This window comes from Ovis aries, chromosome 18 (genome assembly GCF_016772045.2).
Source record: "Ovis aries strain OAR_USU_Benz2616 breed Rambouillet chromosome 18, ARS-UI_Ramb_v3.0, whole genome shotgun sequence".
NCBI lineage: Eukaryota > Metazoa > Chordata > Mammalia > Artiodactyla > Bovidae > Ovis > Ovis aries.
Genome location: NC_056071.1, coordinates 36,171,599 through 36,315,777, shown reverse-complemented (window position 1 = coordinate 36,315,777; position 144,179 = coordinate 36,171,599).

Below are 144,179 nucleotides of genomic sequence, written 5' to 3'. Positions count from 1 at the left end.
CTTTCTGAAAAAGAAATAAAGAAACTCCTATTTTCTTTATTTAGAATTGAATAAAAAAAAATAAAATACCTAGGAGAGGCTTACTTAAAACTCAACATTCAAAAAATGAAGATCATGGCATCTGGTCCCATCACTTCATGGCAAATAGATGGGGAAATGAAACAGTGACATATTTTATTTTCCTGGGCTCCAAAATCACTGCAGGTGGTGACTGCAGCCATGAAATTAAAAGACTCTTGCTCCTTGGAAGAAAAGGTATGGCCAACCTAGACAGCATATTTAAAAGCAGAGACATAACTTTGCCAACAAAAGTCAAAGCTTGGTTTTTCCAGTAGTCATGTATGGATATAAGAGTTGAACTCTACAGAAAGCTGAGTATTGAAGAATTGATGCTTTTGAAACTGTGGTGTTGGAGAAGACTCTTGAGAGTCCCTTGGACTGTAAGGAGATCCAACCAGTCCATCCTAAAGGAAATCAGTCTTGAATATTCATTGGAAGGATTGATGCTGAAGCTGAAACTCCAATACTTTGGCCACTTGATGTGAAGAACAACTCACTGTAAAAGAACCTGATGCTGGGAATGGTTGAAGGTGGGAAGAGAAAGGCATAACAGAGGATAAGATGGTTGGAAGACATCACCGACTCAATGGACATGAATTTGAGTATACTCCAGGAGTTGGTGATGGTCAAGGAGGCCTGGAGTGCAGCAGTCCATGGGGTCACAAAGAGTTGGACAAGATTGAGTGACTGAACTGAACTGAAATTTAACCAAGGAGGTAAAAAGTACTGTTCTCTGAAAACTATAAAATTATGGAAGAAATTGAAGACCCAAATAAATGAAAATATATCCTATGTTCATTTGGGAAGGAATAACATTATTACAATGTTCTTATTACCCAAAGTCTTCTACAGATTCACTGCAATACCTATTAAAATTCCAATGACCTTTTTTCACAGAAATAAAATAAAATTCACACGGGACCATAAAAGACTCTTATTAACTAGGGTGATCTTGAGAAAGAAGAACTAAGCTAGAGGTACCACATATTGTGATATCAGACTATATTAAAAAACTATAGTAATCAAAGATTGTTATATTGGCATAAAAATAATCACATAGATCAATGAAACAGAACAAATAGCCCAGATATAAACCCACACTCATATATTAGCTAATTTTTGACTGGGCTTCCCTCATAGCTCAGTTGGTAAAGAATCTGCCTGCAGTGTGGGAGACTCGGGTTCAATTTCTGGGTCAGGAAGATCCCCCAGAGAAGGAAATGGCAACCCACTCCAGTATTGTCTGGAGAATCTCATGGACAGAGGAGCCTGGCAGGCCACTGTCAATGGGGTCCCAAGAGTTGGACACATCTTAGCAACTAAACCACCACCACCAATTTTTGACCAATGAAGCTAAGAATATAGAACAATGGAGAAAGAAGAGTCTTTTTGATAAATGGTGTTAGAAAAACTGGGTAACTACATGTGATAGAATGACACTGGAACACTATCTCACAGCACTCACAAATGTTAACTTGAAGTGGATTAAAGACTTAAATTTCAGTATAAAACTAAAATTTTCAGTATAGAATTTCAGTATAAAATTCCTAGAAAGAAAATGTCTTTGCTATTGGTCTTGGCAATGATTTTTGTATACACTAAAAACACATGTTAACAAAATAAAAAATAAATGTGGGACTACATCAAATTAAAAAGCTACTGCATAGTAATGGAAACAGTGAACTAAATTAAAAGATTCCTATGGAATGCACACCATATTTCTAATAAGGGTTTGTTGTTCAGTCACTAAGTCATGTCTGATTTTTGTGACCCCATGGACTGCACCACTCTAGGCTTCCTTGTCCTTCACTATCTTCTGGAGTTTGCTCAAACTCATGTCCATTGAGTCAGTGATGCCCTCCAACCATCTCATCCCCTGTTGTCCTCTTCTCCTTCTGCCTTCAATCTTTCCAAGCATCAGTGTCTTTTCCAATGAGTCAGTTCTTCCCATCAAGTGGCCAAAGTATTAGAGCTTCAGCATCAGTCCTTCCAGTGAATATTCAGGGTTAATTTCCTTTAGTTCCTTTAAGACTGGTTGGATCTCTTTGCTGTCCAGGGAACTCTCACGAGTCTTCTCCAGTACCACAATTCTAAAGTAAAAATTCTTCAGTGCTCAGCCTTCTATATTGTTCAACTGTCACATCCATACATGACTACTGTTAAAACCATAGCTTTGATTGTACGTACATTTGTCAGCAAAATGTCTCTGCTTTTTAATACAGTGCTAGGTTTGTCATAGCTTTTTTTCCAAGGTGCAAGTGTCTTTTAATTTCATGGCTGCAGTCACTGTCTGCTGGAGAAGGCAATGGCACCCCACCCCAGTACTCTTGCCTGGAAAATCCTATGGATGGAGGAACCTAGAAGGCTGCAGTCCATGGGGTCGCTAAGAGTCAGATACGACTGAGCGGCTTCACTTTCACTTTTCACTTGCATGCATTGGAGAAGGAAATGGCAACCCACTCCAGTGTTCTTGCCTGGAGAATCCCAGGGACGGGGGAGCCTGGTGGGCTGCCGTCTATGGGGTTGCACAGAGTTGGACACGACTGAAATGACGTAGCAGCAGTCACTGCAGTGATTTTGGAGCCTAAGAAGATAAGTGGTTAATATCCAAAATATATAAGGAACTCATATAACTCAATAGCAAATGGCCAGCAGATATTTGAAAAGGTTCTTGTTATATCACTTATCATAAGGGAAATGCAAATCAAAGCCACAATGAGATAGCACCTCATATCTGATAAGATGGCCATAAAAAAGTAGCAAATATTGTCAAGGGTGTGGTGAAAAGGGTACCCTTCTACACTGTTGGTTGGAGTATAAGTTGGCAAAGCTATTGTAGAATATAGTCTGGAGTTTCCTCAAAAACTAAAAACAGAACTATCACATATGATCCAGAAATCTCACTTTTGGGGATATATCCAAAGGAAATAAAAATCGATACCTTTAAGAGATACCTGCATTCCTATGCCATTGCAACATTATTCAAAATAATCAATACATGGAAACAACCTAAGTGTCCATTAATGGATGAATGGATAAAGAAAATATAATAGATAGGTAGATGATGGATAGATAAATGGACAGACAGACAGGGAATGTAGATCCATATCTTATGGAACATTACCTTGTCATGAAAAAGAAGAAAGTCCAGTCATTTGCAATAGCACTGATGCCGCTGGAAGACATTATGATAAATGAAATAGGCCAGGACAAAAAGACAAACACTGTATGATTTCACTTTTATGTGGACTCTAAAAAAAGTTGAACTCATGAAACAAACTAGAACTATAGTTGTAAGGGACTAGGGGGAGAGGAAATGGGGACATGCTGTTCAATGGGTACACACTCAGTTGTAAGATGAGTAAGATCAGAGGAGTTAATACACAGGATAGCAAATGGCAAACTGCTCCAGTATTCTTGCCTGGGAAATCCCATGGACAGAAGAGCATGGCGGGCTACAGTCCATGGAGTCACAAAGGGTTGGACACGACTTAGTGACTAAAAAACAATAACATGGTGGATATAGTTAATGATATTGCATTCTATACTGGAAAGTAGTAGCTAAGGAAGTAAATTTGAAGTATTCTCATCACACATAAAAAATGTGGTAGCTACATGAGGTAATGGATGTGTTAATTAACTTGACTGTGCTAATCACTTCCAAAGTATATGTATAATAAAACATCACATTTTACACTTTCTAAAAATTGCATTGTAAAACCTAAATATATACAGGTTTTATTTGTGTATCATACTTGAAAAAAGCTAAAAAATAGAGTATCTTCCTTGTTACATATTTTTAAAAACATACATTTAGAACTATGAACAAAGAACACATTTTTTGTTGAAGTACAGGTGATTTATAATACTGTGTTGGTTTCAGGTGTGCAGTGAAGTGATTCAGTTACATATATATTCTTTTACAGATTTTTTTTCCATCATGTGCTATTATAAGACATTGAATATAGTTCCTGCACTATACAGTAAATCCTTGTTGTTTATTATATATATATAGTAGTGTGCATCTGTTAATCCTATATAAAACAAATTTTTAGTTGCCAGTGGGAAAGGAGAGGATACATTAGGAGTATGGGATTAACAGATACACTCGTTTTTAAAGTAAAGATTCCATAGCCCCATTCTCTGAACACAGCTGCATGCAATTAGTAATACATAATAAAGATAGACACAAAAGTCTTTACTGATTGGAAATTAAAAGCAATCTCATATAATACTTGGTTCAAAGCAAAAATCAAATGAGAAAATGGCATATCTCTAGAAAGCCCTGAAACAAAAATTTATAAAACAAAGAAAAGCCTATTAGTCAACTGATAATGTTTAATTTCAATGCCTTCATTATTAATAATGGGGAAATCTCAACATAAAGTATACTGATATTTGTCTTAAAATTACAGCAAACAAGAAAAGAACAGTGATTTAATAAATTTAGAAAAAATAAACTGGAAACAGTAAAACAGGTAGGTAAAAGTATTATGTATAAGAGAGTAACTGGAGAAGAGAAAATGAGGACTGCAAATATTTTAGAAATTGAAAATAAATGAGAAGTCTGAGCAGTATCATAGAAATAAGAGAGAAATAAGAGCAAATATCAGAAAATCAAAGCCAAAAAAGGGAGGGTGGGAGAAGGAGAGGACAAAAGAAAGGCAAGGATGCAGAAGAGCTGATTTTCCTGGGGGAGGTGAATAAGAGAAAATTATAGCCTATTGGAAAGAATCCACAGCATAAAGCTTATGGTAATTTATTAAATACATTTATACTAGTAGTTACTTTATGATGGGTTAAAAATATATTTTTTAATAAAGCATTAACACCATTTTTACAACTTTCCAACTTAAACAGTTAGGTAACCTTAGATCCTCTTTCCACTCCAAAGTATATTTTGTTTCATGTATTGACAAGAATTAGTGTGATAGTTTTACTTTGGGATACAGGATATTATATTAGAAGATTCACTGAAAAAAGATTTAGAACATAGTGATAAGGCAAGGCAATTACACAAAATAGGTATATTTCATAAAACTAGCATTCCCTTATCAACTCATCTTTTATGAACATTTTCCAGTGTTTCAGAAAAATCAGCACATTCCTGATTCACTAACTACAACTAGAGTAGTCAAGGGAGGAAATGAAATTATCATTAAACATTCACTGAGCAAAATCAATTAGTCCACCTACCACATTAATTAAATGACTGGCCTTGTACAGTCAGCAGTTCTTGGTACCTACAATGTCAGAAGAGTGAGATATAGTGAAAAAATATGGACTTTGATGTCCAGATAAACTGCTGAAAATGCTGGCTTAGCCTCTGAAAAATTGAACTTGAACAACATGTATAATTTATGAGTCCTGTTTTCCTTCTCTTAAACGAAAGATAATGACCACATCATAGAGCAACTGTAAAGATTCAAATAACTGATCTCTTTTCTCTAGCACATGAAAGTGAAAATGAAAGTCACTTAGTTGTGTCTGACTTTTTGCGACCCCATGGACTATAGAGTCCATGGAATTCTCCAGGCCAGAATACTGGAGTGGGTAGACTTTCCCTTCTCCAGGGGATCTTCCCAATCCAGGGATTGAATCCAGGTCTCCTGCATTGCAAGTGGATTCTTTATCAGCTGAGCCACAAGGGAAGTCCAAGAATTCTGGAGTGGGTAGCCTATCCGCTCTCCAGTGGATTTTCCCAACCCTGGAATCCAATCAGGGTCTCCTGCATTGCAGGCGGATTCTTTACCAACTGAGCTATCAAGGAAGAAGGTGGCTAATAGAGGGTAATGGGCTTTTACCCTCTGATGTCTTGGATAATGTAGATGAGTTCCTTCATACAGATTTGGGTATTCATAGAAAAGAAATTTTACAGTGAAGAAGAATGATAACCTGTACCCTTTTCCTATGTAAATTTCTGTAAGTAAATACTGTAAATATTAACAAAACACACAGTGTCTGAATTTTTATGTTATCATGGGCTTAGAGTCCCTTGAACAGCAAGGAGATCAAACTCATAAATCCTAAAGGAAATCAACTCTGAATATTCAATGGAAGGACTGATGCTGAAGCTCCAATATTTTAGCTACCTGATGCAAAGAGCCGACTCATTGGAAAAGAACCTAATGCTGGGAAAACTTGAAGGCAGGAGGAGAATGGGATGACAGAGGATGAGATGGTTGGATGGCATCACTGATTCAATGGATGTGGGTCTGAGCATACTCTGGGAGATAGTGAAGGACAGTGAAGCCTGGACACCAGGAGACTGGATGGACAGTGCTGTAGTCCACGGGGTCGCAAAGAGTCAGACATGACTGAGTGACTGAACAACAACATTGGGCGGCTCAATCAGTAATGAATCTGCCTTCAATGCTGGATACCCAGGTTCAGTCTCTGAGTCAGGAAGGAAGGAATGGCTATGGCTATGTACTCCAGTATTCTTGCCTGGAGAATTCCACGGACAGAGGAGCCTGGTGAGCTACAGTCCAAGGATCACAAAGAGTCGGACAGGACTGAGTGACTAACACTAAGGGAAAAAGTGATTTGGTTTTCCATTGCCCTTCTCAGTTCTAAGTTTTCTGAGTTCCTCTCTTTGCTCATTTTAATACCTCATTGTCAGTCAAAATCAACTTCCAACCTTTTTGTCTTTGAAAGCATTGCCCAAGAATGCTCGAAGCCCCTGCCTGCCCTAACTTCGTTTGGTGTGAGAGTTATCTTAGCATCAACTGTGCTGTGATTCCTCCTCCTAGCCTGACCATACAAAAATCCTTTAACTGCGCTTATTAGACATTTGCTAATTAAATACTCTGTGGGAAAGGATCTTGCCTGACATTTTGTTCTCTGGCTTGGTTGAGTTTCTTTGGTGCCTTCTTTAAGCAATTATTCACCCAATCTCCTTTATCTTTCAAGAGTTGAGTGGGGACTCTGAATAAAATAAAGTCTATATAAAAGAAACTTGACATTGTAACTCAGCTGCATATCTTCTGTTAGTCTTTCTAATCTGATCTTAAAGGGAGGGTTTACTTTCTAATTCATGTGGACCTTTCAAACAATATTGTAAAGAGACTTGATCAAAACTGGTTTAAATTAAAAGAATGAAGCAGTTTCTTACAATGACTTTTCCAGAAAGTTAATTTCTGTAGGAATTCAAAATCAGTCACGAAGATGCCTAGGAGGTAACATAATTCTTTGCCAGTAGCACAGAGATATTAACAGATAACTGTTTCCAGGGTCAAATATAAAAGTCTTACAAAATTTTCATTGTATTTATATATTGGCAGTGGTGCTATAACAGAGGCTATCAACCACATGGACCACTTCATAATCTCAGGTCTGTGATACTCACCAGGCATTATTCATTGGCAAGTTAGGATGTTGGGTGAAGTGTTGATGAAAATCCACAGTAATAAAAATCTCACAGATGTGAAGTCAATTACAGTATCAAGTGAAGTTTGTTATGAAGAGATACTTGTTATTAAAGTATCCACGCCTCAACAAGGCTGACCTTCTCAAATGCTAGTATGTCACAAGGCATGCGATTTTTAAGAAATCCAATAACAAGTTTCCCCACTGTGGTTTCAATTGCCTTTTCAGATCTCCCACAGTGTTCTGTTTCAGGCTGAGATAATGCAGACAGTTCTGGACTTCAGAGGGTCAAAGTAGCTCATAGTTACACTAGAGTAATCATGGAAAGAATTCCTACCTTGATCAAATTATCTTGGTATATTTTTACTCAACTCTTCACTCCATTTGGCTTCCATAGACAAAGATTTAAACTGTAGAAGTCAAAAATATTTTTATTTCTGTATTTTTCCTAATAAAGTGCCTCATGGATGCTAGGGGATCAGAAAAAAGTGGTTGTGCCATTCTGTTGAAGAAGTTCACAAGAAGACTTGGGTTATTCAGTACTTCATAATATCACATTAAAATAAATATATGTATACAGTAAAATGGGTGCATTCTGTTGTTTCATCTGCTTGAAAATAGCTTTCTTACATAAGCAGTGCTAAACAAAAAAATCTGAAAGGATATTCTTTGAAAACAGAAAGTTGGTAGGTGTCACATAGAACACCATCACCTTTACCCATCAGCACTATCTATGTGCTCTTTTTCAGTAGCACCATGACAAACCAGTGCATCTCTTTACTGTAATCTTTTTTCTTTACTGTAATCTTGACATACTTTATAGAACTCTTATGATCCCCAGCTATTTTCTAACAATTTGGAAGAGGGCAAATATTTGATTTTCTTATATTTTCAAAGTATCATGCCTATCCCACAATAATCACTTCAACTTTAAAAATTAAGCATCTTAATTCTTAAAACATAGAATACCATTTATCTTGGTGAATTTGGGTTGACACCACCCAAGATACCATATACTGGGAGGCTTAACCAATAGACATTTATTTCTCACAGTTCTGAAGGCTGAAAATTCCAAGGTCAGTGTGCTGGCAGAGTAAGTGATGAGAGATCTCTTCCCAGTTGACATAAAACAACTTCACAGCCTCCAAAACAAAAACCAGAATCACAGGAAGCTAACCAAAATGATGTCATGGATCACATATCAATGAAAATATAAGCCATGTAGTGCAGGGCCACCCAAAATGGATGGGGCATGGTGGAGAGTCCTGACAAAACGTGGTACAGTGGAGAAGGGAATGGCAAACCAGTTCAATGTCCTTGCCTCAAGAACCCCATGAACAGTATGAAAAGGCAAAAAGTTATGACAGCGGAAGATGACCTCCCCAGGTCAGTAGGTATCCAATATGCTACTGGGGAGAGAGGAAAAATAGCTCCAGAAAAAAGGAAGAAGCTGGGCCAAAGTGGAAACAAAGCTCAGTTGTGGATGTGTCTGATGGTGAAAGTGAATTCCAATGCTTTAAGAACAATATTGCATAGAAAATTTGAAATGTTAGGTCCTTGAATCAAGGTAAATCAGATGTGGTTAAACAGGAAATGGTAAGAGTGAATAATGACATTTTAGGATTTGGTGAGCTAAAATGGACCAGAATAGGAGAATTTAATTCAGATGACCATTATATCTATTACTGTGGGCAACAATCCCTTAGAAGAAAGGGAGTCGCCTTCATAGACAACAAAAAAGTGTGAAATGTAGTACTTGGGCACAGTCTCAAAATTGACAGAATGATCTCAGTTCATTTCCAAGGCAAACCATTCAAGTCTATGCCCCCAATCACTAATGCCAAAGGAGTTGAAGTCAAATGGTTCTATGAAGACCTACAAGACTGTCTAGAATGAATACCAAAAAGATATGTCTTTTTCATCATAGGGATTGGAATGCAAAAGTAGGAAGTAAAGAAAAACCTGCAGTAACAGGCAACTTTGGCCTTGGAGTACAAAATGAAGTAGGGCAAGGGCTGACAGAGTTCTGCCAAGAGAATGCATTGGTCATAGTAAACACCCTCTTTCAACAATACAAGAGATGATTCTACATATGGACATCACCAGATGGTCAATACCAAAATCAGATTGACTATATTCTTTTCAGTCAAAGATGGAAACACTCTATACAGTCAACAAAAACAAGACTGGAGCTCACAGTGGCTAAGATCTAATTGAAGAAAACAGGGAAAACCACTAGGTTATTCAGGTATGACCTAAGTTAAATTTCTTATGATGATATATTGGAGGTGACAAATGCATTCAAGGGATCAGGTCTGGTAGACAGAGTACGTGAAGAACTACGGATGGAGGTTTGTAACATTATAAAGGAGATGGTGACCAAAACCGCCCCGAAGAAAAAGAAATACAAGAAGGCAAAAGGGTTGTCTGAGGAGGCCATATAAATAGCTGAGAAAAGAAGAGAAGTGAAAGGCAGAAGACAAAGGGAAAGATATAACCAACTGAATGCAGAGTTCCAGAGAATAGCAAGGCAAGATAAGAAAATCCTTTTAAGTGAACAATGCAAAGAAATAGAGGAGCACAGCAGAATAGGAAAGACCAGATATCTCTTCAAGAAAATTGGAGATACTAAGGGTATATTTCATGCAAAGATGGGTGCAATAAAGGACAGAAGAGGCAAGGACATAGCAGAAGCAGAAGAGATTAAGATGAGGTGACAAGAATACACAGAAGAACTACACAAAAAAAGATCTTAATGACCCGGATAACCACGATGGTGTGGTCACTCACCTAGAGTCAGACATTCTGGAGTGTGAAGCCAAGTGAGGCTTAAAAAGTATTACTATGAACAAAGTTAGTGAAGTTGATGGAATTCCAGCTGAGCTAGTTCAAATCCTAAAAGATGATGCTGTTAAGGTGCTTCACTCAGTATGTGAGCAAATTTGGAAAACTCAGCAGTGGCCACAGGAATGGAAAAGGGATTTTCATTCCAACCCCAAAGAAAGGAAATGGCAAAGAATGTTCAAGCTACCTTACATTTGTGCTCATTTCACATGCTAGCAAGGTAATGCTCAAAATCCTTCAAGCTAGGTTTCAACAGTATATGAACTGAGAACTTCCAGATTTACAAGCTGGATCTAGAAAAGGCAAAAGAAGCAGAGATCAAATTGCCAGCATCTGTTGGATCATAGAGAAATCAAGGGAATTCCAGAAACACACACACACAGAGATCTACTTCTGCTTCATTAACTATGTGAAAGCCTTTGACTGTGTGGATCACCACAAACTGTGTAAAATTCTTAAAGAAATGAGACTAACAGACCACCTTACTTGCCTCCTGAGAATCCTGTATGCAGTTTAAGAAGCAACAGTCAGAACTGGACATGGAGCAACAACTGGTTCAAAACTGGCAAAGGAGTATATCAAGGCTGTTTACTGTTACTCTGTTTATTTAACTTACATGCAGAGTACATCATATGAAATTCTGGGCTGGATGATTCTCAAGTTGGATTCAAGATTGCTGGGGGAATTACCAACAACCTCAGATATGCTGATAATACCACTCTAAAGAAAGAAACTGAAGAGGAACTATAGAACCTCTTGAAGAGGGCAAAAGAGGAGAGTGAAAAAGCCAGCTTGAATCTCAATGTTCAAAAAACTAAGATCATGGCATCTGGTCCCATCACTTCATGGCAAATAGATGGGGAAAAGGTAGAAACATGCCAGACTTTATTTTCTTGGGCTCTAAAGTCACTGCAGATGGTGACTACAGCCACAAAATTAAAGGACGTTTGCTCCTTGGAAGAAAAGCTGAGAAACCTAGATAGCATATTAAAAAACAGAGACATCACTTTGATGACAAAGGTCCATATAATCAAAACTATGGGTTTTCCTGTAGTCATGTATGGATGTGAGTGTTGGACCATAGAGAAGGCTGAGAGACAAAGAATTGATGATTTTGAATTGTGGTGCTAGAGAAGACTCTTGAGAGTCTCCTGGACAGTAAGATCAAGCCAGTCCATCTGAAAGGAAATCTACCCTGAATACTCATTAGAAGGACTAATGCTGAAGCTCCAATACTTTGGCCACCTGATGCGAACAGCCAGTTCATTGGAAAAGGCCCTGATGCTGGGAAAGATTGAAGGCAGTAGAAGGAGGTGACAGAGGATGAGATTGTTGGATGCATGAGTTTGAGCAAACTCAGGGAGATACTAAAGGGCAGGGAAGCCTGGAGTGTTGCAGTCCCTGGGGTTGCAAAGAGTCAGACACAATTTAGCACCTGAACAACAAGTAACATATCCTTGTTGTATCCTAAATTGTGGGAGGTGAAGTGGGGAGACAGCACTAATCTTCTTTTTTATAAGTGCATTGATCTCATCATGAGAGTTCTACTCGTGAGACTTCATGAAAACCTAATTATTTCTCAAGGGCCCTAACTTCAAATATTATCATTGGGGTTAGGTTTCATCATATGAATTTGGGGTGGAGGAACACAGATGTGTAGTCCATAATACCTCTAAATTAGTTAGAGTAGGTTACAATGGGATTTGTGTATGTATGCATATGTTTCTGTGCTATTGTTAGTAAATTATATAACATGGAGTAGACACCCCCTCTACCTCTCAGTAGACAGTTAACAAACATGTAGCCAGTTTGAACTCACAGGATAATGGGACTTGATTCTCTCCTCTAACTAAATCCAAATGACTTTTTAAATTCTGTCAGGGCAACAGATTCCAGAAAGCACTAACTAAGCCTGACAAAGTCTCACCCACAATTGTTTAATATCACAACAGTGCTTTTCTCTAGGTTATAGTTTCATTGCTGCTACTGTGTGCTTTCGTGTGCTCATTCTCCAATTTTTCTACAATGACATATTCTTTACGTTTAACCATAAAAATTGAAGGTAATATATTTAGTCATATAAAACTATCAGTAATTATCTTGCATTATGTGATTATTATATCTATATAAGAGTATAAAGATAAAATTCAGCTTTCCAATGTCAGTGATTTTTTTGTCTAAACTCTTTTTCTGATCAGAAATAAGGAGCATATTCTTGCCATTTCGGAGTATGCCCGATCTGATTCAGAGATGTTTTACTATTTGGATATTTAAAAGATAAAGATGCTTTTTATTTACTAGCAACTTTGCAATTATCAATCTTCTTCGGGCATGTGACCCAAAGTAAAAGAAAAGAAAAATATTTTCATAAGCTTTCTGTGGAACTCCTAAGATTTAATTTTAAATATAATACAGTAAATGAAGAAAATTTCACAATAAAAAAAGTTAGGACTTCAGAAAAAAGAGAAAATCAAGGTTGGAATGCAACCTGGCAAATACCTCCTACCTAGGAAAACTAATGACTTGTGCCAGACGAGGAATAAAGAATTTCGACTTCATTTATTACTGCAGTTTACCTCCTAAAGGGATGGAAGGCTGGTTTAACATGCAGTCAGTTATGAATGTAACATCAATAAACAAAACTTGAATTTTCCCAGATGAGACATTCAGATAAGGATGCAGGTGGAGAGTATGAGGAGATATACAGAGTGAGTAGCTTCTAACTCAAAACAATTGTTTTGCAGAGAAAAAAAAAAATCTCCTTCACATACAAAAGAAACTAGTGTTAAGAGAAAAAAATAGGAGGTATATATATTTTTCTGTCTCTAGAGATATTTAATAGAAAAGCACTTCTATATGTTTCTAGGAATTGAGAAACAAGTTGTGTAGAAGTTAATATTACATGTATTAATAAAATAAAGTGGATCTTAGAGACTTTTGTATATGATTTAATCCCTGAACATCTTCAATTTACATAGCTATGTGGTTGGTATTTTGAAACTAATGTTATAAACTTGGAAGGACTTTCTAGTCAGGTATTTTTAAATGGCTACAATTTGTTTTTAAAGAAAAGAATAATCATGTTAGCAATTTTTGTGATTTGATACACATTAATTTGTAGTGAATAACAATTAGGTAGTAAAACTCATCTCTATCATTTATTTTTAAGGGACAAAAAAAATTTGCAGATACCTGGATGAAGAATAAAGTTTATTTCTGATCCAGACACTGAAGTCTGAAATAGGCCTAAATCACAGCAGTTTTATTAGCTGTGATCCTCAAAAATTGGGAGGAATAAAAGCATATATATGTATGTGTTTGTATATGTGTTGTATATCCATGTATACATATATGCACACACAGATACATAAATGAATCATTTACTATCTTACAAATAATAAAGATAGTTTTAGCAGATTTGTTTTTTAGCACTTTTTAAAGAGGGAATATCCAATTTCAAATCACTTAAGAACTCTGTTTCATAAATTAGGCTAACTCTGTACTCATACTTTCCTATATTTCTAAAACAATAAGACATAGTTAATTATATGTCCCTAAACTCATACTTGGTAAGTTTGAAGGAAATGGTAAGCTTCAGATAGACAAAGGCTGTCAGTCACAGATTAAACTGGGTTGAGGCCAGCAAAGCTTTTGGTGAGGAGAGTTTTTGAAAAATATAGAGCTGTTCATCTCCAGAAACTACCAGGCCACGTTGACACCCAATGGGTCAGGACTCAGAGATGTTTCTGAAGAAGCCCCTGGCTGTGGGAGCGAGTTTGTGAGTCCAAGGTTGTTTTACCCTGGAACTAAGATGCTTTTGTTTCATTCTAGCTGAGAGAAGCTGAGTGTTCTTTCTAATAAAGGTGGATGTTAAACTCAATTAGGCAGATAGTAAAAATCAATCTGGGAGAGAAGAATTTGACCAGGTAGTTTTCAGTGAAAGTATGAGGTCGTTAACTGTGGAGTAAACAGGAACCTAAGGAATAAACATCCTCAGATCTATTTCTCTAACCTACCAACCAAGTTTATCTCTTCCATGCATTTCTCAATCTACAGAAATAAAGAGGAAATAGAGGAAAAAATTGCACAGATAAGCATTTGAGTTCTATGTTATACTTCTGCAGAAAATTTATGTGGTCTATTTTTAATAGGTATCTTACATGTTTCTTTGTATTTTTTTAATGCTAAAATAAAAACAAGAAGTTGTGCCTCTGTTAACATCCTAAAATTGGTTAGTGAAATAGTTTTTACATTTAAGAGCACCTTGTATGTTGATATACAAAGCATGTTAGTGTAGTCAGTCAAAAAAGAAGAGTCAGTGGAATTTCTTCAAATTTTACGTCCGAGGTAGAGAAAGCAGCCTATTTATTCTGCAGCACTGTTCACATCACTCTTTGCTGATTTGTATGCTGCAGAAGTCCTGCATTACAGACCTCAGCATTTGGTGAATCACAAAGCCCCTTACCTAATCAATCTTATTTTCATCAGTGGTCAAGAGAATAGGAAAATAAGTCATTTTTACCAAAATTCTGAAGGGATCCAATTTGGAAAACTAGCCATGCAGCACATTGCCACAAGGTGGGAGTAAAACGTTTGACTGGCTTAAGAACTGGCCTTTGCTTTTTTTTTTTTTCTCTCCCTCCGGTTCAGTGTGAACAAAGACATAAAACAGGCTTGCTTTAAACTTGAATGAAATAACATTGGTTATTTATTCTTTGTTGCTAATATGCATTCCTTGAGATCTGGAATGTCTTTTCACTAACATCTGAGGATCAAATATAGCAAATATCGATGAAGAAAGTGGTCTATTAGCTATTTCTTTCTCTCCTTTATTCCTTGCCAAACTTAATGCCTTTTCCAAACTGCATTTTGGGGACTATAAGCAAACCATTTGAACCTAAGCTGTACTAAAACATTCCTCATTTTTTACAGATGATAATGAATATTACTAATTCTCTCTACTAATGAATATTTTGAAGATAGCCTCCCTCCATAATTTTTTCCTGTCATTTTATATCTGCATAGTAATGAAGGCAGCTGTGTAAATGGGAACAACAAATTAAACAATACTACAAAAATACATAATGATCATGAACTTTCAAAGGAGCTAGATGATTAAAGTGAGTTTTTAAATATTGCTTATTCTAGAATAAATACAATACAGGGCTATAGCATTCAGTTCTGTTGTTTTCGCTTGCTTTGCATCCGAACAGATTGTCCTAGCTATGCTTTGTGTGGTATGTGATTATTGGATTCACTGTGAAATACTGAAATCAAACTTGCCAATATTATGTGTTTACGTTGAGGCTGTAAATATACACAAACACATAAGTGTCCTTTGAGATAGAGTATCTGACCCTTAGGTTAGCAAGATTAGATTTTGCAAAGTGGTTGAGAGATACCAAGGTAACAGTGATACACCCATGGGATCCAGACTGGTGCTAAATGGAAAGGGCTGCCATACTCCTTGAATGATACAGAGATTGAGAGAAGGCATAAGTTGGCTTGCCATTTCTTCTTCCTGTCTCCTGCTGCATATGAAAAAAGAATGGGCTAATGGATGGCACGCTTCTCATTGTTACTAATGTTAGATTTTATGAAAACTTTTACCCAAGCTAGTCTTTTTATTCTACTGAGTTCTGAATATATAACAAATTTAGAAACACATGACTTACTTGTTCTTCTTCTTCTTCTTTTTTTTTTTTTTTTCCAATTTTACCTCTAATGATAACAATGGTAGGAAAAACAAAGTAGTACCTAAAGCCATGGAATTGATGCTTTGCTAGATGGATGTAAAGAAATGTAAAAAAAAAAAAAAAGCATAAATCTCAAGCATAAAGTTTGCTCTTTAAAGTCCAAAAGAATGTTACATTTATATATTAAGAAAGATTTTTTTAACTGGGTGAATTTTTTTAAAAAATTGAGATATATGGATAAAATATATTTACATAATGAAATACCACTAGACCATATACTAAGCAATTTCAGATATTCTATTATAAAAATGCATGGAAAGATCATAATTTTTAAGCAAGTTTGTTTTATAAATTGTTAATGTTTTGAACAATACTACTACTACAAAAAAAATGGCTTTCCTGGTAGCTCAGCTGGTAAAGAATCTGTCTGCAATGCAGGAGACCCCAGTTCAATTCCTGGGTCAGGAAGATCCTCTGGAGAAGGGATAGGTTACCCATTCCAGTATTCTTGGGTTTCCCTAGTGGTTCAGATGGTAAAGAATCTGCTTGCAATGCAGGAGACGTGGGTTCGATCCCTGGGTCAGGAAGATCCCCTGGAGGAGGAAATGGCAACCCACTCCAGTATTCTTGCCTAGAGAAGCCCATGGACAGAGGAGCCTGGCAGGCTACCGATCATGCAGTTGCAAAGAATCAGACATGACTGAGCGACTAAGCATAGCAAAGCTCATTATACATAAACTGACCATCTGGTTCTTTGAAAATTTAACGTGTTCTTTGGTACCTACTTATCACGTTTATTGGTCCTAAGGTGACATCAATAATAGGATGTGTCAGTCTTTTGTGTCAATTAAGAAAAATATTATTTATTAAAGTGTGATCCATCATTAATTGTAAGATTCATCTAAATTTCAGATACATTAACATGTAAAAAGAAAAAAAGAGAAGGAAGGAAGGAAAGAAAAGGAGGGAACAAAGCAAGAGAGGTTTTGGAAACCATGAACTCAAGATACTGATACAGCCTGGCAATCAGACTTTGTTGGATTGTCCTGAAATCTCCCATTTTTTTATATGAAGCACCTCACTGGATAGAAGCTAGAATGGTTCTTGGGTTAAAGTTTGTGTGAAATGGTGGAGACAGACTGTGCAGTGAGATTTATATTCATTTTAATTAAAAAGATTACCATTATATCTTAAAAAGTAAAATTTAAGTGATATAATGAAATGTCTAGTTATTTAAACTTTCTATACAGGGCTTCCCTGGTGGCTCAGCTGGTAAAGAATCTGCCTACAATGTGAAAGACCTGGGTTTGATCCCTGGGTTGGGAAAATTCCCTGGAGAAGGGAATAGCTACATACTGCAGTATTCTGGCCTGGAGAATTCCATGGACTGTATAGTCCATGGGGTTGCAAAAAGTCAGACATGACTGAGTAACTTTCACTTTCACAGGAATCTCATTTTATATAACTAAGTAAAAACTCAATTATAAAGCACAGTTTTGAAAAACATGATGGTCCTGGAGTCAGGGAATCTCAGATATAGAATTAGCCACAAAAGAATACTATTGTCATATTTTGATTTATTCTAAAGTCTCTTTTAGTGCTACTTTTTACATGAATGCATGATCTGTTTAAGCTGTATTGCTATTTCTCTTATGACAATTAACATCTATTATTTACATTTTAAAATCCCAATTACTTATCAGGTAATGTATTACTTACTGAAAAATATTTGAGAAAGAAGGAAAAAGAAAAACACACACACATAGACACTTAGCTCTTAAATTCCATGTCCTGACATAAAATTGCATTACACATCCCAGAGGAAACTTGTACTAGACTAATCTGTGAACTGCAGCAAATTACAGATGATTTACTGTTATAAATAAACTCCTTAGCAAACTACCAGAGCCCTTGGATCCTCCTTGTTACAGCTAAGTGAACAGTCAAAAGTGGAAGAAACTAAGTGGTTGAGTTACTGTGATATTTACTGTTGGTTTTCACTTGGATTTTCCTAAGGTAGTTAAAGGAAGAACCCAATATTTGTCTCAAGATGTCAGAGGAAAAATAACCTCCATTTTGCATCATTTATATTAGTGTTTTGATTATTTTTTGTGAAATAAAAGATATTCTTTACAGTTATATAAATTCCTATAAAGATATTAGGTTACTTTACCTAGTATTATAATTGATTCATCCACCAGAGGTTGCAATAGGGCTTTCTGCAGATGAAAGACAATGGGAAATAGCAAGTCTGGGCAGAATATATGAGAGCTAGCCATTCGTCTGTTATCTGTTATATATCTGTCTATACACATTCGTATATAGAACAGATCAACTAATAATTAAAAATCAAGTGACAACTCCCTTAGATATTAGATTTGCCTTAATCTAAAACTGCATGGAAAATGGATTAGCAAAAAAAATCACCACATGTTTATTTTAACATCCATTTCAGATGCCATTTATTTTATGGCCATGCCTGACTTCCTAAAAGTACTTTTACATTTTTCACCGCTATTTTGAATTACCAAAGCTGTAATTTTTATACGAGCAACATTTTGTCCCACCAGTAATTTCTGGCCCCTGTGGTCTGAATGTGTGAGACATTTTTTGCACCATGAGGACAGGAGAGTATTTTCAGAGTACCCTGGGAAGACCTTGAAAAGAAGTCCATTTTTATTTCTTCTTATGTAAAGTATTTGTGAATAAATAAACATGCATTTGCTAAAAAGAAAATAAAGAATTTGGTCCCAGCCCACACTCTCAAGTCATTTCTTTATTGTGAATTATCATACAGATTGAGTTGTTGGTATCAAAGCCTATTTGAATATATTTTGATAGAAAGCTCACATCCAATTCAATAGGAGATATGAGATATGTTTTGTGTTTTGTACTTAATAGCATTTCTTTTTAAAAGTACCACTGTAATGAGCAATGGAATGAGAAGACAGAAGAAAAGAGCTATCAAGTATTACAACAACCAGACACAAATTACTTTAATCAAAAATACTGCCACAGAAAAAGAAATCTAAGACCGGAAGCATTAAGTTTATGCGTGTATACAATAACACTTTTGGAAAGCTCCCAAAGGCATAGGGTTTACTACTTTCAAAAAGTACCCACTACTAAGGTGACAGAGGTCTTGTCCCTTGAGCCTCCTTAAAGAAACAACAACTGTTCGGTAGCAGTGTAACAGATGTTAAAAAGAATCATTAGCAATCTAATGTTTTTGAGCAGATGTCCCACTTCTGCTGTGGCTAACTTTGGGGGGAGTGAAGTGGGATGCAGTGAGAATGCGGAAAAGGATGAAAAGTTGAAAGGAATCGATAATAAGTAGATCTTCGTAAGAATTACTCATCTAATTATATCAAAAGGAGGACTGAGGTGCTGTGTTTTGTAACCGCTGCGGTTGATGAAGAATGAAGATAAATAAGCCAAGGGAAGAATTAAACTCACTTTGCTCCACTGACTTGCTGTTTAGCTTTGGATCAATGAGAAGAGACAAGCAGTGTTATAGAGAAATTTAATGTTGAAATTGCAGTTGTGCACTTTCCAATAGATATCAATAGGGAATCAGAGGCTAAAGAAGAATCAGTGGAAAGAATGAAAATGAGGGAAAACAGTCCACCTACAAGATGAACCTATGAATGGAATATTCAAGAGAAGTTACAGGATGAGGTGACTGTTGTGGTTAACTTTATTTCCTTAGGTGCAAAGATAGGAAGATTTTTCTCAGGCATTTTTTCTTTCTCTCTTTCTTTCTCAAATACTTGAACTGGAAAGAATTCTCTGTGTAGAGAAATTGCCCTCAACCAAGTCTCTCCTTATTTTGAAATTTGCTTTCTTCCTAACAAAGAATGTGCTGCTGCTGCTAAGTCACTTCAGTCGTGTCCAACACTGTGCCACCCCAGAGACAGCAGCCCACCAGGCTCCCCTGTCCCTGGGATTCTCCAGGCAAGAGCACTGCAGTGGGTTGCCATTTCCTTCTCCAATGCATGAAAGTGAAAAGTCAAAGTGAAGTCGCTCAGTCGTGTCCGACTCTTCACGACCCCATGGACTGCCACCCACCAGGCTCCTCCGTCCATGGGATTTTCCAGGCAAGAGTACTGGAGTGGGGTGCCATTGCCTTCTCCGAAAGACAGAATGTAGATATATGTTAATTCTTTATCAGCATCTTCAAAGGACCATTCTTTTAGTGTTTAAAGGGGAAGAGACACTAGATAAGTACAAACTTTCTTATAATTTTGTCTTTCAAATGAGGAAGCAAAAAAATTATAGGCTGTAGTAAACTCATGGTCATTAATAATACAGGAAACTCAGTGAAAACAGAAATTATGCATTTGATATACTTTATACATCATGAAATACATTTAATGACAGTTTGACTTTGTCCATATATAACCAGATTGCTCATTCAATCATTTTAACAAAAGATTTTACAAGACAAAATTATATAGCAGCCACAGAAATTCCTTCCAGGATTAAACAGACATTTTAATACATTAAAAATGTGAATTTATGTTGTATTTGAAGAACCTAAAAGACAGGTTCTGGTTCTGTAACATAAATTCATATTTAGTAAGTTATATGTTGCCATTTAACTTTTTTGTCTCAATAATATGAGTGAGAAACGAGAACCATGCTAACATTCTATTGAGGGAATGAGTGGTTTAAAATGTCAATTGTAAGTGGCAGATAACATTTCCTCATGCATTTATTCAACAAATACTTACTGGAAACCTATTCTATACCAAGCAGTGTATTGGATGCTATGAATTACACAGATTAATAAAAAGTTACTACATGAAAGTGGTTCACAGTCTAATGAATGAGAAGCTTAGCCCCTAAATAAGATTACACCATGCATAAATTATACACTTGAGGATTAGTAAAGTCTGAGAATGCAATGCAAGCCACATTTCTACTAGAGCCAGTGAGGAAGGACTCAGAGAGGAAATGAAGTTTCAGTTCTGCTAGTCAACTGAATTTAATTAGTTGAAGTGTGGAAAGTTCTTGTAAATCATCATAAATTGTGTATTAATTTAATTAAAATGTATCCACCAAACTCTTCAAAATATAATCTTTTAAAGCCAATTGGATCTTGTTTATTCTCAACATCAATGTCTCAAATAACGTTATCCGCAGTTTTTGAGAAGTACCATGATACAAGAGAAGGAATGGTGGCATACACATGCCCCTTAGCAGGCAAGATAACTTCATTGTTCACATTACAAAGTCCTAAGATTTGCAACTTCCCTATTTCTTCAATATTACCATCCATAACTTAGGATAATGCAAAACTACTGTTATTCATCTAACATGGCATTACTTCTGAAACTGATATGTATATGTGTATGTATGTGTGTATATATATATATACACACACACATTTTATATATATACACACACTATATATACATTATATATATACATTTTATATATGTGTATGTGTGTATATATATAGTGTGTGTGTGTGTGTAATTAAAGAATAACACTCTAAAGAATAGTGCATTTAATAAGAACTGCTGGGAATCCCCTGGTGATTCAGTGGTAAAGAACCCACCTTGTAATGCAGGGGATGCCAGTTTTGATCCTGGGTCAGAGAACTAAGATCCCACATGCCCCAGAACAACTAAGCCCATGCACCATAATCACTCAACCCCTCGCCGCAACTAGAGAATCCATGCGCCAAAATGAAAGATCCCACATGATGGAACAAAGATCCCGCCTGACACAGAAGACTCAACAGAGAAGCAAACACTCATGTAATATTTGCATTTGTCAGTTATCTTTCTAAAGGTTTTACATAAACTAACTAATTTTACTCTTATAATAGTCCCATAAGGTAGGTGCTGCTATTATTAGGTTGGTGCAAATGTAATTATGGTTTCAGATCATGAATTTTAAATCATTGTAACTAGGCTCAAACACATCTTTAGTCATCAAAATAGAAGCCATTGCAACCAACACATTTTTGCCAACAACAAATAAATTTGCTTATTCCTGTACATAAAAATCTGTGTTTTGGGATTCAGTGAATTTTTGCAATGCATTTTCTGCATCCTGTTGGTTGGGGAAGCATTTTCCCCATGAAATGTTGTCAAGATGGTTGAATAAGTGTTAGTTGCTTAGTAAAAGGTCAGGTGAATATGGTGGATGAGGCAAAACTTTGTAGCCTAATTCGTTCAACTTTCGAAGCACTGGTTGTTCAATGTGCAGTCAGGTGTTGTCATGGAGGAGAACAGGGCCCTTTGTGTTGACCAATGCCAGCGGCAGGGATTGCAGCTTTTGGTGCATCTCATTGATCTGCTGAGCACACTTCTCACATGTAAAGGTTTCACCAGGGTTCAGAAAGCTGTAGTGGATCAGATGGACAGCAGACCCCCAAACAGTGACTGTGCCTTTTTTTGGCCCATTTTGGCTTTGTGAAGTGCTTTGGAGCTTCTTCTTGGTCCAACCACTGAGTTCGTCATTGTTGATTGTCACATAAAATCCATTTTTTGTTGCATGTCATAATCAGATCAAGAAATATTTCACTGTTGTGTAGAATAAGAGAAGACGACACTTTATTCTTTTTATTTATTTTAATTGAAGGTTAGTTACTTTTAAATCGATGGTTTTTTTTGATTTGCCGTCAGCTTATAAGGCACCACGTTTTTGAGCTTTTTCACCTTTCCAATTTGCTTCAAATGCCAAACAGTTGTAATATGATAGACATTGAGTTTTTTGGCAACTACTTGTGAATATGTAAGAGGATCAGCTTCAATGATGGCTCTCAATTGTCGTTCTCAACTTCTGCTGGCTGGCCACTGCACCCCTCATCTTTAAGACTCTTGTTTCCTTTGGAAAACTTGTTGAACCACCACTGCACTATATGTTCCTTAGCAGTTCCTGGGCCAAATGTGTTGTTGCTGATGGCCAGTGGAGTGAGTTGTCTCCACTGCTTTATGACCCATTTTAAACTCAAATAAGAAAATCACTTGAATGCGTTTTTCATTTAATACCATTTTCATAGTCTAAAATAAATATAAAATAAGCAGGAAGCGATAATTCAATAACAAAAAGAACATGAAGCAAGAAATGCACATTAAAGTGATGTATAACATAACCATATTTAATTTAGAACATATTTCAGTGTCAAATGGCAAATTTCAACAATTGCAAAAGTCACAGTTACTTTTGCACCAACCTAAAATCTCCATAAGGGAGAATGGTGTCATTTGTCTAGTGTCATATAGTTAATAGATGGTAGGATTATAAACACAACCTGTTTTCAAAGTCTGTGCTTTCAACAAATCCACTGTATCTCTCTGCTGACTACAAGATAACGAAACGGAAGAGGAAAAGTCTTCCATTTCGGGTAAAGTAGACGTTAGGAGGAAAAAAAGGGGGGCAAGAGGGAACTGTTATCCTATAAATTTAAGTCCTAGAATATCTCTTAATTATTATCATTATTTTAAAAAATAAATACAGCAATGCAATATATGAGTAAAGGAAGCTTGCTTTTAGAGATTTTAAGTTTCTTTTAGTTCACAAAAAGAAGAACATATTAAAATAGAAGTTATTTTAAAGTTAAAAATTTGTGGACAGGCCCTAAACACTGTTTCTGTTCTCTAATCACAATTTCTTGACAAGAAACTTTGGATCTTGAGATGAAAAAAGATCTATTAGGTCATCTTGTCCATCTCACTGCCAGTAGAGAATTGCTTCCAACAGTGAAGAAGTTAACTTATTGACGGCACTCTTTAAGCAGCAATTTACCAGGTGAATCCCTAAAGGCAAGCATGACTTCCCTGGTTTATCTGTGCCTTCTTATCATCAGTAGAGTTAGGAGACCCGTTCAATCTTCTCTGCTGGATGAGGAAAGGGACAGGATTCTTGAAAATGTTTCTAAACTGCAGCAGATTAAACATAGCTACTGCAGCAGGTTAAACACATGGCTAACAGCACTTTGATAGTTTCATCAAGGATCACTGCTCTTCCTTCATATTTAGGCTAGCATGTCCACACATGTTTTTGCATGTTTGTATAAGACATATTTGACAATGAAACTGTACAGTATCAAAATTTATTTTGTAAATACATTTAATATTCTGTTTAATAAATAGGAAAATAAGTAATCAGCTAACAAAGAAAATACAAAAAAGTGAATGACCCTTCAACACATCTGAGTAAAGAAATCTCATTCCAGACTGTGGATTTTAACTAACTTCTTAGGTTTTTTAGAATGACATACTTAAACGGTAAGAAATATACCCAGGTTCCTTGAGTTCAATGTTGGTGTTGCTGTCATCACTTATTCTATGCATCTTCTATAGGATTATTTTATAAATAGTAGTTGGAATCAAGATTGCTGAGAGAAATATCAATAACCTCAGATATGCAGATGACACCACCCTTATGGCTGAAAGTGAAGAGGAACTAAAAAGCCTCTTGATGAAGTGAAAGAGGAGAGTGAACAAGTTGGCTTAAAGCTCAACATTCAGACAAATAAGATCATGGCATCTGGTCCCATCACTTCATGGCAAATAGATGGGGAAGCAGTGGAAACAATGGCTGACTTTATTTTTCTGGGCTCCAAAATCACTGCAGATGGTGACTGCAGCCATGAAATTAAAAGACGCTTACTCCTTGGAAGGAAGGTTATGACCAACCTAGATAGCATAATAAAAAGCAGAGATATTACTTTGCCAACAAAGGTCCATCTAGTCAAGGCTATAGTTTTCCAGTGGTCATGTATAGATGTGAGAGTTGGACTGTGAAAAAGCTGAGCACCAAAGAATTGATGCTTTTGAACTGTGGTGTTGGAGAAGACTCTTGAGAGTTTCGTGTACTGAAAGGAGATTCAACCAGTCCATTCTAAAGGAGATCGGTCCTGGGTGTTCTTTGGAATGACTGATGCTAAAGCTGAAACTCCAGTACTTTGGCCACCTCATGCAAAGAGTTGATTCATTGGAAAAGTTCCTGATGCTGGGAGGGATTGGGGGCAGGAGGAGAAGGGGATGACAGAGGATGAGATGGCATCACTGACTCAATGGACATGAGTTTGGGTGAACTCCGGGAGTTGGTGATGGACAGGGAGGCTTGGCATGCTGCGGTTCATGGGGTCACACAGAGTTGGACAAGACTGAGCAACTGAACTGAACTGAGTTTCAAAGAAGTAGATGTGTTATGTACTGTTCAACTAATACTGCTGCTGCTGCTGCTAAGTCGCTTCAGTCGTGTCCAACTCTGTGCAACCCCATAGACAGTAGCCCACTAGGCTCCCCCATCCCTGGGATTCTCCAGGAAGAACACTGGAGTGGGTTGCCATTTCCTTCTCCAATGCCTGAAAGTGAAAAGTGAAAGTGAAGTAGCTCAGTTGTGTCTGACTCTTTGTGACCCCATGGACTGCAGCCCACCAGGCTCCTCCATCCATGGGATTTTGCAGACAAGAGTATTGGAGTGGGGTGCCATTGCCTTCTCCACAACTCTCCTTAAATTTCATGTCATTTTAAAAAAGGAAACACACACACACAAATAAGATAAAAAAATTAAAAAGGAATCAATACCTTAGTCCTCTGACAGAATGGCCTAATCTCAGTGTCACTGCTTAGCTATTTCTGGTTTAACTCTCATTCACTCACTCCTCTTGAGAAGTTGTGTTGACAAAAGAGCCATTAGTCTATATAGTGGAACAAGCAGCTATCCATCATCAGTTCAGTTCATTCGCTCAGTCTTGTCTGACACTTTGTGACCCCATGAACCACAGCATTTCAGGCCTCCCTGTCCACTACCAACTCCCAGAGTTTACCCAAACTTATATCCATTGAGTCGGTGATGCTATCCACCCATCTCATCCTGTCGTCCCCTTCTCCTCCTGCCCTCAATCTTTCCCAGCATCAGGGTTTTTTCAAATGAGTCAGCTCTTTGCATCAGGTGCCTAAAGTACTGGAGTTTCAGCTTTAACATTAGTCCTTCCAATGAACATCCAGGACTGATCTCCTTTAGTATGGACTTGTTGGATCTCTTTGCAGTCCAAGGGACTCTCAAGAGTCTTCTCCAATACCAGAGTTCAAAAGCATCAAATCTTCATTGCTCAGCTTTCTTTATAGTCCAGCTCTCACATCCATACATGACTACTGGAAAAACCATAAGCTTGACTAGACAGACCTTTGTAACATCTCTGTTTTTTAACATGCTGTCTAGGTTGGTCATAACTTTTCTTCCAAGGAGTAAGTGTCGTTTAATTTCATGGCTATCGTCACCATCTATCTTATGAACTGCCAAGAGGGCTTCTTGCTTCAACATATATTCTACTCCTGCCTGTTTTTGAACTCATGCGTTATATCTAGATATCGCCAATGAATGCAAATATTATTCATTAAGGTTTTTCCAGTGGTCACGTATGGATGCGAGAGTTGGACTGTGAAGAAAGCTGAGCACCGAAGAATTGATGCTTTTGAACTGTGGTGTTAGAGAAGACTCTTGAGAGTCCCTTGGACTGCAAGGAGATCCAACCAGTCCATTCTGAAGGAGATCAGCCCTGGGTGTTCTTTTGGAAGGAATGATGCTAAAGCTGAAACTCCAGTACCTTGGCCACCTCATGTGAAGAGTTGACTCATTGGAAAAGACTGATTTTGGGAGGGATTGGGGGCAGGAGGAAAAGGGGATGACAGAGGATCAGATGGCTGGATGACATCACTGACATCGATGGACGTGAGTCTGAGTGAACTCCGGGAGTTGGTGATGGACAGGTAGGCCTGTCCTGCTGCGATTCATGGGGTCGCAAAGAGTTGGACACAACTGAGTGACTGAACTGAACTGAATCCCATATTCTCTATTATGGTATACTCCCAGATTGCTGTGTAACATTAGCAGAGAACAAAAGAATCTCAGCTACAAAGGAAGGGAGATGGAGCAAAAGGAAGGTAATGGGTGAAGGGTTCTTCTGAAAAGTCATAGTTCAGAGGATGGAGAGGAATGATGAGTGGTGAGAAGGAAGAAATGAGTGTTGAGAAAACTAGACAAAAAAAAATTACTTGTATTTTATAAGCAAATCCATGGGATCACAAAGAGTCAGGCACGACTGAGCGACTGAACTGAACTGATAAGCAAATTTGTAAAGCTGCTGGTAAAATATTCGACATGAATGCCAGGAACTGAAGCCATAAGATGATGGTCATTGACTACTGAGGTTATAGCCAAGGTTATGACTTTTTGGTTTTTAGATTTAAAATACTCAAGAACTTTGAATAAGACTACAGTGAGACTTCAACCTGGGATATTTCCTTCTCTCCATGTCTTCATTTAGTACTTGGTTACTGGATTGGGACTGTACTTTACTTTAACTTGCTCTTTCATGATATTATAAACATGTAGTCTAATTGTACTTATTAACAGTTTCATGCCCTTGTGACATATTTTCAGAACTTGGGTAAAGGTTTTTACATCATTAAAATGTTTGTATCCTAGAGGTTACTTTCCCATATCACCAGGGGTTATTGTAATGGCAATCATCATCATCATCTCTCAGTAGTTTCTGGACTACTGGTCCAGAAGGAAAGAGAAAGGGAGACAAGTTACAGATGCATTTCAGACGTCAGTATTTGCTATCATTCATATTTTAGGAATGATCTAGAAGGAAGGGAGCAAAGATGATACAAATTTTCCTGTTTTAGGTGAAGTCAGTATCAATAAGAGAACGACTGAAGGAAAAGGAGGTAAAAAGTTCCTCATATAATTTTGTATATGGTGAGTATGTGGTTCCTACAATCTCGATATGGATTTCTTGTGAATATTTTAGGGTGGTGCTGAAAAAAGAAAGTACAAATTTAGGAATCACTAGCATATAGGAAAACATTGGAGATGTATGAGGTGTAAGGTAGTATATAATAAACCATTGCATTATAAATATTTCAGATCAAGTTTTACTAGTAAGCATTCAGTTTCAAAGGAAGAACACATAGAAGCTATATTTGGCAATTTCAGTAACTGGCAGATTTTAATAATTCTTTTTTTAAAAAAAGATTACCTCTAATTCTTTTTTAAAGTCACACATTCAGTAAAATTTCTTCCAATGTTTATGACGCAAAAAGGGAAAATCAAAGTCATGGTACTTATGCTGCTTTTTGTGACTAATGGGACTTGTATCTTTTCCATTTGGAAGAGTGACAGGACATGCCGCCATGCTGTATTTACTTTCATTGAAAATTCATATTTGCCAAGTCAGTTTGCAAAAAATCCATGGGTGAATTCTCCATGTGACAAACTGAACATAGGGAAGGAAAACTGTGTATGTATCGAGATGTGTGTGTGTGTGTGTGTGTGTGTGTGTGTGTGTGTGTGTACACACCCATAATATCTTCTAGGTTAAACGTAGAAGGATGGTAAAGTCCTCACTGGTCAGTAATCTTGAATGTAACATAAACTGAACAGACAACTAGTATGGCTCATTTTGTTCATCTTGTTCTAATCTCCGCACTTGGATTAATAGGTTTCTTAGCATTATTAAAAACCTGCTTGATTAGTTCATGGAAGAAAGTAAAAAATTGTGCCCAGTAGTATGACTGCTTCGAAAGTGTGTGAATAGAATTAAAGGTGAACATCTTAAACCAGTGCTTCAACTTTCACACTGTAGTATCACTAAAATGAAGGAAATGACATTTCACATGTTCACAGGCAAGCATTAGATTTGTATTTTAAGTTGTCAATCAAATGAAAGAGCTTTCTAATAATGCAGTATTTTCCATATTGAGTTCTTTCTTCTCCTTAAAGCAGACTTTTTAAAATCTTAACTTTTGTAAACCTTAACATGTACATCTGACATATTAATGTGAGCACGTCATTTATGTTTCAGCTAACTTGTATATACCTAATAGCAACCCAGGGAGTGTCTATATTTATCCACTTCCTTTAAAAGAGAAAGAAAAATACATATTTTAAGATGTATCTATTTCTCATCATTTTTATAGAAGTAAAAATGAGACTATACACTCAAGCCAATAATTTAAGATTCTGTTCAAAATAATTACCCAAACTAAAACATTTTTATAAAAGTTCTATTTGGTCAATTTGCAAATACTATGAGAGTGAAAGTCAATTGTATTAAATTTTGTGCTTGTGTTGTAATTGGCAAATACACATCAATAATAATTAATCATAATCTAAAAACCCAGTTATCAAAGCTGCTGATAATTAACTGAATTTGAATATCTGGAATGTTTGAGATTCACTAGCACATTTAGTATTTGATTGAAGGGAACTTCTTATGATAACCTTGGACATTATGAGTATACAGACTATAAACTACTTTTAAAAAAAAGAAATATGTATTGTCTTTCTCCTTACTGATTAATCTGACAGTTTGTGTGGAAGAGGTAAAAAATTTTTTCTATAGTCTTTATCCATACACTTTTGTGATATAGATATTTTTCAAAGCAGATCATTTTTATATTTATTTCTTTTTATAAGGGGGGGGCTGCTTCATAAGAGTCATTTTTGTCACTGAGCAAATGTGTACCAGTGAATCCAATATGGAGTGTAAAGAAGGAAGAGCACAGAGGGAGAGAATACAAAGCATATCTGTGTGGAGCAGAGGACAATCAATTAGATTCATTATCTGTGCTACATTCCAGTCACTTCTTTAAAAGAAAAGAAGTACATAATACCATGGCAACAGTTAGACCTGCAGTCTGTTATGGTATATAATCATTAAGAGGTCTTCAGCCTCCCCTGAAAATAGATATGAAAAAAATTCACAGTAGTTGTACAAACTCCCTACATTTATGCTGATTAAATGACAAGTTTGTAATTTACAGGTGTCTTATTGCCATGGGAATGCAATCATACAATTCCATTTTAGAATTCAAGGGCTTTTGAAACATGCTGCATGATTGTTAGCCGGGCTGCAAGCTAAGATTAAATTCAAAGGGTGGCATGTAGATTTTAGAACATGGTGTTGACATTTACTGGCCAATCACATTTTGCAGCACTCCTGCATGACGGCAGATGTTGACCTTTCAAGCTTTCCCTATCTGCTTTCACGCATTACCTGCAGAAATTAACATAACTCTGCTTCCTGCTCTATGCTGCTATTAATGTCATCTGGGAATTGAGATTCATGAATTCAGTTATTACTCAGGCTTGAGACCAGTTTTATACTCTAAGCACAGAACTAACAGCTCCTGGGAGCAGATATTTTTGGATGTTGCTTCAACTACCTTTGTGGTTGAGGGATAGCTGGAAGCTATGGAGTAAAAAATGTCATAGGGAACAAGAGGAGAAACAAGCAGAGGAGGACAGTTTCAAGGAGAAAGCTAAGGGCCATAATTGCAAATATATGGGATAGGAGAGCTTAAAACACGAAAAGGGTACATTTTAAGTAAGTCAAATAATGGCGTGTTTCACTTCTCTTGTTAACCGAACCATGAAAATGATATCCCTTAGAGTCTGTGTGCAGTGAGCTTCAGGGTTTACTTCACAATGCCTCAGGCCTCTATTATAGATGATTTAGGAGAGAAACAATCTGAGGTAAAGATGTCATAGGTAGCCCTTAGGACTTCTGTGCATAACTGTGAGCCAAATTCTGTATTGCCTCCCTTTAAATAAAAGTCCTGTAATTCTCTGTTGTCTTCTCAGGTGCTTTTGTTTGTTTGTTTGTTTGTTTTTCCTCAGCTCTACTTCCTAAATATTTTGAGGGGACTATTAAGCAGGGAAATAAAATGCTGGCATATTTTATTTTCTGGGACAGGAATTAGCACCTCTTGTTAGTCCAGTTAACATAGCATTACAATAAATCACAGCACTAGAAACTGGTAGACAAAATTATGACATTATCAAAATTTGCAGACTGTAAAGGAAGATTCTGAATTTTGCTTAACCTTTTCTTCAGGTTAGCCATATGGATTTAGTAAATTTCCTGCCGTTCTGTCTTTTAAAGTCCTTGGAGAGCATCCATGAAATATCTTAGTCACGGTTCTGTGAATCTAGTCTTTTGAGATACAAGCAGATGCATTTATCTCAAATAGGAATTGATTAACAGAGCTCAAGATGTCACCAATGAGATATGCATGTATAGGCTTCCTCAGTGGCATTGCTCTGACTTACCCCCCAGCAAACATTCTGCACTGATTTGCATGTTTCAGCCACAGTGAGTTTTCCAGCAGTTTCTCTGAAACCAGCACCTCTTACTGCATATATGAAATATACAAGCAGCATGATTTGAAGGGCTGAGACCTACCCTTAAAAAAAAATCTTTCCAACTTAACTCTGCTCTGTTTGAGATTTGATGTTTTGAAATTAATTTATATGTATAAATGAGTTGTTTAATACAAAGAAATGCTCTTGGGTTAAGTGATAACAGTGTTACTAGTATTTTCCTATGAATAAATTGGCCTGGTTTCTTTCTTGAGAGGAGGTACTGGTGAAGATATATATATATATATATATAAAGATACATATCCAAATGTCAGATGGACATCTCCTAATGTATATCCCATAAGCACCCAAATTAAGTATTTCCGAACCTGAACTAGTCATCTTCAGCCTGCAACCACTGAATTAATTCTTCTCCTATACCAGAGAATGTGAGGTACACTTTCATCTTTGTTATACATTATTACACCATTTGGATTTTAACCTGAGAGGAATTGAGAAGGACTGTAAATAGGGAAGTCACACGATAAAATCAATTTAAAAAAATCATTCTGAGTTACAGGATGAAGAATTGGATGGAGATGGGCTGAGCTTGAGAACACTACAAGGGAGGGACATCTGGGCTGTTACTGTACTAATCTGGAAGTGATAATGTTTTTTAAAACAACATCAAGTGTTGATCATGAGAAGTATCCAGGCTTGAGGATTCTTAAAGAAATCTGAATAGAAATTTACAGTATATATAAAGGGTGATACGGGTGGGTGAAGAGTCAGAAATGACTTTCTAGTCTTTGCTTCTAAAATGCAGTAACTGCTGGTATTTATCATGGAGGAAGAGGACATATAGCAAAAAAGGTTTGGGGAAATGTGCTGACTTCAGCTTCAGACATGCAATTTTAAAATCCAGTAAGCTAACCAGCTGGACCTATTTCTTTCAGCTTCTGTAGCCACATATGTGTTTTTCACAAAATACCACATAAAATGGAATCTCTAGCATTGTTTTTGTTCCTGATCCATATTTGAATACACTTATTCCAGGGCCTTCGAGAGGAAAGCCAACGTGGCAAACAAGAAAGGTTTGGTTCAAACTAACTAGGCCCAAGTGTCTGCTCTGTCTTTTGCTTACTGGATGATCTTGGACGAAAAAACTTTGCATTTAAATTTCTTTAGTTTTAAAATGAAGCTGTTAGAACACACTGGCATACAATAAACACTCAAGTGTGGTAGTTTCTATTTTTAATACTCATTTTCTATTTACTCTTTTTTTTTTTTTGGTCTTGTGGTTATTTTTCCACTAAGTAATACTGAAAATAGAGATAACATAATTTTATAAGAGAGTAAAAAGATATTCTTATAATTTGTGAACACTGACTAATTTTTGATAAAGGTAAAATTGGCAATTCACTTTTAGAAGCTTCTAAAATATTTCTTCAAATGAAAACGAACCTCTCTTTACTTCTCTAGACCCCTTAGTCAAGATTGTCTTGCAAGATAATCTGAGTATGGAAAGCAAATAATAAAGCATATCTATATTAAGGCAGAGCTTTAGATAGGTCAATGTTTCCTTGGATAAGAAACAGCTAGGTTTGCATGGTCTATATTCAGAGTGTAATATTATTAAGAAGCATCTATGAACAAAAGCCCAAAGAGAGAAGCTTCACAAAAATAAAGTTCTTGAGTTAAATTTTTAAAGGTGAGTTAATTTTTGGAAATGAATTTCTAAAATGTCTCATACATACAAGTGTTGAAATACGTCAAAAATGATTTAGATGTAATAAATATTGATTTAGTGTCTGTTATATGCCAGGTGGTGGAGAAGGTAAATTTGATTCATTCTTCCCACATCTTTTTCAGTTTTCAGCAGAAGACACATTTCACATTTTCGTTCTCTTTCTCATGCTTCTTATAATCTTCACTCAAAACCTGATCTCTTAGATTAGCCATGTTTTACTTTGCCTTAGATATCAAAGCATATCTGCAGTCTCTCTCCTGTGCTTTATGTCCCCCATAGAGCCAGCTCACTTGGGCAGAACCTTACCATATCCTCTCCTTTTCTTCTTTGTTCTCTGTCATGCACCCACAACAGAGTTAAGAGATGATGCCAGAGTTTGCTTAGATGACTTGGCTAATACCCTTTGTTAGAGGAAGGGGAAAAGGAAAGCAAAGAAATCCCCATTAAGGTCTTCTGTGGTGGTCCAGTGCTTAAGAATCTGCCTTGCAATGCAAGGGACACTGGTTCAGTCCCTGGTCCTGGAAGATCCCACATGCTGTGGGGCAACTAAGCCCATGCACTATAACTACTGAGCCTGAGCTCTGGAGCCCCTGCACCACAACTACTGAAGCCTGCATGCCTAGAGTCCATGCTCAGTAACAAGAGAAGCCACCACAATAAGCCCATGCATGGCAACTAGAGAATATCCTCCTACTCTCCGCAACTACATAAAGTCCACACATAGCAATGAAGACCCAGTGCAGCCAAAAATAAAACAAATATATAAATAGAAGTTAAAATAATAATAACATTAAAGTTGGAGAAGATTCTGGAGAGTCCCTTGGACTGCAAGGAGATCCAACCAGTCCATTCTGAAGGAGATCAGCCCTGGGTGTTCTTTGGAAGGACTAATGCTAAAGCTGGAACTCTAGTACTTTGGCCACCTCATGCGAAGAGTTGACTCATTGGGAAAGACTCTGATGCTGCAAGGGATTGGAGGCAGGAGGAGAAAGGGATGACAGAAGATGAGATGGCTGGATGGCATCACTGACTTGATGGATGTGAGTTTGAGTGAACTCTGGGAGTTGGCGATGGACAGGGAGGCCTGGCGTGCTGCAATTCATGGGATTGCAAAAGAGTCAGACACAACTGAGTGACTGAACTGAACTGAACTGAATATTGAAAAAGAAATTCTCATTCCAAATTTAGGTAAACTCTGTCTGCATTAGGAGTGACTGAATAATTTCCCAGTACTTATGAAATGGCATTTTGCTTCCATTTGAATATTATTTATTTAAAATATCTTTCTCAGTAGGGAACTCCAAAAATAAAATGGTTGAGTGGTAAGGTCACAAATTTCTCCTGAAACTTTTATCCATACTATTCTATTGGGTATTAGATGGAGACATCCAGGTATAGTTAAATTAGAATGAGAGCTTATTCACAAATTTGACTACTTTGTCTGGAAATTACAGAGAGCCACACATAAAAAGCGGGGGAAAAAAACAATTTTTTCAATAAAAGTATGTGAGGAGACCCACTCTTTAATATAAATGTAACTGTGGTCAAAACCAGGTGAGTCCAGGACAATATATGGGCAGGCACACTTGCATGGTAGTTTACTAGGAAGATCAGGGTGTGTGTAGGGGATTAAGGTTGATGGTAAATATACTCTCCTGGAAAATATGTAATTTCTGAGCCTCAAGTATTGTTGAGTCAGATTGAATAAGCAGGGTTCAATCCCCGAAGAAATAAAAGAGAAAGAAGAGGCAGTAAGAGTCTGGTGTCCAAGGTTTGACTTACGGTTCAGTTCAGTCGCTCAGTTGTGTCCGACTCTTTGTGACCCCATGAATCGCAGCATGCCAGACCTCCCTGTCCATCACCAACTCCCAAAGTTCACTCAGACTCACGTCCATTGAGTCAGTGATGCCATCCAGCCATCTCATCCTCTGTCGTCCCCTTCTCCTCCTGCCCCAATCCCTCCCAGCATGAGTCTTTTCCAATGAGTCAACTCTTCACATGAGGTGGCCAAAGTACTGGAGTTTCAGCTTTAGCATCATTCCTTCCAAAGAAATCCCAGGGCTGATCTCCTTCAGAATGGACTGGTTGGATCTCCTTACACTCCAAGAGACTCTCAAGAGTCTTCTCCAACACCACGGTTCAAACGCATCAAATCTTTGGCGCTAAGCCTTCTTCACATTCCAACTCTCACATCCATACATGACCACAGGAAAAACCATAGCCTTGGCTAGACGGACCTTAGTCAGCAAAGTAATGTCTCTACTTTTCAGTATGCTATCTAGGTTGATCATAACGTTTCTTCCAAGGAGTAAGTGTTTTTTAATTTCATGGCTGCAGTCAACATCTGCAGTGATTTTGGAGCCCCAAAAAATAAAGCCTGACACTGTTTCCACTGTTTTCCCATCTATTTCCCATGAAGTTATAGGACCAGATGCCATGATATTCGTTTTCTGAATGTTGAGCTTTAAGCCAACTTTTTCACTCTCCTCTTTCACTTTCATCAAGAGGGTTTTGAGCTACTCTTCACTTTCTGCCATAAGGGTGGTGTCATCTGCATATCTGAGGTTATTGATATTTCTCCCGGCAATCTTGATTCCAGCTTGTGATTCTTCCAGTCCAGCATTTCTCATGATGTACTCTGCATATAAGTTAAATAAGCAGGGTGACAATATACAGCCTTGACATACTCCTTTTCCTATTTAGAACCAGTCTGTGGTTCCATGTCCAATTCTAACTGTTGCTTCCTGACCTGCATACAGATTTCTCAAGAGGCAGGTCAGGTGGTCTGGTATTTCCATCTCGTAAAGAATTTTCCACAGTTTATTGTGATCCACGAGTCAAAGGCTTTTGCATAGTCAATAAAGCAGAAATTGATATTTTTCTGGAACTCTCTTGTTGTTTCCATGATCCAGCGGATGTTGGCAATTTGATCTCTGCCTTTTCCCCTGCCTTTTCTAAAACCAGCTTGAACATCAGGAAGTTCACGGTTCACATATTGCTGAAGCCTGGCTTGGAGAATTTTGAGCATTACTCTACTAGCATGTGAGTGCAATTGTGCAGTAGTTTGAACATTCTTTGGCATTGCCTTTCTTTGGCATTGGAATGAAAACTGACCTTTTCCAGTCCTGTGGCCACTGCTGAGTTTTCCAAATTTGCTGGCATATTGAGTGCAGCACTTTCACAGTATCATCATTCAGGATTTGAAATAGCTCAACTGGAATTCCATCACCTCCACTAGCTTTCCTAGTAGTGATGCTTTCTAAGGCCCACTTGACTTCACATTCCAGGATGTCTGGCTCTAGGTGAGTGATCACACCATCGTGATTATCCAGGTTGTGAAGATCTTTTTGTACAGTTCTTCTGTGTATTCTTGCCACCTCTTCTTAATATCTTCTGCTTCTGTTAGGTCCCTACCATTTCTGTCCTTTGTTGAACCCATCTTTGCATGAAATGTTCCCTTGGTATCTCTAATTTTCTTGAAGAGATCTCTCGTCTTTCCCATTCTGTTCTTTTCCTCTATTTCTTTGCATTAATCACTGAGGAAGGCTTTCTTATTTCTTCTTGCTATTCTTTGGAACTCTGCATTCAGATGCTTATATCTTTTCTTTTTTCCTTGGCTTTTCATCTCTCTTCTTTTGACAGCTATTTGTAAGGACTCCCCAGAGAGCCATTTCGCTTTTTTGCATTTCTTTTCCATGGGGATGGTCTTGATCCCTGTCTCCTGTACAATGTCATGAACCTCATTCCATAGTTCATCAGGCACTCACTATCAGATCTAGTCCCTTAAATTTATTTCTCACTTCCACTGTATAATCCTAAGGGATTTGATTGAGGTCATACCTGAATGGTCTCGCGGTTTTCCCTACTTTCTTCAATTTAAGTCTGAATGTGGTCATAAGGAGTTCATTATCTGAGCCACAGTCAGCTCCTGGTCTTGTTATTGCTGACTGTATAGAGCTTCTCCATCTTTGGCTGCAAATAATATAATTAATCTGATTTCAATGTTGACTGATTTCCATGTTATTTCCAAGTGTAGAGTCTTTTCTTGTGTTGTTGGAAGAGGGTGTTTGCTATGACCAGTGTGTTTTGGCAAAACTCTGCTGGCCTTTGCCCTGCTTCATTCCACATTCCAAGGCCAAATGTGCATGTTCCTCCAGGTGTTTCTTGACTCCCTATAATGAAAAGGACATCTTCTTTGGGTATAGTTCTAAAAGGTCTTGTAGGTCTTCATAGAACCGTTCATCTTCAGCTTCTTCAGCACACTGGTTGGGGCATAGACTTGGATTACTGTGATATTGAATGGTTTGCCTTGGAAATGAACAGAGATCATTCTGTCGTTTTGAGATTGCATCCAAATGCTGCATTTCGGACTCTTTTGTTGACCATGATGGCTGCTCCATTTCTTCTGAGGGATTCCTGTCTGCAGTAGTAGATATAATGGTCATCTGAGTTAAATTCACCCATTCCAGTCCATTTTAGTTCACTGATGCCTAGAATGTCGACGTTCACTCTTGTCATCTCTTGTTTGACCACTTCCAATTTGCCTTGATTCATGGACCTGACATTCCAGGTTCCTATGCAATATTGCTCTTTATAGCATCAGACCTTGCTTCTATCACCAGTCACATACACAGCTGGGTATTGTTTTTGCTTTGGCTCCATCCCTTCATTCATTCTGGAGTCATTTCTCCACGTATCTCCAGTAGCATATTGGATACCTACTAACCTGGGGAGTTCCTCTTTCAGTATCCTACCATTTTGCCTTTTCATATTGTTCATGGGGTTCTCAAGGCAAGAATACTGAAGTGGTTTGCCATTCCCTTCTCCAGTGGACCACATTCTGTAAGACGTCTCCACCATGACCCACCCATCTTGGGTGGCCCCACAGGCATGGGCTTAGTTTCATTGAGTTAGACAAGGCTGTGGTCCTAGTGTGATTAGACTGACTAGTTTTCTGTGAGTATGGTTTCAGTGTGTCTGCCCTCTGATGCCCTCTTGTAACACCTACCATCTTACTTGGGTTTCTCTTACCTTGGGCATGGGGTATCTCTTCACGGCTGTTCCAGCAAAGCACAGCCGCTGCTCCTTATCTTGGATGAGGGGTATCTCCTTACCACCGCCCTTCCTGACCTTCAAAGTGGAATAACTACTCTAGGCCCTCCTGCGCCTGCGCATCCACCGCTCATTGGACCTTGACTTATGGTAGAAAGAACATTTTGAAACGAAGGGAACACTTGGAAAATATCTCCTTAGGTAGGCCAAGGCTAGAGGTAACTTAAGAATGGAAGTTTCCCCATCCAGATCAGATCCTGAATGAGAAGTAAAGGTCACATGGTCACACAGAACAGCCGCTTTTTTAAAAAAGAACTGTCGTTATAGCAAAAGCATTGGGAGTCCTTAAATAGAGAAACATGACAGAGTTCACCCTTCACCATTCCAAAGACATTTTATGAATATGTGACCCAGGGAAATGCAATTATTTCAAATACAGGTGACAAAAAGTATAACTATAGTATTTCATAAAAATATAAGAAAATGGAAAAACAGCATCTGTGTACCAATGAATAAAAGCAAAACCTACTAGAAGACTATTATATATATATATATATATATATATGTGTGTGTGTGTGTGCATATTCAGTCATGTCTGACTCCTTGCAACCCTGTGGACTGTAGCCCACTCAGCTCCTCTGTCCATGGAATTTTCCAGGCAAGAATACTGGAGAGGCTTGCCATTTCCTACTCCAAGGAATCTTTCTGACACAGGGATTGAACCTGCATCCCCTGCATTGTAGGAGGATTCTTTACCACTTGAGCCTTGGGGAAGCCCAATTTTATATGAGAGGCATTTAGAAATTACAGGCCAACTGTTTCAACATGATTTTAAATATATCTAAATATTTTATTTATTTATTTAATATTTAATATAATTATCAATAAATATATTAAATTTTTATTTAATTGATAAACATTAATGTTTATTTATTATTTTATTTAAATATCAATTTATTTAATATTTATTTACCGTATATATATTGTAAATGTACACACACCCACTCAATATGTCTCTACATATGAACATTCAGGGTGCAAACTTTCAAAGATGGGATTGTGCATTTACATATCCAATCACCCAAATAACTTCATGTGTCTGGCATACACTATCATGTGTGTGCATCCTATACAAGTGGTTGTGTTTTTCTGTACTTAACTTCACAGTACTGAATACTGGAGTGGATTGCCATTTTCTTCTTCACGGAATCTTCCCAACCCAGGGATTGGACCCTCTTCACCTCTCCTGTATTTGGCTGGAGGATTCTTTACCACTGAGGCACCAGGAAAGCCCAAAGTACAGTGTACAATACTTTATTTCAAGCCTAGATGTTCAGAAGCAAGCATAAAAGCAGCAAACTTGGATGTCCAGAAGCCAGGATAAAATTTGGTACTGCTTAGAAGTGCCAAATGCCAAGAAGGATAAAGAGAGACAAGAGGAAGAGGAAGTAACTGAAGAATTGAAGAAACTCCTGATGTTGGAAATGGCAAGATTTTCTGTATTTGAGGAGGCACTGTTAGTTATTGAGGCACAGAACCCAAATGTAGAATGGTACACAAAGGTTACAGCAGCCATTCAGAATCCAATCCAGCTCTACCATGTCATCTATGACACAAAAAAGAGCTACCACCCAGGTATCACAGGGTTGTTTTGTCAAGAGGGTAGATAGAAGGGAGTCCAGCAAGGAACCAGAACCTGTATCATCAACATCAGTTTAATTCAGTTCAATTGGTCACTCGTATCTAACTCTTTGTGACCTCATGGACTGCAGCATGCCAGGCCTCCCTGCCCATCACCAACTCCCAGAGCTTGCTCCAAGTTATGTCCATTGAGTCAGTGACACCATCCAACCATCTCATCCTCTGTCATTACCTTCTCCTCCCACCTTCAATCTTTCCCAGCATCAGCGTCTTTTCAAATGAGTCAGTTCTTCACTTCAGGTGGCCAAAATATTGGAGCTTCAGCTTCAGCATTTGTCCTTCCAATGAATATTCAGGACTGATTTCCTTTAGGATTGAGTGGTTGGATCTCCTTGCGGTCCAAGGGAATCTCATGAGTCTTCTCCAACACCACAGTTCAAAGGCATTAATTCTTCAGCACTCAGCTTTCTTTATAGTCCAACCCTCACATCCATACATGACTACCATACATAACTACATAAAAACCATAGCTTTGACTAGATGGACTTTTGTTGGCAAAGTAATGTCTCCACTTTTATTTCTTATTTTTTATTTTTAATGTTATTATATTATTTTTTACTTTACAATATTGTATTGGTTTTGCCATACAATGTGCTGTCTAGGTTTGTCAAAGCTTTTCTTCCAAGGAGCAAGCGTCTTTTAATTTCATGGCTGCAGTCACCACCTGCAGTGATTTTGGAACCCCCCCAAAATAAAGTCAAGAGTGTGTTCATAAGTCCAATTTATTTGTAAGTCCAACACAGTTAGCCTAGGTAGCCAACTAACGCAGTTAGCTTTCTATGACTGTACTGTAGTAGATGTATAATAGCTTTCACACAAACAATACATAAAAAAACAAACATGAAAAATAAAACATTTTTAGTCATATAGTATTGTACCTTAAATGGACTTCCCTGGAGTTCAAATGATATAGAATCTGCCTGCTATGCAGGAGACTTTTCTTGGGCTTCAGAATCATCAACATCAGGAGAGAGTACAGTTGCAGCTTGCCCTCCATCTCCTATTGCTGATGATTGTTCAGCTCTATCATTTCTCACCTCCTCTCCCTCCTCCAGTGGGTAACTCTTCTTGCCAGCCCCAGTATCCTAGCCATTGTCATGTATTACTGTATTTTTCAAGGTACTATCTATGTGTTAGTTGCTCAGCCATGTCCGACTCTTCGCAACCCCACAGACTGTAGCCCACCAGGCTTCTCTGTCCACGCTCTGTCCATGGGATTCTCCAGGCAAGAATTCTGGAGTGGGTAGCTATTCCCTTCTCCAGAGGATCTTTCCAACCCAGGGATTGAAACCTAGTCTCCTGCATAGCAGGCAGATACTTTATCATTTGAACTACAGGGAAGTCCCTTTAAGGTCCTATACTATATGACTAAAAATGTTTTATTTTTTTGTGTTTGTTTTTTATGTATTATTTGTGTGAAAGGTATTATAAATCTAATACAGTATAGTAATATATAGCTGATTTTGTTAGTTGGGTACCTAGGCTAACTTTGTTTGACTTACAAATAAATTGGACTTATGAATCTACTCTCAGAATGGAACTCATTCATATGTAGGGGACTTACAGTGTGCATATATATTGATATATATAGACATACATGTGTATGTGTGTGACACATGCATACATATACATACCTTAGTGAAATCATTACTAAGAAATAAGTTTTCAAAACAGAATTGTTAAGTATTCAGAGAAGATATGGCTAGATAGCAGAAAAAAGAAAATATTAAAATTTAGGAAATAAATCTAAAAAATAAAATGGTAAAATTGCTTCAGAAATTGTCTAAATTAAAAGGGGAAAAATGGATAATTGACTCCTGAAACCACAGGAAAGAATGTGTATAGTAAAATTGAAAGGAAAATAAAATGAAACAAAAGAAGTAATATAAATAATTAGGGGTTAGGAAGAATATGAGATTCAGTATATAAAATTCAATCAAAGAATATCAATCTAACAAATGGTATTCACAAAGCAGAAGTTAACACAGTGAAAATAGTGAAAGTAACATGGTGAAAATGACACACATAATTCAAACACTTCCTTAAAGAATGAATGTACATAACAAAAGTTCATAAAACATTAACCAATATGAAAAATATTCTCACAAATTTATTAGGCTGATAAAAAGAAAGAATCCCTTGGATAGCCAGAAAAAAAAATTTACTTTAATTAAAATTATCCTGATTTCAGATTTCTTCATAGCACCATTTAATATTATAAGACAATGAAACAACACCCAAAAGATACTAATGAAAGAAAGAAAAGTCATGAAAAAGATTTCATAACTAGGCAATCTTTTCTTTAAGATAGGCCACAGGCAAATAGTGCTAGCCTGGAAAAAGTAGGATACGTATGACAAAATACAGTGCAAATACTATTCACCCTGCCAGGTGAGTAATTACGCCATGAACATGTGGAGAAAGAAATGGTAGGAAATTTATCTCATTTTGAGTAACTGATCATCTATGGCGTAAATATACCAATGTATAATCTTCATATAATTAAATTGAAGATACAATTTAGAGCTGAAAAACAAGTGGTAAAATGTTAGGGATCTATAAGAGTAAACACTAGGAATAATTAGATTATTAGTGCTAAAATTACATGATAAAAGAGAGTTACAAAAGGATTCAAGCTATTATTATTGATGATGCTTAGCCAATAAGAATATAGTATTGCCTCAACATAATAAAGGCTATATATGACAAACCCACAGCTAATATCATACTCAGGAGTAAAAATCTGAAAGGCTTTCCTCTAAGATCAGGAACAAGACAGGGATACCCACTCTCACCACTTTTATTCACCACAGTGTTAGAAGTCATAGCTACAGCAATCCAAGAAGAAAAAGAAGTAAAAGGAATCCATATTGGAATAGAAGTAGTACAAGCTGTTATGGTTTTCAGATAACATGATACTGGACATATAAAATCCTAAAGACTCTACCAGAAAACTACTAGAGCTCATCAGTGAATTTGATAAAGTGTCAGAATACAAAATTAATATACAGACATCTGATTCATTTCTACACACTAGCAATGAAAGCTCAGAAAGAGAAATTAAGGAAGCAATCTCATCTACTATAGTATCAAAAGAATAAAATACCTAAGAATAAACCTACTTAAGGAGGCAAAAGACCTATACTCTGAAAACTAGAAGATGCTGATGAAAGAAACTGAAGAAAACACAGTTGGAAAGATATACAGTGTCCTTGGACTGAAAGAATCAATATTGTCCAAAATGACTCTCCTACCCAGGCAGTCTACAGGCTCAATACAATCCCTATCAATTTACCAATGGCATTTTTCACAGAACTAGAACAAAAAATTTTAAAACTTCTGAAAACACAAAGAACTCTGAATAGTCAAAGCAATCTTGAGAAAGAAAAATCAGGCTCTCTGACTTTAGACCACATTACAAAGCTACCATAATCAAAGCAATATGGAACTGAAACAAAAACAGACACATAGACCAATGAAACAGGGTAGAAAGCCCAGAAATAAATTCACAGCACCTATGGTCAACCTATGACAAAATAGCAAGAATATAATATACAATGGAGAAAAGACAGTCTCTTAAATAAGTGGTACTGGGAAAATTGGATGGCTACATGTAAAAGAATGAAACTAAAACATTCTCAACGCCATATATAAAAATAAACTCAAAAGGATTAAAGACCTAAATGTAAGACTGGATACTATAAAACTCTTAGAGGAAAACACTCTTTGATATAAATCCCAATAGTATCTTTTTGCAACCATATACCTAGAATAATGCAAATAAAAACAAAAATAAACAAATGGGATTTAATTAAACTCAAAAGCTTTTGCATGACAAAGGAAACCATAAACAAGACAAAAAGATGACCTACAGAATGGGAGAAAATCCTACAAGGGAATAATTTCCAAAATACACAAACAACTGATAAAGCTCAATATCTAAAATTTAAAAAAAAAAACAAGCTAATTAAAATATGGGCAGAAGATCTAAATAGATATCTCTCCAAAGAACACATATATTAATAGATGGCTGAAAGACACATGAAAGATGCTCAACACTGCAAATTGTTAGAGAAATGCAAATCAAAACTACAATGAGGTATCACTTCAAACTGGTCAGAAAGGCCATTGTCAAAAGGACTACAAGCAATAAATACTGGAAGGGGTGTGAAGAAAAAGGAACCCTTTATATTGTTGGTGGGAATGTAAATTGGCAGAACCACTATGGTGAATAGCATGGAGATTCCTTTAAAAAATAAGAAAAAGAGTAATTATATGATTCTGCAATGCCATTCCTGAGCTTATAGCTGGAGAAAAGATATCTACACCCCAATGTTCACTGCAGCACTATTTACAATAGTGAAGATATAAAAGCAACCTAAATCTCCATCAATAGATGAATGGATAAATAAGACGTGGTATATATATATATATATATATATATATATATATATATATAAATAGATAGATATATTTACAGTGGAATATTAGTCATAAAAAGTATGAACATTTGTGGCAACATGGATGGACCTAGAGATTATCATACTAAGTATTATATAATATCATATATAGTGTGACATTATATGAAATATATTATTATTTGTATTACATATTTGTCTTTCTCTGTCTAGCCTACATAGACAAAGACTAGACAAAGATAAATATCATATACTATCACTTATATGTGGAATATAAAAAATGATGCTAATGAATTTACATACAAAACAAAAATAGATCCACAAGCACAGAAAACAAATTTACTGTTACCAAAGGGAAAAGTGGGGAAGGATAAATTAGGATTAACAAATATATATTACCATATACAAAACAGATAACCAATAAGGACCTACTATACAGCACAGGTCGGAGAAGGCAATGGCACCCCACTCCAGTACTCTTGCCTGGAAACTCCCATGGACGGAGGAGCCTGGTAGGCTGGAGTCCATGGGGTCACTGAGAGTTGGACACGACTCGGTGACTTCACTTTCACTTTTCACTTTCCACTTTCATGCATTGGAGAAGGAAATGGCAACCCACTCCAGTGTTCTCGCCTGGAGAATCCCAGGGACGGGGGAGCCTGGTGGGCTGCCGTCTATGGGGTCGCACAGAGTCGGACACGACTGAAGCGACTTAGCAGTAGCAGCAGTATACAGCACAGGTATGTATACTCAGTACCGTATAAAAATCTATAAGAGAAAAGCATATATATATATGGCTGAATATGTGAATCATATATACATATATGGCTGTACACCTGAAACTAACACAATATTGTAAGTTAACTATACCTCAATTTAAAAATAAGAATACTGAATGACAGAAGAAAGAAGGGATCAAGGGTATCATATGTGGAAAAACACAGAAAGCCAACAGAAAACAAAATATATCATAATAGAATTAAATTCAAGCATTATCTATTATATAAATAAATATAAATGGTTTTAATTTATATTTGGGTTTAACTTATATAGTAAAAGATATGACTAAACTAAAAATCAAAATTTATCTCTGTGCCAAAGATGAATGACAAAAATAATGCAACTTATAAATGTTAAAAATTAAGAATATATAATCAGTAAATACAAATAAGGGCTTCCCTGATAGCTCAGTTGGTAAAGACTTCGCCTGCAATATAGGAGACCCCAGTTCAATTCCTGGGTAAGGAAGATCCACTGGAGAAGGGATAGACTACCCGCTCTAGTATTCTGGCCTCGAGAATTCCATGGACTGTATAGTCCATGGAGTTGCAAAGAGTTGGACACGAATGAGTGACTTTCACACACACATAAATGTAAATAAAAAATAAGTTGAGGCTGCAAGCAATAGTTATATGTAATAACAATTTAATAATATGTAATAATTACCCAAATGCTAAATAATACAGCAGGAATACTAAGTTCTAAATATTTGATAAAAATATACAACCATTAGGTTGTGGGTGGAAACAAGTCTTTTCATATACTGTGGAAGTGAATGTCAAGTATCACATTCTTTATTGGAGATAATTTGGCAAAACTTTTTTATGTAGCTAGGCATTTATGCTATAAATATATATTTACACATGAAATAGCATTATTTATAATATTCATTGCTATATTTTTTATAATAGCAAGAGACTGGGAATAATTCGAGTATCAACGGGGAATTCTCTACGTTGTCTAATTGAACATTGTCTAATATATATGGTTAAGTGAAAAAAAGCAGGTTCAGAATGGTATTTGTGTATATGTATGTGTGTATGTGTGTGTACATATAATAAATATAAGGAAGAGGAGGACTAGAAATATATGTTCGTAAACGCTCACATACGCTTTAAGAGACTCCAGAAGGATGTACACATAAACTAACAAAATTGGTATGAATGAAAGTGGAAAATAAGTGGGAAACAAATTGGATGGTGCAGGATGAGACTAAGACTTTGCAATATATACAGTTCTTATGTCGTTGTGCTTTTAAAACCATATACCATATTACATATTTTGAAAAAGAAAAACTATTACACAGTTTAGGGGGAATCAGTGAAACATGTCCTCTGCTCTCAGATAGCATAGATGTAATTATGGAAAGAGGTTATTACAATTTTTACAAGACCTGGTAAAACAAAAGAACAAAGTGTTATGAGATTTCATAGGATGGGTAGTGTGATCTGGTAAGGATAATAAAAATATCCTTATAGGAAAATTAGCATTTGAGCTGGTCCAGCTTTATAGACACACGACTTGTGTTATTTTTCAGAAGAGACTTGCACTTTGGTTTAATGTGTCATTTTTGCAATCTTGAAATTCTATATTTTAATAAACAATCCTATATTTTTATTTTGAACTGGGTACCACAAATTATGCAGCCAGTCCAGCACTGGAGATAGAATTTGGGATTAATGTTTCTTCATTGTTATTCTCCTAACACTAAGGTTTCTCAAAAAAACCTCTGGATCAATGGATAGGTTAGGATATAAAGGGAAAACAAGCATATGAAATATTATAATTCACATTTTTGGTAATTCTGATTACCATGATTTACATTTTAATGTCTGATTCCTACTTTTTAATCTGCCTTATCCTATTCTATACAATACTTACATAATATGTCATATTAATAAATGACTATGAACAAAATTCCTAGAGGAAACTGTCACTCTAACAATGGCTATTAAAAAGCAGGGGCTTCAAAATTTATATTCAGGTGAGACACAGGGACAATAATAGATTGGAGGAGGTGGATCTCCTGGATTTCCCTAAAAGTTGCACTTGCCTGTGGCCAAGCTTATCTTCAAGTTTCCATCAGTTTAACTAAACTTTAGACAGGTTTCTTCCAGATTGTGGACCACTGACTTTCCTTTTCTTAGAGAATTTACTTTAGAAAGGCTGAAATTATTAATATAATTTATTTCTCTACTCCTTTGAGAGGTACATCTTTTTAAAAGCTTCTTGCCAGTCTTAAACCCAGAAATGTCTTTCTCAAGGGTCCCTTGGATTTCCCTTTGAAATACAAACATCAAAGAAAACAGAGCCCCATTTCCCAGTTTCTATTGGAAGATAGGAGCCTAACTTCTATGGGATATCTTGTTCCAAGTTGTTCAACTTCTTTCTATCATGAAGATATAAGGAAGTTTTCTTTTCCTTTAAGTAAAACCCAGAGCCACACAGATGACCTGTGATCCCCTGACAGCAGCTATTATAAACTCTCCAACATTTTGTTTCAGTAGAATTTGGTTCAGACTGACTTCTGATCTCTAAGCCCTAATGGCAACATGCTTGAGAAAAGTCTTCCTCACCTCCTTAATTTTGTCCTTTGTCTCGGTGATTTTTACTTTGACGTTAGCATTTTATAAATATGAAGAAAATGTCTGTTGTCCGTGTCAAGAGTGAAGTCCTGATAAAGATTATGATTCTGTAGAGGAAATGTGGAAATTGGCAAAATTGTATCCCCATACCTGATAAATCATGTCTTTAGGGCACTGGGGTGAAATGCAATTTTAATAGATTTCTATGCTAACAATTATGTAAATATTTTATTAGTGTTAACATTAGCATCCACAGTGTTTATGATTCAAAGTAGACTGGAAGTGAAATGGGATAAGAAACAGTGTCTCAGCCTTTAGATAGACAGCCCCTTTTCTGGTCCTTGCAGCCTTAAGGTAGATCAATGAGTTGTTTCCTGGCCTTCTCTCTGCCAGCAGTTGCCTGGTGGTGATTTAGCTTTCTTTTTTGTGCTTGATGTGGTGTCATATTTTTCTTAAGATCTTCTGCATCTCAGATGTGATATTTCAAAGCATTCGTTTTTCATGCAGTGTTTCTGCAGGTCCCTCCTCCATTTTAAAATGCTGAGTATTATCCTCGCTGCTCCAAAGAAATGGACCTCATATTTCAACACCTCATCTAATAGGATTTTTGTTTCTGCTCTGATGAAATGTGGCTTAGATATATTTTTTTTTCTATACTCCTCTGCTTGCTGGCAAAGTGCATACCAAGTAACGTGAATGCATTCTTTGTTTCTGAATTGAAGAGTGTTTACAAAGAAAAAAAAAAATGAGGGACTCTGTATGCAAATGAAATCTTTGGCACAGAGTTCCACCTAGTTAAACACCTAAATATGCCCCCTGCAGAAAATTAGGTGCTGAATTGTGCACCAATGTCCTTAAAGGCATTAATTAGACCTTTAATTTTATCATGTGGGAAATGCGCTCCAGTCAAGAAACACCTGGTGAAGACAAACATGAAAGGAAACAATCAAATTAGTGTCTCGATAAACAGCACCGAAATATTAAACAAAATGCATTGAGATTAAACAAACAGGAACGACAGACATAGAGGAAAAGGAAAGAACACTAGTACCTGGGCTTCTACCTTCAGGGATGAAATTAAAACGTGAATTGCATTTTAAAACAAATATTCCCAGAAAGGAAAACTGTTGCCCTGATTTTTAAGGCAAAAATCACCATGGACTCATTTGAAAAACATTAATACCTGGTACTGAATAGATTTTTGTGTACACCTTCATTTAAATGGCCTTTTAAAAGAAAAATTTACACAACTGTATAAATCATTCCTAGTGAACTTACTGATAGGACTTCCCTGGTGGCTCAGACAGTAAAGGGTCTGTCTACAATGCGGGAGACCCGGGTTTGATCCCTGGGTTGGGAAGATCCCTGGAGAAGGAAATGGCAATCCACTCCAGGACTATTGCCTGGAAAATCCCATGGAGAGAGGAGCCTGGTGGGCTACAGCGCATGAGGTCGCAAAAGAAATCCTTCAGGACAAAAACATTCATGGTAAATTCAGTGCTTCCAAATATAGTAACTATTCTGGATATGAATAGTAAAATATTTCCTAATGATAAGCATATGCAAACACATACCTCAAAGTACACTACATATATCATACACAAGCACATATACATGTATGTGCTCAGTTTGCCCAATCAGGTCTGACTCTGAGACTCCATGAACTGTTGCCCACCAGGTTCCTTGTCCATGGAATTTTCCAGGAAAGAATACAGGAGAGGTTTGCCATTTTCTACTCCAGGGTATGTCTATATAATTATTAACGGCTTTTGTTGTGGAAAGAGATCATATATCCACATGCCATTTGATGCTCTAAGTCCCCCACCCCTTTCCCATCTACAAATCATTTGGAAAACATTGCTACTAACGGTAGACACAGTTCCAATATTGGGCCTCTCTGAGTTACTCTCAACAGTTGTTAGTAAGGAAAGAACACAGGCGTGAATCAAGTTCCCCCTCAGAACACACATTTAGAACTCTGAAATATAGGGTCATCACATGTCTTAGAAAAACAGAATTCCTTTTTGAACTTAGGATGTGGTTTTGTTCATTTTTAAATTCATTTTCTGAACTTTCTTCATTCTTTCAGAAGCCATTATTCTTTTTGTTAATTTATCTAAAATAGTGACTTCAGAAAGCTCTTATTTTGAGAGTACTACCATAGCATCGCAGAACAAATAAATGTAGAAAGATAAGTTAGTCAGAAAACTAACTTCTGATAGTTGTGTCGTATTTAGTAAAGGGAAAAAATACTGCTAAAACAGTTACAGTCAAGTCTGTTCGTTTGTTTGTTTGTTAAAGGGTCAGATAGTAAATACTTAAGGCTGTGAAACAGGCATCCAGCCCTAGGCCTGCTATTTCTAGCCTCGGTTCCATTGGGTCGGGGATGTGATGACCACAGATGAGGGGAAATCAAGTGATTAATTGCTTTGGTCAAGTTGCTCTTTGGAAGACAAATCTAGCAGAAATGGGCTAAACTCTAAAGGTACTGGATTTAGGACTAAACACAAGTTTAAATTTCTTATGAAAGAAGGCTGTAGCTTTGGTTTTAAACTGGAAATACATTGTCTTCCCTGACAAAACTTCCCCAACAAAGTCCAGTAGCCTTACATGACTGTCCTTCCTCTCCTTTCATGTAGTACTCTCACTGACCCTTGTGTTTCACGATTCTGTCTCATTCTCTGCTATTTATGTTGCTCTGTTTTAGCTCCCACATGCCAACCCATGTGTTAATATTCTCTCTACTTGGAGTAGCATCAGAACTAACATAATTCACTTCCTTTCATCCCATAATATCCTCTTTATAAGCAAACTCCACTGAAAGGTGGTGACGTTTACAAACTTCCCAAACTGGAATAGGTATTTCTATTGGCTCCCCCAGCAGATGATTTATGTCTTTACATCTCACAAGCTAGCAAACAAAAACCTTTTAATTTTAGAACACTTTGAGATTTATAGAAAACCTGTGGAGGTGACACAAAGGGTTTCCTTATACCTACACCAAGTTTCCCCTATTATCAACATCTTAGGTTGGTATGGGCATTTGTGAAAACTAATGAACCAATATAGACACACTATTATTGACTGAAGCCCATATTTCATTCCTTTTTCTTATTTTTTCCTAGTAACCATTTTTTTTGTTCCAAGATTTCATCCAGGATATGCATTACATTTATGTTTCATATTTCTTTCCTTAGCCTCCTCTTGGCTATAATACATACTCAGATTTTTCTTATTTCTGATGACTGGTATTTTTGAGAAGTACTGATGAGGTATGTTGTAGAATGTCCTTCCACTGGGATGTGTGTCACATTTTTCTTATGAGTAAACTGGGACTATGTATTTTGGGGAGAAAACCCATAGGAGTAAAATGTCATTTTCATCATACAAAATCAAGAATACATACCGTCAGCATGACATCACCGTTTTAACTTTTATCATGCCACTAAGGAAATATGATTGGGTTTCTCCAACAGTAAAGTTACTCTTTTATCCTTCTTTCCAAGCTACTCTTCACAAGAAGTGGAGAGTAATGCTCCATCTCCTCAAAGGGTGTGAGAGGTCAAAACAGCCTGCCATAGAACTGTAAATATATCACTTTATATGACAAAGAGGAATTAAAGTTTAAATGAATTACACACTTATAATCAATTTATTCCAAAATAGGGAGATTATCTTGGATTACCTAGGTGGACAAGTAATTACAAGTGTCCTTAATTAAAAGTGGAGAAGTGTCAGAGAGATGTGGCTTTAGGAGAATAATGACTGAGATGCAGAGTTCCTTGCTCTGGTCATAGTTAAAGGATAATTAACCAAGGTATGTGAGTAGCTTCTAAAAGCTGATGAAGGCAAAGGAAAAGATTTACCCCTAGAATCTTAAAAATGGATTGCAGCCTTATTTACACTTTGTTTTTACCCAGTGAGATACATGTTGAATTTCTACCCTGTAGGACTATATGAATGTTGGAGTATCTATGTAATATAAGCTGAGATTTCTTTGCATGAAGAATTAGCACTTCTCCAGTTATTTATGTATTCAGCTCTCTATATGAACATAGACTTATTTATATTTTAGGTAATAGACCAACATTATTTTGCTTGTTAAACTGTTCCCATTTTGATCATTGGGAGCTCTTATCATGGCTCCTGTGTCCCTTTTATATACCCTCATTAGTGTGTGTATGTTTGTGTCTGTGAGAGAGAGAGAGAATGTGTGTAAGTGTGTATGTAGTGGGTGGAGGGAGGTTTCAGTACTTATGTCAGGTAATACAAGATGTTTCAGGTTCATCTTATATATTTACTATCTGAATCCTAGAATCAGCCATTTCTACAAAGAACCATGGTTCCTTTTATTATAGAACAGCATCATAAATCAAGATCCAGAAGGTAGATATGCTTGTTGATAGTGGGGTGTCCTTCCTTCTGTGTTCTCTGCCTGGCAAAGCAAGGGCTTGTATGTGTATATACTAAGCTGGGTATATAAACGTATCCATAAATATTTCTATATATAAGGTGACCATGAGTTCACACCAATGTCTTCAACTTAGACATATTAACACGTGATCTTTCTAGACTTTTCTCACTCCAACAGTGAGAAACCTGAGACTCCCACCATCTATCATCCATTCGCTGACTCACTTAATTTCAATATGTAAGTATATTGGTATCAGAATCATTAACCTATATTCTCAGGGAAAACAAATACACCAACTAGACACAGTCCTTATGTGCATTTTATTTTGCACTGAATCTTAGAGATTCTACCCATTTCCAAAGCTACGTAGCTCAGCACTTTGTTTTTCCCACCCTATTCCATGAGGTGGTCTCAGACATATGTAAATGAATGAATTGTTCAGGTCCCATATTATATCTGCATCAAACATAGCATGGTAAAAGTGTATGATATATACTAAAATAGATATCATTCACTGTTTATCTGAAATTCAAATTTAATTTGCTCATGTTTTTAATCTGGCATTCCTACTCCTTCTGTTCTGGAAATGCCTCATGTGTATTGGTCCTACTTTCAATCTCTAACCTGAAATTCTAATCCCAGCCCTGGTAATATCTATAAAACATTAAATTTTGTGTACATACTGACTGACTGCACCAAGGAATCTTGAATAAAGGCAGAGAAATTCCTTAAATGTGGCTTCTCAAAGACCTACATAGCTAGACTTTTAAAAAACCAAAAATAACATACCCAACCGTAATTTTATCTACTTAGATGTAAGATAATTAACAAGAAAATTAAACAATTGTTTTCTTGAGCAAAGGATTTCAATGGTGTATATTGGTTGAGAAATATCCCAAAAGTAAACGTCCCTAGGTGAAGTTTAAGCACAGCATAGGTTATTAGATTTAAAATCATTAACACATAAACTTCTCAAAGCATAAGTTGATTGCTGGAAATATATTCCCATTAAATAAAAAAGAAGACTAATAAAGTTCCCAAAGTTTTTGAAAGCTTATTATAGCAAACACTTTTGAAATAGAGTGATTACAACATAAATCCTTTTGAAAGTGAAGGGAATCAGGCTGAAATAGAGAAAGTTATTTTTTAATGATGTTAAAATGGTGTTTTCTATTCAAAACAGCCTCTGGTGGCTTTGTTATTATTGTTCTAAGAAATTTGCTGATGTCATATGACTTTTACATATTATTTCAGACTATTCCATGAGGTAATTGATCTAAGACTCCTAAGAATGAATGTACTACTAAGTCGCGTCAGTCGTGTCCGACTCTGTGCCACCCCATAGACAGCAGCCCACCAGGCTCAACCGTCCCTGGGATTCTCCAGGCAAGAACGCTAGAGTGGGTTGCCATTTCCTTCTCCAATGCATGAAAGGAAAAGTGAAAGTGAAGTTGCTCAGTAGTGTCTGACTCTTAGCGACCCCATGGACTGCAGCCCACCAGGCTCCTCTGTCCATGGGATTTTCCAGGCAAGGGTACTGGAGTGGGGTGCCATTGCCACTCCAAAGAATGAATGTAGGTGACTAGAAAATATAGAATTGCTTACTAAATTTCATTTTTTAAAAATACTAAAATCAATTAAATCAATGGATATACCCAATTCGTAAAGCTCTAAGCAAAAGGCATTATATGCGTAAAAAGTAGAAAAAGCAAAGCAACTGAGTAGCAGTGATGAATTTATTAGATGAGATGGCAAGGAAACAGAATTCATTCTGGTTGGGGTAGTGTGGGCGAATGAGTGGGTACTGTTGAATTTTATATTTCAAATATATTTTAAGCTAAATAGAAAATCTGGAGAAGGAAATGGCAATCCAGTCCAGTATTCTTGCCTAGAGAATCCCATGGACAGAGGAGCCTGGTGGGCTGCTGTCCATGGGGTCGCACAAAGTCGGACATGACTGAAGCAACTTAGCAGCAGCAAATAGAAAATCACTAACATATCATGTATATTCAAAAGCTTTATCTGACTATATATTTTCATTTTTTCCAATTGCATGTTCTTATCTAAAGGTGATTATTTTCTGTTGTTTTGAAATTTTTCTCCTTTTTTAAGATAACACTTAAAAATAATCAAATTGCGCAGTCATATCCAAAGCTTTAAACATGTTCTATTTGAAATAACCTTTTCAATAATTCACTTACTTATCTTTTCCATAAAATTCCAATATCTTTGCAGAACAAACTGCTCATATATCTGTCCCAGATGGAAGGTTGAGAGAAGTTATTATTTAATGGCAGAATAACAGCACTTTAACTTTTCTCTTTGACCTCATTATCTGTGGTGAGTCAGTAAATAGTTTGTCTTTTTTTTTTTAATCACTGCTTGTGTTGTTTGAGACAGGTACTATATCTTTCAGATTTCTATTAATAGAATGCAAGTGAAGGCAGCTAAGGACCATAGATTCACGCTACTGACAAGTGTTCACTTTTAAACCTTAAGGACACTCACTAGATTTCCAAACTAGCCATGTTCTTTAAATATACTGAGTATATTTTATATTTATATAAAACATATACTGAGTATATATTTTAAAGAATGTTTTGAATATTATTATTAGGGGCTGAATTAACCCCTTCAGATATTCATAGTTGAAGTCCTAAGCCCCAATGCTTCAGATCATCTTTGGAAAAATGATCACTGCAGAAGTAATGAATTTAGATGAGGTTATACTGACCTGAAACTATCACAACAGTGTTAACCAGTTATACTGAAATACAAAATGTTTTTGGTGTTAAAAAAAAATGGAAAAATAAATAAACAACAAATAAATTTTAAAAAGAAAATACTTCGGACACTAAGAACAAACGATGAAGTTATACTTGAGTAGGATGTGGCCCTAGTTAGAAAATTTAACTCTGGCTTCTTTTGACTTCCATTGGTCAAAAAATGTAAGCAAAAGTGACTTGTCACTTCTCGCCAAGAGTTTTCAGAGCAAGATCATAATTTGCCTGATTTTCCTCTCCTGTCACAATAACCAGCAATGTTACAGACTAACACTGTTCCATCAGCCTAGGTCACAGGAGAAAGAAACCCTGGATGCAAACCACACTGTCCATGCAGTGTAAGTACGAAATATATCTCCACTGATACAACCCAGGAGGAGTTTGAGTTGATTTGGTGCTGCCATATAACCTAGTCTATCTTGACTGATACAGACAGAGACTAAGGCCAATAAACAGGCGCATTGGGATGAGTCTTGTTACTCTCATGCTATGATTCAAAATTATTTCATCTAAATATGATAGTTTTTGAAAAGACTGCTCCCTGTGTCTTGATGCTATGTCTTGAAATGGGGCTCTTGGGCATGATTTATAGAGTCTAGGCAGGCTTTTAAAGCTTGGAGAGCTGCCCTGCCTCTCCTGAGTGGTAGCTCACTAATACTTAGCTCAAAAAACCCTCTGAATCTTCTTCTTGCATTCCTTAAGGCAGAAGAATAAAGCACAGAAAATGTCAATTACTTCCACATTAAGCAAAAAGACATATGTAATCATATTTCCTAACTTTTTGTAAAATGTCTAAAGCTGATAACCATCCATGAAGAGTAATGTCTAAATTTTATCATAAAACATTCATTTTTCTTCATGTAAGTATATCATTTCCTAACACAATATTCTTTACACCTCTAATTTAAATGAAAGTCTGGGAAAATTATTTTTGTAAACACAAGCATAAAATATGAACATCATTTATTCTCAAGACATAAAGGGCCTTTCCATTTAGGGGCTATTTCATTTTTATTCCTATATTTTCCTTTGCATCTATAGCAACAGAAAAAAAAATGTCAATATAGAAAATATTTTTTCTTTTGTCAGTGTCATGGCCTCCCTTTATAAAAGGTACACAATACCTAGAGTCTGAGGACTATGCCAATCTGTGACTTCCATTCAGGTCAGTTTCTGGGATGCTTTATCCAGATGGGGTCTTTGAATTCCAACAGGCAGGTTGGCATCCAGCCAGTACAAGTCTTTTTAACTGCAGCAGTAGGCACTGTTGCCAGCTGTAGAATCAGGATGCTTGTGTAGAAGCTGTCAACTGTCACCTGATCCTAAGACCACTTCCCATCTTGCTTTTGTTAGCAGAAAAAGTAAAATTCTAGCCTGTTAAATATAATTAAAATTCAACAAATGACTACAGTGTTATAATGAAAATGTCTGCTTCATGACCAGTACTGGAAAAGAAGAAAGACTACTTGAGAGGTAGGGGCTGAATCCATGTTTGTGAAAACATCTCACTGTTTTGCTTTTTTTGTTTTTAATTTAATCTGTGTCAATGGGGCAATTAACTTAAAAATTCACAAAATTGGAAGCAACAATTATGGAGGAAATGGTGTGAATGTTACCAATCATTACAGTGTAAGATATAGAAAAACCCTATGCTTTTTTTGTTTAGATAAGCTAAATAGGTACTAAATAAAGCTAAATCATTCATTAGATGATGAATAAAATCTGAACAGAAATTTAATTTCTAGTCTTAGAATTTTGCATATAGTTTTGTGATTTCCGCATTTAAGATGTGTAGCTTTTTAGTTATAGATTCCTACAAAAAGTTGTTTATATATAATCACATCTATCTCTATATATTGATATATATTCAAATATTCAGCAATAATAGCTACCAATTCTTTAGGTTTTATTGAGTGTCAGACAGTGTACCAAGCCCTTTATAGTTCTGTGTTTGTGGAGAGATTCTGAAGCCTACATAAACTTTATCAAATAGTTTACTTAGAGTGTTCACCATATATGATATACTATGATAGCTGGTATATACTACAATAGCTGGCTGTTAAAATTATAGAGAAAATAAAAATTAGCCACATAGAAAAAGAACATGCTTCACAAATATTTCCTTTTGTTATTATGAAAGACCATTTCTATAGACACTTTATTGTCATAATTGAAAATTCTTTTTCAAATACTTACACTGGAGTTGAGATTTACATAAGGAAAATCTCCCAAGTAGACTAACATTTTGCTTACAGGTTAGCAAACTATCTACCTATGATTTGTATTATAATAATATTAACTAATTTCAGAATAACTGAATATAAAGTGAAGTAGTCAGTTAATTTTAACTCTTTTCAGAATTTTTAACAATGTGGAAAAGTAAAAATTTCTTAACTCTCTCTAAAATGGTATATTCTTGATGCACTGAAGCTTATTCATTTGTGTCAGGGTTGTTATCAATTCCATACAAAGTTGATGTTTGCAAAATAAAAAAGTGTGTTCTTATAAATGTAAAAGTTCTACTTAGGATGGCATATGGTGACCACATAATACCTTTTTAGGCAATTGCAGTGGGATAAGAAGTTTTGTCTTATTTGTAATTCTATCTCCACCATCCAACCCTGTTTTGGATGGTATTAATACCAGGAGCTGGTATACCTGCCAAGTATACAGATGAAGTAATGCCAGTAGATGCTACATCTGTCAAAATGGCAACCAATATTCATTTGGCTATCATCATTAACTCTGCCAACTTTCATCCTTGCCATTCTCATTGGAAAAGACTCTGATGCTGGGAGAGATTGAGGGCAGGAGGAGAAGGGGACGACCCAGGATGAGATGGCTGCATGGCATCACTGACTCGATGGACGTGAGTCTGAGTGAACTCCGGGAGATGGTGATGGACAGGGAGGCCTGGCCTGCTGCAATTCATGGGGTCGCAAAGAGTCGGACATGATTGAGTGACTGAACTGACTGATTCTTCAGATTATAGCAGCTTTCCTAGAAAATTTACTGCTCTATTTCTCTGCTCAGTAGGGTAAAGAACAACTGGGAAGTGGCATCAGAAGAACCACTTTAAGTCTGTAGCTAAAGAAGTGGTGCTACATGTGTGCTAAGTTGCTTCAGTTGTGTCCACCTTTTTGCAGTCCTATGGACTGGAGCCTGCCAAGCTCCGCTGTCCATGGGATTCTCCAGGCAAGAATACTGGAGTGGATTGTCATGCCCTCCTTCAGGGGATCTTCCTGACCCAGGGATAGAACTTTGTGTCTTATGTTTCCTGATTTGCTGTTGGATTCTTCATCACTAGAACCTCATTCTAGATTTTGGAGTTAATTGGTATTCAAATTCCTGTTCTCAACTTTTTAACACAATGTATGACTCTGTTTCTAGCTGTTTTAACTATTGGTACCTCAATCCCCTCATCTGTACAATGAGAAAACATCTTTAATTCACAGTGTTCTTGTGAGAGTTAAAAAAGCATATGTACATAAAATAACTGACAGGCAAAACCTGCAACTCTTTCACAGCAATCATGGAATCAGTTCTTTAGTATGCCCCACTTGTGACCTGAATTAGTATCAACCAAAGGTAGATATTTGATAGGACACATATTAAGGAAAAATTTGTAAATTCCTGTACAAAATAAGATAGGGATTTATGGGGTTTCTTGGTTCTGTCCCGTGGTTTCTTTCTGGAAAAGAAGTGTGATAGAAGAATGAAAATGTGGCAAAGAACTGGCAGGAGATCAGAGCATGGATTGCAAAATACATGAGGAAAATTAGTGATTTCTCCTTAAAGAAAATTGTCAAGTGTTCATTTTTAAGTTGTTCATTTGCTGTACATTTTTATTGTATAGGTAGGTATTCAATAAAGTTTAAGACTCAAATATCTTTTATGAGTATATATCCCTCTGTGTGTATATCTACATGCATATGTTTACAAAAAAGGAAAAGGATTTCATTCCATATCTGTGTTTAGGCAGTAAGGAACAGTGACAACATATGTGGGATGATGATATCCCACTAAACTGAATTATTGAGACAAAGGGAGACTTTGGACCTAGAAGCAACTGTGAAAAGAAAATATTCACAGAAATCTTACATGAGTATTGGAATATCCTTACTCTGTAGATAATGGGAAGATTTACATGACTTTGACACTAGAATCACAATAGCTATCTCTAAATGAGTAGTTGAAAATATGGTTATCATTGAATCACTTGAAGAGCTATTTCTAAATACATAATCCAGGCCTCAACTCAATTATTAGAGCTATATGCAAGTAGAATCTAGGGATATATGAAAAATATATAAATATGTCCTGATGATTTATGTACTCAGCAGAATTCAGTATTACCAGTGAAAAGATGCTTAAAATCTCTAATTAATAGATGCAAATCAAACAATGACATATAAGTTCACACCTGTCAGAAGAGCTATTTTCAAAAACAAATCAATCTACAAATAACAAATCTTGATAAGGATGTGAAGAAAGAGTACTCTGTTGTGAGAATGTGTCTGGGGAGGCCTTACAAATAGCTGTGAAAAGATGAGAAACGAAAAGCAAAGGAGAAAAAGAAAGATATAAGCATCTGAATGCAGAGTTCCAAAGTATAGCAAGAAGAGATAAGAAAGCCTTCCTCAGTGATCAATGCAAAGATATAGAGGAAAAGAACAGAATGGGAAAGACTAGAGATCTCTTCAAGAAAATTAGAGATACTAAGGGAACATTTCATGCAAAGATGGGCTTAATAAAGGACAGAAATGGTATGGACCTAACAGAAGCAAAAGATATTAAGAAGAGGTGGCAAGAATACACAGAAGAACTGTACAAAAAAGAGCTTCACAACCCAGATAATCACGATGGTGTGGTCACTCGCCTAGAGCCAGACATCCTGGAATGTGAAGTAAAGTGAGCCTTAAAAAGCATCACTATGAAAAAAGCTAGTGGAGGAGATAGAATTCCAGTTGAGCTATTTCAAATCCTGAAAGATGATGCTGTGAAAGTGCTGCACTCAATATGCCAGCAAATTTGGAAAACTCAGCAGTGGCCACAGGACTAGAAAAGGTCAGTTTTCATTCCAATCCCAAAGAAAGGCAATGCCAAAGAATGCTCAAACTACCGCACAATTCCACTCATCTCACATGCTAGTAAAAGTGAGTGAAGTCGCTCAGTCGTGTCCAGCTCTTTGCGACCCCATGGACTGTAGCTTACTGGGCTCCTCCATTCATGGGATTTTCCAGGCAAGAATACTGGAGTGGGTTGCCGTTTCCTTCTCCAGAGGATCTTCCTGACCCAGGGATTGAACCCAGGTCTCCCACATTGTAGGCAGACGCTTTTACTGTCTGAGACACCAGGGAAGTAAAGTAATGCTCAAAATTCTCCAAGCCAGGCTTCAGCAATTCATGAACTGAATTTCCAGATATTCAAGCTGGTTTTAGAAAAGGCAGAGGAACCAGAGATCAAATTGCCAACATCCACTGGATCATGGAAAAAGCAAGAGAGTTCCAGAAAAACATCTATTTCTGCTTTATTGACTATGCCAAAGCCTTTGACTACGTGGATCACAAGGGGCTTCCCTGGTGGCTCAGAAGTTAAAGCATCTGCCTCCAATGCGGGAGACCCGGGTTTGATCCCTGGGTCAGGAAGATCCCCTGGAGAAGGAAATGGCAATCCACTCCAGTATTCTTGCCCGGAGAATCCCATGGATGGAGAAGCCTAGTAGGTTACAGTCCACGGGGTCGCAAAGGGTCGGACACAACTGAGCGACTTCACCTTCACCTTCATGTGGATCACAATAAACTGGAAAATTCTGAAAGAGATGCGAATAACAGACCACCTGACTTGCCTATTGAGAAACCTGTATGCAGGTCAGGAAGCAACAGTTAGAATTGGACATGGAACAACAGACTGGTTCCAAATAGGAAAAGGAGTACATCAAGGCTGTATATTATCACTCTGCTTATTTAACTCATATGCAGAGTACATCAGGAGAGATGGTGGGCTGGAAGAAACACAAGCTGGAATCAAGATTGCCAGGAGAAATATCAATAACCTCAGATATGCAGATGACACCACCTTTATGGCAGAAAGTGAAGAGGAACTAAAAAGCCTCTTGATGAAAGTGAAAGAGGAGAGGGAAAAGCTGGCTTAAAGCTCAACATTCAGAAAACGAAGATCGTGGCATCCAGTCCCATCATTTCATGGGAAATAGATGGGGAAATAGTGGAAGCAGTGTCAGACTTTATTTTTTGGGGCTCCAAAATCACTGCAGATGGTGATTGCAGCCATGAAATTAAAAGATGCTTATTCCTTGGAAGGAAATTTATGACCAACCTAGATAGCATATTCCAAAGCAGAGACATTACTTTGCCAACAAAGGTCTGTCTAGTCAAGGCTATGGTTTTTTCAGTGGTCATGTATGGATGTGAGAGTTGGACTGTGAAGAAAGCTGAGTGCCAAAGAATTGATGCTTTTGAATTGTGGTGTTGTAGAGACTCTTGAGAGTCTCTTGGAGTGTAAGGAGATCCAACCAGTCCATCCTAAAGGAGATCAGTCCTGGGTGTTCATTGGAAGGACTGATGCTGAGGCTGAAACTCCAATGCTTTGGCCACTTCATGCGAAGAGTTGACTCATTGCAAAAGACTCTGATGCTGGGAAGGATAGGGGGCAGGAGGAGAAGGGGATGACAGAGGATGAGATGAATGGATGGCATCATCGACTTGATGACATGAGTTTTAGTGAACTCCAGGAGTTGGTGATGGACAGGGAGGCCTGGCGTGCTGCGATTCATGGGGTCACAAAGAGTCGGACACGACTGAGCGACTGAACTGAACTGAACTGAAACTGGCACAGCCACTATGGAAAACAGTATGGAAGTTTCTCAAAAAACTTAAAATATAACTACCATATGATATAGCAATCCCACTCCTAGGCATATATCCAGACAAAACTATAAATCAAAAAGATACATGAACCCCTATATTCATAGCAGAAATATTCACAATGGCCAAGATATGAAGGCAGCCTAAATGTTTTCCAACAGATAAATGGATAAAGGAGATTAGGTACATACATGCAATGGAATACTACTCAACAATCAAAAACCACAAAAGAATGACATTTGCAGCAAAATGGGTAGAACTGGATATTACATACTAAGTAAAAGAAGTCAGAAAGAAAAAGAAAAATACCATATGATATCTGATTTGTGGAATCCAAAGTATGACATAAATGTCATATATGTATATGTGGTATCCTTAGTTCCCTTACCAGGGATTGAACCCATTGCCCCTACCATGGAAGAGTCTTAAACACTGGACTGCAAGGGAAGTCACTTCAAGTCCATTCTTTAGAGACAGTAATATATTTGATAAATAAAATGTGTAAAAACTCAAGAAACTCAAGGTTATTTAAAAGTTAATTCCTTTAGAAAATGTATATATATAGATATAATAAAGATTAATTATAATCATGTGATTTATAATTATATAATTTAGAAAGATTAACATATATATATTAAGATATCTAAAAGTTTTTCCTTTTAGAAAGATTAATAAATTTGATAAATTTAGCCAGACTCACCAAGCAAATTAAAATCATAAATTACCAATATCAGGAATAAAAGCAAGGTAACAAATCCTACATATACTTTAAACAAAAACAAGAGGTTAAAATGAAAAAAATTATGCCACATATATTTCACACTGTAGAGAAAATGGAAATATTATTTGAAAAATAGGATCAGTAAAACAAGCACATGAAGAAACAGACCATCTAAATAGTCTTAACTCTGTAAAACAAATTGTATCTTTAATTTATACCACACAATGATTTCTCTCTCCATGACTGTATTACTTCATTGCTGACTTTTTCCAAATATTTAAAGAAGTATTATAATCAATTTTAAATATATAATATATATATGTAAAATAAAAATTTTCTAAAACATTTTATGAAGTCATCATAATCTAGTACCTAAACCTGACATGAGCAGTGCAAGAAAGGAAAATTAAAGATATTTCTGTAAGGAATATCAGTTCAGTTGCTCAGTCATATCCATGGACTGCAGCACACCAGGCCTCCCTGTCCATCACCAACTCCTGGAACTTGCTCAAACTTACGTCCATTGAGTCAGTAATGCCATCCAACCATCTCATCCTCTATTGTCCTCTTCCTCTCCCCGCTTCAATCTTTCCCAGCATCAGGGTCTTTTCAAATGAGTCAGCTCTTCGCATCAGGTGGCCAAAGTATTGGAGTTTCAGCTTCAGCATCAGTCCTTCCAATGAATATTTAGGGCTGATTTCCTTTAGGATTGGCTAGTTTGATCTTCATGCAGTCCAAGGGACTTTCAAGAGTCTTCTCCAGCACCACAGTTCAAAAGAATCAATTCTTTGGCTCTCAGCTTTCTTTATGATCCGACTCTCACATCCTTACATGACTCCTGGAAAAAACATAGCTTTGACTAGATGGACCTTTGTTGGCAAAGTAATATCTCTGATTTTTAATATGCTGTCTAGGGTTGTCACAGCTTTTCTTCCAAGGAGTAAGCATCTCTTAATTTCATGGCCGCAATATACCATCTGCAGTGATTTTGGAGCCCAAGGAAAAAAAATCTGTTAGTTTCCATTGTTTCCCAGTCTATTTGCCATGAAGTGATGGGACCAGATGCCATGATTTTAGTTTTCTGAATGTGGAGTTTTAAGCCAAATTTTTCACTCTCCTGTTTCACTTTCATCAAGAGGCTCTTTAGGAATATAAAAGATCCTAAATTATATATTAGCAAATTGAATCTAGTGATGTACAAAAAAGATGATATATATCATGTCATAGTGAGATTTATCTTAGGAAAGGAGATGTATAACATTTGGAAATCAATCATAATTCAATATATTAATAGAAAAAAGGAAAAATGTCATATTTTCTGTGGAGCAGCAAAAGCATTCAAGATAATTAAATTTTGATTAGAAATATGACAGTAACAAACTCCTCTTAGCAACCTTAGAATAGTGAGGTACTTACTTGATTTAACAAAGATACCTAAAATAGAGAAACATTTTTTACAAAGGAACTAGAACTGTGCTTAATGGTGACATATTGAAAGCTTCCCCCATTGGAGTCTGGAAGAAGAAAAGATTATTAACTATTCTTTTTCCAGTCAATATTATCCTGGAAGCAAGTAAAACAAATGTTAAAAATTTGGAAGGAAGAAGGAAAACTGTACTCAAGGAGGTTATGATTCTCTTAGGCAGAAAATTTTAAAGCAACTTTATACATGTAGTTAGAATTAACAAGTAAGGATAGTAAGGCTTTTTGATATAAGATAATCAATATAACTTTTGTATGTCAGAAACAATAAATTTGAAATAAAATTCAGTAAACATTTTCTATAGTACAAGTTACATCAAATTTCTCAGAAAAAAATCTAATGGAAGATGTGCAAGTTCTCTATCAATAAAATCACTGAGTATTGAAATTAAAAACTGAAGACCTAGATAAATGAAAATATTTGATATGTTAATGGCTATAGCACTTTAAGATGTCAGTTTTCTCCAAATTGATCTATATATTCAATGAAATACAGGTAGACTATTCCATCAGGATTTACTCGTGAATATTGAGAAGGTGATTTACATTTATATAAAATTTAAAACACCAGAGAGGCACCAAGATAAACTTAAAAAAGTGACTTGAAGACTTATACTATAAAGTGTCAAGACTTAATAATTCTCCACTAAATAATATGGTATAGTTATTGACTTATTAATAGACACACAGAATACTGGCATGGTCTAAAGTATGATTCTATGGATGCTTGGGGCTGGTACACGGGGATGATCCAAAGAGACGATATGGGGTGGGAGGTGGGAGGGGGGGTTCAGGATTGGGAACTTATGTACACCCGTGGCAGATTCATGTCAATGTATGGCAAAACCAATACAGTATTGTAAAGTAAAATAAAGTAAAAATTAAAATTAAAAAAATAAAATAAAATAAAATTTTTTTTTAAAAAAGAGTGACTTTACTTAGGATAATAAGAGATGCCTAGATTCGGTCAAATATGTTCATAACAACAAGTATTTCTGGGTCAACTGAATACTTCATTTATAAAAGCATCTTGACTGTTATCTTACTTAAGGTGCAAATGAACACTTGGTGAATTTTGAATCTACGTGTGTATGATAAGACAATAAAGATTCAATCTAAGTGTTAACACTTACAAAGATTGTAATCTTGAGTTATGCAAATGCGTTTCACACTAGTATATGACAACAATAGTGAAATCAAAGAAATTGTAGACATTATTAGATTTGCAATTTGAGCTATCAAACACGTTATTAGAGTATAAAAGGAAACAGAGCAACGGAAATTATTTGTATCACATATGTTTATAAAGAGCTTGTCTCCAAAATGTATTTGAAAATATTTTCCTATAAAGCAGTAAGATAAAAGCAAATGTTTAATTTTAAAAAATGGACCAACATCTCTAATAAGGAATTCATCATAAGAATAACATATGAAAGCCACATTAGTCAGCAAGGAAATATAAATTAAAAGCATATATAATATCACTTAATATCAAAATGGCTATTTTTTTTTTTACAAAACATGGAAACTTACAGTGTTAAATATTCATGAGAATGTGAAACAATTGAAATGTTTAGGTTTTTCTCGTGAGAATATAAACTGGCACGACTTTGAAGAGCTCTTTGTTACTATCATTAAGCTGAGCATGAACATGTCTCATGGTCAACAATTTCACCCTTTAAGTATATTCTCAACAGAAAGGCATTCATGTTTACCAAAAGGTATGTATTAAAGTGCTTGTAGCAGTACTATTCAAAAGTGCCAAAAACTGGGGGAAAAGTTAAAATCCACTGAGTTTAACAGATAAATTCGTCGTGGTATAATCAATTAACAAAATAATAGTAAACAGTACAATTAATAAACCACAACTGCACACAAAACAGATGAATCTCATAAAATTATTTTTTGGTGAAATAAACCAGATACAAAGTAGAACATATTGTATAACTCAATTTATAAAAGTATCAAGTTAGGCAAAACAATCTCAGATGAAAAAAGGACTGAGAAAAGATAAATTGTGTTAATCCCTATTTTAAGGAAATGTAAGAGAAAACAATATGTAAGAGGCATGCTTCTTTATATCGATAATTTCCATGCATTTCTATTTCCTTCTTAACTACTCCTTAAGCGATAAAAGGTTATCAATCTGACTGAAGTATTGTAAGGATGTTCTTTAAGCCATATATTGCTAGTGAATTTGGTGATAGAGAATTAAAATTTCCTTTATTATAGATGGCTTCTCTTACAGTTCCTGTTACATGTGTTAAGGAGAACTACACAGGGTCTGACAGTTTAATTCACAACTGGTCAAGTACCACCCTCGCTTCTTTATCAACTCTTGCATACAGTGGTAGACAAATAATGAAGACCATATTTAATAGCAGTGCCAAGTGAAACAGGATTTTGCTCAATAGACTATATCCTCAGAGAGATATTAACTGTCTAACCTTACAATTTGCAGTATATCCTTGTGATGAGCAGTTGAATTACAGATAATTTGGAGCTAGAGTCAACAAAATTTCTACCAAATAATAATATGGAATATGAGAGGAAGCATAATCAAAGATGCTAACAAAGTTGTTGAAATAAAACACTGGAAGGCTGATATTGTCAACAACTGTGATGGAGAAGAAAATAAGTAGTTTGGAGAAAAAAAATAGGTGTTCCTTTTCCACATATTAGGATTGGGATTTTAATTATCTAGCTAAGTGGAGAGGATAAGATATATGAGTCTGGGGTTCAGAAAAGAGGACTGAAACCTGGGGAATTTCACCATCAACAAGATAAGAAGAACATGAAAATTCAGGAAGGAAACTGAAAAAACTGAATAGTAAAAATATGGAAGAAAAAATAAGATATGGTATCCTCAAAATAACATGAAGAAAGATTATCAAGGATCCAAGAATCAATAATTGTGTCTAAAGCATTCTGGAAACAATAAGATTAGGACAGATCATTTGTCCTGAGAGCAAAATGGAGGCTATAGATCATCTTTCGAAGGTAAGTTTCAATGGCCTGGCAAATGCAAATACCTGATTCAGTCAGTTCAGTTCAGTCACTCAATCATGTCCGACTCTTTGTGACACTATGAATTCAGCACGCCAGGCCTCCCTGTCTATTATCAACTCCCGGAGTTCACTCAAACTCACGTGCATTGAGTCTGTGATGCCATCCAGCCATCTCACCCTCTGTCGTCCCCTTCTCCTCCTGCCCCCAAACCCTCCCAGCAGCAGAGTCTTTTCCAATGAGTCAACTCTTCACATAAGGTGGTCAAAGTACTGGAGTTTCAGCTTTAGCATCATTCCTTCCAAAGAACACCCAGGACTGATCTCATTTAGGATGGATGGCTTGGATCTCCTTGTAGTCCAAGGGACTCTCAAGAGTCTTCTCCAACACCACAGTTCAAAAGCATCAATTATTTGGTGCTCAGCTTTCTTCACAGTTTAACTCTCACATCCATACATGACTACTGGAAAAACAATAGCCTTGACTAGATGGACCTTTGTTGGCAAAGTAATGTCTCTGCTTTGGAATATGCTATCTAGGTAGGTCATAACTTTCCTTTCAAGGAGTAAGCATCTTTTAATTTCATGGCTGCAATCACCATCTGCAGTGATTTTGGAGGCTCTCAAAATAAAGTCTGACACTGTTTCCACTGTTTCCCCATCTATTTCTCATGAAGTGATGGGACCAGATGCCATGATCTTCATTTTCTGAATGTTGAGCTTTAAGCCAACATTTTCAACTCTCCTATTTTACTTTCACCAAGAGGCTTTTTAGTTCCTCTTCACTTTGTGCCATAAGGATGGTGCCATCTGCATATCTGAGGTTATTGATATTTCTCCTGGCAATCTTGATTCCAGCTTGTGCTTCTTCCAGCCCAGGATTTCTCATGATGTACTCTGCATAGGAGTTAAATAAGCAGGGTGACAATATACAGCCTTGACGTACTCCTTTTCCTATTTGGAACCAGTCTGTAGTTCTATGTCCAGTTCGAACTGTTGCTTCCTGACCTGCATATAGGTTTCTCAAGAGGCAAGTCAGGTGGTCTGTTATTCCCATCTCTTTCAGAATTTTCCACATTTTATTGTGATACACACAGTCAAAGTCTTTGGCATAGTCAATAAAGCAGATATACATGTTTTTCTGGAACTCTCTTGCTTTTCCACGATCCAGTGGATGTTGGCAATTTGATCTCTGGTTCCTCTGCCTTTTCTAAAATCAGCTGGAACATCTGGGAGTTCATGGTTCACGTATTGCTGAAGCCTGGCTTAGAGAATTTTGAGCATTACTTTATTAGCTTGTGAGATGAGTGCAATTGTGTGGTAGTTTGAGCATTCTTTGGCATTGCCTTTCTTTGGGATTAGAATGAAAACTGACCTTTTCCAGTCCTGTGGCCACTGCTGAGTTTTCCAAATTTGCTGGCATATTGAGTGCAGCACATTCACAGCATCATCTTTCAGGATTTGAAACAGCTCAACTAGAATTCCATCACCTCCAATAGCTTTGTTCATAGTGATGCTTTCTAAGGCCCACGTGACTTCACATTCCAGGATGTCTATTAGAATGTGGTCCACTGGTGAAGGGAATGGCAGACCACTTCAGTATTCTTGCCTTAAGAACCCCATGAACAGAGTGAAAAGGCAAAATGATAGGATACTGAAAGAGGAACTCCCCAGGTCGATAGGTGTCCAATATGCTACTGGAGATACGTGGAGAAATAACTCCAGAAAGAATGAAGGGATGGAGCCAAAGCAAAAACAATACCCAGCTGTGGATGTGACTGGTGATAGAAGCAAGGTCCAATGCTGTAAAGAACAATATTGCATAGGAACCTGGAATGTCAGGTCCATGAATCAAGGCAAATTGGAAGTGATCAAACAGGAGATGGCAAGAGTGAACGTCGACATTCTAGGCATCAGCGAACTAAAATGAACTGGAATGAGTGGATTTAACTCAGATGACCATTGTATCTACTACTGCGGGCAGGAATCCCTTAGCAGAAACGGAGTAGCCATCATGGTCAACAGAAGAGTCTGAAATGCAGTACTTGGATGCAATCTCAAAAACGACACAATGATCTCTGTTTGTTTCCAAGGCAAACCGTTCAATATCACAGTGACCCAAGTCTATGCCCCGATCAGTAATGCTGAAGAAGCTGAAGTTGAATGGTTCTATGAAGACCTACAAGACCTTTTAGAACTAACACCCAAAAAGATGTCCTTTTCATTATAGGGAACTGGAATGCAAAAGTAGGATGTCAAGAAACACCTGGAGTAACAGGCAAATTTGGCCTTGGAATGTGGAATGAAGCAGGGCAAAGGCTAATAGAGTTTTGCCAAGAGAATGCACTGGTCATAGCAAACACTTTTTCCAACAACACAAGAGAAGATTCTACACATGGACATCACCAGATGGCCAACACTGAAATCAGATTGATTATATTCTCTGCAGCAAAATATGGAGAAGCTCTATACAGTCAACAAAAACAAGACCAGGAGCGACTGTGGCTCAGATCATGAACTCCTTATTGCCAAATTCAGACTTAAATTGAAGAAAGTAGGGAAAACCACTAGACCATTCAGGTATGACCTAAACCAAATCCCTTATGATTATACAGTGGAAGTGAGAAATAGATTTAAGGGCCTAGATCTGATAGATAGAGTGCCTGATGAACTATGGAATGAGGTTCGTGACATTGTACAGGAGACAGGGATCAAGACCATCCCCATGGAAAAGAAATGCATAAAAGTAAAATGGCTGTCTGGGGAGGCCTTACAAATAGCTGTGAAACGAAGAGAAGTGAAAAGCAAAGGAGAAAAGGAAAGATATAAGCATCTGAATGCAGAGTTCCAAAGAATAGCAAGAAGAGACAAGAAAGATTTTTTCAATGCAAAGAAATAGAGGGAAAAAATACAACGGGAAAGACTAGAGATCTCTTCAAGAAAATTAGAGATACCAAGGGAACATTTCGTGCAAAGGTGAGCACAATAAAGGACAGAAATGGTAGGGACCTAAAAGAAGCAGAAGATATTAAGAAGAGATGGCAGGAATACACAGAAGAACTGTACAAAAAGAGCTTCACAACCCAGATAATCACGATGGTGTGATGACTCACCTAGAGCCAGACATCTTGGAATGAGAAGTCAAGTGGGCCTTAGAAAGCATCACTATGGAACACCTGATTAGAGTGGAGTTTAAGAGAAAATAAGAAATTGGAGGTTTGAACAACAGTCTCAGCAACTTTTTTGGAGAAGGTTGATGCAAAGGGAAAAAGGACAGGAGAAATCAAGGCAGAGAAGTTTGTTGTTATTGTTCTTTAATGTATTTCAGATAGGGTGAATAATAGTATATCCATAAAGTAATGGGATGATTAGTAGACAATGAAAATTTGATGAATTTGGAAAAAAGGAAGAAAAAAACACCAAAGCATAGGGTTTCCATGGTACCTCAGCTGGTAAAGAATCAGTCTACGAAGCAGAAGTCCCCGGTTTGATTCCTGGGTCAGGAAAATCAACAGGAGAAGGGATAGGCTACCCACTCCAGTATTCTTGGGCTTCCCTGTTTGCTCAGACAATAAAGAATCCACTGGCAATGCAGGAGACCCCGGTTCAAACCCTGGGTTAGGAAGATCCCCTGGAGAAGGGAACAACTACCCATTCCACTATTCCTGCCTGGAGAATTCCATGGACTCTTTAGTCCATGGGATCAAAATGAGCCAGATATGACTGAGTGATTTTTTTATCTTTGAGTAGATAAAAAGATAATGGATTAAAAGTGAGACTATTTTTAGATAAGAGATAGAATAAATTCATTTATGGAAACAGACATATCTAGGTATAGATTCTTGCAGCCAGGAGATAAGGTGGCAGAGTCTGTAAAAGTTCTTTTTTGATTATTAATCCTAAGTAGGAAGCAAAATCAGCAGCTGAGAATAAGGGGATAATGAGGTGTCAGATTTGAGGGCAAACAGGTGTGAAACAGTTGTTTTTGTGGAAAGCATATGAGAACATTAGTACATCAGTACATTAGGAATGCATAGCATGATTGCCAGCTACCACAGAGGCACCTTTGAGGCTTGTGTTCATGGATTTAATTGAAGAGCAATTCATGTAGCTATGTTCTTTCTCTAACTCCATTTGACTGGATGAATGCAGAAACCCAGTAGAAGGAGTTGGGTTGTGTCCTGTTCAGGTAAGTGGCAATCAGTAAAAGATGTATAAAGAGTGTTTGATTGATTTGAAAATTTAAGCAAGGGGGAAGAAAAGGAAAGAGGAAAATCACTGCAGATGGTGACTGCAGCCATGAAATCAAAAGATGCTTACTCCTTGGAAGGAAAGTTATGACCAACCTAGATCGCATATTTAAAAGCAGAGACATTACTTTGCCAACAAATCTGTCTAGTCAAGGCTATGGTTTTTCCGGTAGTCATGTATGGATGTGAGAGTTGGACAATAAAGAAAGCTGAGTGCTGAAGAATTGATGCTTTTGAACTGTGGTGTTGGAGAAAACTCTCGAGAGTCCCTTGGACTGCAAGAAGATCCAACCAGTTCATCTTAAAGGAGATCAGTCCTGGGTGTTCATTGGAAGGACTGATGTTGAAGCTGAAACTCCAATACTTTGCCCACCTCATGCGAAGAGTTGACTCATTGGAAACGACTCTAATGCTGGGAAGGATTGGGGGCAGGAGAAGCGGACAACAGAGGATGAGATGGCTGGATGGCATCACTGACTTGATGGACGTGAGTCTGAGTGAACTCCGGGAGTTGCTGATGGACAGGAAGGCCTGGCGTGCTGCGATTCATGGGGTCACAAGGAGTCGGACACGACTGAGTGACTGAACTGAAAGGGTGATAGAATCAAGGCATTGGATATTCTCGTAGATTGAATGATTGCTGGGACAGAGAAAGTGAGTTCTGCATAGGAGGTGGTGATCTGAGAGAGGGATGCAGGGATTCGTGATTATGGAGGGACTGAATTCACTGTAAAAAAAAAAAAAAACAAAAAACAAAAAAACCAAGACTAGGGTAAAGACATGGCTGAAGTGAGATGGAAGGCAGAGTCACATAAGCAAGCAGTCTATATGTGAAAATCAGCAGGAATTGCAAGGAAAATCATGTTTAAAAGAGTGTGATTGAAATAGGACCAGGCTGGTAGGTAGATGACAATAATAAAGAAGTAGAATTATTGGTAAAATCTTTTGACAGTAAATTCAGTGTATCTGTGTGCAAGGATTGTGCTCTAGTGTCAAGACCTGAAATTCAGTGCCCCTGGATTCCTTAGTCACACTATGGATAATCTGATAAGTCCGACAGTGGGTCTGGCTTGACAATCCTTTGATGATTTGATTGGCCATTTTTATTTCCCATGCAGGACACAGAAGTAACTAATTAGTGTCCCAATGCTATCATGTACCTTATAAAAGATTACAAAGTTTTAAAAAGTCCTAGACTACACTGTAATAATTATTACATTCATCTTCTGGTTCAACCCCATTTTGGCTAACATTCAGTTCAGTTCAGTTGCTCAGTCGTGACCAACTCTTTGCGACCCCATGAATCGCAGCACACCAGGCCTCCCTGTTCATCACCAATTCCTGGAATTCGCTCAAATTCACATCCATCGAGTCGGTGATGCCAACCAGCCATCTCATTCTCCATTGTCCCTTTCTCCTCCTGCCCCCAATCCCTCCCAGCATCAGAGTCTTTTCCAATGAGTCTCACTTCTCATGAGGTGGCCAAAATACTGGAGTTTCAGCTTTAGCATCATTCCTTCCAAACAAATCCCAGGGCTGATCTCCTTCAGAATGGACTGGCTGGATCTCAGAGTCTCAAGGGACTCTCAAGAGTCTTCTCCAACACCACAGTTCAAAAGAATCAATTATTTGGCGCTCAGCTTTCTTCACATTCCAACTCTCACATCCATATATGACCACAAGAAAAACCATAGCCTTGACTAGACAGACCTTTGTTGGCAAAGCAATGACTCTGCTTTGGAATACGCTGTCAATGTTGGTCATAACTTTTCTTCCAAGGAGTAGCGTCTTTTAATTTCATGGCTGCAATCACCATCTGCAGTGATTTTGGAGTCCCCCAAAAATAAAGCCTGACACTGTTTCATTGTTTCCCCATCTATTTCCCATGAAGTGATGGGACAGGATGCCATGATCTTCGTTTTCTGAATGTTGAGCTTTTTTTTTTTTTTTTACATTTTTTTTAAAATTTTTACTGTCTTTTACTTTACAATACTGTATTGGTTTTGCCATATGTTGACATGAATCCACCACTGGTGTACATGAGTTCCCAATCCTGAACCCCCCTCCCACCTCCCACCCCATATCATCTCTCTGGATCATCCCCGTGCACCAGCCTCAAGCTTCCTGTATCCTATATCGAACATAGACTGGTGATTCATTTCTTACATGATAGTATACATGTTTCAATGCCATTCTCCCTAATCATTCCACTCTCTCCCTCTCCCTCAGAGTCCAAAAGTCCGTTCTACACATCTGTGTCTCTTTTAAGGTCTTGCATACAGGGTTATCCTTACCATCTTTCTAAATTCCATATATATGTCTTAGTATACTGTATTGGTGTTTTTCTTTCTGGCTTACTTCACTCTGTATAATTGGCTCCAGTTTCATCCACCTCATTGGAACTGATTCAAATGTATTCTTTTTAATGGCTGAGTAATACTCCATTGTGTATATGTACCACAGCTTTCTTATCCATTCATCTGCTGATGGACATCTAGGTTGCTTCCATGTCCTGGCTATTATAAACAGCGCTGCGATGAACATTGGGGTACATGTGTCTCTTTCAATTCTGGTTTCCTCGGTGTGTATACCCAGAAGTGGGATTGCTGGGTCATAAGGCAGTTCTATTTGTAGTTTTTTAAGGAGTCTCCACACTGTTTTCCATAGTGGCTGTACTAGTTTGCATTCCCACCAACAGTGTAGGAGGGTTCCCTTTTATTCACACATTCTCCAGCATTTATTGCTTGCAGACTTTTGGATCGCAGCCATTCTGAATGGTGTGAAATGGTACCTCATTGTGGTCTTGATTTGCATTTCTCTGATAATAAGTGATGTTGAGCATCTCATGTGTTCGTTAGCCATCCATATGTCTTCTACGGAGAAATGTCTATTTAGTTCTTTGGCTCATTTTTTGATTGGGTCATTTATTTTTCTGGAATTGAGCTGCAGAAGTTCCTTGTATATTTTTGAGATTAGTTGTTTGTCAGTTGCTTCATTTGCTATTATTTTCTCCCATTCTGAAGGCTGTCTTTTCACCTTGCTTATAGTTTCCTTTGTTGTGCATAAGATTTTAATTGTAATTAGATCCCATTTGTTTATTTTTGCTTTTAGTTTTGAGCTTTAAGCCAACTTTTTCATTCTCCACTTTCACTTTCATCAAGAGGCTTTTTAGTTCCACTTCACTTTCTGCCTTAAGGGTGGTGTCATCTGCATACCTGAGGTTATTGATATTTCTCCTGGCAATCATGATTCCAGCTTGTGCTTCTTCCAGCCCGGTGTTTCTCATGATGTACTCTGCATATAAATTACATAAGCAAGGTGACAATATACAGCCTTGATGTACTCCTTCTCCTATTTGCAACCAGTCTGTTGTTCCATGTCCAGTTCGAACTGTTGCTTCCTGACCTGCATATAGATTTCTCAAGAGGCAAGTCAGGTGGTCTCGTATTCCCATCTCTTTCCGAATTTTCCAGTTTATTGTGATCCACACAGTCAAAGGCTTTGGCATAGTCAATAAAGCAGAAATAGATGTTTTTCTGGAACTCTCTTGCTTTTTCCATGATCCAGTGGATGTTGGCAATTTGATCTCTGGTTCCTCTGCCTTTTCTAAAACGAGCTTGAACATCTGGGAATTCACGGTTCACTTATTCCTGAATCCTGGCTTGGAGAATTTTATGCATTACTTTACCAGCGTGTGAGATGAATGTATTATGCTGTAGTTTGAGCATTCTTGGCATTGCCTTTCTTTGGGATTGGAATGAAAACTGATCTTTTCCCATTCTGTGGCAACTGCTGAGTTTTCCAACTTTGCTGGCATATTGAATGCAGCACTTTCACAGCATCATCTTTCAGATTTGGGGAGCTCATGATTGGCAGTGGGGTTCCTATTCAGAGAATCGAATATTCTAAGTTTTGTTGCTTATATTTTGGTTTTATACAGAATTCCTGCTAAAATATAGGAAATATAAAGGAAAAAAGAACTTCTTGATGAGGACAAATCTAGGCTACACTTAACAATTGCACTCATCTCACAAGCTAGTAAAGTAATGCTCAAAATTCTCCAAGCCAGGCTTCAGCAATACATGAACCGTGAATTTCCTGATGTTCAAACTGGTTTTAGAAAAGGCAGAGGCACCAGAGATCAAATTGCCAACATCCGCTGGATCATGGAAACAGCAAGAGAGTTCCAGAAAAACATCTATTTCTGCTTTATTGACTATGCCAAAGCCTTTGACTGTGTGGATCACAATAAACTGTGGAAAATTCTGGAAGAGACGGGAATACCAGACCACCTGACCTGCTTCTTGAGAAATCTGTATGCAGGTCAGGAAGCAACAGTTTGAACTAAACATGGAATAACAGATTGGTTCCAAATAGGAAAAGAAGCACGTCAAGGCTGTATATTGTCACCCTGCTTATTTAACTTCTATGCAGAGTACATCATGAGAAATGGTGGGCTGGAAGAAGCACAAGCTGGAATCAAGATTGCCGGGAGAAATATCAATAACTTCAGATATGCAGATGACACCACCCTTATGGCAGAAAGTGAAGAGGAACTAAAAAGCCTCTTGATGAAAGTGAAAGACGAGAGTGAAAAGTTGGCTTAAAGCTCAACATTCAGAGAAGTAAGATCATGGTATCTGGTCCCATCACTTCATGGGATATAGATGGGGAAACAGTGAAACAGTGTCAGACTTTACTTTGGGGGGCTTCAAAATCACTGCAGATGGTGACTGCAGCCATGAAATTAAAAGATGCTTACTCCTTGGAAGAAAAGTTATGACCAACCTAGATAGCATATTCAAAAGCAGAGACATTTCTTTGCCAACTAAGGTCCGTCTAGTTAAGGCTATGGGTTTTTCTGTGGTCATATATGAATGTGAGACTTGGACTATGAATAAGGCAGAGCACCAAAGAATTGATGCTTTTGAACTGTGGTGTTGGAGAAGACTCTTGAGAGTCCCTTGGACTGCAAGGAGATCCAACCAGACCATTCTGAAGGAGATCAACCCTGGGATTTCATTGGAAGGAATGATGCTAAAGCTGAAGCTCCAGTAATTTGGCCACCTCATGCGAAGAGTTGACTCATTGGAAAAGACTCTGATGCTGGGAGTGATTGGGGGCAGTAGGAGAAGGGGATGACAGAGGATGAGATGGCTTGATGGCATCACTGACTCGATGGACGTGAATCTGAGTGAACTCCGGGAGTTGGTGATGGACAGGGAGGCCTGGTGTGCGGCGATTCATGGGGTCGCAAAGAGTCGGACACGACTGAGCAACTGAACTGAACTGAACTGAACTGAACTGAAAGAGGCAGTTCACATATTGCTGAAGCCTAGCTTGGAGAATTTTGAGCATTACTTTACTAGCATGTGAGATGAGTGCAATTGTGTGGTAGTGAGCATTCTTTGGCATTGCCTTTCTTTGGGATAGGAATGAAAACTGACTTTTTCCAGTCCTGGGGCCACTGCTGATTTTTCCAAATTTGCTGCCGTATTGAGTGCAGCACATTCACAGCATCATCTTTCAGGATTTGAAATAGCTCAACTGGATTTCCATCACCTCCACTAGCTTTGTTCGTAGTGATGCTTTCTAAGGCTCCCTTGAGTGCACATTCCAGGATATGTGGCTCTAGGTGAGTCATCACACCATTGTGATTATCTGGGTCATGAAGATCCTTTTGTACAGTTCTTCTGTGTATTCTTGCCACCTCTTTTTAATATCTTCTGCTTCTGTTAGGTCCATACCTTTTCTGTCCTTTATCAAGCCCATCTTTGCATGAAATGTTCCCTTGGTATCTCTAATTTTCTTGAAGAGATCTCTAGCCTTCCCCATCCTGCTGTTTTCCTCTATTTCTTTGCATTGATCACTGAGGAAATCTTTCTTGTCTCTTCTTGCTATGCTTTGGAACTCTGCATTCAGATGCTTATATCTTTCCTTTTCTCCTTTGTTTTTGCTTCTCTTCTTTTCATAGCTATTTGTAAGGCCTCCCCAGACAGCCATTTTACTTTTTTGCATTTCTTTTCCATGGGGATGGTCTTGATCCCTGTCTCCTGTACAATGTCACGAACCTCTGTCCATAGTTCATCAGGACTCTATCTATCAGTTCTAATCCCTTAAACCTATTTCTCACTTACACTGTATAATTATAAGGGATTTGGTTTAGGTCATACCTGAATGGTCTAGTGGTTTTCCCTACTTTCTTCAGTTTACATCTGAATTTGGCAATAAGGAGTTCATGATCAGAGCCAGAGTCAGTTCCTGGTCTTGTTTTTGTTGATTGTATAGAGCTTCTCCATCTTTGGCTACAAAGAATATAATCAATCTGACTGTGTGGATCACAATAAACTGTGGAAAATTCCGAAAGAGATGGGAATCCCAGACCACCTGATCTGCTTTGAGAAACCTATATGAGGTCAGGAAGCAACTGTTAGAACTGGACATGGAACAACAGACTGGTTGCAAATAGGAGAAGGAGTACGTCAAGGCTGTATATTGTCACCCTGCTTATGTAACTTATTTGCAGAGTACATCATGAGAAATGGTGGGCTGGAAGAAGCACAAGCTGGAATCATGATTGCCAGGAGAAATATCAGTAACCTCAGATATGCAGATGACACCACCCTTATGGCAGAAAGTGAAGAGGAACTAAAAAGCCTCTTGATGAAAGTGAAAGAGGAGAGTGAAACAGTTGGCTTAAAGCTCAACATTCAGAAAACTAAGAACATGGCATCTGGTCCCATTACTTCATGGGAAATAGATGGGGAAACAGTGGAAACAGTGTCAGATTTTATTTTGGGGGGCTCCAAAATCACTGCAGATGGTGATTGCAGCCATGAAGTTAAAAGACGCTTACTCCTTGGAAGAAAAGTTATGAGCAACCTAGATAGCATATTCCAAAGCAGAGACATTAGTTTGCCAACAAAGGTCCGTCTAGTCAAGGCTATGGTTTTCCAGTGGTCATGTATGGATGTGAGAGTTGGACTGTGAGGAAAGCTGAGCACCAAGGAATTGATGCTTTTGAACTGTGGTGTTGGAGGAGACTCTTGAAAGTCCCTTGGACTGCAAGGGGATCCAACCAGTCCATTCTAAAGGAAATCAATCCTGGGTGTTCTTTAGAAGAACTGATGCTAAAGCTGAAACTCCAGCACTTTGGCCACCTCATGTGAAGAGCTGACTCACTGGTAAAGACTCTGCTGCTGGGAGGGATTGGGGATAGGAGGACAGAGGATGAGATGGCTGGATGGCATCACCAACCCAATGGATGTGAGTTTGAGTGAACTCCGGGAGTTGGTGATGGACAGGAAGGCCTGGCGTGCTACAATTCATGGGGTTGCAAAGAGTCGGATACGAGTGAGCAACTGAACTGAACTGAACTGAACTGAACTGAAAGAGGCAGTATTTTCGTTTAATCACTTAGTTGTTTCCACTCCCTATGTCTCTGTCACACCTATTTTTTCAGGGAACCAAGTTACTCTAACAGCTTAATTGTGACATAAATATGAATGGTCTTAAACCAACATCTCTAGTGTTGACCCAGAAACTCTAGCCCTATAATCTGTTGTTTTTCACAAGATTTTCACTCTCATGTATTAGTCCCCTTTCTAGTAATATAATAAAGTCAATTAATCACATCATTTCACTCCTTTCAAATCAGTCATCTATTTTCCTGTAAACAGCTTATTTCTCTCAGTGGCCCTCTCATTCAGTAACTCAGGCTGAGGGTCTTATAATAACTTTCAGTTTTAAAAGTGTGATTATTTTAATGAAAAATAGTTGGTAGAATAGTTAACTTTCATTTGTAGAAAAGTGAAACTTCCATTTTAATGAACTTTGAACATTCAGATAAATCATCTATTACATTAAAATTTATACAGAAGAAGTACTTCATTTAAAGTGAAGAAATAACCCATTTGATACACTGCATTTTACAATAAATGCTGTCTCTTGAAGGGCAGGGGGAAAATGGTGTCACAGAGCAAAACAGATACCCTGCTGAAAAGAATATCCAAATTCAGAAATGCCAGGCTATAGAGCAGTGAATACCCTGAAAAGACAATTACATATAATTTAGAGGTATTTTCTAGTTTGTTGTATAGATCACACAATAACAGAAGCTTTGTGTGCATTTATAACTGCTTGGAGAATAGACTAGACTAGAATGGTAATGTGTGTATATTATAATGAGCAATTCTTTTGATAAACCTGGGGAGGAAGATGGAGAATTAGAGAGGCAAATGAGGGGGCTTCTGTGTGCTGGGAATAGCAGATGAGCAGCGCCTCTATTGCCTCCATTTGGATAATGGTGCTATCTCTGACCGCTGTTATCTACTCTACTGGCAGCTGGAGAGCAGGACAAAGGTAAAACTATTCTATTCCTGCATGACAGAAAAGTCTCTATAAGCTCTTTCTCTAACAGCCATTGAGTCTTTCCAAATTGCAGTGAGAAACATCACTCATCTAGTACAAGCCTACTTGCCATACACAGTAGCTTTGAACAATTCCAAATATATTCTCCTGAAACACACAGACATGTGCTCACTTCTTCACAATGCTCTATCATTAAAGGAAAGTCATGGAAGATAAAACGCAGAATAGCTGGACCTATAATGTATAATAGCAGGCATCTCTGTAATAGCCAAAGTGCTTCATGTATTAGAAGTCATTTTCTGTAAGAGCTCACAATGAAAAGGAAGGGAAATTATAACATGAAAATGAAGGTGCAAAGTGGGTGATGCTTTAAAGCAGCGATGTGCTGTTACACGTCATTGGTTGACCTCAGCTGTTTCTTTTTCAATGCAGAGTGAAATCTTGAAACATTTAATCAAAGTGACTGAAATGAATTCAAACTTTTTTCTTTTCTTTTATTTCCCCCTCCAGCTTATAATTCCTTCCTCCACAATCATATAGAGTGCCATATTTGGGAAAAAGAGAAATACTAATTCCTGTCCTTTTATATATACATGTACATATACACACACTTATGCGTACATTTATATAAATGCACATCGATACTTCACGTGCATTTTACATACACACATAGAGATAAATTTGTGATTTTATGAAAAAGTGCCACAAAGTAAACTAAGCCTAGTTAAAACAGCTTGACATTAGATATTTTTATATTTTAATTAAAGGGAATAATAAAGGAGAAGTTACTACTTATAGGGTAGTAAATTGAAAGTGCTTTATAAATTTGAGGGTGAGTGAACAAGTGCACTTGGCACTGCTTTTTTAGAGGAAGCAATGTGGCCCCAGAACCAATTCCAACTCTGTCATATAAGTAAGGCAACTGGTAGATATGATGTCAATGAACTGTGTATGGAAGTTCACAAGATGCAAGGTTAGAGGATACAAATAGGAATCTATAGTTATCCTTCTCTATACTTTTTATTTATGGCTTAAATATGTTATAGTCACCTTGATTTTATTTCTATGTAGAAAATGCTGAGGATTATTTTGGTTCCAACCAGAAAATATGGAAGATTGAGACCCAGGGTCCTATATATTTTGAATAACTATCTGTTTATATACAACATCCTCCCCAAAATAAATTTTTAACATTTTAAAGCAATTTAACTTTTATTTTTATTTATACTGTATCTATCTATTGCCTGTTGGTGAGAGATTCTGTTTTTTATATCCTCTTCTATGTTTCTTGATTTCATTCTTTATGGAATAGAAACAAATAATCATGCAATCAGTTGCTTTTGACATCGATCTTAATTTACATTCTCCTTGGTCAATCAAATTAGTCCATGTCATGGGTCTAGTGAGAACTGTCATAAAGCAGAGCAATGTGAGTGAAGCTTACAAATTTATTTCTCATCTGAAAACTTTGTGGTGCCTCTGAAATACAACCTTTCAAATACTATACAAGCTCTACATTAAGAGCAGGCAAGTATTTGAAAATATATATTCTTTCAGAAATGGAAACTTACCTTACAGTTTTGCTGTTGCTTAAACTTGGTTAAATAGTAAGAAGTCTCAGTTATTAGAGAAGAGTTATGTTGTGGCCCAGCTTCATCAGTGAATGATTTAGTTGCCAAGAAGAAAAAAAAAAAAAAAAAAACAGTTTACCAGTGATTTTTTAAAAATCACTTTACCAAAAAAATAAATAAATAAATCAGTCAATACTAACATACATAGTGGATTGGTGTCTAGTTGATACGTGTTCAGGTAATGTGCTCACAGAGTGGTTTGAGAGTGAAAACAAGGATCCATTAGGCTAGCTAAAGAGAATCTGTTGTTTAGTCACTGAGTTGTGTCCAGTTCTTTGTGACCCCATGGACAGTAGCCCCCCAGGCTCCTCTCCGTCCATGGAATTTCCCAGGCAAGAATACTGGAGTGGGCTGCCAAAACAGAATCTGTAGTCTTTAACGATTACCTAGTTCAACACATTTACCCTGAAATCAACTAGCCAATTCACAAACCTGGCACCATCAGTCATACTTATGTATCAGATTGCCTGTACCTTCTCCCGCTTATGGTGCATATACTCACTACCATGCCCAAAATACTTTTTCTATTCCACCAGGAGAAAGGAGATGACTGGATCAGACTAAAGGCTATTGATCACTTTCAAAGCAACTTAGCAGCAGTTAGTAAACGTAAGTGGTAACACAATGAGGTCAGATATTTACTTGTGTGTGCAGTAGGGTTGTGCCACTAGAAAGAAAACATACAGTATGGCTTACATACCTGCCCCTCCTCTTTCCAGAGAGACAGAGGGAGGGAAAGAGAGACTTTTATTTTGGAATATGAAGGGTCTCTACTCTGGAATGTGAGCAAACAATGCCTCTCCTGGAAGGAGGTCTCTCAATCTCTCGGAGCAATATCTTATTTCTAACTTTCAAGACATGGCTGCCATTCAGTCATCTTTTGTTTCCCAGTGATCTTTGCTCAGAAATCCTGAACTATGTAGAAATGTGAAAATATTTGTGGAGAACTGTCTCCCAGCAGATGCCACCTGGGCAAAGACATGAATGCTTGAAGTGCCGTATTTAAGGAACAGAACACATTTAAATACTGACACAAATGATCCACATGGGTATTACTCCACTGTGGAATAATATTCAAAAAGAAGAAAATTTTATTTGACTTCAAATTAGGGAATGTTTCCAATAATGCTGTAATATTTTTTTTTTATCCTTTCAAATGAGTCAACTGCTCTATATATTATAGACATAATCATCTGAAATGATGCTTTCACCTTTGTCTACCTAATAATTTACTTTTTATTTAATGAAAATAACTCTCTTAATATAAGAATGTTTTAATGTGACATCATTTTAGTCAGTTAAAATTTGAGGAAGGGAGGAAGTCAGCCTGTGAGCATTGGCTGCAGTAACTCTTTATCATTAAATTGATAGGAATTGTATTCATAAAGTTGTCAGGGAAAATGTGGGTACAAACTGACATTCTGGACTCTTTGATGTTCTTAGATCTGGCTTTCTTAAAAGAGAAGGATAAGATGTGAGCTATGTTACCAGAAGCATTTCCTAGAGCCAAGCCATATGTTAAGAAGGAAGCAGTGTTAGAGGTAGGAAGCAGGGCAGAATTATGATGCTAAAAACTGGTATATTCTGACCTGGGGCATTATAACAGATAAGGTTATATAAAGAAAGTCATATCTCTGGGCACCAAGGCAAAGAGCAAAAGCTTAATCTATATAGCTCTCTCTCTCTCTTTTTTAACCCATTCTAAATTTTCTGTTCCTGATTCCATATGCCATTCCTATTTCCTATTATACTGAAATCCCTCCTGTTCCTAACTTGTTGATCCAAAGGTAAATTAATGTTACATGAAGAAAGAGTAAAGGAAATAAGAATTCATCACTGTATACTTCTAATATGACAAGAAATATTCCATAGTAATCACTTATAGAAGTATACCCAGGGCAAGTTAATGCTTCAGTAATTAGCTTTTGTCCTTTCATAGCCTTTTATTCAAACAAAAAGTATTTTTCTTTGAACTATTTTCCAATTTATATTTGAAAAGACAAAAAGTACATTAGAAGATGAACAAATAAGAACAAGGTTGATATCAAGTTACCTTTAATATTCACTAAATAGTGTTTGCAAATCTGTTACTGGGAAGTCAGAATGGGGTGAGGGCATAAAGAAGAAAACAGTGAGAAACAGAATAATTAGCACAACTGCAAATAAGACTAACATTATTGACCACAAACTGGTCTTCATACAACTATTCTTGTTCCTTTTTGCAGGTATTTTGTTGGTTTGTAGCATTTGTCTGTAATGTAAGTTAGTTCAGTGGTTAAAAGGAAGAAAGTATTACGGAAAGGAATGTCTATGAACTTGTGAAAAAGATATAGATCTTCTATTTATGTAATTTATTCAAAGGGTCCTTATTCTCTCCAGGAATATAAGAAAAGTCACATAAATAAGTAAATTATGCAACTATTTTATAATTTATTTTTCCTTAACCCCTCACCCCCAATTAAGGGTTCTTTACACACTAAGAACTTATTTCTAGTTTCATTGCTCTTGAAAGCAGTGATACTTTGTACATAAGTACAGTGAGTTAATAAGCACATGTCATTGTATCATATTACCTATTCATACTGTCACTTTATAATTTTCTATTGTCAATATTTCAAGAGTTTCTCATTTATTTTGTTAGTTTTCTTTTGGTGGATTTTTGCTGTCAAGGGTATTAGGAGACAAAGTGAATGGTTATTTAATTCATCACTTGAAATGTTGTGGATATATAATTGACTACTGAAATTACACTGAGATAATAAGTAAACTTGAATGAATTTTTTCACTTCCTCTTAGATGAAAAGGGAAGAAGACCTAAAAGCTAAGCATCTGCCAAGTTTGTATCAGTTCAGTTCAGTTCAGTTCAGTCGCTCAGTCGTGTCCGACTCTGCAACCGCATGAATTGCAGCACGCCAGGCCTCCCTGTCCATCACCATCTCCCGGAGTTCACTCAGACTCATGTCCATTGAGTCCGTGATGCCATCCAGCCATCTCATCCTGGGTCATCCCCTTCTCCTCCTGCCACCAATCTTTCCCAGCATCAGAGTCTTTTCCAATGAGTCAACTCTTCGCATGAGGTGGCCAAAGTACTGGAGCTTCAGCTTTAGCATCAGTCCTTCCAAAGAAATCCCAGGGTTGATCTCCTTCAGAATGGACTAGCTGGATCTCCTTGCAGTCCAAAGGACTCTCAAGAGTCTCCTCCAACAACACAGTTCAAAAGCATCAATTCTTCGGCACTCAGCCTTCTTCATGTCCAACTCTCACATCCATATATAACCACAGGAAAAACCATAGCCTTGACTAGATGGACTTTAGTTGGCAAAGTAATGTCTCTGCTGTTGAATATACTATCTAGGTTGGTCATAACTTTTCTTCCAAGGAGTAAGCGTCTCTTAATTTCATGGCTGCAGTCACCATCTGCAGTGATTTTGGAGCCCAAAAAAATAAAGTCTGACACTGTTTCTACTGTTTCCCCATCTATTTCCCATGAAGTGATGGGACTGGATACCATGATCTTCGTTTTCTGAATGTTGAGCTTTAAGCCAACTTTTTCACTCTCCTCTTTCACTTTCATCAAGAGGCTTTTAGCTCCTCTTCACTTTCTGCCATAAGGGTGGTGTCATCTGCATATTTGAGGTTATTGATATTTCTCCCAGCAATCTTGATTCCAGCTTGTGTTTCTTCCAGTCCAGCGTTTCTCATGATGTATTCTGCATTAGAAGTTAAATAAGCAGGGTGACAATATACAGCCTTGACGGACTCCTTTTCCTATTTGGAACCAGTCTGTTGTTCCATGTCCAGTTCTAACTGTTGCTTCCTGACCTGCATACAGATTTCTCAAGAGGCAGGTTAGGTGGTCTGGTATTCCCATCTCTTTCAGAATTTTCCACAGTTTATTATCATCCACACAGTCAAAGGCTTTGGCATAGTCAATAAAGCAGAAATAGATGTTTTTCTGGGCCTCTCTTGCTTTTTCCATGATCCAGCGGTTGTTGGCAATTTGATCTCTGGTTCCTCTGCCTTTTCTAAAACCAGCTTGAACATCAGGGAGTTCACGGTTCATGTATTGCTAAAGCCTGGCTTGGAGAATTTTGAGCATTACTTTACTAGCATGTGAGATGAGTGCAATTGTGTGGTAGTTTGAGCATTCTTTGGCATTGCCTTTCTTTGGAATTGGAATGAAAACTGACCTTTTCCAGTCCTGTGGCCACTGCTGAGTTTTCCAAATTTGCTGGCATCAGTTTAATCATGGATATTTTTTGCTGGTGTTATTGTCTTGTTATTCTTCAACTTGAAGATCAACAATCAATAATTACCCAGTGCAAAGTGTTTGGAGTAACACTTGTGAGTATAAGCACACATCTCCCATTGTCTGGGGATGTCTCAGTGGTGTCCAAGAAGAAAGTGTGTACATCAATGTAGAACTCTCAGTCTCACCACTCACAGCTCATTGTGCTCTCCTTTAACTACAGAAAGAACTTTGCCCATCTTAACAATAGGGTATTGTTGTGCATTAAAAGTAGCGATGGTGGGGAACATTCTCATTAGGTCTTTGTATCCTTTTTTAAAAAGAGTAGCTGTTTGGGAATGCATGTAAGAATTAAAGATTTTAAAATTAAAAAAAATAAAAAATAATAAAATAAAAAGAGTAGCTGCTGCTGCTGCTAAGTCGCTTCAGCTGTGTCCGACTCTGTGCGACCCCATAGATGGCAGCCCACCCAGCTTCCCCGTCCCTGGGATTCTCCAGGCAAGAACACTGGAGTGGGTTGCCATTTCCTTCTCCAATACGTGAAAGTGAAAATTTTAAGTGAAGTTGCTCAGTCGTGTCTGACTATAGTGACCCCATGGACTGCAGCCTACCAGGTTCCTATGTTCCTGGGATTTTCCGAGGTCCTATACCTTCTATTACTCTATCACCACTGATTTATAGACATGTTAAATTTAATAATATAAAAATTTTAAATTATCTATTAAATATTATTTTCAGAATTGACGTATGGATAGTTTGTTTAAAAATTAATTCTATCATTTATCTTTTGGACAAACCAAATAGAATCATGCTGCTGCTGATGCTAAATTGCTTTAGTCGTGTCCGACTCTGTGCGACCCCATAGACGGCAGCCCACCAGGCTTCCCAGTCCCTGGGATTCTCCAGGCAAGAACACTGGAGTGGATTGCCATTTCTTCTCCAATGCATGAAAGTGAAAAGTGAAAGTGAAGTCACTCAGTTGTGTCCAACTCTTAGCGACCCCATGGACTGCAGCCTACCAGGCTCCTCTGTCCATGGGATTTTATAGGCAAGAGTACTGGAGTGGATTGCCATTGCCTTCTCCGAAACAGAATCATATGACTGCTAATAAGAATTGTGTTGTATAGAAAATGAAAATAAAAAGATAGTAAATATTTAAAGAATGTAGCTGATTATTACCCATTTGACTGCTAGCAGGTAAAAGTCAAAGTCCAAACCCATGTTTCAGATATGTCACTAAATGTTTTGTCTTCTACAGTATTCCATAAATATAAAAACACTTTTGGGATGAACTTTCTTTGTCCTAAACTTTTATGCTCCCTGGTGCAAATATCCCCAAAAGATGTGTATTTTTCTGTAGAACCAGGCTAATCTTAAGAAGTAAGGATGTGTGTATGAAGAAAATTATAATTTAATAAAGTGATATTAAATGCATATCATAATACTTATCTTCAACTGCCCAAATTTTATAAACACAATTCCTCAGTGGGAATCATGTAGACAGTGTGAGTTTATGTAAATATATATTTAATGGCTACTTTGTTTCAGGCTAGGTTTAAGGGATACAGCAGTAAACAAAACAAATGTAACTGTTAAACCTTTTGATGCTAATAGTAGAGAATAGAAATAATAGTGGCTTAAACAGAACAATCTTCTTTTCAAAATAGATATATGAATATATATATATATATATATTTTCTCATTTTATAGATGAGAAACTGGACCTTAGAGAAATCCTTTTGGCTCTACCTACTAGTAATACTACTCTAAAAGTTTTGCGTGTTTTTCCTTCTCACAAAATGAGAAGTTAGGAAGCACACAGTTCAGAGGTTCCTGCCCTTGTTTGAGGCAGTCCTCAAGGTCTTCATCTCGTTTTTATCTCTGTTCGCCACTATCTCAGCATACAAATTTTTCTTCATAGTTGTGAAAATTTGTCCCTCCCTTAGACATAAGTCCAACAGTCTAGGCAGGAAGATGAAAATGAAAACAGATAGAAGCAGAGCCCCTATCAAAAGCTTAAACAGGACTTCCCTGGGGTCAGCGGATGAGAATCTGCTTGCCAGTGCAAGGGACAAATGTTCCATTTCACATACCAGGGAGCAATCAAGCCCATGATCCACAACTACTGAGTCTGCGCTCTAGAGCCCGTGCTCCACAGCAAGAGAAACCACCACAATGAGAAGCCCATAAACTGCCATGAAGAGTAGCCCCTGCTTGCCACAACTAGAGAAAGCCTCCCACACAGCAATGAAGACCCAGTGCAGCAATAAATAAATAAACTATATATATATATATATAGTATATATAGTATATATATAGTATATATAGTATATATATAGTGTATATATATATATATATATATATATATAAAGAACATTTTCTAGAAAGCATCCAGCTGACTTCTGCCACAGAGCTCATTGATTATAAATGCATTACATACTCCTATCTGGAAAATCCCATGAACAGAGGAGCCTGGAAGGCTGCTGTCCGCGGGGTAGCTAAGAGTTGGACACGAATGAGCGATTTCACTTTCACTTTTCACTTTCATGCATTGGAGAAGGAAATGGTAACCCACTCCAGTGTTCTTGCCTGGAGAATCCCAGGGACAGGGGAGCCTGGTAGGCTGCTGTCTATGTGGTTGCAGAGTCAGACACAACTGAAGCAACTTAGAAGCAGCAGCATTTGCAAGGGAGTCTGGGAACTGCAGACTTGAGTACACTGATGCTTTAATTAAAATCAGCATCTATTAGCAAAAAGTGGGGAATGATGTTTGGTAGGCAATAGCAGCATTACAGTAATGCTTTGGGAGATTAAGAAGTATGCTTCTGGCATGAAACTGTGGAGCTTAAAAGTTGTCATCAGTCAAACAGCCAAAAATGTGGAGTAAAACTCAGTGTTACAAGGAGTGATCCAGTTTCTCCACACCCTCACCAGCATTTGGTGTTATTGCTTTTTAATTTTTATTTTAAGCATTCTGATGGGTTTGTACTAAGATCTCGTTGTGGTTTAATAATAGCACATGATGTTGAACATCTTTGTATGTACTTACTTGCCATCCTTAATTCCTCTTTGTTAAAATATCTAGTCTTGCCTTTTCTTCATTTTCTGATTAGATTGTTTCGGCATGAATTTTTTAATGTATTTAAAGTCTGCAAGAAAACACAGGGATATACTTGCAGAGCCAAATACAAACACTGAGGATTAGAAATGAATTCACTATTATCTCCCAATTTTAAATATATAATGTCTCAGTTTTAGTGATAGGCTCAAAAACTTATGGTTTCAAGAACAGTCTTCAGTGCAAAAACCTCCATACTTTTAATCTAGTAAGTTCAAACTACCTTATAAATCTACTTAGTAATGTTGGTATTCTTTTGATCACTAGTCCTCTTACTAGACCTTCCGGTTTGGCTGTTTTCTTTTTTTTTCCTTTGAGTAATTTTATTTAATTTTTTGCAGCTCTCTTGGATGCTATAGTCCTTGATAGTTTTTATATTTGAAAATGATTGTTTGTATCCTTTTCTAGTTTATTGACATCTTGCCAGGTACAAAGCAGTGAATCATACTTTTTTCTTTAGCATTTTATATACTTTAACTTATTAACTTCAGATAGTTAATGTGGTCCTGAGGAAGTTTCAGGTTATCCTAATTTTTTTCTCCTTTGAATTTGTCAGCCTGTATACCTGAAGATTTTATACTTTTGAAGCTGATTCACCCAAATAGGTGAAAGGATCATTTCAATGCAATATTTTCCAGCAATATTTAAGATTTTGTGTTATCTGCCATTCTGTCCTCTTGAATTTGGGGGAAATTATCATCTATTTTAACTGGGGATTTAATTTTACTTTTAGCTTGTTGAACCCTCTTCAGAGATTTCAAGAAACCGTTCATAAATCTCTTTTGTACTTCATATTACCTTATTATTTTAAAAAATCTTTTACCACAGTGTTATGCTATTTGCCTCAAAACTTTCTTCATTTTAAGTAATTTGCTTAAGTTATGTCTATTTACTTATTGTTTTTCATTCTCAGTTTTTTAGCTTGTTATTTAATTTATATAGATTAGAAACATCCATGGGCATCCATTTTTGTCTCATAATCTTTCATTTAATTTTGAATTATTTTAATTGGAAACATTTTCATAAATTTTTTAAGAGTACTTAAAATTCTTGTAGATGCTTGAGTTGTATTTGCTTCCATGATACACTCATAACAAATAAACTTTTACTATTTTACATACTTTGTTACTTTGCATAGATGCCATGTCACTTTTCCCACATATTGCTCATGTATAAAATAAACTCTCCTCCAAAATTTTCTTTTTATTAACATACTGCATATTTTCATCAGCTTCCTAATTTTTCTTTATAAATTATTTATTTACGCTTAGAGATTAAAATTTCAGCAAGGGTACCTGAGTCCTGAGACCAGGAATATGATGAGGAAGAAGATTCAACATGGTCTCTGTGCTTTCCTTCTCCTACACAGTGTTTTTTTCCTTTTTTGATGCCTAAGTTCATCTCATTCTCTCTGCATGTCTCCTTCAACATGGAACATTCTTGGCTAAGACTTCCTAACAAGTGGAGGTGATAGAATTTCAGTTGAGCTATTTCAAATCCTGAAAGATGATGCTGTGAAAGTGCCAGCACATTTGGAAAACTCAGCAGTGGCCACAGGACTGGAAAAGGTCAGTTTTCATTCCAATCCCAAAGAAAGGCAATGCCAAAGAATGCTCAAACTACCACACAATTGCACTCATCTCACATGCTAGTAAAGTAATGCTCAAAATTCTCCAAGCCAGGCTTCAGCAATATGTGAACTGTGAACTTCCAGATGTTCAAGCTGGTTTTAGAAAAGGCAGAGGAACCAGAGATCAAATTGCCAACATCCACTGGATCATGGAAAAAGCGAGAGAGTTCCAGAGAAACATCTGTTTCTGCTTTATTTATTCATTTATTTATTTATTTTTATCAGTGTATGTGCTGTCTTTTTTTTTTTTTTTTACTTTATTTTACTTTTACAATACTGTATTGGTTTTGCCATACATGGCAAAGCCTTTGACTGTGTGGATCACAATAAACTGTGGAAAATTCTGAAAGAGATGGGAATCCCAGACAACCTGACCTGCCTCTTGAGAAACCTATATGCAGGTCAGGAAGCAACAATTAGAACTGGACATGGAACAACAGACTGGTTCCAAATAGGAAAAGGAGTATGTCAAGGCTGTATATTGTCACCCTGCTTATTAAACTTATATGCAGAGTACATCATGAGAAACTCTGGACTGGAAGAAGCACACGCTGGAATCAAGATTGCCAGGAGAAATATCAATAACCTCAGATATGCAGATGACACCACCCTTATGGCAGAAAGTGAAGAGGAACTAAAAGCCTCTTGATGGAAGTGAAAGAGGAGAGTGAAAAAGTTGGCTTAAAGCTCAACATTCAGAAAACGAAGATCATGGCATCTGGTCCAATCACTTCATGGGTAATAGATGTGGAAACAGTGGAAACATTGTCAGACTTTATTTTTGGGGGTTCCAAAATCACTGCAGATGGTGACTGAAGCCATGAAATTAAAAGACTCTTACTCCTTGAAAAGAAAGTTATGACCAACCAAGATAGCACATTCTAAAGCAGAGACATTACTTTGCTGACAAAGGTCCATCTAGTCAAGGCTATGGTTTTTCCAGTGGTCATGTATGGATGTGAGAGTTGGACTGTGAAGAAAGCTGAGTGCCAAAGAATTGATGCTTTTGAACTTTGGTGTTGGAGAAGACTCTTGAGAGTCCCTTGGACTGCAAGGAGATCCAACCAGTCCATCCTAAAGGAGATCAGTCCTTGGTGTTCATTGGAAGGACTGATGCTGAAGCTGAAACTCCAATACTTTGGCCACCTCATGTGAAGAGTTGACTCATTGGAAAAAAACTCTGATGCTGGGAGGGATTAGGGGCAGGAGGAGAAGGGGACGACAGAGGATGAGATGACTGGATAGCATCACTGACACGATGGACATGAGTTTGGGTAAACTCTGGTAGCTGGTGATGGATAGGGAGGCCTGGCATGCTGCAATTCATGGGGTTGCAAAGAGTCAGACACAACTGAGTGACTGATCTGAACTGAAGAGTCTTGTAGCAACCTAGAACACCCAGCTTGTACCCACAGTGCCCTATTTGTCTGCCCTCCTCTTCTTTTCATGCTTCTCTTGTTTCTTTTTACCACCAACTTCCACATTACCGGAGCAGAAGATAAATGTTAATGAAAGGTTATTTCTACCATTATGTTAAAACTTCAGGAAGGGTTAGCACACACATATAAATAACCTATTGCATGCACACCAGGGCTAATCAGAGTTTATTTTGAAACACAGAGACCAGAGCAGCGACTGGTAAACAGTTTACTACTGTACCTTGGACTCTGGAATTTACCATTCACTTTGTTTCATTCTGGGGGCAGGAAGGAGAGAGAGGAGAGAAGGGCCTGATGCTTCCCGTTGTCTCTAACTCTGCTAAGAGCCCTCCCTCAAGGATCAGGGAACCAATATAGGGAGCCCATCAGTTACCAAGTATATCCCTTTGGCATTTATATTCTGGGGGTGAAAACACACACACAGAGAATGAACCAGTGGTCCCTCTGGAGCAAACATGAGGGAGACTAAGGTCAAGACTTTATATATCTCCTGACTTCTGTAAGTCCCTATTCTAACAGACTATGGTGCTATTTATTTCTTCAAGGATTAGCATCAATTTAGAGTGAGTATTTAATACAGTCCAAAGAGCTGGATATTTTCTAATTCTAGTGAGAGTTACATGTCATTTTGGGGAAGGTTGTGGGAACAGTCAAGATTATACCTGTATTTACATTGAAGATTCCTTCCTTATACACACTGCTGCTGCTGCTGCTGCTGCTGCTGCTGCTGCTGCTAAGTCGCTTCATCGTGTTCAACTCTGTGTGACCCCATAGATGGCAGCCCACCAGGCTCCTCCATCCATGGGGTTTTCCAGGCAAGAGTACTGGAGGGGGGTTCCATCGCCTTCTCCGTTATACACACTACTATGTATAAAATAGGTAATCAACAAGGGCCTAATGTATAGCACAGGGAACTATATTGAATATTTTGCAATAACCAAGAAGAGACTATAATATGAAAAAGAATACATATGTGTATGTGTGTGTGTGCATATCACTGTGTTGTAAACCTGAAACTAACACAGTATTGTAAATCAACTATACTTCACTTAAAAAAAAATTTTTTTAAAGATCCCTTCCTTATAGGAACAAACCTGTCCTCATGTTTCAATCTGTAAATAATTTATATTGAGAAACTGGATAAAAGATCAGGAATTCCCATTCTGGCAACTGAGTCAGTTGTCTGTCCATCAAATGTAGAAGTTTTCTGCTTATGTGTGCAAAGTTAAACTTTAGTGATCTGTCCATCTATTTTATTTCTATGTACCTCTTGTCAATTAGTCTTCACTATAGATTCTTTTGGGTCGGAGTTTCTCAGCCTCAGCACTATTGACATATAGGACCAGATAACTCTTTGCTGTGTGTCAGGAGTCCTATACATTGTAACATATTGTAGTAATATCTTTGACCTCTCTTTCAGTTCAATTCGGTTGAGTCACTCAGTCATGTCCAAATCTGCGACCTCATGAATCACAGCACACCAAGCCTCCCTGTCCATCACCAACTCCCGGAGTTGACTCAGACTCATGTCCATCGAGTCAGGGATGCCATCCGGCCATCTCATCCTCTGTCATCCCCTTCTCCTCCTGCCCTCAATCCCTCCCAGCATCAGAGTCTTTTCCAATGAGTCAACTCTTCGCATGAGGTGGCCAAAGTACTGGAGTTTCAGCTTTAGCATCATTCCTTCCAAAGAAATCCCAGGGTTGATCTCCTTCAGAATGGGCTGGTTGGATCTCCTTGCAGTCCAAGGGACTCCCAAGAGCCTTCTCCAACACCACAGCTCAAAAGCATCAATTCTTCGGTGCTCAGCTTTCTTCACAGTCCAACTCTCACATCCATACATGACCACTGGAAAAACCATAGCCTTGACTAGATGGACCTTTGTTGGCAAAGTAATGTCTCTGCTTTTGAATATGCTATCTAGGTTGGTCATAACTTTTCTTCCAAGGAGTAAGCGTCTTTTAATTTCATGGCTGCAGTCACCATCTGCAGTGATTTTGGAGCCAAAAAAATAAAAGTCTGACACTGTTTCCAGTGTTTCCCCATCTATTGACCTCTCTTTACTACATGGCAATAGCACTCTTCACCACTGTGATAACCAAAAATGTCTCCAGATATTGCCAAATATTCTTTGAGGACAAAAACCTCCAGATGAATACTACCACTTTAGGTTAAAACACTGATCAATGCCCCATTCTTTAAAATATATCATCCCTGCCTCTAAGAATGAACAACCACCCACTTGGCCTCTATCATTATGGGATCACATCATTTCCTCTGAAATACGGAAATCCAATTAACTTGCAGACTCTCCCATTGATATCTCTTGCCTAGAAGAATGTCATCAGCAAGTATTTTCAGTATGCTAGTGCTTTCTTTGCTGTTATATTTCTTAATAATTTGGTGAAGGGAGTTTACTGTGATCCATCTCTTATGGGAGAGCAGATTGGTTAGGATGTAACTATGTAAATTGCAATGGATATAGTCCAATACTCCTGTCTTTCTGAGTCTTCCCTCATTCCTCTACAGCCCACCAAGGAAGTCTTTACATCCTAGCTTTTCTAATTGTTGCAGTCACTGAGGCCAGGATCCATTTAGATAGCCAAGTGAATCTAAAGGGTCAAAGGACAACATCCAACACAGCAATCAAAGGGGAGGTTATCTTGGAAGGACCTGACCTAATCAGTCAACCCTTGAAAAGAGATAAGTAGCAACAGACACTTTCCTTGTGGCCTGGTAGAAAGCAGATGCCCACTTGTAAACTGCCTATGGAGTGGACAGGTAGTGAGGACCTGAAAGCCTGGGGGACTGAGAGCAATCCCTACTGATAAGTCATCAAGGAAATGGGGTTGAATTTTACAACCACAAGGTACTGAATTCTGCCAATAACCTGAATGAGTGTGGAAGAGAGATCTGAGTTCTGGATAAGAATGCAGCCCTGCTAACACCTCACTTCGGCTTTGTGAGAAACCCTGAGCAAAGAACCCAGTTATTCTGTACCCAGATTTCTAAACTTCAGAAATTGGGAGATAATAAATGGGTCTTACTTCAAGCCCCGCCCCCCACCTCAACACACATACGAAGAATCATCTTGGATAAATTGTTAAAAATACAGATTCCTGAGCCATTTTTCTATAGATCCTATGACCTTAGGATTCCTGAGTTTGAGAGAGACCCAGGAAACTCTGGGCTTCCTCAGTGGCTCAGCAGTAAAGAACCTGCCTGCAATGCAGGAGACCCAGGTTTGATTCCCTGAATCAGGAAGATCCCCTGGAGGAGAGCATGGCAACCCACTTAGTACTCTTGCCTGGAGAATCCCATGGGCAGAGGAACCTGGTGGGCTACAGTTCATAGGGTCACATAGAGTCAGACAGGACTGAAGTGACTAGGCAGCAGCAAGAAATTGTATATTTTAATAAACATATCACCTGACTCTGAAGCCCATGATTGAGGAAGCACATTTTCAAATGCTTATTTTTTTTATCATTTTAGTATTAAATCTTATTTTCTAAAATATTATGCATATGGTTCACATTTAAGTTAGAGTCTTTGAAGTTTAGGAACTGGGACTCAATTAAAGACACATAAAGCTTCCCAGGCTGCCCTAGTGGTAAAGAACCTACTTGCCAATGCAGAAGATGTAAGACTTGGGTTTGATTCCTGGGTCAGGAAGATCCCCCTGGAGTAGGAAACCGCAACCCACTCCAGCATTCTTGCCTGAAGAATCCCATGGATAGAGTCTGGCAGGCTATAATCCATAGGGTCACAAAGAGCCAGACATGACTGAAGCAACTTAGCGTGCATGTGAAGTAAATACACATTAGACATAAGAGGAAAGCAACAGCTTTCTCTGGAATCTTATTCTCCAGACTTTATAAGTTGCTATGAAGGCTGGATCATGAGGGACGTCAATTCTGACATATTTTATCCTGAGTCATTTCTGAGTAATCCCTCATTCATATTGCATTCCCCCTAGACCTCAGGCTTTCTGAGTCTGGAAAACTGGTGGGAAACAGAAGGAGGTGATCCATGAGTATGTCCTGCATCTCAGGCCTTTGGTCTGATTTCTGAAGCTGAACTTCCAAGTCTCATCTATTATTATTATCCCACATATCTTCTTTTCCTTTCCCTTTTTTACCATTTTTTAAGGATTTTTCTTCTATAGCTGTTATTTCTCATTGGCTTATTCTCTCCATGTTTATCATTTCAGGTTTCATGGAGAGATATCAATTGATCACTTTGTTTTTTTCCTTCCTGGAAATATCAGCTCATTGTTTTGCCTGTATGTCTTCTATTTTTGTGGCAAGAGCCCAGGGATATCATAATAAAATCCAGTGGGGGCAAAACATTCCATAGGGGCCACACTTTCCATAGGGGACATGGATGGGGATCTTCACTCAGAAACCACCAGCATATCAAGCACTGTGACCTAAAGTCTAATTTACTCTTGAAATAAGAGGAAAGGAATATGCAATATTTGATCAGTTCCTTCTTGAAGCCAAGGTTCAATGTCAGAAAAACATTCTGGTCTAAATTTAAATAGAACAAGAGATCCTGTTAGTTACCAAAGAGTCCGAAAATTTCCCACAATCTCAGGATCCAAAATCAGATAACTGTATGTGAATCTGGAATCAGGCAAGGGAAACAAGCTGAAAGCAAGTGTGTGTACAATTATCAGCCATTTTTCTTTTCTGAGTGTGTGTGTAAAGTCATTCAGTCATGTCCGACTCTTTGGGACCACATGGGCTATAGCCTGCAAGGCTCCTTTGTCCATAGAATTCTCCAGGGAAGTATACTGGGGTGAGTTGCTATTTCTTCTTCCAGGGAATCTTCCTAACCCAGGGATTGAACCTGAGTTGCTTGCATTACAGGCAGATTCTTTATCATCTGAGCCACCAGAGGAAGCCATTTTTCTTTTCTACCCTGAGCTACTGGAAAACATTTTTCATTTTTCTCTTCTACCCACTTAAAATTGGCAGATGAGAGGAATAAGTGATTTCAGATGAATATTTAGGAAGATATCTTTAATTTTTTCAGTAAAAGAAAGCAGGTGTAAGCTCAGCAACATTATAACTGAGGGGGTGGGGGAAGGAGCGGAGAAAAACAAAAACCAGAAGCAAAGAGAAATCAAATGTCTTATAATAATTTTTTTTTCAGATAGGACTAACATGAAGGATTCTTTCATATTATGCTGACTAGAATATAAAACAAAAGTATATTTGAAATAATTAAGGATTAAGTTTTTAGAATAAGAATTTACCATATTCAGGAGATTCCATCCATTTGTGATTAAATTCTGATCTTACTAGTCAATGAAATTTTTGCACAAGCCTGTAAGGATAGCATTTATATGAAAGCATCTAAAATCTTCAAAGACATTTTGTGGTCTATCTTGAGAAAAGAACAAATCAACATTTAGAATTGCAGAGGCATTCTCACTGATAACATTTCTCAGTTCAAATGGAAGAGAATTAATGAGTTTGACAAGCTCTTCCTCCATTGATAAGGGACAAGCAGGAGAAAGAGATTAGAAACAATGTCAGAATATATCAAGTCTCCAAAGAGGAAATATTTTCATCTATAGATTAGATTATGACGCTGATATGGTGTTAGTCTACCACATGGGTTTGGCTGGTGGGCCAAGGGAATCTTTTGAGTCCAGAGCCTTTGGGAATGAAATGCAGGGAGGTGCTATGACAACTATCTCTCCCTTTTGTAATCTGTTCTTTGTTATTGTGTTCAGATTGATTGTGTTCTTTCTGCCAGACCAGTGGCCTATGTCAACAGGCCAGGGAGATAATACTAGAGTGAGATTCTAAAGACAGGCAAACAAACGTGCAGCAGATGAAAATGACAAGGCAGTGCTGATAACTGGCATAGTAAAATGAAATCCACTCCCAATGTCCCTTAACAATAAATGTAGTATCAAAACACTCTATTCCACAGGCATGTTGGTCAGAGTCAATGAGAAAAATCCAAAGCTCTGATAATCTTTCCACTAATAACAAACTCATAGGTGACCTTACAGCCCTAAATGAGGTTATCTCTTTTTCTCCATAAATAATGTTTCTCTTTTTCACTATAATTTATATGAATGCCAATTAACTGTTTCAGCAAAATAAATTTCAATTTTATATCATGTGATACATATGTTTCTGCAAGAGAGTTAAATATTGATAAGGATTTTGCTGCAAATATTTAAGAAAGCCTTTCAAAATTCACACTTTCAGTTACATAAGTTTCTCAATTTTAATCAAACTGGAAAACCATCCCATAGTTGTTAACTGATCACCTACCATGTATAGAATACTGTGCTTGCTAATGTGAAGGTTGTAAAGACAGGCTCAGGAAATTAATTCTTCCAGTACTTACAGAATTATTCATTTGTGTGAAACATAAAAAATTGTCAATGCACTTCAATATACCTTCAGATACACTTGTGTATCTGAAACAAATTGATACCATATATATAAATCACACAGCAACAATTTGAGAAAATATCTATACACTCTAGGTTTAAAGATAGGCAATTGTGAAGAAAATAAAGAGGAAAGGAAAATCTCCAATTTAATAATTTGTACTTATTTTTAACTGAATTTGAACTAGTTCAGTTCAGTTCAGTCGCTCAGTCGTGTCCGACTGTTTGCGACCCCATGAATCGCCGCACACCAGGCCTCCCTGTCCATCACCAACTCCCGGAGTTCACTCAGATTCACGTCCATCGAGTCAGTGATGCAATCCAGCCATCTCATCCTCTGTCGTCCCCTTCTCCTCCTGCCCCCAATCCCTCCCAGCATCAGAGTCTTTTCCAATGAGTCAACTCTTCTCATGAGGTGGCCAAAGTACTGGAGTTTCAGCTTAAGCATCATTCCTTCCAAAGAAATCCCAGGGCTGATCTCCTTCAGAATGGACTGGTTGGATCTCCTTGCAGTCTAAGGGACTCTCAAGAGTCTTCTCCAACACCACAGTTCAAAAGCATCAATTCTTCGGCGCTCAGCTTTCTTCATAGTCCAACTCTCACATCCATACATGACCACTGGAAAAACCATAGCCTTGACTAGACAGACCTTAGTCGGCAAAGTAATGTCTCTGCTTTTGAATATGCTATCTAGGTTGGTCATAACTTTTCTTCCAAGGAGTAAGCGTCTTTTAATTTCATGGCTGCAGTCACCATCTGCAGTGATTTTGGAGCCCCCCAAAATAAAGTCTGACATCTTACAAATCTTAATTTTTATTTACTTATACAGAAGAGAGAAATGGTTCAATTTTTAAATATAATACTTGATTATGACAAAAAATATTATTCTCATTTTTGTTGTTAGTTGACCTTTCAAAATGTTCTATTATGGAAAATTTTACTTTAAATTTTCCTTAAATATCACATTTTATTAAGTGCAAACTTCTCTAAAATACTGTGAGCTACTCTTGGTTGTAAAAAGTGCTCCATGAATTGAGTTGTGCTCTAATTTTTCCTTCAGAAGGAGGAATTCTTCTTCTCCATTTCAAGTATGCACAGGGTATACATATATTTTTTTCTATTCTCTTGTTCTTTCCTCTTGAGCTATTTTCATTAATACTGCTAACGTCAGAGAACATTTGCTCACTTTTGTAGTTATGTTGTGGAGTTTTGTCACTTCGAATACATCTTGTTCTGGATTAAGAACGTGGTTTGTAGGCACTGAAGGTTAGGAAGACAACCCACTGTTTATTCTCTTTTCTCCAGCTACTTGAACTATTACACATGTACATGGGTCTCTGACCTAGAGATTTTAGAAAACCACATAATTAGAAGTACAGTTATTTTTAAACAAAGTGAAATCCAAAATAAACAGTGTTTCATGCTGAATTTGTAGCTGAAATCAATATGCAGAAAAGCTGAAGTGATTTGACATAATATTGTTTGCAAAATAAATGCAAGCATCAAGAGTAATAGAAAGACAGAGCCTAAAATATTATTCAAGAAAATCTTCAAAAATTTTAGAATGAAATCTCTGTGGGCCTATAAGAAAGAGACTTGGAAATACCTCAGACTGCAAAAAATATTCATTGCTGTACTGCCTTTATTTTATGACTATCTCATTCCCAAATTCTTGATTCTAACAAGGAATAATCTGATCCTTATTTTAATCATGCCTCAGTCTCTGTGGGCTTGACATTTGAATTTTTTCTCATTATGATTTGAACCTAGTTTCATGCTTCATTAACTTGAACCTTCAACCCTCCCAGCACAGCATGTGCCATTGTTTGAGCAACAGTTTCAAAGCTCACTGAGCAAAATCTGTTGACCACAACCCAAAATACATACATGAAGGGGACTTATAATATTTATTGCCAAGGGAACTAATGAGTAACTGTGTAGCTTTTTCCATAAATATATAGCAAATGTATTAAATGCCTCTTATACTAGGTGCTAAGATCATAAAGATACCTTTATCAGTTAAAATAATTTTGATTGAAAATAACCTCAGCAAAGTGTGATTTTTTTTTTTTAATAATAAGGGGAAATTATTGGCTCACATAATATAAAGACTGTATACAGAAATAACTGATGGGGAGAGTTGATCTAATGGCCCATCATGGACCAACTTTATCTCTCTCTGTTCTTTGAAACCTTAGTATTAGTTACTGTCATAGTTTGACTTCTTTGATAATTTCAAGACAGTTTCCAGTAGCTTTCAGGGGTAAATGTTTCCTTTTCCTGGCAGAAGAATGAAAAGCTTTTTAAGTCATCCCTGCTAGTAAAAGTCCTGTGTCTGCTGACAGTGCTTTAGGTCATATTACTTTATGGGGATCACTAAATTACAATCCTTGCATAAAATTCAGCCAGTGATCTGTTTTTCTATGGGGAAATAAGAATGATTTTTACATTTTTAAATGGTTGTAAATAAAAATCAAGAAGGATATGCAACAGAGAGTTTTGTGGTCTGCAAAGCCTAAAGTATTTATTAAATGGCCCTTTTCAGAAAAGATTTGCTGACTGTTACCTTGAACGATCAAAGTGCTTAGATAATGTGATAAGCCAACCTTACTCATTGGCTTAAGGTTGCTGCTGCTGCTGCTAAGTCACTTCAGTTGTGGCCGACTCTGTGCGACCCCATAGACGGCAGCCCACCAGGCTCCCCCTTCCCTGGGATTCTCCAGGCAAGAACACTGGAGTGGGTTGCCATTTCCTTCTCCAATGCATGAAAGTGAAAAGTGAAAGTGAAGCCACTCAGTTGTGTCCAACCCTCAGCGACCCCATGGACTGTAGCCTACCAGGCTCCTCCATCCATGGGATTTTCCAGGCAGGAGTACTGGAGCGGGGTGCCATTGCTTAAGGTTGGGGCTTATGTAAATCTTCCAATAACTAATGCTGATCACAGGGATGATTTACACTGTTGGGGATTAGAAATCCAGTTCCATGAACTTGCCAAATTAGGGGGACAAGTACATTTCCTGGCTAAAAGTAAGCACATGGATGAGAGAGAGAAAATAAAAATTTGTCCACCATGCCACCCTTGGAGGTCATGTAGTGGTCGAGACAAACACAACAAGTAAATATGACTAACAACATGCTACAAGTGAAAAACAAGAAGAATAGTTTTAAAATACAAAGGAAGTAAAAATCAATTTCATGCAGAGGACATAAGCAGATTTAATCAGGGGAGAGAGGTAGTTCAGAATGCAGCCTGAATAGATAAAGATAAGGACAATTCAAATGAAATCTTGAGAGGCATGTAAGATAGAAAATATTTGTTGTTTAGTTGCTAAGTTGTGTCTGAGTCTTTTGAGACCCCAAGGATTGTAGTCCACCAGGGTCCTCTGTCCATGGGATTTCCCCAGCAAGAATACTGGAATGGGTTGACATTTCTTTATCCAGGGTATCTTCCCAAGTCAGGGATCAAACCCACATCTCTTCTGTCTCCTGAATTGGCAGCCAGATTCTTTACCACTGAGTCATCTGATAAGGCCTACATTTTATTAGAAGAAATGTTTTTTTGATGTTCTTTGCCTACTTTTCCTTGGATAGGTTACCTTTGTTGTGGAGTTATAATTCTCTATATCCTCAGGATATATCAATGTTTAGCAGATGTATTTTCTCCCATTACATATATGTAGGTGCTCCTACCTGTTGTAGGGAATTTAGAAGGCCATGCATAAATCTGGATGCATGCTCAGAAAAGACCTGCAAAACATTATGTTTCCACCTTTATCCTGAAGAAATAGTGTATGACACCTTTACAGTACTTACAGAGGAAAATTGTTAAATAAGGATTTTTATACCTGGCAAAACTACCCCCCCCCCCAAAAAAAAAAATTAAGGAAAAATTAAGTTGCTGCTTTTCTGGTGATGCTGCATACTGAAACCTCTCTCTGCAGATGAAGTCTGCTTGTCTCATCTGTATGAAATTTGTTCTTCCTTCATATAAATCTTGGTATTCCATATGACCTAATTAATGGACAGATCCATATTTAAGGATCTGTTCATGAAATTAAAAATAAAAGTTTCATTACATGTACTATGAACTTTGAAGAATTATGTAGCTCTTTACTGATTTTATCCTGTACAAGTCCTGCTGGAGGGCAAAGGGATTCAGAGAAACACAGGAAGTTTCCTACAAATCTTCAATAAGCTGTTTTCTATTTCTGGTATTTCCCAGTCAAGAAAACTGCTGGAAATTTCTTCTGTGTTTTCATCCATGGGATTACCATATTGACCTACCATTCCATTCCTTAATTCCATTTATGCCTTCATGAGCCACACATTTCTTCCTCCCTCTGGATGTGGCCAGAGACTTTTGATTTCTATGACCTCTCTGCCCCTATCAATTTAGGCTTACCAGAGATTTGATTAAAGACCATTCTATTATCTTTTTACATTTTTCATAATGTGCTACTAAAGACACTGGGTCATTTAAATTTCCTTCCTGAAATTCTTAGAGTTGGAGAATGGAATAAAAAACTTAGAGTGCAAATATTTAGTATTAAAATTTATCACCTCGACATCATAGATTTGTGTTTCCTGTAAGTTGAGGCTTATTCTGTAGCCACTGAGTTCTTTCCTTTAGGGAAGGAATTACAGTACTTTAAGTTCCCTCAAGGGACTTGTGTATTATTTATTTATTTAGGTGGTTATCCCCAGTGGCACAGTGTGTAAAGGAGGAAAGTAAGAAAGAGAACAGAGAAAGACAATAAAATATGTATTTATAATCAGATTGCTACTCAGAGTCACCGAGACAGAATCCTACTGGAAACCCTCAGAGAAACTTTACACTTCTTTCTAACTCTGTAGGTCTCATAATTTTCCTACAAAGCAAAAGGAGAGGACTCAGATAAAATTAGAAATGAAAGAGGGGAAGGCATCACATAAATGCAAAGGACCATGAGACTGCAAGCAACTGTATACTAATAAAATGGACAACCTGGAAGAAATGGACAAACTCTTAGAAAGGTACAATCTCCCAAGACTGAACCAGGAAGAAATAGAAAATATGAACAGACCAATCACAAGTTCTGAAATAGAAACTGATTAATAGTCCTCCAACAAACAAAAGTCCAAGGACAGACAGCTTCACAGGTGAATTCTGTCAAACATTTAGAGAAAGCTTAACACCCTAATCTGGGTAAAAATACTGGAGTGGGTTGCCATTCCCTTCTCCAGGGGATCTTCCCAACCCAGGGTCTCCTGCATTACAGGCAGATTCTTTACTATCTGAGACAATGGGGAAGCATGCTCCCCCAACACCCACCCTTCTGAAACTCTTCCAAAAAAAAAAAAGAAAAAAGAAAAAAAACTGCAGATAAAGGAGTACTCCCAAGCTCATTCTACAAGGCTACCATCACTCTGATACCAAAACCAGACAAAAATACCACAAAGAAAGAAAATTACAGGCCAACATCACTGGTGAACATGCAAGTAAAAATCCTCAACAAAACACTAGCAATCTGAATCCAACAATACATTTAAAAGATCCAACAAAAACCCATGAGTAAGTGGGTTTTATCCTAAGTATTCAAGGATTTTTCAACAGCTGCAAATCAATCAGTGTGAGACACTGTATCAGCAAATTAAAGGAAAACAAACAAACAAACCATGATCATCTCAATATATGTAGTAGCACTATTTATAACAGTCAAGACATGGAAGCAATCCAAATGTCCATTGACAGAAGAATGTATAAAGAAGATGTGGTACATGTATACAGTAGAATATTAGCCTTAAAAAAAAAAAGAATGAAATAAAGCTACCTACCTATAGCAACTGGCTCGACCCAGAGATTATCATACTAAGTGAAGTCAGATAAAAAAAGACAAATATCATATGATATCACTTTATATATGAAATCTAAAAAAAAGTTACACATATGAACTTATTTACAAAACAGAAACAGACTTAGAAAACAAACTTATGACTACCAAAGGGTAAAGGTGGTGAAGGAGAGATAAATTAGGAGATTGAGATTAACATATACATACTACTATGCATAATATCAACAAAGACCTAGTGTATAGCACAAGGAACTAAACTCAGTACTCTATAATAACCTATATGGGAAAAGAATCTGAAAAAGAATGGATACATACACATGCGCACATATATGACAATTAACTTTGCTGTACAACTAAAACTAACACAATATTATAAATCTATTATACTCCAATATAAAATTAAAACTGTGACACACATGCAATGGAATATTATTCAGCCATAAAAATTAAGGAAATCTGTCAATTGTGACAACATGGATAGACATGAAGGGTATTATGCTAAACAAAATAAGGCATACATAGAAAGACAAATACTGGATGATTTCACTTATATCTAGAATCTAGAAAACAAAATAAATTAAAAAAACAATAACAAAATTGAAACAGAATCATAGATACAGAGAACAAACAGGTGATACCAAAGTGGAGAGAGCTAGAGAAATGAAATTTTTTGGTAGATTAAGCAGTACAAGGGCTTCTCTGGTGGCTCAATGGTAAAGAATCCATCTGCCAATGCAGAAGACATGGATTTGATCCCTGGGGTGGAAGGATCCCTTAGAGAAGGAAATGGTAACCCACTGTAGTATTCTTGCCTGGGAAAGCCCATGGACAGAGGAGCCTGGAGCTCTACAGTTCATGGGGTCTCAAAAGAATCAGACATAGCTTAGTGACTAAACAACAACAAAGAGTTACAAACTTTCAGTTTCAAAACACATGGGTTAAGGGGCAGTCCTAAGATGGTGGAGGAATAGGACGGGAGACCACTTTCTCCCCCACAAATCCATCAAAAGATCATTTGAATGCTGAGCAAATTCCACAAAACAACTTCTGAACACTGACAGAGGACACCAGGCACCCAGAAAGGCAGCCCATTCTCTTCAAAAAGAGGTAGAACAAAATATAAAAAAATTAAAAATAGACAAAAGAGTTAGGGATGGAGACCCATCCCAGGAAGGGAATCGTGAAGGAGAAATTTATAAACACCAGAAAACCCTCTCACCAGCGGGTCTGTGGGGACTTTTGGAATATCAGAGGGCAGCATAACTGGGAGGAAAAAAAGGAAAACAACAACAACACCCCACAGATTATGTGCCTAACTGCAACTCCCAGCAGAGAAGTAGGCCAGACACTCGTGTCTGTCACCAGCAAGCAGAGGGTGAACAGGGAGGTGCAGGCTACACTGCTTAGGGTAAGGACTGGGCCTGAATGCCCTGAGGACAATCTGAGGGAGTGAGACAACAACCCAAACTGTGGGATAGCCAGAGAGAAAGAGAGAAAAAAAAATGAGAGAAAAAGGGAGAAAGAACTTTCCTGAAAAAAGCTCCAACCTAAGGCACTGTCGGGCCCAGGACACCAGAGGAGAGCTACTCGGCTGCACACTGATCCATCCACTACCAGAAGCAGAGAGGCAGGTGGGTGACACCCAGAACCAGAAGGCTAGGGGGAATCTCAGCCCCAGAGACGATATTCTCTACCAAACTGCAAGCAGGCTCCCAGCTGCTAACCAAGTCTTCCTGGGATCATGGATGGTTGATATCTGCCAGGAGGGCCACAGTCAGAAATCAGCTCCCCAGAAGAGATACACGGCACACCTGAGATGGCACACCTGCTGCGCACCCAGGAAACCCAATGGCTGGGATGGGGAGGCGATAAGACACACTATCCACCTGAGGAGAGTGCGCTTGCCAAGCACCTGGTTGCCTGAGCTGCTGGGACCTGGGAAGCTCACAAAACTCAGGCCCAACTGAGTCTGTGCCTTTGTGGGGTACCTGAGAACCTGAACGTGAGTGACTTAGACCTGGGAGGTGCACACAACCCAGGGCCATGCAGAGCAGCCTGGAGCCTGAGCAGTGTAGACCGGGAAAGCACACACTATGTGAGCAAGGGGCAAACCCAGTGTGACCCAGACACTGTGAGCACTTCCCCCACACACCAGTGATATGTTTGGGTGTTCCTCCCTCTCTACAGCACAATTGAACAAGCAAGCCTAAATAAGTGACCACCTTTGCCCCATGTGTCAGGGCTGAAATTGGACACTGAAGAGACTTGCAAACAGAAGAAACCAAAATAACCAAAGAAGAGGGAACTGCTTTGGAAGTGACAGGTGTAACAGATTAAAACCCTGTAGTTAGCACTGACTACATTGGAAAGGGCCTATAGACCTTGAGAAGAAGTATAAGCCAGAACAAGGAACTATCTGAGACTGAACTGACCCCACACTGCCCTCAACAGCTCCAGAGAAATTCCTAGATATATTTTACTATTATCATTTAAAATTTTTTTAAGTTCTTTATGACTCAATTTTCATTTTTATAATCTACTATTACCTTGCCATAAAAGACCCTATTTTTAAAGCAAATATCATATATATTTTTTATAATTTTGTGATTTTTTTTGTTCCTTTAATATTGTATTTTGAGATACACACTAGATTTTTAATCTTTGATTTTTGGTATTTGTTATCAATTTTGTACCTTTAAGAATACAATCTTCAGTACCCAATTTTACTTAGGAGTGTGATTATTGGCTTGATTGCTGTCTCCCCTTTTGACTTTCCTTTTTCTCCCTCAGGTCACCTCTATCTCCTCCCTCACCCTTCTCTTCTTTACCCAACTCTGTGAATCTCTTTGGGTATTCCTGGCTGTGGAGAACACTTAGGGAAATGATTACTGGCTAGATTGTTCTCACCCCTTTTGATTCCCCCTCTTCTCCTCCTGGTCACTTCTATGTCCCTCCTCCCTCTTCTCTTCTCCATGTAACTCTGCGAACCTCTCTGGGTGTCCCTCACTGTAGAGAATCTTTTCCCCATTAACCTCGATGTTTTATCATTAGTGCAGTATGGATGGAGAAGTCTTGAGAGTACTGTAAAAATAAGACTGAAAACCAGAGGCAGCAGGGTTAAATCCAAAACTTGAGAATACCAGGGAACATTAATCGAGAAGAGCTCATCCAAAAGCCTCCATACCTACACTGAAACCAAGCTCCACTCAAGAGCAAACAAGTTTCAGAGTAAGACATACCAAGCTAATTCTCCAGCAATGCAGGAACATAACCCTAAGCATTAAAATACAGGCAGCCAAAAGTCACATCAAACCCATAGACACCTCAAAATTCATTACTGGACACTTCATTGCACTCCAGAGAGAAGAGATCCAGCTCCACTCACCAGAATACTGACACATGCTTCCCTAAACAGGAAACCTTGACAAGCCACTCGTCCAATCCCACCCACAGGGAGGAACCTCCACAATAAAGAGGAACCAAAAACTTCCAGCATACAGAAAGGCCACCCCAAACACAGCAATCTAAACAAGATGAAAAGGCAGAGATACATCAGCAGGTAAGGATTTTGATAAATGCCCACCAAACCAAACAAAAGAGGAGAAGATAGGGAGTCTACCTGAAAAAGAATTCAGAATAATGATAGTAAAAATGATCCAAAATCTTGAAAACAAAATGGAGTTACGGATAAATAGTCTGGAGACAAGGACTGAGAAGATACAAGGAACATTTAACAAGGACCTAGAAGAAATAAAAAAGAGTCAACCAATAATGCATAATGCAATAACTGAGATCAAAAACAATCTGGAGGGAAACAATAGTAGAATAACAGGCAGAAGATAGGATAAGTGAGGTGTAAGATAGAATGGTGGAAATAAATGAAGCAGAGAAGGAAAAATAATTAAAAGAAATGAGGACAACCTCAGAGACCTCTGGGACAATGTCAAATGCCTCAACATTCAAATCATAGAAGTCCCAGAAGAAGAAGACAAAAAGAAAGGCCATGAGAAAATATTTGAGGAGATAATAGTTGAAAGCTTCCCTAAAATGGGGAAAGAAATAGTCACAAAAGTCCAAGAAACCCAGAGAGTCCCAAACAGGATAAACTCAAGGCAAAACACCCCAAGACACATTTTAATCAAGTTAACAAAGATCAAACACAAAGAACAAATATTAAAAGCAGCAAGGGAAAAACAATAAATAACATACAAGGGGATTCCCATAAGGATAACAACTGATCTTTTGGTAGAAACTCTTCATGCTAGAAGGGAATGGCAGGACATACTTAAAGTGATGAAAAAGAAAAACGTACAACCCAGCAAGGATCTCATTCAAATATGAAGGAGAAATCAAAAGCTTTGCAGACAAGCAAAAGCGGAGAGAATTCAGCACCACCAAACCAGCTCTCCAACAAATGCTATAGGATCTTCTCTAGACAGGAAACACAGAAAGAGTGTATAAATTTGAACCCCATACAACAAAGTAAATGGCAATGTGATCATACTTATCGATAATTACCTTAAATGTAAATGGGTTGAATGCCCCAACCAAAAGACAAAGACTGGCTGAATGGCTACAAAAACAAGACTCCTATAAATGCTGTCTACAAGAGACCCACCTCAAAACAAGGGACACATACAGACTGAGAGTGAAGGGCTGGAAAAAGATATTTCATGCAAATGGAGACCAAAAGAAACAGGAGTAGCAATACTCATATCAGATAAAATAGACTTTGAAATAAAGGCTGTGAAAAGAGACAAAGAAGGACACTATAAAATGATCAAAGGATCAATCCAAGAAGAAGATATAACAATTATATATGCACACAACATAGGAGCACCACAATATGTAAGGCAAATGCTAAAAGTATGAAGGGGGAAATTAAAAGTGGCACAAAAATAGTGGGAGACGTTAATACCCCACTCACACCTATGGATAGATGAACTAAACAGAAAATTAGCAAGGAAACACAAACTTTAAATGATACAATGGACCACTTAGACCTAATTGATATCCATAGGGCATTTCACCCCTAAGCAATGAATTTCACCTTTTCTCAAGTGCACACGGAACCTTCTCCAGGATAGATCACATCCTGGGCCATAAATCTAGCTTTGGTAAATTCAAAAAAAACTGAAATAACTCCAGCATCTTTTCTGATCACAATGCAGTAAGATTAGATGTCAACTACAATAAAACTTGGAAAATTCTAAAAGACATGGGAATACCAGACTGCCTGACCTGCCTCTTGAGAAACCTATATGCAGGTCAAGAAGCAACAGTTAGAATTGGACATGGAACAACAGACTGGTTCCAAATTGGAAAAGGAGTACGTCAAGGCTGTATATTATCACCCTACTTATTTAACTTCTATGCAGAGTACATCATGAGAAACGCTGGACTGGAAGAAGCACACTCTGGAAGCAAAATTGCTGGGAGAAATATCAGTAACCTCAGATATGCAGATGACACCACCCTTATGGCAGAAAGTGAAGAGGAAGAAAAAGCCTCTTGATGAAAGTGAAAGAGGAGAGTGAAAAAGTTGGCTTAAAGCTCAACATTCAGAAAACGAAGATCATGGCATCTGGTCCCATCACTTCATGGCAAATAAATGGGGAAACAGTGGAAACAGTGTCAGACTTTATTTGGGGGGGGGGCGGGCTTTAAAATCACTGCAGGTGGTGATTGCAGCCATGAAATTAAAAGACACTTATTCCTTGGAAGGAAAGTTATGACCAACCTAGATAGCATATTCCAAAGCAGAGACATTACTTTGCCAACAAAGGTCCATCTAGTCAAGGCTATGGCTTTTCCAGTGGTCATGTATGGATGTGAGATTGGGAGTGTGACGAAACTGAGTCCTGAAGAATTGATGCTTTTGAACTGTGGCGTTGGAGAAGAATCTTGAGGGTCCCTTGGACTGCAAGGAGATCCAACAAATCCATTATAAAGGAGATCAGTCCTGGGTGTACTTTGGAAGGACTAATGCTAAAGCTGAAACTCCAATACTTTGGCCACCTCATGCAGAGAGTTGACTCATTGGAAAATACTCTGATGCTGGGAGGGATTGGGGGCAGGAGGAGAAGGGGACGACAGAGGATGAGATGGCTGAATGGCATCACCAACTCAATGGACATGAGTTTGAGTGAACTCTGGGAGTTGGTGATGGACAGGGAGGCCTGGCGTGCTGTGATTTATGGTGTTACAAAGAGTTGGACACGACTGAGCAACTTGAAATCAAACCAACAGGGGGGGAAAAAAAACTATTAAAATTTTAAACATGGAGGCCAAACAACATGCTTCTGAATAAGCAACACATCACAGAAGAAATTGAAAAGAAATCAAAATATGCATAGAAACGAATGAAAATGAAAACACAACCTACAACCTATGGGATTCAATAAAAGCAGTGCTATTGGGAAGGTTTGTAGTAATAAAAGCTTACCTCAAGAAACAAGAGAACAATCCAATAAATAACATAATTCTACACCTAAAGCAACTAGAAAAAGAAGAAATGAAGTATCCCAGGAATAGTAGAAGGAAAGAAATGAAAATTAGGGCAGAAATAAATGCAAAAGAAGCCAAGGAGACCATAGCCAAAATCAACAAAGCTAAAAGCTGGTTCTTTGAGAAGATAAAATTGACAAACCATTAGCCAGACTCATCAAGAAACAAAGGGAGGAGAATCAAATCAACAAAAATAGAAATGAAAATGGAGAAATCACAACGGACAACACAGAAATACAAAGGATCATAAGAGACTACTATCAGCAACTATATGCCAATAAAATGGACTACTTGGAAGAAAAGGTCAAATTCTTAGAAAAGTATAACTTTCAAAAACTGAACCAGGAAGAAATAGAAAATCTTAACAGACCTATCACAATCATGGAAATCAAAACTGTAATCAGAAATCTTCCAGCAAACAAAAGCCCAGGACCAGATGGCTTCACAGCTGAATTCTACCAAAAATTTAGAGAAGAGCTAACACCTATCCTACTCAAACTATTCCAGAAATTGCAGAGGAAGGTAAACTTTCAAAGTTATTCTATGAGGCTACCATCACCCTAATACCAAAACCAGACAAAGATGCCACAAAAAAAGGAAAACTGCAGGCTAATATCACTGATGAGCATAGATGGAAAAATCCTTAACAGAATTCTAGCAAACAGAAGCCAACAACATATTAAAAAGATCAAACATCATGAGCAAGTGGGCTTTATCCCAGGGATGCAAAGATTCTTCAATATCCTCAAATCAACCAATGTGATACAACACATCAACATTGAAAAATAAAAACCATGTGATTATCTCAATAGATTCAGAGAAAGTCTCTGACAAAATTCAACATCCATTTATGATAAAAACCCTCCAGAAAGCAGGAATAGAAGGAACATACCTCAACATAATAAAAGCCATATATGATAAACCCACAGCAAACATTATCTTCAATGGCGAACAATTGAAAGCATTTCCCCTAAAATCGGGAACAAGACAAGGGTGCCCACTCTCATCACTACTATTCAGTATAGTTTTGGAAGTTTTACCCAGAGCAATCAGAGAAGAAAAAGAAATAAAAAGAATCCATTTTGGAAAAGAAGTAAAACTGTTTGCAGATAACATGATTCTCTACATAGACAACCCTAAAGACTCCACCTGCAAATTACTAGGGCTAATCAATGAATATAGTAAAGTTGCAGGATATAAAATCAACACACAGAAATCCCTTGCATTCTATACACTAACACTGAGAAAACATAAAGAGAAATTAAGGAAACAATTCCATTCACCATTGCAATGAAAAGAATAAAATACATAGGAATAAATCTACCTAAAGAAACAAAGACCTATATATAGAAAACTATAAAACACTGATGAAAGAAATCAAAGTGGACACAAATAGATGGAGAAATACACCATGTTTATGGATTGGAAGAATCAATATAGTGAAAATGAGTATACTACCCAAAGCAATCTATAGAGTCAATGCAATCCCTATCAAGCTACCAGTGGTATTTTTCAGAGGACTAAAACAAATAATTTCACAATTTGTATGGAAATACAAAAAACCTTGAATAGCCAAAGCAATCTTGAGAAAGAAGAATGGAACTGGAGGAATCAACCTGCCTGACTTCAGACCATGCTATAAAGCTCAGTCATCAAGACAGTATGGTACTGGCACAAAGACAGAAACATAGATCAATAGCACAAAATAGAAAGCCCAGAGATAACTCCATGCACATATGGACACCTTATCTTTGACAAAGGAGGCAAGAATATACAACGGAGAAAGCAAACTCTTTAACAAGTGGTGCTTAGAAAACTAGTCAACCACCTGTAAAAGAATGAAACGAGAACACTTTCTAACACCATACACAAAAATAAACTCAAAGTGGATTAAAGATCTAAACATAAGACTAGAAACTATAAAACTCCTAGAGGAGAACATAGGCAAATACTCTCTGACATAAATCACAGCAGGATCCTCTATGACTCACCTCCCAGAATACTGGAAATAAAAGCAAAATTAAACAAATGGGACCTAATTAAACTTAAAAGCTTTTGCACAACAAAGGAAACTATAAGCAAGGTGAAAAGACAGCCTTCAGAATGGGAAAAAATAAAGGCAAATGAAGCAACTGACAAAGAATTAATCTCAAAAATGTACAAGCAACTCCTACAGCTCAATTCCTGAAAAATAAATGACTCAATCAAAAAATGGGCCAAAGAACTAAACACACATTTCTCCAAAGAAGACATACAGATGGCTAACAAACACAGGAAAAGATGCTCAACATCACTCATTATCAGAGAAATGCTAATCAAAACCACAATGGGGTACCATCTCACACCAGCCAGAATGGCTGCTATCAAAGAGTCTAGAAACAAAAAATGCTGGAGAAGGTGTGGAGAAAAGAGAACCCTCTTACAGTGTTGGTGGGAATGCAAACAAGTACAGGCACTATGGAGAACAGTGTGGAGATTCCTTAAAAAACTGGAAATAGAACTGCCATATGACCCAGCAATACCATTGCTGGGCACACACACCAAGGAAACCAGAATCAAAAGAGACACCTGTACCCCAGTGTTTATTGCAGCACTGTTTATAATAGCCAGGGTATGGAAGCACCCGCATGTGCATCAGCAGATGAATCGATAAGAAAGTTGTGGTACATATATACAATGGAATATTACTCAGCCATTAAAAAGAATACATTTGAATCAGTTGTAATGAGGTGGATGAAACTGGAGCCTATTATACAGAGTTTAGTAAGTTAGAAAGAAAAACACCAATACAGTATACTAATGCAAATTTATGGAATTTAGAAAGACAGCAACAATAACCCTATATTTGAGGCAGCAAAAGAGAGACAGATGTAAAGAACAGTCTTTTGGACTCTGTGAGAGAAGCCGAAGGTGGGATGATTTGAGAGAACAGCATTGAAACATGTATATTGTCATACGTGAAACAGATCGCCAGTCTAGGTTTGATGCATGAGACAGGGTGCTCAGGGCTGGTGCACTGGGATGACCCTGAGGGATGAGATGGGGAAGGAGGTAGAATGGGGTTTCAGGATGGGGAGCACATGTATACCATGGCTAATTCATGTCAATGTATGGCAAAAACCACTACAATATTGCAATTAGCCTCAAATTAAAATAAATAATTAAAAAAAATAGGGTTACAGGTATGAAATGTACAGTGTGGGGAATGTAGTCAATAATTATGTAATAAATTTGTATGGTGACAAATGATAACTAGACATCATTTTGAAACATATAGGAATAGCATATCATTTTGTTTTGTACCAGGAACTAACATAGTAATGTAAGTTAATTATACTTCAAAAACAAACTCATATAAAAATAGGTATTTGTAGTTACCAAAGATGAGTGCTAGGGGAAGGAGGAATTGGATAAAGGTAGTCAAAAGATACAAACTTCCATTATATTATAAATGAATATTAGTGATATGATGTACAACTAAGGCATAATGAACTGTTCTGTATGCTAAATATGAGAAAGAGTAAATCCTAGGAGTTCTCATCATAAGGCAAACATTTCTTTTCAATTTATTTAATTTGTATCATATGAGATGATGGAAGTTCTCTAAACTTGTTGTGGTATTTAATAATACTATGTAAGTCAAACCATTAATCTATTCATCTTAAATTTATACAGTGCTGCATGTCAATTGTATCTCAATAAGACTGGAAGGAAAAAAAAAGTGATTTAGCTGGACCTCACAATTGATTACCTGTGAGGTATAATAGTATTATTAGATTAATTGAGATTGAAGCTTAACCTTTTTTTAACTTAATTCAACAGGGAATAGTGGTACCAATTACTAACTAGGACATAAAAGTTCCTGGGAGGAATCAGGTTTGGCTTGGATGGTGACTAGAAATCAAGAGTTCCATTGTACACATGCCAAACTTGAGAATGCCTATTACATGTCTACTGTACATATTAATAAACCATGTGTATGTATGAATCTACAGCTCATGGCCCATAAGAGTTGTTGATACTAGAAGTAGCAACAGATCTCTTTGAGTTTCCTATACTTACTCTTTTAAACATACAGTGAGAAAATTATCTTAAAAGACAAGCCTTGTGGCAAGAATGGCTTTTCTAAATGCCAATAATTTCCTTTGCACTCTTTTAATCTAGTTTTAATCTGAGTAAGAGGTAAGAGTTAAATTCACTCATGTTCGGCTTCCTGCCAGCTAGCCTCCCGGGGGGAAAAACGTTGGCTTTCTGTAAAACTTAACAGAATGTGGTTATGACTCAGTACTTGGACCCCAGCCCCCTCACCATGTCAGGAATCAGCCTAATAATACCCCCATCTCTCTTTCTTCAGCCAACGTGCAAACAGTACACTGAAAGGCAGCTAAAGCAAAACTTTCCCATCTCTGCTTTCTTGTGTCCTGGAATTGTCAAGTTAAAAAGCCAGAGGCCTGGGTTCATTTTGCAGTCTGATGTCAGTCATTATGCTAGGCATCTGTGTCCTGCCCTAGAATGAATGGCACTGGACACCTGCTAGGATCACTCTTTGTGTTAACCCAAATGAAGCTTGTCCTACCAGGTTAATGTTGTTCTGTCAGGTCATTTACTGCAAATTGTAGTGACATATAGGTAGACAGGTTATAGGATGTGAGGCAGGAAGCTTGTCTATGCAGCAGAAGGAGGGAATGACAATCCTTGGAAAGAGGAGGAGATCAGGTACCGGGTAGAACACAACGGTATTTTCTGACTCTTGAGTAAAGAATGAAGGCAGTGAGCAGTGGGAAGCAGCTACCACTGGAAAGTTCAAACAATTTAGAGGAATATGGCTTCTTTTTCATTTCTTTGAAACCAGACTGGGTGTAGCTTAAGTTCCTTTAAGGAGTAAAACATATAACAGGACACCACCTCAGACGGAAGGTTGGAAATGAAACAATGGCAGAGGGAATGATAATAACTGCCAGGTTTCTCCTGGCTGGATTAGCCCCATGGAGTCCCCTAGGTTCCACACCAACCTAGTAAATGTTGTGCAAGAGGATTCAGATGTAAGTGCGCTATCCCCTCTTATGACTCTAATTCCATGAGGCCACCCAATGAAGATAACCTAAGCCAAAATTGTGGGATGCCTCAATTATTAGGAACAGAGAATATAAAGAGTTATAACTTGACAGGACCCATAATATTAGGGCTCCCAAAGAGTATCTAGGGTTTTAGTAATAAAGTCAATCACCAGTGTCAGGTATCCGACCAGGTATGGTCAGCAGCAGCCAGAGCCAGTGAAATGCAGCTTACATGTTTCAGCAGCCACATGCTTCTTGAGAACACAGAAAATGTTTCAGATAAAAGCAGGATGACCTCTCTCAAACAATGATTGTTGAGGTTCAGGAAAATACATATGGATCTGAGTTCTTTCTACATGAAAGCTGATGCATATGCTTTCACCTGTTTCTGCATACAAACTTCAGTAGGGAAAGATAGAGAAGACAGGAACTGAAAAAACTACATATTTAACAATAACAAACTTAGTTAACTTGAAAAAGATTGCTTTAAAGAAGGAGGCTGAGATATCTTTATGGCAAATTTAAAACCCATGTGACTCTTACTTCAATATCTAGTAAGAAGATAATTATATGAATAAAGATAAAGGGAATTTATAGAAAAAAATACAACATGTATTTTCAAAGGCTCAGTTTTAGTGTATAAAATTCTGATCTCATTACCAACTATTCCCACATGAACATTATTCAGATTCCCCTAAGATACCATGTCCTTTACAGTAAACTCTTGGTTACAGAGAATTTTTTTTTTTTTTTCAAAAATGACTACAGAGCCTAAAGCTTAATTTATCTCCCTGGGAATGATGCCAGTTCATGAATTAGACCCATGAATTTCAACCACTGTCCACTCTTTATGGACTTGAACTGATGGAGAGAAGCTGTGTCCTGAAGAAACAGAATTTTATACAGGTTTGTGTCTATGAATAAGATTATGAGACAAATCTCTGTGCTTCCCTGGTGGCTCAGCGGTAAAGAAGCCACCCTGTAATGCTGGAGACTTGGGTTTGATCCCTGGGTTGGGAAGCTCCCCTGGAGGAGGGCAGGGCAACCCACTCCAGTTTTCCTTTTTTTTTTTTTTTTTTAGCATTGTTTTTATTTATTTATTTTAGTTGGAGGCCAATTACTTTACAATATTGTAGTGGTTTTTGCCATACATTAATATGAATCACCCATGGGTTTACATGTGTTTCCCGTCCTGAACCGCCCTCCAACCTCCCTCCCCTTCCCATCCCTCTGGGTCATCCCAGTGCACCAGCCCTGAGCACCTGTATCATGCATTGAACCTGCACTGGGGATCTGTTTCACATATGATAATATACACGTTTCAATGCTATTCTCTCAGATCATCCCACCCTCACCTTCTCCCACAGAGTCCAAAAGTCTGTTCTACACGTCTGTGTCTCTTTCTCTGTCTTGCATATAGTGTTGTTGTTACCATCTTTCTAAATTCCATACATATGCATTAGTATACTGTATTGGTGTTTTTCTTTCTGGCTTACTATGTATAATAGGCTCCAGTTTCATCCACCTCATTACAACTGATTCAAATGTATTTTTTTAATGGCTGAGTAATATTCCATCGTGTGTATGTACCACAGCTTTTTTATCCATTCATCTGCTGATGGACTCTAGGGTGCTTCCATGTCCTGGCTATTATAAACAGTGCTGTGATGAACATTGGGGTACATGTGTCTCTTTCAATTCTGGTTTCCTTGGTGTGTATGCCCAGATGTGGGATTGCTGGGTCATATGGCAGTTCTATTCCCAGTTTTTTAAGGAATCTCCACACTGTTCTCCATAGTGGCTGTACTAGTTTGCATTCCCACCAACACTGTAAGAGGGTTCCCTTTTCTCCACACCTTCTCCAGCATTTATTGCTTGTAGACTCTTTGATAGCAGCCATTCTGACTGGTGTGAGATGGTACCTCATTGTGGTTTTGATTAGCATTTCTCTGATAATGAGTGATGTTGAGCATCTTTTCCTGTGTTTGTTAGCCATCTGAATGTCTTTAGAGAAATGTGTATTTAGTTCTTTGGCCCATTTTTTGATTGAGTCATTTATTTTTCTGGAATTGAGCTGTAGGAGTTGCTTGTACATTTTTGAGATTAATTCTTTGTCAGTTGCTTCATTTGCCATTATTTTTTCCCATTCTGAAGGCTGTCTTTTCACCTTGCTTATAGTTTCCTTTGTTGTGCAAAAGCTTTTAAGTTTAATTAGGTCCCATTTGTTTACTTTTGCTTTTATTTCCAATATTCTTGGAGGTGGGTCATAGAGGATCCTGCTGTGATATGTCAGAGCCACTCCAGTATTCTTGCCTGAAGAATTCCATAGACAGAGGAGAGTCTGGTGAACTACAGTCCATCGGGTTGCAAAGAGTCAGACAATTGAGTGACTAAGCATAGCACAGATAAATCTGCAGCCCTCAGGTGACTAACCGCAGGGCAATTTGCAGATCAGATTTGCTCAACAAACGTTTCTGGGAAGCCTACTCTCTAATACATTTATTAGATTCATGTGAAGATTCAAATATTTCTCAAAAATCTGAATTACTGACCTCTGGTTTTATTAGAAAATATGTCAAAACCAGACATGTATTCCTCACAACAGCAAAATCTGTTTCACAGTAATTCCTACTTTAGCTATGACAAGAAATATTAAATTCACTACTATCTCCTCCACTCCTTATCATATTAGACTCAGTCTTTTCACTTATTTACATCATTGCCTGGCCCTTGGAGACATCTACATTCGTGGATTCTTGACAAGGACTTTCACTTATATGTTAGTGTATCTCTGGACAACTTTTAGTTAAGTCCTGGTGATAAATAAAATCCTATACTAAGTTCTGTGGCATGGTACTTTCCATTAATTTTTCAACTTCCTCGAATATATTTATTTTTTACCATATCCCCATAGCTTCACTTATCACAGGTTCCATAGTACCTGCTGGATACTCAGGAGTACTTTGTCTTGGGTAGATAATTATTTAGCAGTCCTGACATATTATGAAACTGTGGCAGAGGCCTTTATTATCATAAAAAGCTGTAGTTTATTTCCTGATAAAATTTGTCATTTGAGGTTTGGGTATGGGTAAAAAAACAGCTTCTACTTCATAATTTCACAAGAGAGATTTTTATACTTACTAAACATAATAGATTTTCATAGCATCACCTTAACCTGATCTTTGAACTAAAACATCCTATACTAGACCGCAGTATTACCAAAATATATCTATTTCTCAAATAATTGTGACTCCATCATCACCAACTCTGTAAAGTCTCTCTGAGTTTTCAGTTGTATTTCCAAGAACCTTAAGAATGTATATCTTATTCAATCCACACTTCTTTTCACATTGAGTTTTTCAGTTAGGAAGTCACAGTCAAAAACGCTTTTAAGTCTAAGGTTAAATATTTAACCTACAAAATTTCTGAGCACTATTATAAGATATTAAATTTAGACATTAGCTCCTCCAGACATAACTAGTAAATTATAGGGTCCTTTTGCTAACTTAGCGATATATCTAAATGGTACACTTATCAGACTGAAATGTACCTTGAAAATCAGTACAGATATTAGTAGGCATCTTTAAGGGTCCAGGGTCCAGTTAACTTGTATGCTAAGTGCCCTAGAAAAAAGTTTCATGGATATTGTATACAAACTTAGCTTTTTCTCCCAGTGTCAACATTTATGGCAGCTACTTATCTGTTTCACTCTTGACCAACCATGAAATTTCTCACCACTTCCAGGCGCTTCTTAATTTTACCTCTTCCATTCTTCATGTCATGTTGTATCCTTCCAGGTCCTCATCTTCTTGCTATCAGCTTTACCAGACCACTGTAGTATGACAGAGGAGTGTGTTGTGTTCTGTATCACTAGGTCTTATATTCCTATAATTGGTACTTGACTTAAGGGCAAAACTTCTGGGGCCACTGGAGTTGACAATGAGAATAAAACTGCAAGCACTATTAAATAGAAAAAAGAGACATATAGTAAGTAGGTGGTAGCCAACACAGGACAGGTTATGAGAGAAGAAAATTATTTTTTTTTAAATGGTGCTAATTGATAAAGAGAAAAAAGTAAACCATAAAGGCAGAGGAAAAAGATCAATATACTTAATTATAGAAGCCATATGAGGCATTGTTTTACCTTCTATAAATTTTTCTGTATTTTTGAACTTGCAGCTTTATGCTATATATGTCATTCCATTTGTACATAAAGAATATTTTGATATCTTGGTAATTTTTCTCTGTTTCCCTTTCCCTTAACTCTGCTCAGTCAAATATATAGCTTTGTGCACATTATTTCAAGAGAAGTATGGATCTTGATAGGGAAGAAGGAAGTAATAGATTCAAAATATATGTGTCTCTTTGGTTTTGCTTTTAGTTATCTATGTATAAGGAGAACTTTGAGAATTTGTTGGAGGAGTTAAGGGAAAAGGAATGTCTGGGCATGAGTGAAGTATCTTGGCCACAAAAGAGAAATTATATATATTTACTAAAACAAGTAAGGTAAATCTTTCTTGCCCATTACTTCAGGTCATACAGGGAGAGACAGACAGAAAGAGAAACAGTAACATACACACACACACACAGAGGGAGAGAGAGGGAGGGAGGGAGAAAAGATTAAGTTTTCTCCTTGGTTTGTTGATGGCTATCTTCAATCTGTGCCTATGTCCTCATACAAGGACACTGGTCTTAGTGGACCAGGGCCCACCCGTATGACCTTATGTTACTTTAATCATCTCTTTAAAAGCCCTGGCTCTATATACAGTCACACTCTGAGATACTTGTGGTTAGACTTTCAGCATATGAATTTGAAGAAGGAAATAATTCAGCCCCCCTAAAAGAGAGTGTTACAGAGCTGACGAGTAGAAGAGCATATATAGTGAAAACAGTCAGTGCCACCAGCGAATATACTGCACAATGACCAGGAAGGATATGATTACATGGAATGTCTTGATAGACAAGCCCACAGGTACACACACACACACACAAATACCTTTTGCCATAAGAGTGACTGGCAATCAGCAGAAAGCAAGATCTGAAGGGATCTAAGTACCTGTGACAGTGGGTGTCCCTGTACTAACTAGATGACTGATAACCAAGGGCCCAATCATTTCCCTATCTCCAACCTCTTGATAGTATGAGCACTCTGGAGTATTACATAAACTTGGGGAAGCAGAAATGATGTTATAATCATGACATTTAAAATAAGTTATATTTCCCAAGTGAAGGCCAAAATTAAAACTGTTTTTAGAAAATAAAGACAGTTATACTTCTTTTAGATTAAATTTAGGGACTGATATCAAAACTTACTGCTATAATAGACTTCTTCAATATTTGGACGTAACTTGGGTAGGCTTCTAACTACAACAGTCAAACTGAAACTTATAAAGTTGCTAACTAATGATATATTTACTATAAGGTGGTAAAGTAGACAATCAGGAAATATTTATCTCAGTCCTGTGCTGACCTAGGTGGTGCAGTAAGTAGTAATTAAATTGTCTCCACCTATAGTATAAAGGATCTCATGTGCACTGAGTGTATAAGGTTCTGGAGGATCTTGCAACTAATGTTTTAGAGAAGTTTCAAGAGAATAAGGCACGCTCTGGTGAGAAGGGATAACTGCAGACCATGTTGTCTGCTGGAAGCAGATAAGAAAAGGCAGATAGAGCTTCTACCTCTGTTTCTGGAAACATTTCCTACTTGTGGGCATATTTTAAAAGCATTAACAACTCGGGCCAAAAGAAAACTATGCACATTATTGAATTTAAACATATTTCAACTGCTGCTGTAATGGTTAAAGTTGAATCCCTGGTTTGTTGAAGGCTAGACTCTTAGTAAAGAGGTTCATGAAAGGAGTTACACCCCCCACCCCCTACCCAACTGCCCAGCCAAACTTCAGCCTTTTTGAGACCATCCTATCCTAATCTACCCATGGTGCTAATGAAGAGGAATACAGCGAATGAAAACCTATTTTACCCTTCAAGACAGCAACCAACCCATGCCTGATAAATGGTTCAGTTCAGCCACTTAGTTGTGTCTGACTCTGTGACCCCATGAATCGCATCATACCAGGCCTCCCTGTCCATCACCAATTCCCAGAGTTCACCCAAACTCATGTCCATCGAGTCGGTGATGCCAGCCAGCCATCTCATCCTCTCTTGTCCCCTTTTCCTCCTGCCCCTAATCCCTCCCAGCATCAGAGTCTTTTCCAATGAGTCAACTCTTTGTACGAGGTGGCCAAAGTACTGGAGTTTCAGCTTAAGCATCATACCCTACAAAGAACACCCAGGGCTGATCTCCTTTAGAATGGACTGGTTGGATCTCCTTGCAGTCCAAGGGACTCTCAAGCATCTTCTCCAACACCACAGTTCAATAGCATCAAATCTTCAGTGCTCAGCTTTCTTCACAGACCAACTCTCACATCCATACATGAGCACAGGAAAAACCATAGCCTTGACTAGACAGACCTTTGTTGGCAAAGTAATGTCTCTGTTTTTCAATATGCTATCTAGGTTGGTCATAACTTTTCTTTCAAGGAGTAAACGTCTTTTAATTTCATGGTAAGTATCTCCAAATTTCTTGCTTTTGATTAGAATATAATGAATGTCTAGGAACAATAGTCAATATAAAGAAAAGGTTTCTGATGTTGTTTATCCAAGTCCTACACTTGTTAAGAACACTGATCATTACTATTACAAAGATGAAGTTTTGAGGTTCAGGTTGTTCTTTAGCAACATGGAACTGCCAATTTAACACTCCTGGCCCCTGTGTAGCAGTTATGCATCACTGGTCAATGAACATGGTTATGTGATACATAGTCTAATACACCAAAAGACTGACTCAGATAGTCACCTGAGTCTTTATAAAATCTTAGATGCTCAACAAATTTTTGACCAAGATTCAATAGATGTTATCAATAGTCAAAGGTCACTGCTGGTTGTAGAACCCCTGTGTAGGTAAATCAATCCCCTAAGAGGGTGGAACATGGGAAAATTTGAATTATGGACCTAAGTGCAGACTCCACTGTCACTGAAATGAGACAATGGTCTGAAGCTCATGGATTCACATGTTTTCTACAGTGTCTCAGCACTCAACAGGGTTGACATTTATTAATATTAAATAATAATATTACATGGGTTTTCATACTGCAGGCAAATTGTCCTTTGGGACAGAAAGTCAGGTGACTTTCCTTATATACATTCTAAATGGCCTTGTGCTATTTAAAAGGTATATTATTTAATAGCAAAGATTTAGACCAGGTGCAGAGAATATTCAGAAAGGTTGTGACATAAAAAGAAATATGGACAGAATCTGAAGAGTGTGGACTCAGAGACTGACAGTTAATACTCATGAAGCCTGCGACTCTGCCTCTAATATTGTCACAGCACTAGCCTTGGACTATTTCTTTCTGGATAAGAAAGGGCATTTCAGGGGCAGGTAGATCTGTTGAGCAGGGACCTATAAGGGTTTATCTTTCTGAGATGGATAATGAATGTATATGGACACAGGGGAATATATAGAAAAACCAATCAATGCCTATCTGGCTCATGCCATCTTCAAAGAGAATCGTCATCTGCCTGCTTCCCTTATGCCTAAGCAAACATATTCTTCACCATGTAACTGAGTCTCCCCTAGGCTATAGCTGATCTGATCTAAGAGTTAGGTACATGAACTAAAGAAATTCCATCTGTATGTTGCCTTGTGACCTCCTTGTGTAAAATATGCAAAGATGAAGTGGGTCAATCAGATTCTTTGTTTAGATTTTGGATCTGAAGTATTGATACTAAGAACTTGTCAGTAGCAGAGTGACTAGAAGCAGAAAGATTTTGATGTAGAAAAGCTGTCAGAGAAGGGGCTGGATGCAAATGTTCAAAGCTATGTGGAGCCAAATACAGAGGAGAAGAACTCCAAGTATAGTTACATAGAGAGAGCCAACTGGTGAAGAGAGTGTAGAAAGGAGACACAAGAAAGCAGAGACATCAGAGAGATGGGACCACATGACTTCTGAGGGACCAGGCTTTCCAGTGCCATTTCTGGTCAACATATTTTCCTTAAAATAATTTTATTTCTCCTCTACCTCCATCTATCTTTCTTGAGATAGTTTTTTTTGTTTGTTTGTTTCTTTCTTATGACCTACTTTAAAAATTAAAGCTAAGTGGTTAATGATCTGTTTTTTCTTATATAGCCACATATAGTAAATGTGCCTTCATGTCAGTATATATCTATTTCAGTTCAGTTCAGTCACTCAGTGACTGACTCTTTGCAACCCCATGGACTACAGCACACCAGGCCTCCCTGTCCATCACCAACTCCCGGAATCCACTCAAACTCATGTCCATCGAGTCGGTGATGCCATCCAACCAGCTCATTTACTGTCGTCCCCTTCTCCTCCCCCTGCCGTCAATCTTTCTCAGAATCAGGGTCTTTTCCAATGAGTCAGCTCTTCACATCAGGTGGCCAAAGTATTGGAGTTTCAGCTTCAACATCAGTCCTTCCAATGAAAATTCAGGACTGATCTTTAGGATTGGCTGGTTGATTCTCCTTGCAGTCCAAGGGACTCTCAAGAGTCTTCTCCAACACCACAGTCAAAAGCATCAATTCTTCAGTGCTCAGCTTTCTTAATACATGTTAAATAGTTGCTTCTCACCCAATTTTTATGTTAAAATGTTTCTGTCAAATTTAAATTTGTGTAGCTGACAAAGAAGTACCTATATCCAATGGTACAATTGGATACTCTGGATTGAAATATAATATTTAAAGAAGGCTGAAGGCCAAAGAATTAATGGTTTTGAACTGTGGTGCTGGAGAAGACTCTGGAGAGTCCCTTGGACTGCAAGGATATCAAGCCTGTCAATCCTAAAGGAAATCAACCCTGAATATTCATTGCAAGGACTGATGCTGAAGCTGAAGCTCCAATACTTTGGCCATCTGATGTAAAGAACCAACTCATTGTAAAAGACCCTGCAGGGAAAGAGTGAGGGCAGGAGAAGAAGCAGGTGACAGAGGATGAGATGGTGGGATGGCGTCATCGACTCAATGGACATAGAGTTTGAGCAAACTCAGGGAGATGGTGAAGGACAGGAAGCTTGGTGTGCTGCAGTCCATGGGGTCACAAAGAGTCACACATGACTGAGTGACTGAACAACAACATTTAAAGAGAAACAACAGATGAGGGTTCTACAATTAAATGGAATGGATCATAGGAGAGAATATCTGGAAATGTACTTACATAGTCATGTCTTTATAGAACACTATACAGAAACATTGTAATAAATCAAGATTTTTTTTTTTCTTAAAGAAGCAAATTTAATTCTGTACTTACCACTATGATTTAGTGAGACAGAAGTGAAGTGAAGTGAAGTCGCTCAGTCGTGTCCGACTCTTTGTGACTGCATGGGTCAAATTGCATGAATTGGGGGATACTACGCAATGGCACCCCACTCCAGTACTTGTGCCTGGAAAACCCCATGGACAGAGGAGCCTGGTGGGCTGCAGTCCATGGGGTCGCGAAGAGTCGGACACGACTGAGCGACTTCGCTTTCACTTTTAACTTTCATGCACTGGAGAAGGAAATGGCAGCCCACTCCAGTGTTCTTGCCTGGAGAATCCCAGGGATAGGGGAGCCTGGTGGGCTGCTGTCTATGGGGCTGCACAGAGTTGGACATGACTAGAAAATCCCATGGATGGAGGAGCCTGGTGGGCTGCAGTCCATGGGGTCGTGAAGTCAGACACAACTGAGCAACTTCACTTTCACTTTTCACTCTCATGCATTGGAGAAGGAAACGGCAACCCACTCCGGTGTTCTTGCCTGGAGAATCCCAGGGACAAGGGAGCCTGGTGGGCTGCCATCTCTGGGGTCGCACAGAGTCGGACACGACTGAAGCAGCTTAGCAGCAGCAGCAGAAGCGACTTAGCAGTAACAGCAGCATATCCCAATAAAACACATTAATCAGAAAGGCTGAGAGTGGAGTCTATATCTTAAAAAAAATCAGTGCTATGTTGTATAGTTGGATTTAATATTTGGTGGAAATACTTATGTTTAAATAAAATTTAAAAAAAAGAGTAAGGTAGTTTGATGATAGGTATGTATGATTACTCCCTAATCAATATAACAAAATCTCAATAAAAATATACAGATATTCTATTAATGCCAAACTTATAAATTTATTAAAGTTATTATTTTGGCAAAAGCAAAACAGAAGTACATAAAGTTTCAACATGTACTTGATGGCAAGAAAAGTTACCAATCTAAATTTTTAATATAATTAGGAAAAACTTCTTGGTAAACTAGAAAAGAGAATATTCTTAATAAAATGATTATGACATTTTAATACACACCTTTAAGATTCAGTCTTCTGCAATAAAATGTATCATTTTATTAATAGCACTTACAATAAAGTTACTGAGTCTCAAATACTTAGTATTATCTCATTTAATGCTCACAACAACAATAGGAAGTACAACTATCAACACCTTCATTTTATAAACATGAAAGCAAGAGACGCCCACATGAAATAATTTTCCTCAAGTTACCGTTAAGAGAAGAGTCAACATCTTTCACACTCAGGCTCCAGTTCTCGATCATACCTTTCTTAAGTCGCTCCATGCTTATCACAACCCGAAGTTGACAATGAAATGCTAAAATACTCCATTATATAATCAAGCGGTCTTGAAAGGCTGCAATTAAGGATCTTAAGAGATAAGTTTTAAGAGTGACAAATGTAAGGCAAGCATACATTACAAAAATACAAATTGTAAAATTGTACAAATTGTAAATACAAATTATAAAAATAAGGGATGAGGAAGATACCTTTTAGAAATTCATGTGAAAAAAAAAATTGAGTTTTACTTTCCTTCAACTCACTATGAGTCAGCCATATAATTAGAAAATCATTATCATCTTATGGTGCTTTTAATATAGGTTAGGAAAAGGAGAAATTCACTGTTTAATACACTTGGGGTATTTGTGAGGCATGTGATATGTTTTGGGTGCCATATTTTAATAATTCACTAAAGTGCAACAGAAATCTATGGGATGGTGGTCTGGATAATTGAGTCACATAACTAAAGCTGAAGGAGCTGACGATATCTATCATGAAAACAAGCACAAATGCCTTATCAGATCTTAGTAGTCATTTTCAAATGTGAAGTTCTAGCATATATGAGGGAAAAGATTTGGTCTACATGGGTAACAGCATATAATAAACTAGATATTAGAGGAAGAATGTTTTAGGCTTACTATAATGAGTTGAATATATACATTAATCCAAAAATCATAAAGAATTGTTGTAAATATAACTAAATTCACCATTCCTATTTGGGTTCAAACAAAAAACAAAGTTAATGTATTAGGTATTCCTTCAATGAATAGGAGGTAGGAATGTATGATTTCTATGATCTTCCCAACGATTAGCAGAATTGGTATATTTTCAATGGGTTATTAGTAAATGTATAAATGACTCTAAAATGGGGAAGTGTGATGGCTCTATATTTAATGAACCATAGAAAATATGATCCACTCATGCTTGGAAGGGTCATATGTGATCAGTCAGGCAGAAATTGGTGGCATCTGTTACCAGTTCAGAATTTTACAAATAATGAATATTATCACTTCGGTGACACATTAAATAGATGTGCACTGCTCACTGGTTAAAGAGATGAGTTCTGTTATATATCCAATTTCTCCCTCTGTTAAACCACAAAATAGAGTTGATTATCAGTTGATCATTAAGACGCTCTCAATGAGATCCTAAAATTCTGCATGAGGCTAACACCAATATTGTATAGTTGCTTTGCTATTTTACATATATGAAGAATGAATGAGTTTCATAGGTAATAAATATTTGTTGCAGGTAAATGTGTGTATGCTAAGTCACTTCAGTCGTGTCCGACTCTGTGTGACCCCCATAGACGGCAGCCCACCAGGCTCCCCCATCCCTGGGATTCTCCAGGCAAGAACACCGGAGTGGGTTGCCATTTCCTTCTCCAATTCATGAAAGTGAAAAGGGAAAGTGAAGTCGCTCAGTCATGTCCGACCCTCAGCGACGCCATGGACTGCAGCCTACCAGGCTCCTCCATCCATGGGATTTTCCAGGCGAGAGTATTGGAGTGGGATGCCATTGCCTTCTCCAAAATGTGTGTATATGTTAATATAATTCAAAACAGGTAACTCTTCTAGCTAAGAGTTGAACAGCAATCTCCATTAAGGCACTCTGTTATGCTCCTGGGGCACAATAAATCTGTGATGGGAGGGGGTGGCCAAGATGGTGGAGCAGACACTGAGCTTGCCTCCTTCCATGGGCACACCAAAATTACAACTATATAAAGAGCAGCTATTGATGAGAAAGATTGAATACTATCAGGAAAGATCCATGAGATAGACAAAACAAGGTGGGTAGGAAGGGCAGAGATGCATTATAATCAAGACACATATCCTTGCACTGCTGCTGCTAAGTCACTTCAGTCGTGTCTGACTCTGTGCGACCCCATAGATGGCAGCTCACCAGGCTCTGCCATCCCTGGGATTCTCCAGGCAAGAACACTGGAGTGGGTCGCCATTTCCAATGCATGAAAGTGAAAAGTGAAAGTGAAATCACTCTTTGAGACCCCATGGACTGCAGCCTTCCAGGCTCCTCCACCCATGGGATTTTCCAGGAAAGAGTACTGGAGTGGGGTGCCATTGCCTTCTCCATATCCTTGCACTGGTGTCCCAAAATTGGGAGGATAATTACAGATGTTCTCCCCAAGAAGTAAGGCATCCAAGCTTCACATCAGGATCCCAAGCCCAGAGATCCTAAACTGGGAAGATGAATCCCCCAAAGAGTTGGCTTTGAGGACAGTAGGTATTACTTTCCATAGTGGCATGGTGTTGTGAGAAATTAAAACTCAGGCTTTTCTCATAGCTTAGTTTGTAAGGAATCGCCTGCAATGCAGGAGACACTGGTTCAATTCCTGGGTCAGGAAGATCCCCTGGAGAAGGGATAGGTTACCCACTCCAGTATTCTTGGGCTTCCCTTGTGGCTCTGCTGGTGAAGAATCCACCTGCAATGCAGGAGATCTGGGTTTGATCCCTGGGTTGGGAAGATTCCCCTGGAGAAGGGAAAGGCTACCCAATCCAGTATTCTGGCCTATAGAATTCCATAGACTGTATAGTCCATGGGGTCATAAAGAGTTAGACATGACTGAGTGACTTGCGGTTTCACTTAAAGGACACACACAAAGTCTCACATGCTCCAGGACTAAGGGTGAAAGTGAAAGTGAAGTGAAGTCGCTCAGTCATGCCTGATTCTTAGTGACCTCATGGACTGCAGCCTACCAGGATCCTCTGTCTATGGAATTTTCCAGGCAAGAGTACTGGAGTGGGTTGCCATTGCCTTCTCTGGAACAGAATACTAGGCGCCTAATTTCCTTGGTGGGGAGAAGGGGATGGGTGTTGAATCCCTGAACTGCCGGAACATGCCCTTTAGAGTGAGGGGAGGAAGGTCTCCTATAAAGGGGAAATCACTGTCAGCTGCTTCAGCATAAAGGGCCAGGAAGGATAGAGCAGATTCCCTACCTCTGTCATTCTGGTTGTTTTAGAAGTTTACAAACACAGAATCCACATTGGTCTTCTCCACATACTCCAGTGCTGCAGTCAAACTTTTCCTAAGGGTAGGGCCAGTAATTTGGAAGGAGCATAGGTCAGGGTGACCTGCTGTAAGTGGAAAGCTTCCCAGAGAGGTAGGAAGCAGCTGGAGCTTCTGGTTGCTATATAGTCTATATCCTGGGGACACAGACATTGGTAAAAACCATTTTTTTGAGTTCATTCTACCATAAGAACACTGGTGTTGGCAAGCAGGCAGATACCAGCCATGGGATCACCTGAATTCTGGCCCCACATGTCTATCTATTATAGATTTATAAAAGGTGATTTATCGTCCCAAGATCACTTGAGCCCTGAAGCCTGCCTTTTCAGGACCTAGCCATGAGCCACAAGCGGAGTGGCACCAGCCCCAGGATCCCAGCCCTGCACACCAGCAGACCAGCACCACATCGAGGATTTATGGGCCCCTCAGCCAGCTGTCCCTGTATCCAGCTCCACTCACCAAAGCAATGTGAACCCCATAGTCAGCAATGTCAGGAACAAGCCCTGAAGGCTAACAAAAGTTCCTGGACTCTCAGCACTGTGTAGCCAGAGACCCTAGAACCTGGCTCTGCCAACCAGTGGGCCAGCAATTAACCTGGTATCCCAAGCCCTGGACCTGCCCACAGCAGGCCAACACCAGCTCCAAGACAACTTGGCTCCCTCAGCAAGCCCCCTGGGATCCAGTCCCAATCACCAGCAAGCCAGTACCAGCTTGGGACACCCCAGAACCCACAGTCATTCATGTCAGGAACTAGCCCCATCCACCAAAGGGCCAACACTAAATCCAGAATGAGACCCACAATCACACACCACAGAATCTGGTTCTGCCCACTAGTGGGCCAGCATGAGACCCAAAACTCCCAGGGAACCACAGCCACCTCATGACCTGGGCCCACCCCAAAGCAATCTGCAGCCACTGCACTGTGCTGGTAATGGGAATCAACGAGACTGGGAGCCAGCCTCTCCTAACAGTCCACCCACAGCGGTCAGGCTGTCACAACAGGACTCCTAGAGCGTACAGCTCTGGGGACTAGAGGTGGGGTGTGCTGCTGGAACACATAGGATGTCTCCTACAAAAGGCTCCTTCTCCAAAGTCAGGAAACATAACCAACCTACCAAACACATAGAAAGAAAAAAAAAAATATCAAATTAGGCTAAATGAACTGATAAGAGGAATATGTTTCAAACAAAGGGACAAGATAAAACACCAGAAGAAATAAGAAAAGCAATCTACCTGATAGAGAGTTCAAGGTCATGAGTGCAAATATGTTCAAATATCTCAGGAGGAGACTGGATGAACAGAATGAGAGGTTAGGAATGCTTTGGAATTCATTTGAGGAGGACAGCATTACCCTGACACCAAAAGTAGACAAAAATATTACACACACACACACAGACACACAATTCTGGCCAAGATCACTGATAAACATAATTGCAAAGTACTCAAAAAAACTGAATTCTGAATTCAACCAATGCTCATACACTGGGGTCAAATGGGTTTTATCACAGGATGTAGGGATTTTTCAATGTCACAATCAATCAATGTAACACACCACATTCACAAGTTAAAGAATGAAAAGCACAGGATCATCTCGAGATACAGAAAAAGTATCTGATAAAATTCAACATGATAAAAACTCTTAACAAATTAGATATAGAGAGAACATACCTGAACACAGACTAGATATCACAAGCCCAAAAGTAGCACTATTCTCAATTCTGAAAATTGGAAACATTTCCACTAAGATGAGGAACAGAACAAAGATTTTTGTCTTGCTATTCAACACACTATTTTGTTATTCAACACCAATTTCATTCAACATAGTATTGGACACAGCATTCAGACAAGAAATAAAAAGAACCAAATTGGAAGAGAAAGAAAGAAAACTATCACTGTTTACAGATGACATGATACTATACATAGAAAATCTTAAAGACACCACCAAAAAACCCCGAGAAAAAAAGTTGCTGGTAAAGTTGCAGGATGCAGTGTTAGTATACACAAAGCTGTTGTATTTCTATAACACCAACAACAAACTATTAGAATAATCAAGAAAACAAACCCATTTAAAATTGTCTCAGAAAGAATAAAATACCTAGGAATAACTAAGGAGATAAAAGATCTGTACTTGAAAAACTGTAAGACACTGATGAAACAAATTGAAGAGTAAAAAAAAAGGATAGGTATTCCATGCTCACAGATTAGAATTAATATTGTTTAAATGATCTTATTGCCCAAATCAATCTATGGATTAAATGAAACTCCTATCAAAATACAAATGGGATTTTTCAGAGAACTAGAAAAACATAATGGCATTTTTTAGAAAGCAAGAACAAATAGGTCTAACATTTGTATAGAAACACAAAAGACCCCAAAGAGCCAAAACAATCTTGAGAGAGAGGAACAGAACTGTAGATGTCATACCCCTTGATTTCAAACTATAAAAATAAAGCATGTTGTTCAGCCTCTATATGTTGGAATTTTTAATAGTTTTTCTTCTGTAATTGAGATCTAATCTTAATGCATTATGGTCAGAAAAGATGCTTGGAATGATTTCGATGCCAAAACCAATACAGTATTGTAAAGTAAAATAAAGTAAAAATAAAAATTTAAAAAAAAAACACAGAAAAAAAAATAAAGCAACAGTGATTAAAGCAGCATGGTACTGGCATAAACACACACGCATGCACACTCAGAGCAATGAAACAGAATAGAGAGCCTAGATATGAACATACACTTACATGGGGAATTAATCTACAATAAAGGAGGCAAGTATATAAAATGAGGACAAGACAGCCTCTTCAATAAATGATGTTGGGGAAACTAGACAGTATCACAAGTATCAAAGTGAAATGTGTTCTCACACCATTCAATTCAGTTCAGTCGCTCAGTCGTGACCGACTCTTTGCAACCCCATGAATCGCAGCATGCCAGGCCTCCCTGTCCATCACCAACTCCAGGAGTTCACTCAGACTCACGTCCATCAAGTCAGTGATGCCAGCCAGCCATCTCATCCTCTGTCGTCCCCTTCTCCTGCCCCCAATCCCTCCCAGCATCAGAGTCTTTTCCAATGAGTCAACTCTTTGCATGAGGTGGCCAAAGTACTGGAGTTTCAGCTTAAGCATCATTCCTTCCAAAGAAATCCAAGGGCTGATCTCTTTCAGAATGGACTGGTTGGATCTCCTTGCAGTCCAAGGGACTCTCAAGAGTCTTCTCCAACACCATAGTTCAAAAGCATCAATTCTTCGGCACTCAGCTTTCTTCACAGTCCAACTCTCACATCCATACACGACCACTGGAAAAACCATAGCCTTGAATAGATGGACCTTTGTTGGCAAAGTAATGTCCCTACTTTTCAATATGCTATCTAGGTTGGTCATAACTTTTCTTCCAAGGAGTACACGTCTTTTAATTTCATGGCTGCAGTCACCATCTGCAGTGATTTTGGAGCCCCCCAAAATAAAGTGTGACACTGTTTCCACTGTTTCCCCATCTATTTCCCATGAAGTGATGGGACCAGATGCTATGATCTTCGTTTTCTGAATGGTGAGCTTTAAGCCAACTTTTTCACTCTCCACTTTCACTTTCAACACCATACACAAAGATAAATTCAAAAGAGAGTTTATGATTGACTTGAAACCATAAAACTTCTAAAAGAAAGCTTAGGCAGTAAGATTTTTAACATGAGTCTTAGTAATATTTTTTTGGATATGTCCCTTCATGCAAGGGAAACAAAAGCGAAAATCAACAAATGGGAAATCAAACTAAAAAGGTTTTGCACAGCAAAGGACACTATCAACAAAACAAAAAAGGCTGCCTACTGAATGGGAAAAGATGTTTGCAAGTGATATATCTGGTAGCAAGTTAAGTATACAAAGAACTGATACATCTGAACATAAAAAATGAACAACTTGTGCAAAAAATGGCCAGAATACCTGAACAGACATTTTTCCTAAGACATACAGATGGCCAACAGACACATAAAAGGTTGCTAAACATCACTACTCACCAGGGAAATGCAAATAAAAACCACAGTTAGGTATCACCTCACTGCTAGATATGCTAGACAGCTTATCTAGCAAATGGCTATCATTAATGACAACAGGTGTGGTGAGGATGTGGGAAAAGGAAACTCTTGTGCACTGTTGGTGGGAATATAAATTGGGGCAGCCACTTTGGAAAGCAGGAAAAATGTTCCTCAAAAATATAAAAATAAAATGAGATTCAGCATTTCTACTGCTGCATTATTCAGCCAGAGAAAGCAAAAACAGTAATTAGAAAACATATATGCACCCTAGGTTTATTGGTACATTATTGATAGCCAAGATATAGAAACAACCTAAATGCTCATCAAAAGATAAATGGATAAAGAAGATATACGTCTGTTGGAATGTTGTGTGTGTGTCTGCGTATACACATACACATATATACATAAACACAGGCACAGTGAAATACTACTCAATCATAAAAAAGGAAATCTTACCTTTTGGAAAGATCTAGGGCTATTATACTAAGTAAAGTAAGTCAGGCAGTTATAGATAAATACTGCATGATTTCAAATACTGTATGTGTAATCTAAATAACAGAGCAAATGAACAAACATAACAAAACAGAAGCAGAGTTATAAATACAGAGAACAAACAGGTGGTGGCCAGAGAGGAGAGGGATAGGGGGAAGAGAAAAATAGGTGAGACAGATTAAGAGGTTCAAACTTCCAGTTACAATATAAACAAATCACAGGTATGAAATGTACAGTGTGGGAAATACAGTCAATAATTATGTAATATCTTTCTATCACTGCAGATGGTAACTAGGCTTATTATAGTTTTATCTCTTATGCTTAGACTGGTTAATAATTTTATACTTTATTTCAGACTAATATTTTGCACTTTTAAAATATTCATTTAAAGTAAATTTTTGTAAGAGGCGTAAGGGTCCATCTTTATTCTATTGCACATGGATATCTAGTTTTCAACATACATCAAGGCTGTATATTGTCACCCTCCTTATTTAACTTATCTTCAGAAAACATCATGTGAAATGCCAGGCTGGATGAAGCACAAGCTGCAATCAAGATTGCTGGGAGAAATATCAATAACCTCAGATATGCAAATAATACCACCCTTCTGGCAGAAAGTGAAGAAGAACTAAAGGTCTTCTTGATGAAATTGAAAGAGGGGAGTGAAAAAGTTGACTTAAAACTTAGCATTCAAAAAACGAAGATCATGGCATCACTTCATGGAAAATAGATGGGGAAACAGTGGAAACAGTGAAAGACTTAATTTTCTTGGGGTCCAAAATCATTGCAGATGGTAACTGCAGCTATGAAATTAAAAGACATGTACTCCTTGGAAGAAAAATTATGGCAAACCTAGAAAGCATATTAAAAAACAGAGACATTACTTTGCCAACAAAGACTCATCAAGTCAGTGCTATGGTTTTTCCACTAGTCATGTATGAATGTGAGAGTTGGGCCATAAAGAAAGCTGAGTGCCAAAGAATTGATGCTTTTGAACTGTGGTATTGGAGAAGACTCTTGAGAGTCCCTTGGACTGCAAGGAGATTCAACGAATCCATCCTAAAGGAAATCAGTCCTGAGTATTGATTGGAAGGACTAATGCTAAAGCTGAAACGCCAGTACTTTGGCCACCTCATGCGAAGAGTTGACTCATTGGAAAAGACCCTGATGCTGGGAAAGACTGAAGGCAGGAAGAGAAGGAGGTGACAGAGGATAAGATGGCTGGATGACATCACCGACTCAAGGGCCTTGAGTTTGAGCAAGCTCCGGGAGTTGGTGATAGACAGGGAAGCCTGGCTTGCTGCAGGCCATAGGGTCACAAAGAGTTGTACATGACTAAGAGACTGAACTGAACTGATCCAGTTTTCCCAATACCATTTGTTGAAAAGACTGCTTTTTCTTCATTGAATCACCTTGGGACCCTGTTGAAAACTGTTAGACCATATGTTACAGCTTTTTTCTGGGCTCTCTATTCTATTTAATTGGTCTATGAAGCTGTGTGCATGGCTGCTCAATCGTGTCTGACTCTTTATGACCCCAAGGACTATCGGCCCCCAAACTCCTCTGTCTCTGGGATCATTCAGGCAAGAATGCTGGAGTGGGTTGTTGTTTCTTCCTCCAAGGGATCATCTCTACCCAGGGATCGAACCTGTGTCTCCTGTGGTTCCTGCATTGACATATGTTTGTCTTTATGCCAGAATCATACTGTTTTGGTTAGTGTAGTTCTGTAATAAGTTTTGAAATCCAGAAACATGAGACCACCAACTGTGTTCTTTTTCAAATTGTTTTAGCCATCTGGGGTCTTTTGAGATTCCATGAATTTTATGATGAATTTCTATTTCTGCAATAAACACAAGTGGAATTTTGATAGAGATTGCATTTTGAATCTGTAGATTACTGTTGGTAATACTGATATCTTAATATTAAGTATTTCAGCCTGTGTACACAAGGTGAATTTCTATTGTGTCTTTCATTTCTTTCAGTAACATGTTGTTTTCACTGTGTAATTTTTTCCTTGGGTAACTTTATTCCTAAGTATTTTATTCTTTTTGATGCCATTGCAAATGAAATTTTCTTAGTTTCCTTGTTATATCATTCATTTTTAGCATCTAAAAGACATTGATTTTTGTTTACTGATTTTATATTCTGCAAGTATGCTGAACCAATTTATTCTAATAGGTTTTTTTTTTTGGTATCTGTGTGTAATCTTGTTGGTATTCCACATATAAAATCATATCTTTGCTAACAGATCATGTTGCCTCTTCCTTTTCTATTTATGTATCTGTTATTCCTTTTGCTTGCCTAGAAAAATGATTAGGGCTTCTAGCACTATCTTGAATAGAAGTGATGAAGGTAGGTATCATTGTCTTGTCTGTGATTTTTCAGTCTCTGGAAGAATATTTTTGTGTAGTATAATCTTAAGTGAAATATAAAGATCTGAATCTAGGATGAGAAAAATTAAACAGGATACAAGCAGCTGTTTTTCCACTAAGGAAGAGATCATCAGTCCAACAGGACAAAGGGATTTTAGCTAATGTATTACAGTAAATTCCAAGTAGTTTCTCACAGGTGCCCAGGATCTTGCTTTAGAATACATTTTCTAAACGCCTACCTTCATAATATTTTTGACGTAATACTGAGTTACGTAGAAAGGTTATATGCTTGTAGTTGTTATTAACGTTGAAATAGCACTCAGTGTCATTATGACATACTTTGGAAAATGTGGCCTCCCGGTGACACAGTGTACACATATTGCATTTGCTGAACTATTCGTGTGTATATAGAGACTCATCTTGCTTCCTGGGGGACAGGCTCATACTTTAGGGAGACCTTTTTCACTTTTGTTAAAAGCCCTGTGAATCTGGCTAGATAATGCATTAACTGCTGGGTGACCATATGAAATAAGGCGGTTGCTGCTGCTGCTGCTGCTGCTGCTGCTGCTAAATCGCTTCAGTCATGTCCAACTCTGTGCGATCTCATTCTGTAGTTTCACAAACTTTAATGTGTATGTATGTCCTTAAACATAGAATGCCTCAGCATCACCACTGACATATCTCAAGATAAATCTGAGCAATTTGAGTTTAAAATGTTATTTTAAAAATATCGTTTTTGAGGAAGTGTTGAAATTTAAAATCTATATGATAAAATCTTTAGAATTAAATGAAAATAAAATTCTAGACTGAGAAAAGAATGTTGAAAAGAATGATTTGATTGAGTATATTATACATACTGTAAGTACCAGCTGATCGTTAACACTTGAAAGAAATACTTTATGAGTTTTTGAAGGATGCCTGTGTTGCAGGAATGCTTCACTAGCCAAAGGCTACTTCAAAGTATTAAGCTCTTTCTTTATTAGCATAGTTTATGTTCATATCATGTGGTTATCTGAAGGAAAACCAGAATCATTCTTATTTAATTAGGGAGTCCTTGCCAGCACAAAATAATTAAGAAAGTATTTTTCTCAGCTGATTTAGGAAATTGAGTATTTCCCTTAAACACTCACACAATTTACCAGTGGAGCCCCTCTCCTCTGAAAAGATAATGATAGGAAAACTTTCTCCATTAAAATATCCAAAATCTTACTCTGGACAAAAATATGATTATTCAGTTAAGTTTAATTAAATTTAATCCTTTATATACTGGACAAATGGACAGAAATAATAACATTTAATAAGTCAATAAGTGCCCTCAAAGTCAATTGTAAGAAACTGAAATAAAGCACAAAAAAGAAAATGGTAAAAGGATCAAATTTATATTGTGACGTTGCTCAGTTGTGTCCAATTCTTCATGACCCCATGGACTATACAGTCCATGGAATTCTCCAGGCCAGAATACTGGAGCGGGAAGCCTTTCCATTCTCCAGGGGATATTCCCAACCCAGAGATCAAGCTCAGGTCTCCGGCATTGCAGGAGGATTCCTCACCAGCTGAGCCACAAGGGAAGCCCAAGAATATTGGAGTGGGTAGACTATCCCTTCTCCAGCAGATCTTCCCGACCCAGGAATTGAACTGGGGTCTCCTGCATTGCAGGTGGATTTTTTAGTAACTGAGCTATCAGGGAAGCTCCATATTGTGAAAGATGAACAAAATTGCCCTTTTACCAAAACATTCCAGGACATAGACACACTACTTATGCATTTATATATAGTAAAATTCAACTCTCAGAGAAGACTCTGGGCTTTCTGGTCAATATGACAGTCACTTGCCTGTGAAAACAAATGCAAGCATCTAGATAAAATCTTGGTCAATAATAAACCGCTTTACAAGGATGGTCACTTATGATTATGATTGTGACATGATGATAATCATTCTTTAATGAGTCTATCATACCTCTCTTGAAAACATCAAGGAAATCAAATGCAGCATTTAATTTCTTAATGGCCTATGGAATATATTTGTTTTAAGTGATAATCTTAATCCAGAATTTTCTTTTCCTATCTGCAGAGTGCAAGTCAATGATATCTGTCCAGTTACAAAGAAAGGGACACTAAGAGAAGTTACATCAGCATCTCCTCCAATACTATAACCTTCAAAGTAAGTTTTAAGGTGTCTTTCTTTTTTCCACTTTGATTTCTCAAAATGAATACTTTTGCAGTAAGACAAGTTAAAAAAGGATTGGTGGAAAACTATTAAATAATGTAAACTCTTATTCATGCCATGAGACAGGACAGTTTTTATAAGGAATATCCATTAAGCGTGAAGATTACAGTGATCAGGGAAAAATCTCTTGTGAGCACAGGGCCTAGGGGCTTGATATGTTAAAATGTCACTGTTGTGTCCTATTGTGAGATGAGAAATAATTGGTCTAATATGGGACTTAAATTTATACACAGTCATACATAACTCATCCAGCATTAGACACTATTATTCTATACCTTTAATTTACATTAACATGCTGAAAGATCAATACTTTTCCAAAGTACTAAAAATACAAAAAAAAGTAAAAATATAAAATTTTGATATACCCTTTGCACCATGAAAAGTTCCATTGTCTGTGGCAACCTAGATGCAGAGAAAATAATAACAACGTGTTAGTTAAAACAGTGAAATGGATACTTATGCTCTTGATCTTCACATGAGTTACAAGTACAGCATGAAAAAGAAAAAAAAAAAAACAAGTACAGCGTGGAGCAAGATGCTAAGTGTTTTCTCCTCAAAAGTAGCTAAAAATATTGTAATAACCATCATTAAGTTTGGCTTTTATAGATGCTAGAGCTTACTTCTAAACATGCAAACTTGCCATTTACATAGGATTTTGACCTGTAAATTTACATCCTAATCTTATTCATACAGATTCCATACAATTATAACTGTAATTGAGTATGAAGTCACTTGTTTCTCCCACAGAGTCAACACATAATTGGTTAATTCTAAGTCTGACAAATTAGACTTTGAAACATATGTTCTATTTACAATACGTGACATCATTGAATTTCAGTTCCATAGAAACAAAATCTCAATATCAACCTTTACAGCAGAGACACACATTTCCTGCAAAAGAGATATAGTACTTCGAACTGACTGCTCTAAAACAAGACTTTGCATTGGGAGTAACATATACATGAACTAGTCAGGTTTTTTGTTTTTCGTTTTTTTTTTTTTTTGGTTTGTGTTTTGCACTGCTCCATTTGATAACTGCTGCAAAACTGTAGGAGATATGCCTTCAAACAATATAACAAAATAATCACAGGTATGCAAAAACCTTGAAATTTTAATCTTCTTCTCCATGAGTAATAATTATCACCTTTTGGCTATTTGATGGAAAATCCTGACAACTGCTTGTTCAAGAAATAAATTTTTGTTTTAGTTTCCTAAATAGTGACAACCCATGTTCATGCTGGTACTTAGCAAAGTACTATCTACAATGATTCTCAAAGATTTTGCTTTAGATAATAGTTTATAAATTCCTATGATTCCCTTACTTGTCTTCTTCCTACCATTGTTGCTAAGTTGCTTCAGTCATGTCCCACTCTGTGCAACCCCATAGATGGTAGCCCACCAGGCTCTAGTGGACCTAAAACCAAAAGCCTTATTGCCTTATATAGTTATGTCTTTATCATATTTTATGAATGTTAACATTCTCATGACATTTTATAACTCATGAGCATTTAGTTTCATTTGAATAATTACAGAAGTCCACCAATGTTTAAGCTAAGTAGAACTGTTATCAGGGAAGAATAAATCTGACTCCATATCAGATCTATTTTTTCTTTTTTTTTTTTACTTTAGCCTTTGTATTCTATTGCTTTTGCTACAAGTGAATCACTAAAGAGGAAAGGGTGTTGCCTACAACTTAAAATGTACATAATGACTCAACTCCAGGAACCCTGCCTCCCATGAAGCTAAATTCCTTTGTTTAAGCTCACAGAAAACATCCTGATTAGGTCCACCTGTGAATGGCTGCAGGAAAGAAGAAATTAACATATCCCCACCAGAGTCTGGCTGGAACAAGTATCCCCCCGTCTTTTTGTTATCCTCATCTCCCTATACAAAAGAAAACAGTGTCAAAACCTAGACAAGATGGTTCTTTGGGACACTAGTCCACCATCGTCTTGGTCTACAAGTTTTCTAAATAAAATCACTATTCCTTGCCCCACAGCTCGTCTCTTGATTGACTGGCCTGTCATGCAGCAAGCAATACAAGCTTGGACACTGTAAGAGAATAAGAAAACTTGCCAGCTGTGGATCTGGCTGGTAGGGTAGGGGACCAGATCAGCAGGAGCTTCTGGAACTAGCTAGATCCACTGGGGCATGGCTAGACTTACTGGGCAATATGTAACCTATAGATGTTGCAGTATATGTGCCTGTAGGCAGAGCCAAGACTAGGGAAATAGATTACAGGAGTTAATTATAAACTGGCAGAAATTCAGAAATTGGACTCCATTTTAAAGAGACAAAAGATTGGTGGATGGAAGATGGATGAGAGATGGCATGACCTGCTTATACTTGACTTTTATAGAAATTGAAATAAACACCACCTAGCATCTAGGAAACAAACACATGTATGTACTGAAAATGGTTTTGAAAATAGAACAATATTTTCATTTATGACAGGAAATATTCAATGGATTGCTTTATCTGTTAGTGCTTAAATATAACAGCATGTATTTTAAAAATTGAGCTGTTTTCCTTTATAATTAACTGAGCAAAATATCACGTAGACATTGTATTTAAATTATATTAACAAATTCAAACTGCTAATTGTCCCTACATAATCTTATTTATATCTTTAAGGATGTTCTTTTAAACATGTATATTAAAGAATGCAACACTTAAAAAACAGACATTTTTAGAAAGATGAACTGAGCGATATTAATTTTTGGTTTTGTGACCAGAAGATGGTATTTTTTAATAGAAAATTTAACTGAATTGTACGTAGAGAGATTTAGATTCATGAAAATGAATCAGCATTCTTAAAAATATTTAATTTAGCAACCCATGTCTTAGTCGGTATGTATTAGAATGCATTTTATATTGTTATATGAAATTAGCATATACTCTTAAGTAGATTCCACTGAAACTCTCTGGTTATTGGATTTAATAATTTGGAAGTAAAGTAGGCTTAATATTGACCAGAAAATTAAAATGCTCTTTGAATTAGACTGGTTTTACACAATCTTGAGCAAATTGTACAGTAGAACTCACCACTACCACAGTTCCACACTATTTAGCCCTGTGTCCACAGAGAATGCCACTGAAATTGGTTTGGTAAATGCTTGCATGAGAGGCATATCAACTGGTTATTAATTAGCTAATGAAGGGAAGAAGATAGAATTGTACTGGGACTCTATTAGTGTTTTGTATTTCATTGGTGGCCAACATCTGTAGGTTGCTAATGTGAGATTTTTGTTGCTGTTATTAAGAGGACAGGATTTCTTTCCAAATCTGGAGTTGTCATTTCAATATCTGATTCATATACATTGGGTTATATTATACCTTTCCACTTTGAAAGAAGTAGTTCTGGGGATCTTGGGTAAATTTAGATGCTCAGCATTTGTACAACTAAGCTTCTTTTTCTTGAACTAATGCTCCCTCTATATCCTCTTTAAGAAGCTCATCATTTGAAAACACAGAGCATTTAGGATTAAAATATTATATGAGAATACTTGAAACTTATCTGGCGCTGTTTTATTTAATACTCCCCAAATATGGTGGGCATGAACATATCCAGGGCTGCTCCTCTGTTTCCGATGTTAAAGGTGATTTAAACACTTGCATTAAAAATGTCAAGCAAGCCAAAGTCACTGAATAAATTAAATCTTAAACAATAAAAAGGTCTTTGTTTTTGCTACAGTGGGCAGATACTTTCATAGATATTCAAATGAAATTCACTGTCTTTCCCAGAAGATTCAATAGAAGACTTTATTAGTCTTACCTCATGGGTTATATCTCTACAATAAAGGCTGTGCCATATTGGATAGGTCATCAATCTATTCATTTTCAGAGATGTGTTTTCTTCTATTTTATTGAATGGATTGTGGTCAATAGGCATGAGCTTCCTGATTTTTGCCTCTTAAAGCTTTCTGTCTTCTTCTCTTTGACTTAATTTCATTCTGTCACAGCTTTAGAATATGAACCTTTATTTCTGTTCAAGGCCAAGTCTCTAACTCAGCTCCTTGCTTCTCCCTCTTTACCCCTTCAAGGATTACACTAGCACTCAGTCCCTCTCTTTTCTTTTTTTAGATCTTTTCTCTATTGGTTCTCTAAGCAAGCATATGACCCACCACTTTCAAACAAAAAAACAAACAAAATCCAGCAAACTCACACTCTCAAACCCTCAGTTTCCTACCCCCATTTAGCTGTTGTTCAAGTGTTTTCAGAATTGCTTACATCCCTAGGTCAGGAAGATTCCCTGGAGAAGGCAATGGCAACTCATATCAGTATTCTTGCCTGGAAAATTCCATGGACAGAGGAGCCTGTTGGGCCATAGTTAATGGGGTTGCAAAGAATCAGACATGACTGAGTGCACCTGTGTTTGTGTGTGTGTGTGTGTGAGTGTGGATGCATGTGTACACATGCACACACACACACACACACACACGAAAACGTGTGTGTGGCTAGAGGGTTGATAGGGGACCAACATAATGTTTTGGAGAAGGCAATGGCACCCCACTCCAGTACTCTTGCTTGGAAAATCCCATGGATGGAGGAGCCTGGTGGGCTGCCATCTATGGGGTTGTACAGAGTCGGACATGACTAAAGAGATTTAGCAGCAGCAACATAATGTTTATTTACAGTTCTTTTTTTTTTTTTTTGTCTTTAGCCTTATAGAATCAACACAAAACAACTGTTTTCCAAAGTTCTATTCTCCTCTAAACCTTCTTCAGCGTGACTTTAATATATAACACAAGTAGATTCATTTGTCAGAGTCTGCACCCCTTGTTGGGTTCTCCTTCTTCCCCCAGCATAACTGTTGATTTTTTTTTTTTTAATCTCCATACCATAAAACTCAGTGTTCATTTCTGAGGGGTTTGACAAATATGAGTCATGTTTCTACCATCACAGGAACACATAGGACAGTTCCATCCCTCTGAAATTTTCCCCGTGCTAACTCTTTGTAATCAAGTCCTTTCTCAATCCAAGCTCCAGCAAAGCAGTCACTACTTTCCATCTTTACACTATTGCTTTTCCAAAATGTCATACAAACAGAATCATAAAACATGAGTTCTTTTTGCGTGAATCATTTCATTTAGCAAAATGACTCCATGTTTTTATGTTAAAGACTAATCTGTTCTTTTATTTATTGCTGAATAGTATTCTTTGCATAGATACAAGATGGTTTGTTTATCCATTTACCTGAGGAAGAGCATTAGGATTGTTTCTATTTATTCTGATGATGAATAAAACTGCTATAACTTTTTATGTGAACATAAGTTTTATTTCAGTTGTGTAAATATCTTGCTGTGGAATTCCTGATAATATGGTTAAATATGTTTAATTTTTAAGAAACAGCTAAACTGAAAGTGAAAGAGGAGAGTGAAAAAGTTGGTGTAAAGCTCAACATTCAGAAAATGAAGATCATGGCATCTGGTCCCATCACTTCATGGCAAATAGATGGGGAAACAGTGCAAAAAGTGTCAGACATTATTTTTTTGGGCTCCAGAATCACTGCAGATGGTGATTGCAGCCATGAAATTAAAAGGCGCTTACTCTTTGAAAGGAAAATTATGACCAACCTAGACAGCATATTCAAAAGCAGAGACATTACTTTGCCAACAAAGGTCCGTCTAGTCAAGGCTATGGTTTTTCCAGTGGTCATGTATGGATGTGAGAGTTGGACTGTGAAAATACATCTACTTAATCACATTCATCAACTATAGCTGTAAAATTTTTTTTATTGTGGTAAAAGTCACATAATATAAAACATACTATTTTAACCATATTTAAGCATACAGTTCAGTGGCACTAAGTACAGTCACATGGTTGTACAACTCTCACCATCATCCACCTCCTGAAACTGAAACTCTGTCCCATTAAACACTAACTCTCCATCTTCCCTCCCCACATCTTTTCTGCTACACTTAATTGACCTGAGACATGGGCTAGTCTTTGTATTCTATTGCTTTATTTAGAATAATGTGAAGCCCTTTGCTCTTATTATTTTATTAAAGTGTCTTATGCTGGTGTCTTTCAACTATGTTTCATAGAACTCATTTAAATAATTTTATATACATGCTCTCTGCTTAGTCAATAGCTGAATGTAACTGTGCAAATGGCTCAGATCTATACCTGATCTTCACTGGATCTTGCAACAGTTCTTAGAATATTTCTGCAGACCTCACAATGCTCTGTACAACCATGTATAATAGAAATGTTTTCCATTAGAGGTATAAAATATCATTTCCCCTATTTAAGGATCAAAATTTACATTACT